Source organism: Lynx canadensis, chromosome B3, assembly GCF_007474595.2.
Source record: "Lynx canadensis isolate LIC74 chromosome B3, mLynCan4.pri.v2, whole genome shotgun sequence".
Taxonomy (NCBI): Eukaryota; Metazoa; Chordata; class Mammalia; order Carnivora; family Felidae; genus Lynx; species Lynx canadensis.
In genome coordinates, this window is record NC_044308.2 from 61,830,649 (window position 1) to 61,974,827 (window position 144,179).

Genomic DNA, 144,179 nt, shown 5'->3' on the forward strand with positions numbered 1-144,179 from the left:
TGATCTAACACTCAACAAATAATCATTTTTTCCTAAACTCCAATGGCACATTATCTGTATATCTTTTAAGTGACTTCCCAAGTGTATTTTTTTATTGTTATTTGAGTCTTATCTCTTCTATTAAACTGAATTCTGAAGGAAACAATTTTTTCTACACTGCACTTTAGAGTTCAGCAATTGAATAACTGAGTGAATGAAATGTTACTCTTAATGTTCATATGAAAATTATATCTCATTTCTTTTTGGTCTTATTTCCATTTATGAAAATAATACGAAGTTCATTTACTTGGCCTGGTCCTGCTATTTGTGCCATAGTCCTACAAATTATCAGTATAACCTGTGGATCTGATGCAGTAGATCACTTTCAGTCACAACTAGTTTGGGCTATGGAGTGTCTGAGTTATAGGGGAGCTGAGGTGGGAAATTCAGTTATTTTGTTCCCTTAATGTTTGGCCTTTGGTATAAGCTACAGCCTGTAACCTACAGGCTGTCTTTAGTCCTGCAAATGCTTCATAGCTATAGTTCTGTTCCTAAGAGCTATAACTTTATTTGGCCTTTTCTGTATTAGTTTTGGTAAATTTAGGAAGTACTTCTTAAAGGCAGATATAATTGAACTCTTTATTTAGATATTTGACTGAATCATTGATGCCCTATCTAGTCTTCTCTGAGCTATTTTGATTGGTATTTTTTTTTAAATTTTTTTTTCAACGTTTTTTATTTATTTTTGGGACAGAGAGAGACAGAGCATGAACGGGGGAGGGGCAGAGAGAGAGGGAGACACAGAATCGGAAACAGGCTCCAGGCCCTGAGCCATCAGCCCAGAGCCTGACGCGGGGCTCGAACTCACGGACCGCGAGATCGTGACCTGGCTGAAGTCGGACGCTTAACCGACTGCGCCACCCAGGCGCCCTTTTTTTTTTTTTTTTTTTTTTTTTTTTTTTTTTTTTTTTTGGTATTTTGCTAAAAAAGTCAAATAAGTTTGGAATGCCTTTTAGAGAGAGATTATGAGCACATTAGCATATTGAAGACTAAAAAATCTTAGGCCTAACTTTAATGCTTTAATATTTTCAGTATTAATGGACATTTAATATATTTTTTAAAGACTTTATTTAAAATTTTTTTATTATATTATTTTTTTTAAGTTCGTTTCATTTTGGGAGAGATAGAGTGTGAGTGGGGAGGGACAAAGAGAGAGGGAGAATCCCAGGCAGGCTCCCTGCTGTCAGTGCAGAGCCCATGCAGGGTTCAAATCCATGAACAGAGAGATCATGACCTGAACTGAAGTCGGACACTCAACTGACAGCCACCCAGACACTGCTAAAGATTTTATTTTTAAGTGATCTCTGTACCCACCATGCAGTTCAGACTTCCAACCCTGAGATCAAGAATCGTGCACTGTACTGACTGAGCCAGCCAGGTGCTCCAATATCTTGATCCTAGTATTCAGAGAAGCAAACTTTGGGAAGTGCTTCTGCAAATGATTGGTATGAAACCAATTTTGGGCATGGTCTATAAAGAGGAAATCAGAGGTGAAAATAGATTTAAGCATGCAAAGTTTAAATGGGTAGGTCTTAAGACAAATAATTGTTAATGGCCATCATTGCAGTTTGTAGTACTTTATGAAGTGGTCATTATATATCACGTTCTTACCATTGCTGTTAGACAAAAAGGTAAAAAGCCAACTGTTCTTTCTTTAAAAATTGAAAGAAAAAAATTTTAAACCAAACTAAAAGCTGTTTAGGCTATCATTTGAACAGTGCTTCTTAGCTCATCTCCATCTAGAGATAGGGTGACTTTCTCTCCAAGTAGTTATCTTTGTCAGGCTTATCATTTGGGAGAAGATAAAAATCCTGTCCTCTTGTTAGCATTGGCATTTGGTGCAGGTATCCTTCAGATTCTTGTCTAGCAGTAACACCTTGCTCTCCTCTTACCTCTTACCTCTTATCTAAAGATTGTCTGAGACTATTTTTATGTGGAATTGCCTGAAAGATTTTTAGTACATGCATTCTCCTGTTCAGCAAGTGTGGATAATGAATGTTTGAACCCATTCTGCTTAACTTTCTGTTACTTGACTACTTTCGTATCTTTTCATTTGTTTTATTCAAGCTTTCATCCCCCAAGTCATGTGTCCAGGATGGAGTAGAGGCCTCATATGGTCATGGACTATAGATGATCTTTATGTAGAATGTAGCAGAAATAGAGTTTTGGGGGCTCCTGGGTGGCTCAGTTGGCTAAGCATCCAGTTCTCGATTTCATCTCCAGTCATGATCTAACAGTTCGTGAGTTTGAGTCCTGTGTCAGGCTTCATGCTCTCAGCACGGAGCATGCTTAAGATTCTCTCTCCCTCTCTCTCTCCCCCTTCCCACTCACACATGGTTTCCCGCTCAATAAATAAATAACAACAACAAAAAGAACTAGAGTTTCGTAGCTTTGACCCTTGATTTTTAATTTGCATGAAAAGCAATTATGTGGTTCATTTGTAAATACTAGAACCAAAATAGATTCATGAGATAGGGACTATTTGCTCAAATAGTTTATAGTTTAGGAAGAGAAATAAGGCATGCATGTATACAGTAAGTAGACGTATTATCAGTGTAAGTGCCAGGCTTTCAACCATTTAGAACTTCAGAGAAGAGAGAATAGTCTTACTTGGGAATAATCTATGAGTGTTTCCTGCAATGAGATATTTCATTTTTGTCTTTTGAAAGATTTTGGTTCAACTTGGTAAGACTTTTACTACAGAAACATAATTGTAGGCAAGGCAGCTTCCATAAAGACATTGCAGTAACTAGACAGTGCAAAGCAGTCATTCTGGGATCACACATGGGTACACAGGTGAGGAAATATGATGTATGTGAGTATGATTTAGGAGTAGACACTTTACCATGGATATCAAACTGTAGTCAGGGCTTCTGAAATATGATCAGAGTCCAGTTGGAGGATAACCAGGTTTAAAGAGCCAGAGTCAGGTATGAAGCAGGCCAATCAATGGTGAATTGGCTCTAACAGCATATATTAATAGTCCTTTCAGTCTTTGAAATGGCAGTATGTGGTCAGATAAATTTTAAAGAACACTTGAAGATTGGGATGGGTCTGACAGGAAGTTAAGAGACATCTTCAGGGTATTCTTAACTTGTCTGGAGTGTAAGAGGGTAGTAAAAGATTAAATTGGAAAGGTAAGTTGGAGCCAGATGATAAAGGTCTTTGAATTTCAGGCAGAGGAATTTAGACTTTATTGAATTTTGGAAAGCTGTTGAGGGATAACAACATAATCAGAGCAATGTTTTGGGAATACTGATCTGGCAGTTGCTGTGAGGGTAGATTAGAGCGAGAAGAACCTGGAGGTGGGATGCCAAATTAGGAAGCAGTAATCTAGGTGTGAGATGATAAGAACCTAAATGAAAACAAGGACAGATTCCAGACATCATCCCTAGAGAAGAATTAAGTAGACATGGAGATTGTAAACCAGAGAAGTCGAGAGTGATGTAAAAATGATTCACAGATTTTGAGTCTGAATAGCTAACTATTGTATAAATAGGAAAGACAGATGAACTAGCTGGTATAGGGGCAGATGAGAAGTTTTGAGTTTGAAGGGTTCAGTAGTGTATCAAGGATAGAATTCAACAAGCATCTAGAAATGTGGATTGTGTACTTTGTAAGATGGAAGCCAGAAAGTCAGCCATATACAGTGGTATTAATCCAAATTTGGAAGTAGGTGAGATTTTCTAAAGGATAAGGATAGATGACAGAACTGTAGTAGACTCCACATATAGAATAAAGTTTCCATTAAGGAGGTAAGGAAGGATTAGTCCAAGAAGTTGTCAGAGACCTGGAGAGTATCCAGAAGTAAGTGTTAGCCAACAATATTGACTTCTGTTTATCCATTTTGATAAATAGTGCTTTATCAGAGAGAGTGGGTCTTTCATCCTTTTCAGACCCAACTTTCCCTTTTTATGAAAATGCTTTATAGTATTCTCTTTTCTATCCTGAAATGAAATCTTCAGATATTTTGTATAAAAGTATATATAAATTTATATGTAAATATAAATTTAAAAAAATTTTAACATTTATTTATTTTTGAGAGACAGAGAGACAGAGCATGAGCAGGGGAGGGGCAGAGAGAGGGAGACACAGAATCCGAAGCAGGCTCCAGGCTCTGAGCTGTCAGCACAGAGTCCGATGTGGAGCTCGAACTCATGGACCATGAGACCATGACCTGAGCTGAAGTCAGACGCTTAACCGACTGAGCCACCCAGGCGCACCTATGTGTATATAAATTTAAAAGGCAGTATAATGCTCCAATTATACTACATTGGAAAAAATAAAGTAACTTATAATAATATGTGTATTGTATGTATTTTAAAATGTGACTGCATGGGCATGACCCACAGTGGATGACATAATGAAGTAGTCCTGTCTGTTCATCAGTATGTAGAGTCACCTTGACTGAAGAGTTAACAAATGTAGACTGATAGTCTTTTTTTGTGGCTTTTATTTGTGACTCAAATACTACAAGGAAAAAGTACAGAAAAGAATGAACTACAGTGGAATAGAAAAGATTGGAGAGATTTGCTCCTCAAGCCCTTCCAAGAAAGAATGAGTTTATAATTTTGAGGAAGAGAGAAACTGCAATAGTCTTTGTAGAGAATGGGAAACAATTGATAAGAGGTGGGTTAAACGGTTGTTGAGAAATGTCTTGTGCTCTGTTGAAGTTGGATAACAGCTGGTGGGTCAGGTTAGCATGGCCCTGTTTCTTTGTGGAGAATAAGAGACAAATGTAGGAGATGAAAGTATAGGTTATTAGAGAAGCAGCTGCTTTTTTTTACCCCCAGATTAGTTTTAAGTAATTGCTGTACCCAGTGTGGGGCTTGAACTTAACAACCCTGACATCAAGAGTTGCAAGCTCTACTGACTGAGCAAGCCAGGTGCCTCAGAGAAGCCCCTTTTAACAGATGGCCAAGGCTTTTGGGTTGAATAGAGAGGCCACCAATCTTCAAGGCGATTAAAAAATAATGGAGGATGGTGTTGATGGATGATTGGCACCACTCTGTGTACTTAATGCCACTGAACACTTAAAAATGATTAAAGTGGTAAATTCTAGGTTATGTATATTTTACCACAATAAAAAGAATCTAATTGAACACTTTAAAAATATTCCCTTACTTTCCAGGTATCATGATAAGACTACTTCTTGTGGAGATATGTCAGAAACTTCATACTTGTAGCAACTTCTCTTTTCTAGACTTGTGGAAATAAGAGAGTGCATCATGCTTGATATTTCTGCCATCAATGGTGATATTTTACAAAGTCATTCTGGGAGAATCAGACTAAAGAATTGATGCATACTGGGAGTCACATGGGGCCACATATTATTGAGCATTGTAATAGAAGTAACTTTGGTCTTTCTTGGACAAATTGGTTTTGACTTCATGTTCGTGTACAGCTTAGTTACTGAGGAATTATATTTGAAAATAGTTCTTTTTGAATCACCCAGTATTACTTTGTAGTCATACTTGCAAACCTCCTTAATTAGGACCATTTTCATTATCAGCCGAAATAAATACATAAGGTCAGTTATTTTTTTTAAAGATTTTATTTTTAAGTTATCTCTGTACCCAGTGTGGGGCTCCAACTCACAATTCCGAGATCAAGAGTCACATGCTTCAACGACTGAGCTAGCCAGACACAATGAGATCACTTATTTTTTAGTAAAACCTTAGGAAGAGGCCAATTAGCAATTTTATATGCTTTAATTTATATGTATGTACATCAAGATGAATTACATATATTCTCTTGGAGAATTTTGCTGTATTTTTAAAAGCGTTTCCTTGAAATCTTTTGCAGTGGGTGCATGTTAGTTCCCACAATGAAAAGTAGAACCTATTAAAGCCTTATAAAAAAGAACTTTTAACATTCTTTTCTCTTTGTGTTAACAAAGACTGCTATTTTACATATGAAATTTACCTCATTTAAATGTATAGTTCATTGATTTTAAACAAACTTACACAATTGTATAACCAACAATACAGCATGTGTTTAGCACATTTCCACTTTCCCTAAAAAAGAAGTCTCATATCCATTTGCAGTCAGTCTCCTTTTGCATACACCGCCAACCACTAATGTACTTCCAGACTCCATAGATTTCCTTTGGTGGCTATTTCATGTAAGTGGAATTCTATAATATGTGGTCTTTTCTGTCTGGCCTTTTTTTTTTTTTTTTTTTTTTTAACTCAGCATAATGTTTTTGAGGTCCATTCATGTTGTTATATGTATCAATTGTTTATTCCTTTTTATTGCTGATAATACTTCATTGTGTGGATATGTATTTTGTTTATTCACTGGTTGATAAACATTTGGATTGTTTTGCTTTTTGACTATTAGGAATAATGCCACTGAACGTTCACATTAAAAGCTGTGGGTAGACACGTGGTTTTATTTTTCTTGAGTAAATAACTAGGAGTAGACGTGCTAGGTCATATGGGTAGCTCTATGTTTAAAATTTTAAGAAAGTGCCCAACTGTTTTCTATAGTGGCTATAGTATTTTACTTTTAAAAAAAATGTTTATTTTGAGGGAGAGAGAGCGCAAGTGGTGAAGGGGCAGAGAGAAAGAGAGACAGAGAATCCCAAGCAGGCTCCGCAGTGTCAGCACAGAGTCCAATGCAGGGCTCGAACCCACGAACTGTGAGATCATGACCGGACCCGAAATCAAGGGGCAGATGCTCAACTGACTGAGCCACCCAAGTGCCCCTGTAGTATTACATATTTTAACCAGCAGTGTATGAAGACTTTAGTTTTTCCACATCCTCCCAAACAGTTGTTATAATCTATCTTTTTTATTATAGCCATTCTGGTGAGTATAGTGTGGTTCACTGACATTTTGATTTGCATTTTTTTTTCAACGTTTTTTATTTATTTTTGGGACAGAGAGAGACAGAGCATGGACAGGAGAGGGGCAGAGAGAGGGGGAGACACAGAATCGGAAACAGGCTCCAGGCTCCGAGCCATCAGCCCAGAGCCCGACGCGGGGCTCGAACTCACGGACCGCGAGATCGTGACCTTGCTGAAGTCGGACGCCTAACCGACTGCGCCACCCAGGCGCCCCTGATTTGCATTTTTTTGATGTTGAGCATCTTTATGTGCTATTAGCCATTTGTGTATCTTTCTTCGTGAAATGTGTATTCAAAGTCTTTTGCCCATTTTTTAGTTGTCTTCTTACTGAGTTGTTGTAGGAGTTCTTTATATATTGTGGCTACAAGTCTGCCCCCCCCATTGAAACCTAGTAACACTTCCTGATATAATTCACCTGAATACAAAGTTTAGATTAAATATGTTATATAGTGAAGATTTTTGCTATCAGAACAGTTCAGAATCTTAGCTTTATGAGCTTCAAGCCTTGCCACCCTTGTTATAAATTCTGCCAGTGAGATTGTTTTTTTTTTGTTTTTTTTTTTTTTTTTTTTTTTAAATTTTTTTTTTCAACGTTTATTTTATTTTTGGGACAGAGAGAGACAGAGCATGAACGGGGGAGGGGCAGAGAGAGAGGGAGACACAGAATCAGAAACAGGCTCCAGGCTCTGAGCCATCAGCCCAGAGCCCGATGCGGGGCTCGAACTCACAGACCGCGAGATCGTGACCTGGCTGAAGTCGGACGCTTAACCGACTGCGCCACCCAGGCGCCCCGAGATTCTGTTTTGAGTGAACACACAGTAGTTTCAACCTAGCATCCAAAAGGGTTTTCTTCCAACATGCAAACACTATAAACAAATTAATTTGTTGCCTGCCTATTTCAGCTAAAAATTATGACCGTTTCTTTTTTTTTTTTTTTTAAGAAAAATTTTTTTTTACATTTATTTTTTTTGAGAGACAGAGACAGAGCACAAGTGGGGGAGGGATAGAGATAGAAGGAGACACAGAATCTGAAGCAGGCTGCAGGCTCTGACCTGTCATCACAGAGCCCGATGTGGGGCTCGAACACGCGAACCTTGAAATCGTGACCTGAGCCGAAGTCGGACACTTAACCGATGGAGCCACCCAGGCGCCCTATTGACCATTTCTTCTTTAATAATTCTAAGTCTAAATTTTAAAAACAATATTGAATTGAACTTTAGGTAAGGCTATTCTACTATTAACCTGTTATTCTGTGTTAGTGTCTTTGTAATGAAATCAGTTAAAAAATGGTGGTTATTGACAGCTTATATTGGCCATTTATTGACCTTGAACTAAGGACTAATCTGTTTAGCTTAACATAAATCCTAGTTGTTAATGCTTTTACAAAACCCTGCACCTCAGTGAGCAAGAATGGTTTCTAGAAAGATATTTCAAATAATGCAAGTAAAATTTTAAAGTCACCTGTAATCCTTGTGCATTTTGTTTAAATTGTCTTGCTTTTTCAAAACGTGTTTATTTATTTTTATACTCTGAAGAATTGGTGCTTTGAAAATATTTGGTTCTTGGGATTGTGTTCTTCTTAACACCAAAGTATAAACCTGAGCAAACTGAGTGGTAGATCCTGTCTGGAGAGACAGTTTGCTGAGATTAAAAAAAGACCGGTTTAGGAACCAGGAAACCTGGCTCTGCAAAAGAGCTCAGTGATTGTGAACAAATTATTTAATCTTTATGGTTTTAGTTTCCTCATCTGTAAAATGACCCAGTTGGACTATATAATCTCCATGATCCCTTCCAACTCTGAATATTTGAACATACACTGTTTGAAAATACTCTGGCGTTTTTAAAAAAATTTAATTTACTTAGGGCACCAGCAGGGGAGGGGCTGAGAGAGAGAGAGAGAAAGAGAGGAGAGAGAATCCCAAACAGGCTCCATGGTGTCAGTGCAGAGCCCGACATGGGGCTTGATCTCCTGAAAGCAAGATCGTGACCTGAGCCGTGATCAAGAGTTGCACACTTAACTGAGTGAGCCACCCAGGTGCCCCAATACGCTGGTATTTCTTATAAAGCCTTTTCACATATACTTACTGTTTTATTCTTAAAAGATTCCCTGAAGTAGAGAAGGCAGATCTTTAGAGGATACATAGAAAAGTTGGATATCATCTTAAAATTATTATTACTTTTTTTAGATTTCCACAGCAATTTCTTGTTCGTTAGTTTTGCAGCCTTTTCATGAATATTGATGTAATTATTTTTTATATTGAAGTATAGTTGATATACAATGTTATATTAGCATCAGGTATGCAACATAGTGATTTGACAGTTCTACACATTACTTAGTGCTCACTCTGTTGGCTGTAGTCACTATCTGTTACTGTTACTAAGATATTATTGACTGTATTCTCTATATTATACTTTGCATTTCCATGACTTTTAACTAGATATTTGTATACAAGTCCTTTATCAGATACACAACTTGCAGATATTTTCTTCTCCCGTGGCTTGTTTTTATCTTTTTGCTAATACTGCTTGAATTCCAAAAGTTTTAAATTTTCGTGGCCTAATTATCAGCATTTTTTTTAATGGATTGTGCTTTTGATGTCATATCCAAAAATTTTTGATTAACCAAGATCATGAAGATTTTCTCCTGGTGTTTTTTGGTAGAAAATTTATAGTTTGGGGTTTACTAGGTCTCTGATCCATTTGAGTTAATTTTTGTGCATAGTGTAAGGTAAAGGTTTAAATTAATCTTTTTGTAAGTGGATGTCCAGTTGAAAAGACTGTCTGTTCTTCCATTCAACCACCTTATCACCTTCACTGAAAATTGATAGTAAATGTATAGGTTTATTTCTGGATTTTCAGGTTTGTTCTGTTGGTCTATGTGATATCTTTATGCCATTATCATACTGACCTGATTATTGTGGCTTTTTAATATGTTTTTTTTTTTAATTTGTTTTTAATCTTTATTTTTGAGAGAATGAGAGAGAGAGACAGCGTGTGAGCAGGGGAGGAACAGAGAGAGAGGGAGACACAGAATCCGAAGCAGGCTCCAGGCTCCGAGCTGTCAGCACAGAGCCCGATGCAGGGCTCAAACCCACGAACTGTGAGATTATGACCTGAGCCGAAGTCACACTTAACCAACTGAACCACCCAGGCACCCCTAATATGTTTTAAAGTCAAGAAGCATAAGTTGTTCAACCCAGTTCTTTTTCAAAATTACTCTGGTTATTTTGGTTTCTTTGCATTTCTATATAAATTTAAGAATTAGCTTGTCAGTTTCTGAAAAAGAAAAGTGTGATTTTGTTGGAGATTATGTTCAATCTATAGATTAGCTGGGGGAATTTTTTAACATTTCTTTAAGAAGAAAGATTATATTAGGAAACTTCTAAGAACTATAATAAAAAGAGAAGACAACTGAAAGATGTTATGGTTTCCTTTAACACCGTAAGGTAGCAAAAAAAAAAAAATGCACAAGCTTTACCTTTGTTTCTCACTCTTATACTCTCTTCCATTTTTCTAAATCATTTCTAACACTTTCAAGAATGTTTATAAATGTGTAAAATACTCTGCTAATGTATCTGTTCCCTTGTAAATGGAATACCTCACACATGTACAAGTGTAAATAAAAAACGAAAAAGGGAACAGCTGTTTTGAAGGTGATGCTGAGAACAAGTGTCCTCTCTGAGGTGTACAAGAGAGAGCTTGTGGAGTAGATTTTAGATAATTGTGAATGATTGTTAATTGTAGGACAGAAGTGAAGTAGGTGTAAATTTTAAGGTACTATTTTAAAGAAGTATATGAATTTTTGTTGTGACACATGACAATATTTCTATACTTTGATGTTCTTATTCTTTAAAAAAATTTATTTCAATGTTTATTTTTGGGAGACAGAGAGAGTGCAAGCAGGGGAGGGGCAGGCAGAGAGGGAGACATGGCTCCAGGCTCCAAGCTGTCAGCACAGAGCCGGACGCGGGGCTTGAACCCATGAAGCTCAGGATCATGACCTGGGTCGAAGTTGGACATTTAACCAACTGATATGCCGAAGTGCCCCTTGATGTTCTCATTCTTTTCACTTCTGCCTTTGTATTAGGAAACAGTGCGTACTGAGAAACTTTATTAAGATCTTTCTATAGACTACTGTTTTCTTGTCATGTGTTCTAGAAGGTCTGGTTTCTCTTCACATTGATAGCATGTAGGGAAAATAAAAGGAGAATAAACAGTATTCTTATTTTATTGCTTCTGTAGCCGTGAAGTCGGAGACCCTTGTGCATGAAGACAGATTTGTTCTATGGCCTCGGAGTTGGGTGCCGGGGACGATGGCGGCTGCACTGAGCTGGCAAAGCCCCTCTATCTTCAGTACCTGGAGAGGGCCCTCCGGTTGGACCATTTTTTGCGACAGACATCAGCCATCTTCAACAGGAATATTTCTAGGTATGCCATTACATGTTCCCAATGTTTGACCACATTTCTGATTCCCATTATCTCTTTATTTTTAGCATTTATGCATTTTATGGTTTTTGGTGTGTGTGATATTTTTTTCTTCCTTCTTTCAAAAAGAACACAATTAACTTATTTAAAGGATCCATTTCTTCTGTCTACTAACCATAAATGAAAATATTCTGCTGGGTCAGCTGTGATTGTAGATTTATCATTCTTTAATTTATAGTGATGAAAGTGAAGATGGACTGGATGACAGTAATCCTTTATTGCCCCAGTCTGGGGATCCCTTAATACAAGTTAAGGAAGAACCTCCAAATTCATTGCTTGGTGAAACTTCTGGAGCAGGCAATTCTGGAATGTTAAACACATACTCACTGAATGGAGTTCTGCAGTCAGGTCAGTGTGGTATGAGGTCCCTCTTTGGACTATCCGTTCTCTTGGGGCAGTCGTCCTTTCATTTTTTGTTGTTCTTTATGTTTCTTCACACAGAATCAAAATCTGACAAAGGGAATTTATATAACTTCTCTAAGTTGAAGAAAAGCAGAAAGTGGCTAAAGGTAAGAGATAAGGCAAATATTTATAATTCAAATAACCTACTAAAATTACAAATAGAAAGGAAAGTTATTGACTCATTCTGGCACATTGGCGGCGATTTTTCTAGAGAAGAGTCTTCTATTCTGGGGGTAGTTTTTTGAAGAGATCATGGAGAAAAATGTAGAGACCTCAATGAAGTTCACTTTAGCAATCATTTCTGAGTATAGAGTACTGTGAAGGGCAAGGAGTAAAAAAAACATGAGATCTTTGCTCTCACTGGCTCACAGTGTCATCAGGGTTATTAATGTCCTTTTCATTAGTTACTGAGTAGTTCAACAAATGGTGATTGAATACATTGTATCTGTCTGATACTGTTGTAGACAGACAGCATTCCTGCCCTGTAGAGTTTACATTCAGATGGGGGGAGGTAGTGAGTAATGTCTGTAAACAAAGAAATAGAAATGGCTTTTTTAAAGAGGTAACATTTCAGCTGATTTCTGAATTATCAGGACTATGTGAATGTTTTACATAAGAGCATTTTTTAAATTGTTTGAGAGAGAGTGCGGGAGTGGGGAGAGAGAATCCCAAACAAGCTACACATGGTCAGTGCAGAGCCTGACCTGGGGCTCGAACTCATGAACTGTGAGATCATGACCTGAGCTGAAATCGAGAATCAGATACTTAACCCACTGAACCACCCAGGCACCCTCAGATAAGAGCATTTCAGTCAGAAGGAACACAATTGCAAACTTCCTGACACAGGATGCAACACAGTATGTTTGGGGGAGAATGAAGGCTAGTATGGCTGGAGCACAATGAGAGGGGATGATAGAAGATGAGGTTCAAGAACCTGATTGTGTAGGGTCTTGTATAACATGTTAAGGAATTTGTATTTTAGTCTGGTAAATTTCTGTGAGTGTTCATAGGCAAGGAAATGGTATAATCTTGTTGATATTCTTACAAGATAACAGTCATTGGCCCAACTGAGTTAGCATTTCTTCTATTGAAACCAATATTTTCTCTGTTGCTTAATTTTCCTGTGAATAGCTCAAAGTAATTTAAAGGTACTCTTTCATTGTTATCACTAAGTCCTTTAAAAGGTTCTAATTTGCTTCATATCAGCGTGGCTCTCGGGAATGCAGAAATCTTTGTTTAGCTTATCACATTTGTAAAAATCGAAATATAATTGATACGCCATAAAATCTACCCATTTAAAGTATATAATTTAGTAATTTTTAGTATATTCATAAAGTTTTGTGTAGCCCTTACCACTAATTCCAGAATATTTTCATCATTCCAAAAAGAAACTGCACTTATTAGCAGTCACTTCCCATTCTCTACTTCCCCCACCCCTGGCAGCCACTAATCTGTTTTCTTTCCCTATGGATTTGCCTATTCTGGACACTTCATATAAGTGAAGTCCATATCATACACAGTCCTTTGTACTTAGCTTCTTTCACTTAGCATAGTTTTCAAGGTTCATTCATGTTGTGGCACAGATCAGAACTACTTTCCTTTTCATGGCTGAATAACATTTCATTATAATATCAAAATCAATTAATATTTTTTGGGTTGTTTCTCCTTAATTAGCCATCGCAGCTTGCTTTCTATATTCCTTTATACCCAATAGATTGTTTCTTTGTTTTTAGTTTTATTGCCTTGGTATTTGACAGTTAACATATCTTATGTTAAGTGTAAGTACTTAGTGATATCAAGCTTTGTTGCTGTTTACAGCATTTCCATGTGTTACTGCTCTCGAATTCATGCATACTAGGTTCAGTTGGTACCTTGTTCTTTTCCACTTAGATTGGTAAAGGATAATGTAAGGGAAACTGGAATGACTGTCTTCCAGCTGTTTCTGTCCTTGTGTTGGGGAAAAATTCTTGGATTATAAACGGAATTACTTCATAGCGAGAGATTCCATTTCCATTTCCTCCCATTTGCAGAGCATTCTGCTAAGTGATGAGTCCAGTGAGGCAGATTCTCAGAGTGAAGACAATGAAGAAGAAGAAGAAGAGGAAGAACTCAACCTCAGTAGAGAAGAACTTCATAACATGTTGCGGCTGCACAAATATAAGAAACTTCACCAGAATAAGTATAGTAAAGACAAGGAGGTAAAGGTTTCAGGAGAAATCTCAGACCTTCATGCCGGGTATTTAGCCTCTGGTTAACATTCATTGAAGATATGTCAGTATCCTTTTTTTTTTTTTAATGTTTATTTATTTTTGAGAGAGAACAAGCAGGGGAAGCATAGAGAGAAGGATCCCAAGTAGGCTCCATGCTGACCATAGAGAGCTCAATATGGGGCTCAAACTCACAAACTGAGATTGTGACCTGAGCTGACTTAACCAACTGAGCTACCCCAGGCGCCCCATAAATCATTTTACTTTTATCTATCTATCTATCTATCTATCTATCTATCTATCTATTTTCGTGTTTATTTATTTTTGAGGGAGAGGGAGGCAGACTGCAAGTGGGAGAGGGGCAGAGAGAGAGAGGGAGACACAGAATTGGAAGCAGGCTCCAGTCTCTGAGCTGTCAGCACAGAGCCCGATGCGGGGCCTGAACCCACAAAATGTGAGATCATGACCTGAGCCAAAATCGGCCACCAGGTACCCCTTACTTTTATGTTTAGATCTTGATGGTGGTGGTTGTAATAAAAGCTTTATTGAAATGTATTTCATATACTAAAAATATTTACCCTTTTAAAGTGTATAATTCAGTGGTTTTTAGTATATTGATAGAGATGTGTAACTGTTGTCACTATATAATTCCAGAATGTTTTCTCCAGAAAGAAACCCCAAACCCCTTAGCTGTTTCCTCTCATTTTCTCCATTCCCCTCAGCCCCAGGCAGCTACTTGTCACTATAAATGTGCCTGTTCTAGACATTTCATGCATATGGAACGATATGTGATCCTTTGTGTCTAGCTTCTTGCTTAGCATGTTTTCAGAGTTCATTCAGTAGCATGTACCTGTACTTTATTCCTTTTTAAGGCCAAATAAGATTCCATAGTATGAACATACTGCATTTACTTATCCACGTATCACTTAATGAATTAATTGGATTGTTTCTACTTTTTGGCTTTTATGAATGATAACTATGAAAAATGAGTTGTTTCCACTTTTGGCTATTATGAATAATGCTGCCAAGAAGATTTGTATACACGTTTTTGGTGTGGACATATGTTTTCATTTCTCTTGGGTATATACCTAGAAGAGGAATTGCTGGGTCATATGATATGATAACTCTGCTTACTTACCCTTTTGAGGAACTGGCAAACTATTTTCCAGAGTGGCTGCACCATTTTAAATTCTTGTGGTTCCTTTTATAATGCAGTTGCTCTTTGGAAGTGTTCCTATCTTTAAAAAACTCCCTTTCTTTGCATACTAACATTAGATTAATAATAGTTTTAAGTGGCAACTATTTGAGTGCTGTTACTTCTGATTTTTGTCAGAAGTGTGGCACTTTGTACATAATAAGCAATAGCATATTTGAGGCCCTGAAAGCATTCCAGCAATTATTTACCGTCCAAAGTATGTTCAGAAAACTGAATAACATGTTCAAGGTTATAAACCTGCAAAAGTAATAAATAGTAAGATATCTGGCTTTTAGACTTCTTTCTTACTCTCTCTGTCCCTCCCCTGCTCTCTCACTCTCTGTCTCTTAAAAAAAAAAATGAATAAACGTAGAGTTCCTTCATAAAGTACAGTGCTAGGCATTTGGTGCTTGAAATAGTTTGTCTTTTTTTTTTTTTTTTTTTTTTTGAGTATAGTTGACATACAGTATTATATTTCAGGTGTACAACATAGTGATTCAACATGTCTATACATTATATTATGGCCACAAGTGTAGCTACCATCTGTTACTGGATAACGGTATTACAATATCATTGACTGATTCCCTGTGTTGGACCTATTATTTCTGTGATTTACTCATTCCATAACTGGAAGCCTATACCTCCCACTTCCTTTTACCCATTTTGCCCAACCCCCGTCACCCTCCCCTCTGACAACCATCAGTCTTTTCTCTTTACAAGTCTGATTCTGCTTTTTGTTTTTCAGATTCCAGTTATGAATGAAATCATGTGATATTTGTCTTTTTCAGTCTGACTTAATTCACTGAACATAATGCCCTCTAGGTCCATCTACGTTGTCACAGATGGGAAGAGTTTATATATATATCCGCACATACACATACATGCACACTTATACATATACATACATACACACACATGTACATATACATATAAATATATATGCCACATTTTTATTTATTCACCTATCAGTGAACACTTAGGTTGCTTCTGTATCTTGGCCACTGTAAATAATGCTGCAGTAAACATAGGAATGCATGTATCTTTTTGAATTAGTGTTTTTATTTTCTTTGGGTAAATACCCAGTAGTGGAATTATTGGATCGTATGATTCTTGTTTTTATTTTTTTTGAGGAACCTCCATACTGTTTTCCATTGGATGAACCAATTTGCATTCCTACCAACAGTTCACAAAGATTCCTTTTTCTCCATGTTCTTTCCAATGCCTATGTCTTGTCTTTTTTTAATTTTTTTTAATATTTTATTTATATTTGATACAGCACAAGTTGGGGAGGGGCAGAGAGAGAGAGACACAGAATCTGAAGCAGGCTCCAGGCTCCAAGCTGTCCGCACAGAGCCTGACGCGGGGCTCGAACTCACAAACCGCAAGATCATGACCTGAGCCGAAGTCGGACGCTTAAGCGACTGAGCCACCCAGGCGCCCCCTGTCTTGTCTTTTTGATACTAGCCACTAGCCATTTTGACAGGTGTAGGGTGATAATCTCATTGTGGTTTTGATTTGCATTTCCCTGATTAGTGATGTTGATCTTCTTTCCATATGTCTGTTGGCCATCTGTATGTCTTTCAGTAATTGTTCAAGTTCTGTGCTTATTTTTTAATCATATTGATTGGTTTGGGTTGAGTTGTACAAGTTTTTTATGTGTTTTGAATATTAACCCCTTATTGCATATATAATTTGCAGAAATCTTTTCTGACTCATTAGGTTGTCTTTTTGTTTTGTTGATGGTTTCCTTCACTGTGAAAACCTTTTTATTTTGAAGTAGTCCCAATAGTTTATTTCTGCTTTTGTTTTCCTTGTGTTGGGAGGCACATATAGAAAAATGTTGCTATGGCTGATGTCAAACTACTATGTTTTCCTCTAAGATTTTTATGGTTTTAGGTCTCAAATTTAGGGTTTTTAATCCGTTTTGAGTTTAATTTTGTTTGGAGTGGTAGAAAGTGGTCCAGTTTCATTCTTGTGCATGTAGCTATCCAGTTTTCCCAGCACCATTTATTGAAGAGACTGTCTTTCCCACACTGTATATTCTTGCCTCCTTCCACATAGATTAATTGGCCACATAAGGATGGGTTTCTTTCTTAGTTCTCTCTTCTGTATTATTGAAAGTTTTTCTTTAAGTATGCTTTACACCCAACATGGGGCTCCACCTCAGGACCCTGAGATCAAAAGTCATGTGTTCTACCAACTGAACCAGCCAGGCACCTCTTATCTCTGGGTTTTCTATTCTTTTCCATTCATCTGTATGTCTCTATTTGTGCCAGTTCCATACTGTTTTGATTACTAAAGCTTTGTGGTATATCTTGAAATCTGGAATTGTAATACTTCCAACTTTGTTTTTCTTTCTCAAGATTGCTTTGGCTATTTGGGGTGGTTCCGTACAGATTTTAGTGTTATTTTTTCTTTTGTGGAAAACGCTGTTGACATTTTAATAGGGATTGCCGTACTTGGCTTTTTTTTTTTTTTTTAACTTTATTTATTTATTTTGAGAGAGGGCGAGAGGAAGCAGGATGGGGCAGAGAGAGAGGGAAAGAGAGAATCCCAAGCAGGCTCTGCACTATTCATTGTGGGCCTCGAGCTCACGAACTGCAAGATTAGGACCCGAGCTGAAGTCAGATGTTTATCCGACGGAGCCACCTGGCTGCCCCAGGTGTTTTTTTTTGTTTTTTTTTTTTAATTTAATTATTCTTGAGAGAGAGAGAGAGAGAGAGAGAGAGAGTGAAAGCGTGAGCAAGGGAGGGGCAGAGAGAGAGAGAGGGAGAGAGAGAATCCCAAGCAGGTTCCACACTATCAGCACACCTGACGCGGGGCTTGAACCCACAAACTGAGATCGTGACCTGAGCCAAAATCAAAAGTTGGACACTTAACCAACTGAGCCACCAGGCACCCCTACTTGGTCTTTTTTTAATTGAAGTAAAACATACATATGGGAAACTTTATAGATTTTATTAACTATGCAGTTCTTTTTTTTTTTTTTAATTTTTTTTTTAACGTTTATTTTTGAGACAGAGAGAGACAGAGCATGAATTGGGGAGGGTCAGAGAGAGGGAGACACAGAATCCGAAACAGGCTCCAGGCTCTGAGCTGTCAGCACAGAGCCTGACGCGGGGCTTGAACTCACAGACCGTGAGATCATGACCTGAGCCGAAGTCGGCCACTTAACTGACTGAGCCACCCAGGCGCCCCGTTTTTTTTTTTAAATATATGAAATTTATTGTCAAATTGGTTTCCATACAATACCCGGTGCTCATCGCAAAAGATGCCTTCTTCAATACCCATCACCCACCCTCCCCTCCCTCCCACCCCCCATCAGCCTTAACTATGCAGTTCAATGAATGCTCATTCAATTTTGACCATTGACAGAGGACCTTGTGATAGTTATCCATGTCACTTTTCTGTCCTAGTTTCAGTTCTTAGACTGGCTATAATCTAGGAAAGAGATTCAGTAGTGGACTGCTTGATTTTAATTTATATTCATATTTATCCATTGGTAATAGGTAAGACAAAATGAATGTAAGCCTAGCAGGTCAATTGAAATGCAGTGTTTGAAAGAATCTGTCTCTGGAGAGGAAAAAATTTGATTATTCATGTGTTAGAATTCTGGCAACATAGGCATTATCCATAATATTGGTAGGCTCTCTTAGTGGGAGATAAAGAGTGAAAAGACTTGAAAGAATTAGGATGGTTGGGAATTCTCTGAACCAGATAGAAAACTAAAAGCCAGAATAACAGCTTTCAGAACCTTAGTAAATCTTAGGACTTGTTGGTAATAGAAATACAGTTTATTTCTTGTTGATGAATACCATGAGGAGCTCTTTCTGCAGTTAATTGCATCTCTCAAATATGTGTCAGGACCAAATAAATATTCTGGTGGAAATTGAGAAGCATGAAGCGTTTTCCTCTCTTAAGTTATTTTCAGCAACTTGCCATGCACATAGCTGATGAACCCATTTTGTTTTGAAGTAAGGAAATAATTCACTTTGAAGTACTAAATCTTTGTGGGTCTTTTTGTGGGAAGAAGACCATGTTTTAGGAGCTTTGGTTTTTCTCTGGCTCAACTTTTTGTAGTAAAGGTGATTTGAAGGCAGGCTTCGAACACAGACCAGCCCTTCTAAGCCTCACCACTGTCTTTGCTTTTGCCTCAGTTGCAGCAGTACCAGTACTACAGTGCAGGCCTCCTGTCCACGTACGACCCTTTCTATGAGCAACAACGGCACCTACTTGGACCCAAAAAAAAGAAATTCAAGGAGGAAAAGAAACTTAAAGGTGAGCATATTGACCTGCCTTCCACATTTACTCTTTAGTTTCAGGGTTGTGTGTAGCCTGTTGGTACATTTGGACTTTGAACATAATGCATGTAGTAGAGACTTGCTGTATCTGAAAAACCCTAGGCTTCCCTATATAAGTCCTATTATTAACCTTATTTCGTATTTGGTTTATGATCTCTTCTAGAATTATAAAGACATGAAACTACAGATCCCTAGCCAAAGGTTTAAGTCAGTCAGTTTATTCCTTCTTTCTTCTACATACTTTTCCAAATGTTGAAAATGTTCTGGGAGAGGAAGAAGTTGGTTAGGCACAGGGAAGTATGAAGAGCAACCTGAAGTGTTGGGAATAAGTTATGATTGTTGTTGTGTGTGGAAATTCAAAATAGATCACCTCTCTATCTTGTGTAATGCTTATCTGCCTGTTTGCCAGGAAATGTGCTTTCCTCCCTTACTGAGCTCTAAGCAGCTGGAAATCAGAAAGGAGGTAGGAAGGGAAAGTTTTAAACTCTGTGTACAAGTCAGATTTTGTTCACCTAAAGGTATGAACTCAGAAATTCTTTTAAGCCTTCTCCCCTTTCTCCCACATCCTCCTAGTTTATCTCTGTATTTAAAAAAAAATATTTTGTATATTTATTTTTGAGAGACAGACCACAAGCAGGGGAGGGGCAGAGAGAGAGGGAGACACAGAATTTGAAGCAGGCTCCAGAGAGCTTAGAGCCTGATGCCGGGCTCGAACCCACGGACCACGAGATCATGACCTGAACTAAAGTCAAACGCTTAGCCAGCTGAGCCACTTACGCGCCCCTCTTTGTATTTTCTCATCCTCTGCACCCTCCCCTCCCCACCCCACCCCCCAAATTAGTTTTTTGTGCCATGTGTGATTTTCTCTTCACAGGCCATGATGTCCTATCAGTTAGCACAATTTTTCTTTCTTTAGTTTTTTCTTCAGTCACTTTACATTGCCACCAAGTAGAAATGTTTCCTTCCTTTTGGCCATTACTTGAATTCGTGGTACTTTATAAGTCTCCCTTCCTGTTGTTGGGTTCAACAGAAATTCAGTTTTTAGGTTTTATTTTGTGTTTCTCTTTCATGTAAACTTAGGGAGTATCCAGTATTCTTCCAAGGTAGTGAGATCTTTCTCTTGGAATAGTCATAGGCCCGAATACATAAAGAGGTAAACATTGCCAGCCTCACTTGGAATGAGGAAGGAACCTTGAATTTTTTTAAAGTGATGAGGTTGTTTGTGGCTGTCTTCTGTGGAAGGGCAGAAATGCGACATTCTCAGAGTCTGTTTCCTTTGCAGCCAAGTTGAAAAAAGTGAAGAAAAAAAGGCGAAGGGATGAAGAACTTTCCTCTGAAGAATCTCCTCGTTGCCACCACCACCAGACCAAAGTCTTTGCCAAGTTCTCTCATGATGCACCTCCTCCTGGCACCAAGAAGAAGCACTTATCCATTGAGCAGCTTAATGCTCGTCGTAGAAAAGTATGGCTCAGCATTGTGAAAAAGGAACTACCAAAGGTACGTGAGTGCCTCCAGCATAGATGGCAAGTTTTGTCTCCCTGCCCTCTAAAGAGGAGCTGTTGGAGCTAGATACCTTTACAGTGTTCAGAAGGGAAACTAATCTGATGGAATTAAGATAATGCTGAATAGTACTCTTATTAGTTGACTGTTTTTTTCCAGATTTTGACCAGAATCCACAAGACAATTTGTTGTTCTGTGGTGTTTATTGTCGAAAAAATGGAGGGAAACCTCTCTGAGAAAGGAAAGCAGTTTTCTTACTCATAGCAGTAGAGATTGAACAACAAATTGATAGGTGATAGTAGAGGAAATTAAAATGAAATGGTGGAGTTATGTTTCTTAGAGAATTTATAAATATTTGAATGTTACTGAAGAATCACAGATGTTAGAAAAAATGTGAATGATTCAAGAGAAAGATGTTTAGGCATTCTTTCTGCTATTTTAATTTGGTTTTGGTAATATTTTATTTTGATATAATTTCAAACTTGAAAGTTTCAGGAATCGTACAAGGAATGTCCATATACCCTCGACTCAGTTTGCATTTTACTTAATTAGTTGCCTTATTAATTGAATGTAGCCTTAATAGAAATATGAATAGGGTATTTTCTGAATTTGGAAAAACGGATACTAAATTCAAGGAAAAGAATCAATATGCAAGAATTGCCAGAGAACACTGAAAAAGACACATCAATCATTAAAATATACCATAAAACCTCTATAATTCAACAGTGTAGTACTGCCACATGCATAGGCAAATAGATCAGTGGAATGGTAGACTTAAAAATTTTTTTTTCTAGTTTATGTATTTTGAGAGAGAGTGAGCATGTGAGCAAGGGTGGGCAGAGAGAGAGAGAGAGAGAGAGAGAGAGAGAGAGAGAATCTCAAGCAGGCTCCACACTGTTAGCACCAAGCCTGACATGGGGCTCGGTCTCATGAACCATGAGATCATGACCTGAGCGCAAAATCAGGAGTCAGATGCTTAACTGACTGAGCCACCCAGGTGCCCCTAGACTAATAGACTTTTTAAAAAATGGTGCTGGAACAACTAGGTAGCCATTTGGAAAAAGGTAAAAGTAGATCTGTTTCTCACACATATACTCTGAACATATTAAGGTTCTTAGTATAAAAAATGAAATCATACAAATACTAGAGGAAAAGGATTACATTCCTATTTAACCTTGGCTCAGCAAAAGTATGACTCAACATCCAGAGGCAATGAAAGAAAACATTTGTAAATTTGACTAAATACAAATAAATTTTTTCATGACAAAAGACAGCTGACAAAGTGGGAAAGATTATTTACATTGTCACAAAGGGCTCGTATCTCTAGTATATAAAGAACTTTTGAAAATTGAGAGCCAAAGAACCACAAATTCAGTAGGCAAGTAAAATGACGGGAATAGACATTCACAAAGAAAGATACAAAAATGGCTCTAAAATATTAAAAAGGTTTAAAGTCTCATAATTAGAGTAGTCTAAAATAACAACCTAGATACCATTTTTCACTTATCACAATGGCAAAAATTGGAAAATATGACAACACATTCTCTTAAGAAGGCTATGGGGAAACAGACACTTTTATACATTGCTGCTAGAAGTGCAAATCAGAGAGCATTATTCTGGAGGGTAAATTGGCAATACCTAATAATCTCCATATGCAGTTACCTTTCAGACCAGCACTTCCACTTCTAGGAATTATCCTGAGGCTAAACCTGCAACTATACAATGTAAACAAAGTTACTCATTACAGCATTATTTTTAATAGCAAAATAAACAACTTTAATGCCTATACATGGGGCTTGAATTGAACTCTGGTAGATATACACAGTGGATTGTTATGCTGCTGTTAAAAAGAAATAATGAAGAAGACCTTTCTGAAGTGACATGGGATAAAGACATAGTGTTAAGTGAGAAAAGCAAAACAAAAGCAGGCATCTATAGTATTTACCTCTCATATAAGCAAAACAGGAATATAAGAAAATACACAAATTCTCATTCATGCAAAAGACATTCAAGAAGGATAAGTCTGAAATTAAAGTGTTGATTTCTTATAGCGGGCAGGTGGTAAAAATGTAGAAAGAAAGGAAGGAATGGGAGCAGGTTAGCAGGGATGAGGGGCAGTCTTTGAGTACATCGTTTTGTATGTAGGGCTGACTTTGAAAATCATGGTAATGTTTCATATACTCCTCATATACACTGATAATAAAACAATTGAAACCAGTCAGGGTGTGGGAAGGGAATTAGGTTGAGGGGATATGTGGGCAAAGTGGAATAAAAACAGGAACAAATGGTGTGCTTGGGTAGCTCACTCAGTTGAGTGTCCAACTCTTGGTTTTGGCTCAGGTTCTGGTCTCATGGTTCATGACTTTGAGCCTAGTGTCCACGCTCTGTGCTGATACTGTGGAGCCTGCTTTGGATATTCTCTTTCCCAGTTCTCTCTGCCCCTCCCCCACTCGTGCACATACATGATGTCTCTGAAAATAAATAAAATTAAAAAAAAGTCAAGAACAAATGTTAACTGTATCAGAAATGAGTAATATATAATCAAGTTGCAGGGATTGGGGAAGAAAAGGACTCCCTGAAGTAACTGAGGAAATCAGTATTTTGACTTGATATGTAAGGCTAGAGACCAAAAGAACTGTACGTAAATGCTATGATTGACATAGTAAGTGTTTCTTAAAAAAGAATGGGTTAGAATGTTGAAACTACTCTGTATGTGTACTAGAATTGAACAAATAAGTAAATATGTTGTAGATGACAGCCAGTTTCTCGCTGTTGGAAACATTTAAAGTGAAGCCTTTGAAATATGATTGGAGCCAGAGCTCTCAGTACACACACACACACACACACACACACACACACACACACACACACACACACACAGATAGATGTGTACAGAAATATAGTTGTGTGTGTGTGCATAGGTTAGTATGCATATATACTTAATTTCTAGCTAGCTCTCTGCAGAGAGTGCCTAGACGCAGTGATATCCCAGTAGCAATTAAGTTATCTAGTTCCCAGATCTTGATTTCTCAATACTTTTTATTCTCTAATAAAGTTAAGGAGGTACTTGAAGAAAGATGGAAATGGGGGATTGTCAGAAGAACACAGGAGCCAATCTGAAGGGGCTCTTCACCACCAAAGTTAGAATAATTGAGCAATGAAATCGATAATAATAATACTGAATTTTAACACATAGAATAAAAGAAATATCAGTGAGTCCATACTGTTACAAATAATTAAATAAGAAAACAGATAAGGTAGAAGGAACAACTCTTCCTTGCAGTAGAATTCCAGTTAATAGGACAGAAGGAAGTAGAGAATCATCATTAACACAAATACCATGGTAATAATTGTTGCAGACTGGTTCCATTGATGAAGGCTAAAATCAGAGGACGAAAGATACAGGAGAACCAGAGCTTGCACATACTGAAAGCATCTCCCCAGCATATACATCTCAGCACAAAAAGAAAGATAGTGATAATCATGGGTAGTTACTACCATGGTAAGGTGGTAGAATCTACTTTAACCAAAAGATCTAAGTAACACTAGTAATAGAAATTTTGATATTGTGAACTTAATTTGATGCCCTGAGAAGAACACGTAGTTTCTGGGGTATTCTTGCCAAAATGTGTAATGTCATTCCAATCATGAGAAAACATCAGAAAATCACAAACTTTGGGGAAATTTTACAAAATAACTGATTAGTGCCTTTCAAAAGTGTCAAGGACATGAGAGAAAGATTGAAGAATGTTATATATGCAGGAAGAGAACTGAGGAGAAAAGCAACTAAATACATTGTGGGATCCTGTTACAGGATCCTGGAACGGGAAAAGGATTTTAGTGGAAAAATTGTTGACGTTCAGATAAGACTTGTAGTTTAATATTTTACCCGTATTATTTTCCTTTCTTAATATAGTCAAACCTTGGTTTGCGAGCATAATTTGTTCTGGAAACATGCTTGTAATCCATAGCACTTGTATGTCAAAGTGAATTGCCCCATAAGAAATAATGGTATATGTGCTGCTGAAGCGAGCACAGAAATAACGGAAACTCAGATGATTCGTTCCATAACCCAAAAATATTCGTATAAAATTAACTACAATGCTGTAATATAATACAAAATAATAAAGAAAATACAAAATATAAAGAAAAATAAATTAACCTGCGCTTGCCTTTGAAAGCCTTTGTGGCTGGTTTCAGGGAGACAAGAGACAAGGTTATTGTGTAGGACGACTTTCACTATCACTAATAGAATCACTGCTGTCTCTTGGCTCAATGGAATCTTTTTCTGCATGGGGGCCATCGTATATGCTTGCATGGATGTTGACTACAGTACAATAATAATAAACTCATATACTGTATTTAATGTAACTGTCAATTAGGCAGCATAGGAAAGGGTCTATATCTGTAGGCAGCCTGACCTAAAATGAAGCAAAGCATTCCTAAGTGTACTCTTGTTTGGAAAAGCAAAGGACTGTCCATAGGGCTTTGAAGTGACAAACTAGTGCCAGGTGTGAGCACCTTCCAGCATTCTAAAAAATTGATGATTTCTGTCAAACACTGTGGCCTGAGACTGAGCATCCGAGTATGGGAGACAATCACCCACAATCCCACAAAGAGAGAGCGAGAGAGAGAAGATCCATTGGCTCACTTATGATCATGTGATGTTCGACATCTCGCACTACTTGTATTGCAAGACATCACTCATTTATCAAGTTAAAATTATTAGAAACGTTTGCTCATTTTGTGGCACACTCGTAGAGCAAGTTACTCTCAATCCTGGGTTTTACTGTGATTGTATTCTGTGGGGCACCTGAGTAGTGGCTCATTCAGTTAAGTATCCAACTCTTGTTTGGCTTAGGTCATGATCCTGTGTTTCCTGTGGAGCTCCTTGCTGACAGTGGGGAGCCTGCTTGGGATTCTTTGTCTCCCCCTTTGCCCCTCCCCTGCTCATGCTCTCTTTCTCTCAAAATAAATAAATAAACATTTAAAATAATTGTATTCTAGTTATGTAAGATGCTAAATGAGGAAAAGCAGCAGGAGCAATATAAGGGAACTCTGTATTATTTTTTGCTACTTTTCTGTAAGTCTAAAATTGTTTCAAAACAAAATGTTTTAAAATGATATGGCAAGAGTAATGCAAGGAGCTGCCACGTATCCTTTACTCATATTTAGCAATGTTTGCTTTGTTTGCTTTTGTTACATAAATGCATACTTTTTTCTCACCCATTTTGAGGGTTAGTTTGACACTTTGTACTGAACTTCCTTGTAATTCAATGTGTGTTTCCTAAGAAAAAAGACATTCTGTCATACAGAACCACAGTACAGTTATAAAGATTATTATCTGATCCACAGACCATATTTAGATTTCATCAGTTGTCTATAAAGGTTGGGCTTTTTTTTTCCTGATTGAATCCAGGATCCAATCTAGAAGTACATGTTTCATTTAGTTGTCACATCTCTTTAATCTCCTTTAAATCTGACATGGTTTCTCAGCCTACATTTTTCATAACATTTTTATTTTTGAAGAGTATAGGGCTATTATTTTGTACGGTGTTTCTGAATTTGAGTTATCATTCTTCATGATTAGATTTGGGTTATTCATTTTGGGCAGGATTACCAAAGGAGTGATATATCCTTCTTGGTATGTCACATTGGGAGGCACATGACCCATTGTTCCAATTTGATGGTATTAGCTTCGATCCCTTGGTATGTTTGTGCTTCTTAACAATTACCATTCCCCCCCCCCCCCGCCCCCGTGCCAATTAATATGTATTTTTGGAGAGAAGAACATTCTTGATGAGAGAAGTTATAGGGAAATCCTCTTTGTACCTGGTGAATAGACTTCAAAATGATGCCCATCTAGGGTGCCTGGTTGGCTCAGTGGGTACAGCATGCAACTCTTAATCTCAGGGTCTTGAGTTCAAGCCCTACATTGGGTGTAGAGATTACTTAAAAAAATAAAAATAATTTTTAATTTTTTTAAATGTTTATTTAGTTTTGAAAGAAAGAGAGCATGAGGGGGAGAGGGACAGAGAGAGGGAGACACAGAATCAGAAGCAGGCTCCAGGCTCCGAGCTGTCAGCACAGAGCCCTACGTGGGGCTCAAACTTAGGAACTGTGAGATCATGACCTGAGCTGAAGTCGGGCGCTCAACCGACTGAGCCACCCAGGCGCCCCAAATAAAAATAATTTTTAAAACATGATGCCCTTCTTATGATCAAGAATTCCATAGGAATATTTGAGATTCTTGTCTTTTTTTTTTTTTAATTTTTTAACGTTTTAATTCATTTTTTGAGAGACAGAGAGAAACATTGTGAGCAGAGGAGGAGAGAGAGAAACGGAGACACAGAATCTGAAGCAGGCTCCGGGCTGTCAGCACAGAGCCTGACGCAGGGCTTGAACTCACGGACCATGAGATCATGACCTGAGCCAAAGTTGGCTGCTTAACCGACTGAGCCACCCATGCGCCCCAAGATTCTTGTCTTTTAAGTAGCAATAGCTGCTTAAACATTAGTAGGAGAAAGTTTTGATAAAGGGTGTAAAAATTCCTGTAAGCAGATCATCTGAGGTGCAAATTTTATAGAAATGGCTTTCAAGCCGTCTAACTTCGTACCCACTGTTTCTTCAGATTTAGTCACTCACGTATGCCTGTGCTATGTCTTCTCCCATGTCAACTGGATCATCATGGGAAATCAGGTTTTTTCTTGAGGTTCTTTTGTTTTAACTGAATTGGAAGACAGAATCAGCTCATGACTGGTTTGTTGGGTGCTGAGTCATCTTGTGTTAGGTCTGCCTTAGAATTTTTTGTTAGAGAAGATGAAGCTTAGTGAAGCTTAAGTGTTGGCAAAAATTAATAGTGGCAGCAGATTTGTTCTGGTTGGAGGATAGAAACACAAACTGGAAGGCTAGTTTACCGTTGTAACAATTCCTGTACGTCATTGCCTGCTATCTCAGCTTCTTTGCAGATGGGCTCTGCAAAGCGGTGTGTATTAGTGTGGTGCTAGGGTTTAGGGCATGTTGTTACATTTTCCACTTCAGGCCTGAAATATAACTTAAATTCTTTCTAAAGTATACAGAAGACTCTGTTTAATGCAGCCACAGCACTAGCTTATTCTTCCTAATGCTGCTTTAGTAGCTTTGTGTGTGGTTCTCAGTTGGTGCATTTGGATGACTTTATTTTTTAACCCTTCAGGAGTTGAATAAAAGACAGTGTCAGTCTACACAATCTTATTTCAAAAGGACTCCTAAATGATATAATTGTTTTTAAATATTTTAGGCCAACAAGCAGAAAGCTTCAGCTCGTAACCTGTTTCTCACCAATAGCCGAAAGGTAAATTGTAGTTTTATATTTCCCGTTTTTTGTTATGTTGGAATATGTCTATGTTTGCTGCTCTTGTCTCTTGTGACCTGGTAGAATACCTTAGGTACTGTAGTAGTACCTAAGAGAATTTCTGAATGTTCTCTATTTTATAAATAAAATTGCTCTTCCTCACATTTCTGGTATTTGAACCTTTTTGAATGAGACCATAGCCTGCTCTTAATTCCTTCAGCAGTTCATGTGCTCAGTCTCTTTGTCTAAGAAATGATGGTTAGTAATATTAATACCTTCCTTTAGAGGGAAGTAACACAACTTCCTTTGAGATCTGTGAGATCAGATGAGGTAATGTTATTCGTTCTGTTTTCCTGGGCTAATCTAATCACTCATCCTCAGTTTCCTCATCTGTAAAATGAGGATGTCTGTACTACCAACTTTGTAGAGTTTATGTGAAGAAATAAATTAGTTTAATGATGTTAGGCTTAGAGTGGTGCCTAGCATATAATAAGCATTAATTGCTACTATTATTAACGTGCATGATAATACTTGGTAGCTTCCCAGCACATCTTGGGTCATTATACTTTTTTTTTTTCTTTCCATCTAAGGTGCCAGTATGTGTATAAATTTTTCATTCCATGTATTACCTCAGGGTCTGTGTCTGGATCTTAGTACTGTGCAGGGACATTAACCACATTGTGGCAAAAGGAGATGTGGTCGTAGAAAGACTGTGTGCACTGAACTGACTGAGGAATGCTGTGGTTTAGAGCTAAGGGAAGACGGGCCGTGGTGTTGGGTCCTTCTCCTTTGTGAGAATGCTGTTGTCATCTGCAGCTTGCCCACCAGTGCATGAAGGAGGTGCGTCGAGCTGCCTTGCAGGCCCAAAAGAACTGTAAGGAGACCTTGCCTCGTGCCCGCCGCCTCACCAAGGAGATGCTTCTGTACTGGAAGAAATACGAGAAGGTGGAGAAGGAACACCGAAAGCGTGCAGAGAAGGAAGCCTTGGAGCAGCGCAAGTTGGATGAGGAAATGCGGGAGGTAGGGCAGTAGTATAAAATTTTGAAAACCCTGATTGCTCAGCCACGTCAAGAGATTGGTGTATACTACATAAATTGTAAGGTAATGAAATCATTGGAAAAAAACATTTTAAGACATAATTTTGAGGATAGTAATTTTAGTCCACTAAAGAGATTCTGTTTTTATCCCTCAGTAAGGCCCTCTCTCCGGCCTTCACCTCTCTTTGTATGCCAAGTTTTTCTGTTCTTTCTTAGCCTTATTCCTCTTTATATTTCTGGTGGACCAAAAAAAAAAAAAAAAAGAAAAAAGAAAAGAAAAAGGATAGGGATGAACAAAAGAAAACAGCTTACAGCTTATCTTGGCTTGGTTCCAGGTGCTGGCTGCAGTTTCTTCCTTGTTGGAAGAGCGGGGCTGGTTGCCAAATTTAGGGCCAGATAAGAACAATAGACAAACTAGTCCAGTTTTGGGACCCATCCCCCCACTCCTACATGCTTCACTGTTTTAACTTTCAGCCAGTATTCCTCTAAGCCTGATGTTAGTTAATATGTAGGTGAGTAGATTGTTCAGGGAAGCAAGAGGAGAAAGTAGGAGGACAAAGTCATTGTGTTGTCATTGGCAAACCAGTTTGGTTGTATGCAGGGAAAATTGAGGTCTGAAGAAAGAAGGCAATCAAGGGATAGGAGGATCTTTTCTTTCAGGTATAGGCAGTAAGTACTCGTGTCAAAGCAGAGATGTGGCCTCTTCTGAGCTCTTGATCTTTTGTCTTTGAGAGTGAATATGGATTTTGCCAAGTTTCTTAAGTCTCGTGGGTAATTTTTATCTTTGTATGCAAGATAAACATATTAGTGTGTTAGTAAACATTTGGTGCTATATGGAATACTTCCATGTGAATTTATAGGCATTTGAGAGTCATAGGTCTTGAAGTTTTGCAAGCGACCAGACGTATGTATGATCTGAGTTTGTGAAACATTCTCTCAGTTTGGTTGATAATTAACTGATGGGTTTCATTCATGTTTATGTTTTATGTCCTTCTCCGAACCTTTGAAATAAAACTATTTGTGATGGAACTTTATTGTTCCTTTAATTTACTTTGCTCATTTAAACATGTAGTAGTTGACTGTTGTAAAGGAGGTGTTACTCTTTTTTGTTTTAATTTAGAAAGGTTTTCTCGATAGTACTTTAGCTGTAATAAACCTGTATTTATTATGAAAAATAACTCCCATTTTCTCTCAAATTCTCTTTTAGATTTTCTTCTCATTTGAATCTGGCTCAAGTACTATAAAACCTTAAAGAGAAAGTATAGTTTTATATAGCATACCTTAGGACTAGTCTCCTTTCTTGGCTAAGTTCCTTGTTATATTTTTGTTTTTCATTTGGGGAGGTGGACCAAGGGTAAATCAACTCTACTTCATATGAATTTTATTAGAAAATAGTTGATGCAGAGTAGTGACATGTGCATTTGATCTGTATTCATATTTTATAGGTCATCACAGATGAACTATACATTGTTTTTGGGAGTATTTTCTTCCTTAGTCATCTTATTCTTAAATATCTTCTGGTTGACTTCCAGAATAATTTATAGCCCCTAGTCACTTATTTTCACTTTCGGTGATAAAGAAGATCTTTTGACATGTTTACATTTTTTACAATACTAAAACTATATACAGGTATCTACCACCTAGGTTATGGAATAAAGCTCATTGGTTGAGTTTAGTTGGTATCTCTGCGCCATTCTAGGAAATTGATACAGTAAAGAAATAAGCATTTTAGAAACAGAAGCTTAATGGAGAAAACATTTCATGTTGTAAATGAGAGCAAAACATATGTTATTAAATATAAGTGAAGACTATTCCTTGCTTTTAGTACCACTGACTTGGTTATAATAAAACTGTGCGTTAACAATTCTTTTCTAAAGGTAAAGAATCTATAAAAGAATTGTATGCAAACTATATATAGATTTTATGAATTCTGTTGATCACCTCTTGTTGTATGTGGTTGATGATTTGACTCTGTTTTCACTTTTAACTTTTTTCCCCTTTAGGCCAAGAGGCAACAACGAAAACTGAACTTCCTAATCACCCAGACAGAGTTGTATGCCCATTTCATGAGTCGTAAACGAGACATGGGTCATGATGGAATCCAGGAAGAAATCTTAAGGAAACTGGAAGACAGTTCTACCCAAAGACAGATTGACATTGGTGGAGGAGTGGTAGTTAACATCACACAGGAGGATTATGGTGAGTCCTGCATCAGGAGGTAGAGGAAGTGGGTACCCTCTATTTTTTCATACCTAAGGTTTCTTGCAAGTTTTGTCTTGGTCGGTAAGCAATGATTAGTAAAGGGGAATTTATTGCGCAGGAGTAGGGAAAGTATGAATAAAATCAACATACAAAATAACTTTTTTTGATTAAAGAATTTGAAAAGGAAAGGGTGTGTTTATATGATCTTATAAGTTTGGGAATATTTTATATGTTTTGATTTGTTAGTAGGAATGGAGGCTATTGAATCAGAAGAATTCAGTGAACATGTCTCAGCAGAGAAAATCATGTCTCTCTTAACAAGATTCTTGGTGATATAAGTCAAGCATGAGAAAGAGACTGTTCAGTTTTGGTATTTTTGTGTCCACAGGGGGAGGGATGAATTGGGGTGAAGTTTGAGGGTAATTTCACAGAGAATAGTGATAAAGATCATGTTGAGCTCAGAATAAAAAGAATGAGCGTTCCTGCGTGGGTCTTAGGGGTTACACATGTCTTGATTTCTTCTTTGGGGATAGTTTCACCCAGCAGAAATCTATCACAGTTTTTAATCCCTATTGTTATGCTTTTCTTTGCTTTGGCATTGCTTTGTGCAAAAAACCCAGGATTGGGAGCCTGGAGCTCAGGTGGTTTCTGTGAGCTGGCTTTAGCTACTGGAGACATGGCACCCCTCTGCCTTCATTGCCACTTCTAAGCCCTAACCTTTGTCATATAATTTGAGCCTTTCTGTTCTCTCACCCTCTGTGAATTTAGGGATGAGTAGGTTGGGGGAGTTAGGGATTGACAGTGTCAATGTGAATTGCATCTTTGAAGGAGATCAATTAATGACTTGCGATAATCTATAAGTTTTCCTTTTCAGATAGTAACCATTTCAAAGCCCAGGCCCTGAAGAATGCTGAAAATGCTTACCATATTCATCAAGCTCGGGTGAGTCTTACAAATGAAAAGAACCTATGATGTGCTCTGGAAATACCCCACAACCTTTCATTTGGGTGATTTTCCTTTCGGTTTATTCCTATTTCCAGTGAGAAACACTGGCAGATGTGTGTATATGTATGTGACTATGTGTTGGGTGCTGGCTATGTCTCCATTTAGAACAATAGGAATAATTGAGGAAGGGTGGAAAATAAGCATTCACTTGTGTGAGCTTTAGGAGTGTGTTGATTGAAGCGAGGATAGTATACCTATTTTTTTGTCCTCTTGAGTAATCATGGGTAATAGAGTGTGAAATGCATCATGATTGTTTAGTGAAGAAGACCATACTGGTGCTTGTTAAGAGAGCTATACCATTGCCTTAAGAAAACTGCTAAGTTAGGACCTTCTTTCAAACCTTAGTAATAGCTTGCTTATTCATGATGTAGTGATATTTCATGAAATCAGAAGGATATGGCAGTTAGATTGAATTAAAATAAGTAAAGAAAGTAAAGAATATACTGCATAGGAACCCTATTTAACAGGGTCTAGGTCAGGATAGATACAAAGTTGACCTTCTTCCCACCAACCCCAACCAAAGAAATTTTATGTCAGATTTTTAACAAATTCCTTGATGAAGTGAGTAATCATGTAGTATGGCTTAGGTCTGTTCATTATAAGAGAACTTCTAATATAATTGTTAAAATAGTAGTGTTTCATATATCGTTCTAGATACATAATATATTACATAATATTATTAGAAATTTTGTTCCAGTTACCACACAATAGATATATTGTCATTATGAATTTGATTTGAATTCCATTTTTCCCTCTTATGTTTTTCTTCTAATATGTTTTTATTTTCCAGACAAGGTCATTTGATGAAGATGCAAAAGAAAGTCGAGCAGCTGCCCTCCGGGCAGCAAACAAGTCTGGTACTGGGTTTGGGGAGAGTTACAGCCTGGCAAACCCATCTATCCGAGCTGGTGAAGATATTCCACAACCTACCATTTTTAATGGCAAATTAAAAGGCTACCAGCTGAAAGGCATGAATTGGTTGGCAAATCTGTATGAGCAGGTGAAGTTTAGAACTGTGTCATACCCACTCTGTTTTGTTACGCGTTTTTCTGATATCATTGGTTCAGAGTATTGCGAAATGAACACAAGATCATGTTTTAAATTTCATCCCTTTTAAAAAGTTTCATTGATTCTGACAAGAGTCAGAAAGATGTTTCTATATTTTTAACCTGAAATTTTGTTTGAGAATATTTGTATCGTGTACATAGTTTGCCTTAAGTGGTCTTGGTAACCTGATTGATTGTATTTTTTTGCCTGGATTATATTTGCTGGAAAACTGGCTTTGGCCTGTTATTCAACTCATGATATCACCTCAGGTATCATAATTCATAGTTGTAGCTGTAGAGTTGACAAAAGGAATCATTACAAGCAGTGGGTAATAGTGCTAAAATGATATTTCTAGTCATTTTTGTTTAAACAAGTCTAACAGTTTGGTTAGTTTTTTGGGACGGTATGTTGAACCCCTGTGTGATGGTATGTAAGAGGTACTGACTATGTGTATTTTTTTTTTTTCCAGGGCATTAATGGCATTCTTGCAGATGAAATGGGTCTTGGCAAAACAGTACAGAGTATTGCCCTCCTGGCCCATCTGGCTGAGGTGGGTAGATGCAGTCTTTGTCTTCCCCACTCTAGATTCTGGGGTGAGAATCAGCCATTATCAAGCATTATGTCATGCTCTGTAGCATACCAGGACTATAGGACTTACTCCTTGCCTTCAAGGTCATTACAAGGTGACATAGTGTGGTGAAACATTTAGGTTTTCAACACTGGAACAGTTTTTGAGAGTGTGTGGTTGGAAATAATGCCCTTCACCCCCTGTCCACAATCATTAGAATAATGGCAAAGGAATGGTAGTTAGACCAGAAGACCCAAGTTCACATCTTAACTCTGTTTACTGAGAATGTAAACTTGAGCATTCACCTCATCTTTTTTGCTTTGACTTCACTTTAATTTTCTGAGGTTTAGTTTCTACTTCTGCAACTTGGGGATAATACCTACTTAGAGGAATTCTATGAGAATTAAGTGAAAATAAGTGTAGAAACATTTTGAGAAAAGCAAAAACTCCAATACTAGTAAAATTGTTATCTAGTATAGGGGAAAGCAGCACATACAAGTCAGGATGTAGTAAGTGCTTTGTCAGTGATATAAATTAGGACCTTTAAGTGGTGGGAGTTGGGAGTAATTGCTTGGTATTTTTTCCCAAGTGTTTTTCTGAGCAGATTCCTTCCATGTGTTGTTATTAACATAGGCTATTACTACTGAATATGCAAATGTGGGATCTAGACACCATTTCTCTTGTTATAAAGTATTATGGATTCTTAAACTGCTCTTGTTAATTATAATTTTGAACTAAATATCTTCAGTTTTTCTGCAGTTAGCTGACCCATTTTTTCTCTTTCAGAGAGAGAACATCTGGGGACCTTTCTTAATAATTTCACCTGCTTCTACACTTAACAATTGGCACCAGGAGTTTACAAGATTTGTTCCTAAATTTAAGGTAAAAATCAATCCAGCAAAAATTTCTTTTGCTCTTTAAACTTTGTGACTTTTCTTTTTCTGCCTTACTTGTTTGAATTGTTTATAAGAATTTTTAGTTTCTTGCATTTTTTTCCAAAATGCTTTGGAATGCATACATTGCATTGTTCCATTTGAAAGTAACTGATGGGAGCAATAAGAGAGCATATTACATCCTTTTGTTTCATAAGTGAGAAAGCCAAAGTCCAGTTTGAATGATTTGTTGGTTTAGGCACATGGATTGATGCTCCTGGTTAAACTGCCATAGTAGAAAATATCTACCTTGCTGGTTTAACGTAGATTTTGGCAAATCATATCATCAGGGCACATACCCTATAATTTATGACATTGTCATACCCCCTCCCAATATATGCATAAATAATGCATTTTCTCATTACTCCAAAGTCAGATCTTTAGCCTGAGTTTAGATAGTAAGAAAAATAGTAAGATCGAGGTCAGAAGTGATCAATAGGGAAGTATGTTGTATTAAGTTGGTTAAGATGTGAACAAGATTTATTAAACAGGTTTTAATTGTGGAAAGTTATTGGGATATAAGAAAGAATGGGTAGAGGTGCCGAGTGGCTCAGTCATGTTCTCAAGGTTTGTGGGTTTGAGCCCTGCATTGGGCTGTGTTCTGACGGCTCAGAGCCTGGAGCCTACTTTGGATTCTGTGTCTCCCTCTTTCTCAGCCCCTCCCCTGATTGTGCTCGCTTTCTCTCTCTCTCTCTCAAAAATAAACATTTAAAGAAAAAGAACAGGTAGGGTTTATTATAGTGTTTGCAAGTAAAAATGGGGAAATTAGGTAACTGTGTGTTCTGTCCCTAAAGTGACATAATGATAATGAAGTTTCATGGTAAAGAGGATTTTATGGAGATTGTATATCAGGAATTATTGAGGGGCACCTGTGTGGCTCAGTCAGTTAAGCAGCGGATTCTTGATTTCAGCTCAGGTCATGATCTTGTGGTTCGTGAGATTGAGCCCCACATTGGGCTCCACACTGACAGCGCATGGAGCCTACTTCTGATTCTCTCTCTCCCTCTCTCTGTCCCTCCCCTGCTTGCACTTGCTCTCTCTCAAAATAAGTAAATAAACTTAAAATTTTCTTTAAAAAAAAAATTGATATGATCTGTCTGATTTGGGGTGTCCATAATCATGGGTTCCATTCAATTTAAAGGACACAGGATAGGGTGGATGTGGGAGTCTGATGTTGTTCTGGTTTAAGCGTTGTAAGGAATAAGGAGACATGCACGGTATTCCACTTTGGGATACCTTTGTGGCTATGGCTGCACCTTATTGCCTCAATTGTAGTTAGAAACTATTTACAAGGCACATTAAGTGTATAGCTTTTAACATGGTAGACTCATTTTTATTTTTAATTTTATTATTTTTTTAAACGTTTATTTTTGATAGAAACAGAGCATGAGCGGGGGAGGGGCAGAGAGAGAGGGAGACACAGAATCTGAAGCAGGCTCCAGGCTCTGAGCTGTCAGCACAGGAGCCCGACACGGGGCTCGAACTCACGGACTGCGAGATCAAGACTAGAGCCAAAGTTGGAAGCTTAATTGACTGAGCCACGCAGGTGCCCCGACTCATTTTTATTTCATTTCATTTCACTTATTTTTTAGTTGATTTATTTTGAGAGCCTGTGAGCAGGAGAGGGGCAGAGAGAGAAGGAGAGAGAGAATCAAGCACTGAGAGTGCAGAACCCCATGCCAGGCTCGATTTCACCAACCCCAAGATCATGACCTGAACTAAGATCAAGAGTAGGGTGTCCAACTGACTGACCACCCAGGTGCTCCATTGGTTGACTCATTTTTAAATTTGTAAGGAGGAGATGAGATCATTCTAAGGTAGTTTGTTGAATATTTTCTCTAGAGTTGTTTGCTATATAGAATATGGAGCTGCTTTTTTTCTTCATTTATTCATTTTTTTTTTCTTTTCCAGTACATGTTGAAAAATCAGGAGTAGAAAAATTCAGTCTTAAAAATTTCTACCAGGGGCGCCTGGGTGGCTCAGTCAGTTAAGCGTCTGACTTCGGCTCAGGTCATGATCCCACAGTCCATGAGTTCGAGCCCTGCATCAGGCTCTGTGCTGACAGCTCAGAGCCTGGAGCCTGCTTCAGATTCTGTGTCTCCCTCTCTCTCTGCCCCTCCCCTGCTCATGCTCTGTCTCAAAAATAAATAAAAACATTAAAAAAAAAAAATTTCCACCAAACCACTTAATTTTCAGTATTAACTTTACTGACCATTAGATGGCAATGTCAGACTACTTATGTCATTGATACCTGTCCTTTGATTTTATGCCTCTGCCTGGAACCGAGCTTTCATGTTCATGTTGAGCTTACTTTTGAATAAGCCTTTGGGCCTATTTTAGTTGCCACTGTTTTTTTTTGTCTCATTTTTTAAAAATTGTGATAAAATGCACATATATGGGTGCACCTGGCTCAATCAGTTGCTAAACATCTAACTGGATCTCAGGGTCATAAGTTTGAGCCCCATGTTGGGTGTAAAGTGTGCTGTTTTTGTTTTTTGTTTCTTTTAATGTTTATTTTTGAGAGAGAGAGCCATAGCACAAGCAGAGGAGGGTCAGAGAGAGAGAGTCACAGAATCTGAAGCAGGCTCCAGACTAAGCTGTCAGCAGAGTCCAATGTGGGGCTTAAACTCACGAACTGTGTGTGAGATCATGACCTGAGCTGTAGTCAGACACTTAACCGACTGAGCCACCCAGGCGTTCCATGAATAAAGTATACTTTAAAAAAAAACAAAAACCACACATACATAAAATGTGCCACTGTAAAGTATACAGTTTAGGAGTAATAAGTACATTTATGGTGTGTGGTGCAATGATGGATGCTGTCTGATTGCAGAATTTTTTCATCATCCCAAACAGAAACCTCTTCCCCATTAAGCAGTCACTCCCTATTCCCCTTTCCTTCCAACCACTGGCTACTGCAAATTCACTTTCTATCTCTGTATTTGCTTATTCTGGATATTTCATGTAACTGGAATCATATAGTAGGTGGTTTTATTTTTGTTTTGTTTTGTTTTTTAAATCTGGCTTCTTTTCACTTAGCATAATATTTTCAAAGTTCATCCATGTTATAGCACACGTCAGCATGTCATTCCTTTTTATGACTGAATAGTATTTAATTATCTAGGCAAACTATATTTTGTTTATCCATTCGTCTCTCAATGGATGTTTGGATTGTGTCCACCTTTGGCTGTTGTTAATAATACTGTTAGGAACATTCATCTACAGGTTCTTTTTTTTTTTTTTTTTTTTTTTTTTTAATGTTTATTTATTTTAGAGAGAGAGATAGAGCGTGAATGGGGGAGGGTCAGAGAGAGAGGGAAACACAGAATCTGAAGCAGGCTCCAGACTCTGAGCTGTCAGCACAGAGCCTGACGCGGGGCTCAAACTCACGGACCATGAGATCATGACCTGAGCTGAAGTCGGACACTTAACCGACTGAGCCACCCAGGCGCCCCTCATCTACAGGTTCTTATTTGAACACCTGTCCTGTTTTCAGTTCTTTTAGTATATATCTAGGAGTGGAATTGCTAACGCGTTCTGCATTTTATTGAGAAATCTGGCACCTGTTAATTTTGTTGTTTTTGTTCAGCTTACGAGCTTAAAATAGCTTTTCTGTTTTTAAACTGTTGATTTAAAAAGAATATTTCATAACAAATGGGATATGAAATTTAAACACATATAGTTGTTATTTGCTTACAGAAAAGGTTTGATGGTCTCTTCTATATTGATTCATTGCTTCAATTTCCATTGCTCCTTTAGGTTGTCCAGAAATGTGTCCACCTCCCTGCAGAACATAGTTAAATGTAGACTGTACTCAAGTTTATAGTTAGTTTACATTCAAAAGATACTTAGGTGTATGATGATAGCATCTGAATGTTTATGTGACAGGTATCTGAGCAACACTTGTTTTAAGATTCTAGTATGACCATAGACTTCCTCTTTTTCCCCATGAAATATGATTTATGTTTTTTCTATAATGTACCATTTTCATTCCTGAAAGTGGCTATTTTGTGTGTTTCTATTTCATTCATTTCTGCTTTTTTTAAAAATTACTTTTGTCTGCTTTTTTGTGAACTTTTTTCTTTTTCTAACATCTTAAGTGGAGCTTAGATGCTTGATTTTCAGCTTTTTCCAGTAAGTGTCCTTAAGGGTATTAATATCTTCTTGTGCATGACTGTAGCTATCCAAAGTTTTGATGTGTCACATTTTCATTAATCTTTAATTCAATATAATTTCTAGCTTATGTTGCAAGTTTTGTTTGATTCATGGCTTAATTAAAAGTAGTTCCTGGGGTACCTGGGCAGCTGAGTTGGTTAAGCATCCGACTCAGGTCATGATCTCGTGGTTTGTGAGTTCGAGTTGTGTGTTAGGCTCTATGCTGACAGCTCAGAGCTTGCAGCATGCTTCAGATTCTGTCTCCCTCTCTATCTGCCCCTGCCCCTTCTTGCACTCTGTCTCTATCTTTCTCAAAAGTAAAAATAAAAAAAAATTTTTTTTTAAAGTGTGGTTCTTAATTTCCAAACAGAGGAATCTTTTTGTTACTAGATATCTTTTTGTTACTAATTTACAGTGTAAACCCACTGTGATAAGAAATTAGGCTTTGTGTGATTTTGATCCATTGAAATCTTTTGAACTTTCCTTTCCCACCATATGGTCAGTGTTTATAAATGTCCTATATCTGTTTGAAAATAATAAGTATTGTGCAGTTGTTGAGTGCAGCGTTCTGTGTGTGTGTTGGTTAGGTTAGGTTTTTTAAGTTCTTCTGTATCTTTACTGATTTTTTGGTCTGCCTCTTCAATTACTGACTGAAAGAAGTATGTTAAAAATTGCCACAATTAAGGATTTTTTCATTTCTGTTCTATTTTGCTTCTTTACTTTGAGACTGTGAGTTGTATACAAGTTTACAGTTATTTTGTCTTACTGGTGAATTGAACCTTTTATTATTATGAAATCCCTCTTGTTAAGACTTTTTGCCTTAAATCTGCTCTTTCTGGTATTAAATAGATCAGCTTTCTTCTGGTTTGTATATGGTATCGCTTTTTCATTTAACCATTCTGTTTCCGTTTAAGGTTTTTTTTCCTGCCTTTATTTGGAGCATTTATGCTTTTAATGTAGTTACTGATACATGGAGTTTAAATCTTCCTTACTGTTTTCTTTCTTCTTCTACAATTTTCCTTTTTCTTCTTTCTTGTGTCCTTTGGATTGATTATATTTTACTTCTTCTCATTCCTTTTTGGAATTACTAATTTCTTTTTGGAATATACTAATTATATATTCATTTTATTCTTTAGTAGATACCCAGGAATCAAGGAACATGTATCCTTGATTTAAAAAAAAAATTTTTTTAACATTTATTTATTGCTGAGAGACAGAGACAGAGCATGAGCAGGGGAGGTGCAGAGAAGGAGGGAGACACAGAAGCAGGCTCCAGGCTCTGAGCTGTCAACACAGAGCCCAACATGGGGCTTCAACCTACGAACTGGGAGATAATGACCTGAGCCCAAGTCGGATGCTTAACCAACTGAGCCTCCCAGGTGCCCTGATTTTTTAAAAAGTAGTATAAATTAATACTGTTACTGCTTTCCAGATAGTAAAAGGGCTTTAGTATTCTTTAACTACATTCCCCTTCTCTAGACTTACGTGCTATTGTAAATATTTTATCTTTCAAACCCCACCAAGTATTTTATTATCATCTATACATTTTAAATTTATTTAGATTTATTTATATTACTCACGTATTCAGTGTTTTCGTTGATCTTCATTTCTTCCTGTATATTTTTACTTCGTTGTGGCTGAAAGTTTTCAAAACAACAATAAACATCAAGCTACAGGTCCAAGAAGCACTTTGAAAGGAAATTATACCTAGAGATACAACAGAAAAAGTGAATTTCCCATTCTTTTCTTTCTCCATGCTTTCGTGTAAATATTTCCTTCTGACCTATCATCTATTTCACTGATTCTCTTTTAGATGCATCTAATCTGTTATTAAACCCATAATTGAATTCTTAGTGTTAGTTACTGTATTTTCCAGTTGGGGAAATTCTCTTTGGTATTTATAATTTTTAATACACCACTGAAATTCTCTAGCTTATCTTTTAATTCCAGGAACAAATTAGCATCTTTTTAAAAAGTGTTCTTTTGATATTTCATTGTCAGGATCTCCTCTGTGTTTATTTCTTGTGTCTGTTTCTCATACTGGTTTTCAGTCATATTGTCTAATCTTTCTATATATCTGGGTATATTTTGTAAATTTTGTTTGTTTATGTTTTTATTGTATACCAGACATTATATAGGAATGATTGTAGAGGTCATTGTGGGCTCTGTTTTCTTCTTCCAGATTGTGGATTTATAGGTGTTTGGGGTTGGGCATTTTGTGTTTGTTTTGTTTGTTTTGCCACTAGTAATTGAGGGGGGGGGCACTAACAATCCAAAAGTCCCCCCTTAAGCTAGTCAGGAATTGAGATGATTCATAGCTGGGATTCAGTACTTGTTAAGGCAAGTCTATATTTAATTGACTTTTACTACCCATGGGTATGTATCCTGTGATTCTTATCTTAAGGCCAGGGAGGTGGGTGGTTATCAGAATCCTTCTTCCTTAAACTACAGTTTTTGTTCTGTAGGCACTGTATCTCTTAAAACAATATTCTGTTTAATTTCTTAGCTTCACAACTGGAACTTTTGGAAATGATCAGCAGCTTTTAGAAGGACATGTACCATGTGTTAGGCTTTCCTCTCTGGACTTTGTTTCCTGGATCTTGACTCCATAATTCTCCACTGCCTCAGTAGCTTTCTCATGCCTTCAAACCAATGTTTTGTATGTGTGTTTTAATTCAGTCTATAGGAAGAGGGCTAGTGGCAGTGACAGAAGAGGAACTCCTATATTCATTCTTTAGGTTCTTATTTTTATTTATTATTATTATTATTATTTCAGTATATGAAATTTATTGTCAAATTGGTTTCCATACAACACCCAATGCTCATCCCAAAAGGTACCCTCCTCAGTACCCATCACCCACCCTCCCCTCCCTCCCACCCCCCCATCAACCCTCAGTTTGTTCTCAGTTTATTTATTTTTTTTTATTTTTCAATATATGAAGTTTATTGTCAAATTGGTTTCCATACAACACCCAGTGCTCATCCCAAAAGGTGCCTTCCTCAATACCCATCACCCACCCTTCCCTCCCTCCCACCCCCCATCAACCCTCTCAGTTTGTTCTCAGTTTTTAAGAGTCTCTTATGCTTTGGCTCTCTCCCACTCTAACCTCTTTTTTTTTTTTTCCTTCCCCTCCCCCATGGGTTTCTGTTAAAAGTTTCTCAGGATCCACATAAGAGTGAAAACATATGATGTCTGTCTTCTCTGTATGGCTTATTTCACTTAGCATAACACTCTCCAGTTCCATCCACGTTGCTACAAAGGGCCAGATTTCATTCTTTTTCATTGCCACGTAGTACTCCATTGTGTATATAAACCACAATTTTTTTTATCCATTCATCAGTTGATGGACATGTAGGCTCTTTCCATAATTTGGCTGTTGTTGAGAGTGCTGCTGTAAACATTGGGGTACAAGTGCCCCTATGCATCAGTACTCCTATATCCCTTGGGTAAATTCCTAGCAGTGCTAATGCTGGGTCATAGGGTAGGTCTATTTTTAATTTTTTGAGGAACCTCCACACTGTTTTCCAGAGCGGCTGCACCAATTTGCATTCCCACCAACAGTGTAAGAGCGTTCCCGTTTCTCCACATCCTCTCCAGCATCTATAGTCTCCTGATTTGTTCATTTTGGCCACTCTGACTGGCGTGAGGTGATATCTGCTTTAGGTTCTTTTTAAATCATCTGGGAGCACCCGGCTGGCTCATTCAGAAGAATATAAGACTCTTGATCTTAGAGTCGTGAGTTTGAGCCCAACATTCGGTGTAGAGAAAACTTAATAAACTTTAAAAAGTAAAAATTAAAAAAAAAATAAAAACATTCTGAATTAACATTTGTGCCGATACTTTTAAGATTATAAGTAGGAAATAATCTGTATAATGGTCCTTTTTCCAGGTGCTACCATACTGGGGAAATCCTCATGATAGAAAAGTTATCAGGAGGTTCTGGAGTCAGGTAACTCTCAGCTTATTATATATATACGTACATGCGCCCGTATATACATACATATGCAATCGTTTCTGCGATTGATCTGAGGAATTTCCTGTGTGTAAAATCTTACATATATTTCTAGGCACTAAGTCAGTGTACTTTTTTATCTTCTACAACACTTTTCCCATTATATAGACCATTAGCTGGACTTGCAGTCTAGGATTAAGTAAGAACTCTTTAGTAAGCTGAAGACTAATTTTAACATGATCTGTAATTAAGGTGAGTACTTAAAAAAGTTATGGTTTCATTTACTGCACATCTACCATGTAGGAGAAGCACGTCTTTAGGACTGTTTTGAACTTCTTAATCTTAAAAATTAGTGTCCATTTCTCATTATCTTATGAATTATTAGGTATCTATTTTCATTCTTCGCTTCTTGTATTTACAGAAGACCCTCTACACTCAGGATGCCCCTTTCCATGTGGTAATTACCAGCTACCAGCTGGTGGTGCAGGATGTAAAGTATTTCCAGCGGGTCAAGTGGCAGTACATGGTATTGGATGAGGCTCAAGCACTCAAGAGTAGTTCCAGGTAACATGATTAATAGAAACCAAATTCTATAGACTGAGGCCGTACAAATGTATAGATATGTGGTAGAGACATATGATATATACACACATACAGATGAATAAAGGACGGAGAGGTTTCAGACAGAACATGGCATGATATGGTCTCTGCATAAGCCATGTATCTGACCAGAAGGCATTTTTCATGGGATGCAAATATTAATGTTTAGAATACAAGGATTTCTCTTCCATTTCTCTATTTAATAATTACTATATCTTAACAAGTCTTTGTTCTTAAGGAGCTTTTTTTTTAAGTTTATTAATTTATTTTGAGAGAAGGAAAGCATGAGTTAGGGAGGGGCAGAGAGAGAATAAGAGAGAAAGAATCCCAAGCAGGCTTTGCATTATCAGCACAGAGCCCATTGAGGGGCTCAAACCCATGAACAGTGAGATCATTACCTGAGCTGAAGTTGGACACTTAACTGACTGAGCCATCCAGGTGTCTCTTCAAAGGAACTTTTTTGTGGGAGAAGTCTTGTCTGCCCTTTGATTCAGGGATTATTTTAGATAGGAGGTCTTAGTAGGAAGTAGAATATTTTATTTTGTAGACTGTAGGTTCTGTCTGTTTTATGCAGGTTATCCTAGTCCCTGGATGGTTATTAGAGCCACAAGAATCTTTTTCTTGGAAGTTACGTGTTTAAAACATTGTAAGGGTACCCGGGTTTCTCGGTTTGCTAAGCATCAGGTCATGATCTTACAGCCCGTGAGTTCGAGCCCTGCGTTGGGCTCTGTGCTGACAGCTCAGAGCCTGGAGCCTGCTTCGGATTCTGTGTCTCTGTCTCTCTCTGCCCCTCCCCTGCTATCCGCCCCCCCCCCCAAAAATAAACATTAAAAATTTTTTTTAAATAATAAAAAAAAATACTCTAATACCTTCAAAGTCAAAAACTGAATAGTAAGTCAGTGCTTGAGTTTAAAGCGGTATTACATGTTGCGTTTCATGCATTCTTACTAACTCTTGGTGAGCCCATAAGGCTTTCTTAGAAATCCATGTTAACTGACAGGATGGTACTTTCCATTCTCTCATGGGCATTACTTCATATTACACTCTTTTGAAGTAGGATGTGCTTACAGCCAGGAGTGGTAGACTCATTTTGCATTTTCTTCTCACACCTTTCCCCTTTCTCCATTGATCTCTTTAAACTGACACTGTAAGTGCACAGATTAATAATTATAAAGCTTTTTACTATAGGTTAAGTACCTTATAAGTAAATGGCTTGTGTCAGCAAACTGACCAAAGATAGTAGAGCACTTTGTCAAGCCAGAAAGGATCCTACCCTGCCTATTTGAGGGCTATTTTTCCTAAACCCTAATACCATGTTTTCAGTATTCAGGAGTTATTTCCTGTCATCAGCTTTGTTGAATAATATTTTTTAGTATTGTCTAAGGTTGAGTGCTTGATTATTCTGGATGTTCACTAATTTTTTGGAAAGCATTTTTAGAAATACAGGGTCTTCGTAGGGTGAAGAAAGATTTACCGCTCACTTGGAATTTGTAATTCACTTTATTGGACAGTGTTCGTTGGAAGATCCTCTTGCAGTTCCAGTGTCGGAATCGGCTTTTGCTAACTGGGACCCCAATTCAGAACACCATGGCAGAGGTAGGCATTAGTAGAAGCTTCAGTTTTATGTCTGCAATAAACAGAATGGTTCTAAGCACAGAATAGAATTCTTTCCCATGCCCACCTGGAGTGTCACTGTTCTGTACAAATTATAATCCCCACATAAAAGGGAGAATTTGTTGCTTGCCCTAAGTGGGGTTTTTTTGGCATCATTCCTATTTTCTAATTCTCTGGCAGAGGCAGATAATTTATTCTTCTGTAATTATGGAATAAATAATGAACATATTAGGAATGTAGCCCATCTAATGTAGAGATGTTTTTATGATAGAATATTTGAAAAGCTAATATTCTTTGGCACTGAGAGGCACTAAAATTCCTTATTTAGAAAAGGTATGATTATCTAGTACAGGGGTTAGAAAACTTTTTGTAAAGAGCCAGATAGTAAGTATTTTAAACTTTACAGGCCATATAGTTGCTCTTGCAGCTACTTAACCTTGCCATTATAATGTGAAAACAGCCATGGATGATACAGAAATGAATAGGTATGGCTATGTCCCATTAAAACTTTTTATAAAAATAGTTGGCAGGAAAAAAATGTGGTTGGCACAGCGTTGGAACCATAGGCCATTATTTACTGACCCCTGATTAAGAGTTATTTCAAGCAAGTTATGCTACCTCAGATTGTGTTCAGTTGTGAAGTGGATTTTTTAAATACATGAGACTATTTAAAACTTTCCCAGTACAACATCTGAGCAGTACTTGCACTTTTAGATTTTTAGTGTGAAATTAATTGAAAAATCTCATTTTGCTATAGCATCCTATAGAATTAGGGTTGATTGATGAGGCATGTGCATACATATGCCTTCTTTCTTGCCCACTGACTCACACTTACACCTGCACCTAGACAGACAGACAGACACACACACACACACACACACACACACACACACACACCTGCAGATTTCACTCTGTCCAAACCCTCATTACATCTTCACCGTCATTTTGTTGTCCTACAGTTAATTTCACTTTTCTTTTGTTTCCAGCTCTGGGCCCTGCTACATTTCATTATGCCAACATTATTTGATTCACATGAGGAATTTAATGAGTGGTTTTCCAAGGACATTGAGAGCCACGCTGAAAACAAATCTGCCATTGATGAGAGTGAGTGCTTTTATGAACTTTCTTTCTTTCTCTCTATCAATGTAGGCAACCACATAATTGAATATTTTTTTCTATGCAAAGAATTTTTCTTTCAGTATTCATAGAAGAATCTGAGGAAAAGTTTTTTCTCTTATAAGTTAATTATGTGCTTTGTTCATGTTTAAAAGAGCCAAAAGAACTTATACAGGTGAGGCTGCTGTCCTATTGACTATTTAATCAAGGTAGAACAGGCAGAGTTCATAAAATACCACATTTTGGCTTACAGAATCCTCAGTTTCCATATAGATTCTGAAAAATTCATATCAGAATTATATTCTTTATGAAATGGGGTAAGGCTTTTATCCTGTAATAAAAACAGAGGCGTCATTTTTGTTATTTTCTATGTTAGGATTTGTTTCTACTGTTAACATTTTAAACCTTACCTATCGATACTTTTAACCTTGTTGAATAATACCTTTGAAGAGAGTTATGAGGTTTTATTACACAGATATGAACTGAAATCTACCAAGTATAGAGAAGTCCTAAAGTAATCTCTTACACTACTACTTGATAATTTGCTGACATGCTTTGAAAAAGTTACTTTGGGGAAACACTAGGAGTCCCAGATAGCTTCCATTTGACCTATACGAGAACTCTGTTACTGATGAAATGATCCTAAAACACTCTAAAGGTGAATTCTAGTAAAAATAAAGTATTCCTTGTTGGTCTGAGTAAATGGTAGAAAAATGCATTTGCCCCAATGACTATAGGCAGATGCTGTGAAAATTCAGACCCCTAGGTTTCCCACTTAGGGAAAAGATTAAGTCTCAGTCTCCTTTCAGAGTTTCTTTAAGCTAAAAGGTGTAGGAACAGTTTAGTGAGAGATGATTGTGGTATTTCTTTTGTTTCTGTTAAATCCATATAATGTATTTGTCTGGTGGCCTCCTGGCATTTCAGATCAGCTCTCTCGCTTACACATGATCTTGAAGCCATTTATGCTGAGGAGAATCAAGAAAGATGTGGAAAATGAATTGTCTGACAAGGTAAGAAAAGAAGACTTCATTAGTTTAAGCCTTGAGGCAACCACCTTAGAGTTCCGGACCAAAAAAAAAATTCCTTGGTAAATGTTTAGTTGAAGGTAATTAATTTGATTAAGAGAAGACCTTTACACTTGAATGGATCAAGGAATACTTAAAATGAGTCCGACAGCCAAAGCAGGTAATAACTTTTTCTTTTTTTTTGTTTCATCTTTTATCGTGGTGAATTTGAAGCATTACAAAAGTAGAAAAACTAGTATAATGAACCTCTGTAACCACCATACAGCTTCAACAATGATCAGCTCATTGCCATTCCCACCTACCTAGATTATTCTGAAACAAGTCCCCCATGTCTTTTATTTCGTTTCAAATATTTTCATACGTGTGTCCAAAAAATTAGTCTTTTTAAAAAACATAACCATATATTACCACCTTTGCTAAAAAAGATAATTATTCCATTATAGTATCATATATCCAGTCATTCCTCAGATATCCCCATTTGTCTTTGTGTATGTGTTTCTCTCCCTCCTTCTCCCTCCAACATCTACTGCTCCCTGCCTCCCACTTTCTCTGGTAAAGAATTAAAGATTTTTGGAATAAGAATCCAAGCAAGGCCCACGCATAGTATTTGGGTGATAGGTGTCTTAAGTAACTTTTAATCCCTCCCTACTTTTTTCCTTTATTGAACTGAGTAACTTATCCTGTAGAATTTTCCACATACAGGATTTTGCTAATTGCATCATTGTGTTGTTGTCTAACATGTTCTGTGGTCTCCTGTATTTCTGCAACCTGAGAGATTTAGAAGTTTCATGTGCTTCAGGTTGTAACATTTTTTCTCATACTAAGCTAACAGTTTTGATTTACTGGGGCACCTGGCTGGCTTATGGCTTAGTCAGTGGAGCATGCGACTCTTGATCTTGGGGTTGTGAGTTTGAGCCCCACGTTGGGTGTAGAGATTACTTAAAAAATGAAATATTAAATTAAAAAAACCTTATTTTGGTTTATATCTTTTTTTGAATCCTTACCAGACTTCTGGTGTCTGTGTGTGTGTGTGTGTGTGTGTGTGTGTGTGTAATCTCCTGTGAATTCTTCCCATATTCTCCTTTGTTTTCTTCTCCCAGTTTCCAGTCCATCAGAGTTTTTCCCCATCTTTTATAGATTCCACCTATTCTCATAATTCTACTCTTTATCTACAAGGCATTTTCCAAGGTTCTTGATAACATCAGGTGATTCTCTGTCATTGCCAGAAGTTTGGATTATTTTGAAATTAGTAATGCTCTTTGGAAGATTTTGTGGGGGTGTACACCTTTATTATTATTATTATTTTAAGTTTATTTACTTATTTTGAGAGAGTGCATGCAAGGGAGAGGCAGAGAGAGGGAGAGAAAGAGAATCCTAAGCAGGCTTTTCACCGTTAGTGCAGAGCCCAGTGTGTGGCTTGAACTCACGAACCGTGAGATTATGACCTGAGCTGAAATCAAGAATCGGACGCTTAAGCAGCTGAGCCACCCAGGTGCCTGGGGATGTACACTTTTAAAGACAAATGTATCTTTGTACCTTTGTTTTATTTTATTTTTAATAATTCTTGATGTTTGTTTTGTGAAACTGGCTGATTTTAACTAAATAGCAGTGTTGCACAGGTATACCTTGTGGAAGGAAAATACTTTTTTTTTTTTTAATTTTTTTTCAACGTTTTTATTTATTTTTGGGACAGAGAGAGACAGAGCATGAACGGGGGAGGGGCAGAGAGAGAGGGAGACACAGAATCGGAAACAGGCTCCAGGCTCTGAGCCATTAGCCCAGAGCCTGACATGGGGCTCAAACTCACGGACCGCGAGATCGTGACCTGGCTGAAGTCGGACGCTTAACCGACTGCGCCACCCAGGCGCCCCGGAAAATACTTTTTAAAACAGTGAATCCTTTTATGTATCAGAAAAGGCCTAACAAACTTATAGCAGTGTCATAGTTTCTGTTATTTGGTGGTGAGTAGGGAGGTGATCAGAAGATGTAGTATGGTTCTTAACCACTGTGAATAGTGTTTTTCTCAAAATTTCTTAAATATCAGTATTGTTTCTAATCTGTTTTTAGATATTATATTCTTTTATTAAACTCTTAGTGCCTGCTAGCCACTGGTACATAAAGATGTAGTCTCCAGGTTCCATTCAGATTTCCAGGGGAGATGAGTACATAAATAAGTAATATTATGTCTTAAGAGGAACAATGATTGTCTATGTGAAGTATAATGGGAATACAGATAAGGGAGTAGTTCTGTTAGGGAAAGTTAGAGAAGGCATCAGAGTACAGATGACATGTGAGCTAGGTCTGAAATAATGAATTGGCATTTACTAGGAAAATATGGTGAGAAGGAGGGTGCTAGGCCACAGGAGCAATGTGAACAAAGGTAGAATAACATTCAAATATGCAGCATGTTTAGCAGACATTATTCAGAGCAGTGTTGCTAAGGTATATAGGAAGACATGGTGATGAGACTGGGACAGGAGGGTTAAGAGTATGGGAGACCTTCTCTGCCTAGTGGCCGCTGGAGAATTTTTAATATTTTCATATAGGCAGTAATATACGTTGAAGGATATCCAGCAGTTGGAATTACCTTACAAGATTCGTATGGAAAGTTTCTTAGAACCAGTAAAGACTGTAGGCAGGAAGATTAGATATGATGAGATTATGCAGTAAGACATTGGGAATGGTCAGAATGGGGGATTTGAGGTTAATTTCCTGTTGGAGTTGAGGGACTTCGGAAATGACAGAACATGAGCATGAGAGAGAGAAAAATCAGAGCTGATTAAAGTTTCTTTTTGGGCAGCTAAGTGAATGATAATGCTGCTAATCAGTTTAATAAATTATGGTAAAGATTTTTTTTTCCTGCCCCCTCTGAGTGGTACTAGTATAGTAGGTAGTTGAAAATATGGGGCTGAAGGGGGTCGCCTGGGTGGCTCAGTCGGTTAAGCGTCCAACTTCGGCTCAGGTCATGACCTCGTGGTTTGTGAGTTCAAGCCCCGCGTCAGTCTCTGTGCTGACCACTCAGAACCTGGAGCCTGTTTCAGATTCTGTGTCTCCCTCTCTCTCTGACCCTCCCCCGTTCATGCTCTGTCTCTGTCCCAAAAATAAATAAACGTTAAAGAAAATTTTTTTTAAAAAAAAGAAAATATGGGGCTGGGGATGTTTGGAAATATGTTTTTGCAAGTCACTGCAGTGGTCAGAGTTGGTGCTATTTGGAAATGGAAGAGATTGCCCAGGGACAACATGTAGAGTGAGTGACAGGGAAAAGCATCAAAGAAAGAGTATTTTTCTAAATAATTAGCCACATGACAGGCTCATATAGAGGTACTGAGTTTATAGAGGTATGTATATTATCTTTTCAGCCATAATCTGGCTTGTATGTGTTTTCAACTTTATGCTGATACTGAATTTTCTTCTAGTTTTTCAATATGTATACGTCCTTATTGATTTTCAGATTGAGATTCTAATGTATTGCCAACTAACCAGCCGACAGAAGCTGCTATATCAGGCACTCAAGAACAAAATTTCTATTGAAGACTTATTGCAGTCTTCTATGGGCTCTACCCAGCAAGCACAGACCACCACCAGCAGCCTCATGAATCTGGTCATGCAGTTTAGGAAGGTAAGATTTTAGGTCAGCTGCCTTGGAGTTGTCTTCATTAACTCATTTCAAGAAAAAGGCTCTAACTTTGATGCCAAATAAACAAAGCCTGTTAAAAAGAGATGAAATGAGAAAGCATATATTCATAAAGGTAAACATTCAAGCTTTGGGATTCCCCATGATTCCTAGAGTGATGTGTGTACATGACAGTGGTGTCTTATCACTTCCCTTCCTCTTAGGTGTGTAATCACCCAGAGTTATTTGAACGACAAGAAACTTGGTCTCCATTTCATATTTCCCTAAAGCCATACCAGATTTCAAAGTTTATCTACCGTCATGGACAGATCAGGGTTTTCAACCATTCACGAGACAGGTGAGCAAAAATACTAATATTAAGGGTGCTTAAGGGTGTTTTTGTAAGTTGGGGTTTTGTGGCTTAGTGCTTTTGGGGTTTTACTGGAGAGTGTTTGAGTTCCCTAACAATGAGGTATTTAAGCAAAGGGTGGACAGCTATTTATTGATGGATACTATGATAGTAATCTGTACAATATCAAGGGTTTAACTGGTTGACCTAATGTCTCTAGACACTTCCAGATGCCTTTCTGAATGTGGAACGTGTGTGTGTGTGTGTGTGTGTGTGTGTGTGTGTGTGTGTGTGAATATGTACTTGAACCAAGAGAGGTCACCAAAGTTCTCTGCCTCAGTACTGAGATTATTTTGTGTGTTTTATTTTACACTTGGTGTGGGAGAACTGATTGGATTTCAGATTAATTTACCTTCCTCCCGGAATCAGCAATGACAAATTTGGTAAAGGTGAAGTGGTTATTAATATAATATGCCAGTTCTATTCAGAAAATACTTGCATGGGTCAGTTCTACACCTGTGAGTGAGAGTAGCCTTAGCTTCTGGATTTTTTTTTTTTAATTTTTTTTTTTCAACGTTTATTTATTTTTGGGACAGAGAGAGACAGAGCATGAACGGGGGAGGGGCAGAGAGAGAGGGAGACACAGAATCGGAAACAGGCTCCAGGCTCTGAGCAGTCAGCACAGAGCCCGACGCGGGGCTCGAACTCACGGACCGCGAGATCGTGACCTGGCTGAAGTCGGACGCTCAACCGACTGCGCCACCCAGGCGCCCCAACTTCTGGATTTTTTAACAAGCTCCCAATGGATGCTTAAGCACATCCACATTTAAGAAGCATGGTTTTAGAAAGTTCATTCTGTAGAAGAACAATATAAGCATTATCAAAATAATTATCAACAATATTTAGTCTAATGAAACTGAAGTTGAGGCACATTTCTTGGGTTTAATTTTTTTTTTAATGTTTGTTTATTTTTGAGAGAGTGTGAGTGAGGAGGGTCAGAAGAGAGGGAGACAGAGGATCTGAAATGGGCTCTACGCTGACAGCAGCGATTCCAATGCAGGGCTCGAACTCACAAACTCACAGACCACAAGGTCATGACCTGGGGCGAAGTTGGACGCTTAACTGACTGAATCACCCAGGCACCCCATCTTGGGTTTAGAATTCTTTGTGTTAACTCCAGGCTTTTTATTCAACTAGATAGGTGGGGAGAAACGGGAAACATACCAGAGCTGTAGCACTGTTTTGTGTAGTATGTGGTAACTTACAGCTTTGAATTGTGATTCCCTGAAATAAAATGAGACGACTTTGAACTTGTATTACCTTTTTATATGAATATTAATTACTTAGTACTTTCTGACATTTATGCCATGATTTCTGTCTGGTAATATGGCAACAAACCTCTTAAAAGTAGAAGCAGTTTCAAATCTAAAAGATTCTCTTTAGTTTTGAACCTCTAGTTAACTTCCCAGTATTTATATTGAGTTTGGATTCATTTTATTTTACTTCACAGGTGGTTAAGGGTTCTTCTTTCTCCATTTGCACCAGACTATATCCAACAGTCTCTCTTTCACAGAAAAGGTGGGTATTTTAATATTTGGGCAGGAAAATATACCAGGGATTTGCCAGAATGCTCTTTGATTTGCTGAGTGACTGATTTGCAACTAGTAATGGTTTTGCCTACTTGCTGGGTCTGTATTTATGAAGTCTTGATAAACTTTAAGTAAATTAGTTGTCTTCATCTGTAGATGCTATGATTTGTGGCTATAACAGGAAGCAATAAAAAATTATTACATTGACCTTCCACCTTTATTTTTTACCTGCCTCTTAAAGACTTTCTTAAACCCTTGAAACTTGACAGAGACAATGCAGGACTATCATTAATGTGACTTAGTTCCTTCCTGCTTAGTCTAAGGGAAAGGAGCAGCTCAGCTTTGAGCATTATCTAGAGTATTAAGGCAAAGGTTCAGAATCTTCAGCTCTATACTTATCTTTCTCCTGCCATGATAAAAAGAGAAAAGCAATTAGACAAGCTACCAAAAAGCCGAAAGGTAGCCAGTGAGCCAGCTCCATTCTGCCCCATTGTATGCCATATCTCATAGGTCTGCCTCTCCCACTTGTTATTGTAATACAAAAATATGATGCTGTGACTTACATCGTAGTGGCTGAGACAAAACCTTTGGATATCTTTTCGTTCTTAAATAAAAACTCAGCAGTTCAGTAGGCTTTAGTTGACTTGCTCGCTATTGGGTTTAACTTTGTCCTTTGATATTCCAGGTGTTAATGAAGAAAGCTGTTTCTCCTTCCTTCGTTTTATTGATGTATCGCCAGCAGAAATGGCAAACCTTATGCTTCAGGGACTTTTGGCCAGGTGAGAAGTTTGCTTAATTTGATGACAGAGCAGTTGGGGATAAATAGGGAGAGAGGTTGGACTGTGACATTAAACATTTAATATTATATCATCTTAACGAGCCTTTTTTTTTTTCTTGTTAAGGGTAAAAATTGTTATAAGGGAGTTCTAATTTTCTTTGGTCATTTAATAATTGCATGATACTTCATAATATACCTTATATAAAAATTATTTAGGCTTCCCCCTCCCCCAAATGCTACCAGAAGGTCTTTAAGTCGTCTTAATTTCTAGTTAGTTTAGTATGTTGTATTTGCTTCCACAGGGCAAATAATGGCCATTGAGTCCTTTAGTTAGTAGTGATTGCAGCATAGCCTACATTAAGTCTTCTGGGAAATTTAGTTCTATGTTTTTTTTCTCTGGAATAATGGCTTTCACTTAATGTTATTATTTTGTATTTACATAATAAATAGTGACCTTGTTAGAAAAGGCTATTTCTCTGATAGGATGTTTTTATAATAGAATTTTTGTGATAAATATTCTTTAAACGAGGAGCTTTACGGAGGATTTTAGTTTTCATAGTAGCAAACCAAGTCATGCCAAAGATAGAATTTATGGAAGAAAAGTACGAAACAGCTTTATCTGAAAGAAGGAAAGAACTGTTTGTAAATGTTCAAGATTTACAAAAGAGACATGTGAATGAAAGACAAGGTTCCTCGCTGCTATGAACTACCCTCAAACCTCCATGGAGCACTGAATAAGCATGTCTGCTGTGGTTTGTTTCAGATGGTTAGCTCTTTTCCTGTCTCTGAAAGCCTCCTACAGGCTCCATCAGCTGCGCTCCTGGGGAGAGCCAGAAGGGGAAAGCCAGCAGAGATATCTGAGAAACAAGGATTTCCTTCTTGGGGTTAATTTTCCACTCTCCTTTCCCAACCTTTGCAGCTGCCCTTTGTTAAAGGTAAGCAATTATTTCACCATCACTTATCCATGTTAGTACTCCCCTTTCCTTTGCATCACTAAAAGTAATAATAAAGTAAGTGAGGGCCTGATGAACCCAGAATTTCCAGAGGAAGCAGTGTACTGAGTTATAATTTAATATATTGATGGTGTGTGTGTGTGTGTATCATGTGTCTATGCGTATGTGTATATTTAATGTGTATTTTGTATATAATTTTAATATAAAGCGCACAGATATTAAATATACAACTCTTTAAATTTATTCATGTGTATACACTTGTGTAACTACTAAATTATACCTAGATTAAGGTATAGAACATTTCCAGCACCCAGAAGTCTGCCTCAGACATCTTCCCATTTGATACCTCCAGTTCAGAACAAACCAACTATTCTTTCATCATAGGTTATTTTTACCTGTGTTCTTGACCTTAATGTAAATGGAATTACCCAGTATGTGCACTTTTATGTCTAGCTGCTTTCCCTTAATATTGTGTGATTCATCCATGTTGTATTATAGCATTTCTTTTTAATACCATGAAGCATTCTATTGTCTGAATAGACCACAATTTATTAACCTGTACTACTGTTGGTGGATATTTAGGTTGCTTCCATTTTGGGGCTATTGTAAATAAAAGTGCAATGCATATTCTTGTACATGTCTTTTGATAAATGTAAGCACTCATTTCTTTGGGGTTTATATCCAGGAATGAGATTGCTATATCACTAGGTATATGTAGGTTTAGATTTAGTAGCCACTGCCAAACAGCAAAATGGTTTTAGAAATTTTTCAAAATGGTTTTAGGAATTTATACTCCCACAAGCAATGTGAGAAGTGTGCTACTGTTCATCATCCTTGCCTGTACCTGATATTGTCAGTCCATTTTGTTCAATTTGCAGTGTGATCTTGTGATTTTAAGTTCTATTTCCATGAAAAATAATGATGTTGAATACCTTTTCATATAATTGTTTTGGCCATTGTAGAATAGGTAAGGGAGAAAGTGACAGAACATAAGGGTATACATGTAGGTCCATATCATAAGGGACACCATCAGTTACTGCAAGGATTTGGATTTTGTTTTGAATGAAATGGGTAACACTGGAGAATTTTAAGAAGAGATTTATATATTTATATGTTACAGTCCTTCAACAGAATTAAAAGTTTAGAAGGCATGGCATTATCCTTGTGTCCTCTAGAAAATTTAATGGGTCATTAGTCTTATAGTTAATTGCTATTGAATGCCCGATATTCTTTGGTTGAATATGGTATTTGCCCCCTGTACACTGAAGAACCCATATGATCTCTGTTTCCCCAATTGGTTTCTCAAGCATTGCTCCATGTGCTTTTTTGGACTCTGGAGATAAGACTGGTAATGTAAAACAGACAGTAGAATTAGATTCCGGTCCTACTGGAATAATGTAGTCAGTGGTGGCAGGGTGACTTCTATTAGTGAGATACTGTCTGATAAAGAGTTGCTTAACTTCCTATTGACTGATTTCACCTATGTTTGGTAGTTTTTTATTACTCTAGTTATAAATAGTTGCTAGTTTTATTTTTGGTACAGAAAGCACCATTTTCTTAAGAGTTTATTATGTATTCTTACGTAGATACTTGCATCTTACTTAACACTCACATATGCCTTCCCATATGTGTATTCAAACACACCGTAGTGTGTTCAGTGCATGTGTTCATTGAGGTCCTTGTATCAATTAATTTCCTGAGGGGCACCTAGGTCAGTTAAGCATTGAACTCTTGATTTTTGTTCAGGTCATGATCTCACAGTTTGTGAGTTCAAGCTCTGTGTCAGGCTCTGTGCTAAGAGTGTGGAGCCTGCCCACGTGCTTTCTCTCTCAAAATAAATAAACTTAAAAACAAAATGTATATTCTGAGAAATTCAGATGTGGGCAGTATGCCTTATGGGAAATTGGTAGTGAAATCTTTAAGTTTATCTAATTGAAGTTAGATTTGCTTTCATTTCCTCTTTAATTTCATGTTGTAAATGGATACTTGCTGCCATAGTGGCTTACTATGTATACTAACTTGCTGAACCCCAGTAGGTTGCAGGTAGCTGAAAGCTAATTCTTTATGTGTAGAAACACCGTTCTGCTTTTGGTCTCATCATCCTTATCTCCAACACGTATATATTGATATATCAACCAGGCAGTCTGTTTTGCCAGAGTTTGTTGATCTATTCTAAGAAATTGCTGCTTTCAACTAAGCAGAATTATCTTTACGTGGTATCTAGCCTTAAAGGTTAACATAACTTCTGAATAAGAATTGTTTTGTTGAGACTCCATATGTAACAATTAATAAAAATATAATAAAGCTGATTATATCTGTGGCCTTTGAAGTGTGACCACAACTCAGTATTTTTTCTTAATATTTTATATCACCACCTGATAAGCATATAGATATACAAAATATTACATACACATACATACTCTTTGTAACGGTATTCACAAAACAATACTTAGCCTTCATGTACAATGTACTGATTTTTTTCTCGGTTTTTTTTTTTTTAACATTAGTTAAACCTACTAAAAAATGACATCATGACTGTCACTGCTCACAGTTTGAAAACTACAGCATTACACGGCTCCATAATATTAGAATAGCCAGAGGACTAAGTAAAGAGAGTCACCATGTAGAAGATTCTGGATCATTCTTTTTAATAGTAAGAAAAGAAAGAAACTAACATTTGGAGCTTATGAAGAGTCTCACTTTCTGAATATGGAAGAGAAGACCAGATGTTGCTCAGAAAGCAGTATGCACATTTCACTGTGTAGTTACCCTGACCTGTAGTTAGCAGTCAAGGTCCATCTCTTGGTATATTCTGGTACGTACCTGTTATATCCCTGGTATTCAAAGATTATATAAATAAAGATAAGTAATTTTTTAAAAGTTTTTAAAATTAAAAAATTTTTAGTGTTTATTTTTGAGAGAGAGAGAGGGAGACAGGATCCCAGGCAGGCTCCACACTGTTAGCACAGAGCCCATTGTGGGGCTCGATCCCACGAACCATGAGATCATGACCTGAGGTGAAATCAATAGTCAGATGCTTAACTGACTGAGCCACCTAAGCGCCCCAAAGATAAGTAATTTTGAACGAACCCAGCTGATTCAAACTTGAACAAAGTAGTTCATTATGGGAACTATCCCCCAAGAATGACTTTGTTAGAATGTGTCTATTACTACTACTTTCCTGTTTCTCACACTGGCTTCTGTGAACAGATTTTTTTTTTATTCAAGAAGCATTTATCTAGAGAACATTGGTTTTGTCTGTTTTGCAAAGCAGAGTAGAGAAGGAAATTTAGGACGCCTAATCTTTTATTTTTATTTAATTATTTTATGTTTTTTTTTTAAATTTTTTTTTAACGTTTATTTATTTTTGAGACAGCATGAACAGGGGAGGGGCAGAGAGAGAGGGAGACACAGAATCTGAAGCAGGCTCCAGGCTCTGAGCTGTCAGCACAGAGCCCAACGCGGGGCTCGAACTCACGGACCGTGAGATCATGACCTGAGCTGAAGTCGGATGCTTAACTAACCGAAGCACCCAGGCGCCCCAATTTTATGTTTATTTTTGAGAGAGAGAGAGAGAGACCGAAAGAGAGAGAGTGTGAGTTGGGGAGGGGCAGAGAGAAAGGGAGACACACAATCTGAAGCAGGCTCCAGGCTCTGCGCTGTCAGCGCAGAGTGCACCACGGAGATCAGACTCATGATTTTTGAGATCATGACCCCAGCTGAAGTCAAATGCTCAACCTACTGAGCCTCCCAGGGACCCTGGATGCCTAATCCTTTAGAACAGATGTCCAAAATTCATAAGTTAAGAATATAAAAGTTAAAACTTAAGATGCATAATATTTTAGCATACATACACACACCTACATACACTTTGAGGGGCGCATGGATGGCTTAGTTAAGCGTCTGACTCTTGATTTTTAGCTCAGGTCGTGATGTCACGGTTCATGGGATTGAGTCCTGCGTTTGGCTCTGCAGTGACACCATGGCACCTGCTTAGGATTTCCCCCCCCCCCCCATCTCTGCCTCTCCCTCGCTCATGCACATGCTGTCTCTCTCTCAAAATAAATAAACTTTAGGGAAAAAAAATACTTTGAAATTTCATAGTCTACTCTGATCCTGGCAGTTTTCCATTAAAAAAAAAAAAGATTGACAAAAATGAGTCTCTTTTCAAAAGATAGCTCATCAAATATTGGATAACAGCATTGAGGTTTAAATGTAATGATTATCTATTGTGCTGATGTTTGAATTTATCAATTGATTTTTAAATACAAGGTCTTGGGCTCTTTTGTGTGGGATAAATACATCATATGTGCTTTGTGCCTTTCATTCATGATATGACTTGTTTGCTGTTCTTGAGGTTTAAAAAAACACTTCTGGCACAATGGATATAATTTACAAATCTTGTGGAAGATGACTTTATTTAAATAGGGATCTTACTATGGAATCTCAGAATTTTTTATTTTCACAGAAAATAGACTTATAACTGTGTTTACTATTTTCGGTAAATGTCCTAATAGTATAACGTGAGAGGTATTTGCTATAATTCAGATGGTGAATTACAAACTTAGGAAGGGCAAGAAAAGTTTTGAAAGACTGACATAAATGTGGAGTCCATCTTTAAAAGTCGGAGTGGGAGGAAGAAAATTTGGGAGTGACACGCAGTACCCTAACAAAGTTATTAGGGAAGTTAAATTTTTTTTCTAACAAAATTAGTGACTCTTGAACTCAACAATTCTAAGGAAAGCTAACTTGATTCTGAAAAGAGCATTTGCTTTGCTTTAGTAGATAACAAGCCAAATGGATTAGAGAGACAGAAGTAATAGGTGTTGTATGTATATTAAACTTTTTATGTCTTCTTTTTTGTTGCCTTGGCTGTCCTTCTAGAGATATTAACATGCATATGGGGAAGTGCATAAATCTTAAGTGTACATACAGCTGGATTACTTCACAAAATACTATTGGAACTCTACTCCAGAAGTCCCTTGTGCCTACTTCCTTCCATTCACTCTTCCTCTCCACTGCCTTGACCTCCCCACAAGAGTCACTGTAGGGAAATATTTGGTTGTTATAACTCCTTTTGTGAATATTACTGTATGCAACTTTTAGTGAAAATTCATATGTATTTTGTGGGATATATATCTAGTAGTCAAATTGCTAAATCATGGAGTATGCATATGGTCATCTTTAATAGATAATGTCGAACAATTTTCTAAAACAATTGCACCAATGTTTTCGTTCTCATTAACGTTATATGAGAGTTTCTAGTTGCTCCACATCCTTGCCAAAATGTATTAGTTATTGTTTGTTCATTTTAGCCCTTCTTTGTGGTGGTATCTCATTGTGGCTTTAAATTACATTTTTCTTATGAATAATGATGTTGAATATTTTTTCTACTGCTTATTGGCCATTTGGATAACCTCGTTTATGAAATTCTTATTCAAGACATTGCTTATTTTTCTATTAGGGTATCTGTATTTTCTTAGTGACTTGTAGTTCTTTATGTATTGCAGATTTCTTCTCCCCTGCAGCTAACTTTTGCAAACTCAACAGTGTCTTTTGTTAAATAGTTAGCATTTTTGTGTCGTGTTGAAGAAATCTTTGCCTATACAAAGGTCATGAAGATAATCCTGTGTGTTTTTTTTCAAAAGTTTTTTTGATGTACCTTTCACATTCAAATGTACAAGGAATTTTGGTAGTTTTTTAGTCTGGTAAAGGTTATCTTTTTTTTTTTTTTTTTTTTTTTTTTTTTTTTTTTTTTTTTTACGTATAGATATCCATATTCATTTGACCCAACTCTATTTTTTGAAAAGACCATCCTTATTGCACTCAGCATCGTTTTTGCCAAATCAGTGGCTGTATCTATATGGGTCATTGTTCCATTAGTCCATTTGTCTATCCTTGAACCAGTACCACTCTTTTTTTTTTTTTTTTTCATTTATTTACTTTTGAGAGAAACAGAGACAGCTTGAGTAGGGGAGGGGCAGAAAGAGAGAGAAAGAATCCCAAGCAGGCTCCATGCTGTCAGCACAGAGTCTGATGTGGGACTCCAACTCACAAAACCATGAGATCATGACCTGAGCCAAAATCAAGAGTCAGACGCTTAACGGACTGAACCACCCAGGTGCCCCAAACCAGCACCACTTCTTAACCTATAGCTTCATAATAAGTCTTAATAACTGGTAGCACAGATCCTCTAGCTTCGTTTTTCTTCAGTATTGGCTTTGGCTGATCTTGGCTCTTTGCATTTTTATGTAAATGTTATCTTTTTATTATTATTTCTTTACATTGTTATGTAAATTTTAGAATCAGCTCATAAACCTTATTTTTTTGTTTAATGTTTATTTTGAGAGAGAGAGAGAGAGAGAGAGAACATGAGCAGGGGAGGGGCAGAGTGAGAGGGACAGAGAGAATTCCAAGCAGGCTTTGTGCTGTCAGCTCAAGGCCGTCGCGACCACAAGATCACAGCCTGAGCTGAAATCAAGTCAGTTGCTCAACCGACTGAGCCACCCAGGTGCCCCTAGAATCAGCTCATAAATCTTATTTTAAACTCTTTAGCATTGTAGATACACAGGCCACTGTTCTCCAAATGTTTTTTGATTATGTCCCCCTGTTAATTAAACAGACTTAACGCATTTTGCCAATACCTATATATTATTTAAAATGTTATACATGTACTAACATGTTACTGTTACTTTCATTGTGAATTTTACATTTGAAGTTTTTTTGGAGACTATTTGGACAGTAAAAGAAGCCTAATTGAGTAAGGAATGGTGATGGAGGGGAAGACCCAGTATTTCCTTGAGGAAATACTCCCTTTTCTTCACAAACCCTTCTCTCTTTCTCTTCATGCTATTTTTAATTGTAGGATACCACGAGCCAATTGGATTGAGTGAAAAGTGTGCATTGATTTGTGTCAGAAGAACTTACTGATTGAATGAATCTCTAGTGGTAGAATGTGATCTTGGCTTAATGGTTAATGCTCCTTTTTTCTGCTGATTCAGGCTACCTTCAGAGTAGTCTCCTCTCAGTGTTAGTCTACACCCGCAGAGATCGCATGTAATCAGTGTTGTTTACCACCCTGTTAGCAATATCTGCTGTGAGCAAGGTGTGTTAACAGGTTAAAACCTGTTTTCGGGTTTGAAAAATTATTCAGGTATGTAGTAAAAACACACACAAACTTAAGGACTTTAAAAACACAAATGAGGGGCGCCTGGGTGGCTCAGTCGGTTGAGCGTCCGACTTCAGCTCAGGTCACGATCTCGCGGTTTGTGACTTCGAGCCCTGAGTCAGGCTCTGGGCTGATGGCTCAGAGCCTGGAGCCTGCGTCTGATTCTGTGTCTCCCTCTCTCTCTGCCCCTCCCCCATTCATGCTCTGTGTCTCTCTGTCTCAAAAATAAATAAACATTAAAAAAATAAAAATAAAAACAAAACAAATGATTCACTTTAAGAGTGGAAAGAAGACAATTAACTGCCAGATTGATGGTAGATGATTAGTGGTAAAGTTTAGAATGGGAAATCACCTTAGAATGAAATGGACAAAAAGTCGTTATAGAAATTGTATTGTTTTAATTGGATTTTGAGTGATAGGGATCTGGGTGGGAGGAAGAATATTACAAGTTAAAGACTGGAACTAAAATAAAAGACAGTAGTGAGAGAAAGGGCCAGAAAGGTAAATTGTAGGAATCTTTGAATGCCAGTCTGTTGGGTTTAGATATTAACCTAGGAGACTCAGCCTTTTCTTGGCTTACTTTCTTGATGCTACAGTTATAGCCTAGGGGAAATTAACTTTTGGTGGCTGCTATCAAGCGATGGGAGGGAGTACTCTGATAGCCAGTTTCAGGAAGTCCACTTAATCACTCAGATCACTAAGCACACCAGTGAGGGATCTCTGTCATTGGTATTTGATGAAAATTAATCTCAGAGTGTGGTGTCAAGAAATATTGGACACAGGAGTCCATGTTAAGGAGAATGTTGAACAAAAGTTGTTGAGTATCAAGTACTAAGGACTCAACAGAAATGGTTGTAACTAAGGACTCAACAGAAATGATTATGAAGCAGGGGTCAAGGGATTCTGATTTATTTCAATATGGAGGAGCATTGTCAGTGAAGGAATCATTTCCAAAACCCAGAGTTCAAGAGAAGATCCAGAGAGAATGATAAATTCTATATTAAATGTAAAGCAAACACACAGGAGTAAGATTAGTAAGTCTTTGTTGTTATGAGTGCAGATCGAACGCAGAAGCCCGTAGGGATGTACAGGGAGAAAGATGCTGGTTAGGAATTGTGAAAAGTAGGTAATGAGGTGTGACAGTCAAAAAGAAGAATAGGAAGGTATTTCAGGAAGGACACTTGGGTTTAAGGCAGAGTTGCATTGTAGGAGAGAGGAGACTCAGATTTGAAGACTAAAATAGAAAAAGGCAGCAAAGAGGGAGATTGAACATGCAAGAGAGACAATTGATGGGGATGCAAAGTACTTAAGTATCCTTTTTATATGGCAGAAAACTCCAGTGAATACTGTTAGGAGCTCTGTAGTTAATAGGAAGGTACTCTCTACCACAAAGAATATTTTACTCTGAAACTAAGCTTAACATGAAAAAAGAAAGTGTTGTTAAGCAGCAGTTCTATCCTTTTATTTTTCATCATTCCTTTTCCTTGCCCAAGTGAGAATGCAATTTAGCTGTTTGGACATTTTATATAGTAGTCCCTCTTGTGTTTGGGGCCTTGCACTTACAAAGTTAAATGAATGTTTCCTGAATGACTTAGTATTGGTGTGTTGCGTTTGTGTTAGTTTTTCCTTTGGAACTTGGTGTGTATTCTCATCTAAGGGAGTGTCCTCCAGCCTGAAATTAAGTATGATCTTAACTTCAGTACTTAAAATAGAATTTTGTGAAGAGTTATAACATTTCCTTGGAGGTTGAGAAATGTGGTAGGATTGGTAACTTGTTTGATCATCCATTGATTTTATCAGTGGATACATTGTACATCAGTTATTTTCACCCTGCAGTTGTTTTTGATCAGGAGCTTGGGAGCAACTTGGGTTGGTGGTTCTGGCTCAGAAAATCTTAGAAAGTTAAAGTCAAGATGTCAGCTAAGGTTACAGTTATTTGAAAGATTGACTATAGCCATAGGAGCTACTTCCAAGGTAGCTCACTTACATGCCTAGCAAGTTGGTGTTGGCTGTTGGCTCAAGGCCTCAGTTCCTTTCTGTGTCGACTTTTACATGGGGCTGCTTGAGTATCCACATCCCAGATAAGTGATTTCAGAGAGAGAAAGTGCAAGAAGGAGCCACACTGCCTTTTATGACCTAGTTTTGGGAGTTCTGCAAGGAGAGTAAAGTAGGCTTTACCTTTTGAAGAGAAAGATACCAAAGAATTTGTGGACATATCTTAAAATGACCAGAGCCTCTTACTGCTGGGCTGATGCCTTTATATTACTTTTTTCATGATAAAGTTTGTTTTGGTATTCCCAGTTCTGAGATTTTGGCCTGGGCTATTGATGGGTTCAGACTGTGATGTGACATCACGAAAGTTCTTAAATTGTGTTGCTAAGGATGTTGGTATCGGGCGCCTGGGTGGCTCAGTTTTTTAAACGTCCGACTTTGGCTCACGTCGTGATCTCGCAGTTTGTGAGTTCAAGCCCCGCATTGGGCTCTGTGCTGACGGCTCAGAGCCTGGAGCCTGCTTCAGATTCTGTGTCTCCCTCTCTCTCTGCCCCTTACCAACTCATGGTCTCTCTCTCTCTCTCTCTCTCTCTCTCTCTCTCTCTCTCTCTCTCAGTAATAAATAAATGTTAAGAAAATAAAAAAAAAAATGTTGGTATCTCTCCCTGCTCTCTGTATCACTCATCTTGTCTACAGTTTTATTAGCCACAACAAATGTCAGCTGGGGAAGATACTAAATACATAATGGTATCTGGCTTTCATTTTCAGCAGGAATTCATTGCTCAAATGCCCTAAGTCCTTGTAAGCAAAAATTTTTTTTATTGCAAGCTCTGTGTATTCTGTATCTTGCATTTTCATATGATTTGCCAAGTTAGTTCTGATTATGGAACTTTGATTATTTGTAAACATAATGGAAAGATGATATTTTTCCAACTCTTTGTTTTGCCTTCGTTTATGGTACTAGAAAATGGAATAAATAGCTTTGTTTCACTATGCAAAGTAAACACAAATTATATTTTAAAATGTTGATGGAAGTGGGGTGCCTGGCTGGCTCAGTCAGTGAAGTATGTGATCTTGATCTCGGGGTTTTGAGTTCATGCTGCACATTGAGTGTGGAGATTACTTAAAGAAAATATTTAAAAACAACAACAGTAAAGTTTTGATAGGAAACATGCAACTTGAATCCAGATTCCATGTTTAAGATCAATTTTAAAGGTGAATTTTGGGGTGATTCATTTTTTTTTCTTATGTAATCTTTATGCCCACTGTGGGGATCAAACTCATGACCCTGAGATCAAGGGTTGTATGCTGTACCAACTGAGCCAGCCAGGCACCCTTGGGATTATTCTTAAGTGGACAGACCTGAAGGAAAAGAGGAGGGAAAATGGTAAAATTGGAAACACGTGTCAGAATTCTTTTTCTTGTGCTCTTCAAATAATTTTAAATAAAATTCCTTTGGAGCTACCAAATTAGCTTTGAATTAATTTTCCAACATTCAGCTTTGTCCTCTTAATGCAGAATATTCTTCATTCTCTTTGGTGCCTTCATTTGTTTTATAAAGTGTAGTAATTATTGTTCCAGCAGCCTGTCCTCTGAATATAGCTTCTTGTCACCAGATCCAGGTAAAGGCTTTAGGTAATGGCTTTGTTCTTATTCCTCTAAGGAGACAGATAATGAGTGTTGACTTAGCTACATGTTGTCATCTTGTTCCTGGTAAGCTACATCAGATCCCATACTACTTAGTCATTTAGCAGTCTAACCCAGTCCTTGCCTCTTTCTTTTCCATCATGGATGTGAATGAATCTACATGGTGAGAAGCTCCCCGCCCCTCCCCCCGTATGCCTGTAAAACCCTTGTTCTCACTCTGCAGTGAATGTTAAGTTTGAATTCTGTGTTGCAGAGTTCAAGGAAGTACCGTTCTCATAATACTGGCTTTGGGATAATATATAAACATGAAGAAACTAAGAACTAGGCTAAGCACACAGATCAGATGACACTTAGGGGTGTTTTAAACAAAGTTTAGGGCCTTTTAAACTCTAACTTGATGCGAATGCTTGTCTGGTATTTCTTTCTCTTGTGATGCTTGTGCAGCAAAAGTCAGCATGGTTCTCTGTGTTCCACTTGATTTTTTTTTTATGCACCACCCTGCTTTACTGGTGAGAATTTTAAGAAGGAATAGTAAGTAATTAGTTCATATTTTTCATAAATTCGTTCTCACACACCTCCCTCCTGTGGGCTCTGGCCAGATCTCTTTTCTTGTACAGTTTTGTAGGGTTTAAAGAGTACAAGTCTCACACATATGAGTCTTTTTCTCTTTTTAATATTGTTTTGCTTAGAAGAATAAGGACATGGCACTTAGTCATCTTTTGGGGGGGGCAAAATGGATTTTATGCTGTATCCAGTTAAAAGTGATGACTGGCAGAAGTAGAGTACAAGGTATCCCCCGCTTTTCAAAAGCTCAAGCTTATGCCACTTCACTTTTAAGAAAGACCTGCATTCATACCTGTTTCACTTACTAAAAGAAATCGGAAAAGGATTTTTGCTTTTACAAAAAAAGGGCAAACAGCGGAAATAGCGTTCAGCATTTATTTCACATTACAGAGGTGGTATGCACAGGAGCAGAGTGTGTCACTACCAGTCTCCTTTCCCGGGAATGATACTCAGTATCAAACCTCCGTAGCTCTGAACTGTGTCTGTAAGCATCTGTGCTTTATCTCAGTTTATTTTGTGCATCTGTTAGCAAGATGTGTTCTAAGGTATCAGAAAAGCTTAATTAAGAGAGGTTATTTTTTGGGCCTGGGAATGCTCAAAAATTTTTCCATAGAGAGTAATGGTAATTGCTTCTTGACTTTATGCCATTTCAGCTTATGAAAGGTTTCACAGGAAGTCTCTTTCGGATGGCAGGGGAAAACCTGCACCAGTCTTGATTCCATCTCCTATATCAGTTTCAGTGAAACTGTTGTCATGGTAATGGTCTACATAGGCATCATGTGTGTTGGAAGCTTTACATACTCCACAGCTCTGTGAACTAGCTCATCAAACTTAAAGGGCATTTCAGATTTTGCGATATAAAGTACGTAAAAAAATAAAATATGCGAGAGGATCTAAACATAAAGAATTGTTTTTGAAAAGAGTGGTGTTTAAGTTTTAAACACTGTTCTCTATTAAATGCTTGGAGAGCTTTGACTGCTTATTAAAGAAGAATCCCCCAAACAGGACATTTTCAAAAACTCATCTGCTAAATGTTAATGTGCAGCTACAGTATTTATATCTGTCATTATTTCTTGTATCCTGAAAGCTGCCAGTGCCTCTTGTGGAAAGCCCTGGGAAGCTGTTATATTCACCCTTTTTCTGTACTTTATTTTCTCCCGTTTTGTTTGGTCACTTAAAATATCTGAAAATAGAATCCATGTAGTCTAGCAGTTGATCTATAAACACTACACCCTTTCATTTAAAGTGAGACCTTTTCTCACAGACTCTTAATTATAGAGAACAAACTGATGGTTACCAGCAGGGAGGGAGGCTGGGGGAGGGATGATGGAGATTAAGGAGTTCACTTGTCATAATGAGCTTCCAGTGATTTATGGAATTGTTGAATCACTGTATTGTATCTCTGAATCTAATATAACACTGTATGTTAACTAACTGGAATTAAAATAAAAACTTAAAAAGCAAAGAATAAAGTGAGACCTTTTCCTCTGTATGTTTGATGTATTCTTCAAAAACAAAAGCAGAAAATTAAGTTCTGAGTCATGAGGAGCTAATGTTAACATAAATCTTCCTTTTAACTTTAAACAAGAGGTGGAGAATAAAGTATGGCCCCTTGTTAAATGGGTAAGTCTGTATCTGAGGGAAAAGCATCTTTATGTTTTGTGTGCTACACTGTGGCAAGAAGCGTACAGCTGTGGGGTCTTTCTGCCCTACTTATTTCCACTTGAGACTTTTTCACGGTACCAAAAGACTCTACAAAAGCCTGACTTCTCTGCTATGTTCATACTGTGGTTCTGATAGCAAGACACACACAGCTGCCATTGCCTACAGGTTAATGAAGACACTCAAGAGCATGAGGAAGAGACAACAGAACAGCAAAACCTGTGACCACATCATAACCAAATCATGTCTCCCATAGTGTGACATTGTTTCTTTTTATTTGTTTTTGGCCAAAACAGACTAAAGAAGAGATGAACCTTCTTTTCTGTCCCTCTTTCACCTACCCGCCCAAGCATCTTATGCAATGATGTTTAAGGTGTCTTTCGTGTTCTTTGTTAAGCATTAAATTTTTTTTGTAGGTGGCAGTGTTTAAGCAGCTGATGTTGTTCTGTGAAGGGAATGTGGGTAATGTGGTTATAAGGACTACCTGTGCTAAGAGAGAATTGATGGAACCAATGTTAAGAGAAAATAACCTGAGTAAAATATACTAGGAGTGGTCAGGTTTCTCTAAAGCTAAGGTTGTGAACGAGCATTTTGAACTAGTTAATTTTTTTTTTAATCTAGAATCAGAAAGCTAAAAATCATCTTACCTTAGTGAATTCCAATGAGAATACCATCTTAACCTAGCTCATATAAGACAAGTAGACATGTTCTAATTTGGGAATGAGCACTCCCAGGAGTAGAATTATCATTAGACTTTTTCCAGAAATATATCACAGATAACATATTGTGTTGAAAGGACTCCCTACAGTGAATGCTGTAACCCTAATAAATAACTACAATGTTGAAGAGAAAATAGTTGAAGGAAATGTTCATTCTTTCATCTTTTACTTTTATATTCTAGGAATGAAGTAAGAAACAGGATTTGTTGAATTTTGCCATTTGAGAATACTTCAAACGAGGGTGACTTTAAGAGATACCTGACATGGGGTGCCAGGTGGCTCAGTCAGTTAAGCATCTGACTTCAGGTCAGGTCATGATCTCACGGTTTGTGAGTTCCAGCCCCACATCAGGCTCTCTGCGGTCAGCTCAGAGCCTGGAACCTGCTTCAGATTCTGTGTCTCCCTCCCTCTGTCTCTCTCTGCCCCTCCCCTGCTCGCCCTCTCTCTGTCAAAAATAAACATAGAGAAAGAGAGATCCCTGACACATTGTTTAGTTACTGCTCTGTATTTTTTTTTTTAAGTTTATTTATTTTTGAGAGCAAGAATGCACACTCATGGGCCAGTGGCGGGAGGGTGGGGGGAGCGGTGGTGGGACACAGAAGGAGAGCGAATACCAGGCAGGCTCCATGCTGTCAGTGCAGAGCCCGACGCAGGGCTCGATCTCATGAACTGTGAGATCATGACCTGTGCCAAAATCAAGAGTCAGATGCTTAACCGACTGAAGCCACCCAGGTGCCTTTAGTTACTGCTCTTTAGAAGTTAGTAAACAATTCAGAAGACTTAAGGTCAGCTACTGCTGCTACCTCAGCCACCTGGGTGGCAGTAGACACCATATCTAGCAACCCTGAACTACTATTGTATTTCGTCGATGTGAACACTAATTACTAGAGTCTTAACCACTTCTCTTCACCCCCTAGGAGGGGCAAGAGGGCTTACCACCAATAATAAAAAATGTGCTTGCAAAAAACAAAATTCAGTACCTTTGTCTATGCATTAGGAATTGGGTTTGTTTTTTGTAAGTGCATGTTCTTAGCTATCCAGTGTTTCGTATTGGAAGAACAGGGTGATACTCGACCTAATAATCTTTGTAATGATCCTCACCCTAGGCATTCAGAAGATAATGGACATAAATATGTAGCAAAGTGGATGAACTTAAAAGATGCTAGCCAACATAAAGCTGAGAACACAGATACTGTTGAAAAACTATCAGAAGGTTAAAATTCTTTTCCGGGTAATGACAGAAACATGAACATCTAGAGAAAAATATCAAATACATCAAAACTGTGTAGGCCCATTGTTATAATAAAGTATTGTAAAGGCTTCCATACATTGTGGTTAGAAACCACTGGAGATGTCCCAGCTGTACTGAAAACAGTTAAAGCCATTCAGTTTGTTCAGACCATTATTCTGAAAGTGCTGATTGGTTCATGGAAGCAGATTATGATACACATATCCTGCTAGACAACTTGAGATGACTTCCCTCATACTGATCCTGAAGAGCGCATTTATTTTGAGAAAAATTATGAACAAACGTAACTGAGGAAAGAAACCTTGAAGAGATTTGGTTTTGAAAGCTTTTAGTACTGAAATTATAACTATTATTCTTCTGTAGAGGGTCCTAGTTACTGTTCATCATGCAGTTTGTTTTCTTGACCTTGTAACAGTGTATAAATTTGACGACTTTGTATATGTATTATCTTCATCTATATGGTTATTTAGGTTACCAACCTGCCTTATCTGAGAAAACTATAAAGAAAAAAAGTGAAGTCATCAAGAATGAAGATCCAAAGATAAAATGTCTAACATTGCACTGAAGATTTGCATCTGCAATAAAGAACACTGAATCCCACTGACACATTCTTTTATGTGAATGTACCAGACTTTTAAAAAGTCTTTCACAGGAATGGCTGTAAACTGAAACTTTAACATGAGCTTTTAGTCTGATTAAAGTGTATTGATATAGTAATATATATGAAGAATTTATATTTTTAAAATGATGATCTGGTAAAGGTAGTAAAAAATTATTTCCTTTTCCTGAGCACTTGTATTGGTGTCACCAAATAAAACAGCTCACCTTGCTGGAACTATAATTGACCCTTGAACAGTACGGGTTACAGTTGCTGATCCCCTGCAGTCAAAAATATGCATATAATTGTGCTCGCTTCGGCAGCACATATACTAAAAAAAATATGCATATAACTTTGGGCTCCCCCAAAACTTAACCACTGATAACCTGCTGTTGACAGGAAGCCTTACCAATAACACATAATTTGTATGTAATATATGTTATATACCATATCGTTAAAGTAAGCTAGAGAAAAGAATGTTAAAATCATAAGGAAGGGTCACCTGGGTGACCCAGTCAGTTAAGCAACCGACTCAGTGTCAACTCAGGTCATGATCTCAAGGTTCGGGAGATAGATCCCCATATCATTCTCCATGCTGACAGCACAGAGCCTGCTTGGGATTCTCTCTCTCTGCTCCTCCCCCACTTGCTTGCTTCTCTCTCTCTCTCTCTCTCTCAAAATAAACTTAAAAAAATTGTAGGAAGGAGAAAATACATTTACAGTACTGTTCTGTTACTGCTGAAAAAAAAATCCATGTATAAGTGGACCCACACAGTTCAAACCCATGTTGTTCAAGTGTCAGCTGTACACTCCATTGTTAGTATACACACATGATGCTAAGCAGATGTACCTTAAAATTTTGGGAAGAAACGTTGGTCATCGTGGGGTTTTTTTAATAATTTTTTTTTTTAATGTCTGTTTTTGAGAGAACATGAGCTGGGGAGGGACAGAGAGAAAGAGAGAAACAGAGGATCCGTAGTAGGCTCTGTGCTGAGAACGAAGAGCCTGATGTGGGGCTGGGACTCATGAACTGTGAGATCATGACCTGACCTGAAGTCGGACACTTAACTGCCTGAGCCACCCACACGCCCTGGTCATCATGTTTAACTTAAGACATGAGTTTGCATCCATGGTGTAACAAATGAACCAGACTTCCCCCTACATATGCATTGTGTCATCTAATGAGCGTTATGTTCTTAACTATTTTATAATTGTATCTTTCCCAGGAAAAGGTAGAATCAGAAGTGCCACTTGCTTATGGTATATTAATAAAGCCATGTTTTAAAATTAGCATGGACTCTGACTATATTATACATTTGGTTCTAAATACTGGTTGTTTATTAGGATTCATAATGTTTACTAGAAGAATGTCTTTTAAGTCAGATGTTTAATATGTGACATTTTTTTCCGTTTTGCTTACATTAAACATAATTTGCATTATGGTACTAATTTGCATTTTTGTTTTGTAGTCTCTGGTTTTCAGCAGCCACTGCAAAGCAGTAAGTGGCTACTCAGACCAGGTCATCCATCAGCGGAGATCAGCTACCTCCTCACTTCGTTGCTGCCTGCTCACTGAACTGCCATCTTTTTTGTGTGTGGCCAGTCCACGAGTAAGTGCCACAAGAGGGAAGAAACAAAATAGATGATACTTGAAGAAATAAACCAACTTTTAAGAGATCCATTTCTTAAACACAAGTGTTTAAGCTGTTTGGACCTTGAGAAACATTAATCCTCAGTATTTAGAAAGCATACATGGTCCTGGCTTTGCGAAGGCAACACTCCTCCCTTTAAATTTTGTTGGTTAGAGAACTATTGTATGGTAAATAGGAATGGCTTCTTTGCCTGACCAAGTCTCTCCTGTGTAGTTCCTCTCATTTAGTCAGGAAGGAGCTCTGAACTATCATGGGAGCAAGCCATCTGTCACGTAGGTTATCACCAAACAGCAGGGTCAAGGACAGTGGAATATTTGATAAGGAGAGGGAGCTGTTTGTTACCTGCATTGAGGTTTTTGACGGTTTTTCAAGGGAGGGGGCTACATTGGGAGGGAGATTTGATCTGGCCTTATCGCTTCAGTGCAGTCTCCAAATAACAAAAGGAAACCTAACACTCCAGCATCAAGAAACTTCTTCATCTGGTGTCCTCTCACTTTCCTTAGCAGCCCTGCTGAGACTGGTTCACAAGTATGTTCGCCCTAAAAAGTAACTGTTGTGCTGTGTTCACCATTCAGCAGTCCTAGTCTTATTTGCAGATTGGGAGCAGTGTCTGTTATGGTTTCAACATTGAGTAACTGTTAGATGCCTCTTAACACCCCATTTATCAAAACTGGGCACTATGGTGATATCTGACAGCATCACTGCAAAGGCTCCTCTTGGCCCAGTGCAGTGTTTTACTCTGCTTACCTCTTGTGCTCTTTCTTGTCCTTATTATTTTTTTTTAATTTTTTTTAACTTTTTTTATTTATTTTTGAGACAGGGAGAGACAGAGCATGAACAGGGGAGGGTCAGAGAAAGTGAGACACAGAATCTGAAACAGGCTCCAGGCTCTGAGCTGTCAGCACAGAGCCCGACGCAGGGCTCAAACTCACGGACCGCGAGATAATGACCTGAGCCGAAGTCAGCCGCTTAACCGACTGAGCCACCCAGGCGCCCCTTTCTTGTCCTTATTGATCAGAGCCAGACAGAAGCTCTCTTACAACACCAGAAGAAGTATATGAAGGGAGAGGGACAGCGTAGAGATGCACTAGACTCTGGTTAGAGCAGAGGACAAGTATCTGTCTTCCTGGCTCATTTCCTTTTGCTCTGGGGCATCTTCCAGTTAGCACGAAGACTCTTTAAGAGGCTGACATTCATTCATTCTTTTTTATTTCCTTTCTTTTTCTTTCTTCTTCTTCTTTCTTTCTTTCTTTCTTTCTTTCTTTCTTTCTTTCTTTCTTTCTTTCTTTCTTTCTTTCTTCTTTCTCTTTCTTTCTCTCAGAGCACGAGTGCAGGGGAGGGGCAGAGAGGGGCCTCCAAAGCGGGACGGGCAGCGAGCCCCGCTGTGGGGCTCATACTCTTGAATGACGAAATCTTCGCCTGAGTCGAAGTCCGACTCTCGACTGACTGAGCCACCCAGGTGCACCAAGAGGCTGACATTTCTTACCCTTCTGTGTTTTCTCTTGTTTTCTGCACTCATCCTAGAAGGCCTACTGGTTTCACAGTTCTCTTTAAAGAAGGTGGGGCCTTTTGAATCTTCCTTAGTGATATTTTTCTGTCAGTATTTACATCTGCTTGCATCCTTTATTAAGTTATCAAAGGTCAGAATCTGGCAGAGGGTCCCAAGAAAGTTGATGAGTGGAAACAAGATGGTAGTACTGAGTCACACTGACTCCTGCCTGCCTTAACTTCTTCTACTGATCCTGTACTACATGAACTTGATTCCTAGGCCACCGTTAACTTTGATTTATATTGGCTATCTAAATAGAAAATATTTAGATTTTATATGTATCCAGTTCTTCAAAGCATTTTTGGTCTTTGAAGCTTAAGTTGATGTAGGGAAATTCACTTTTTCTACAAAACATCCAAGGTCTGGTGTTTCTATAGAAAGCAGTCTTTAGACTTCATAGTTCTGTAGTTCGTTGCCTTCTCACTCTCCCAATCTGATGTCTATACTTAGAGACCTAATAAGAGGAAGTCTGGATTTCTGAGAGGGATCTCTAGACATTTTCACTTCTCATATCCCCAGTGTTTTATAGAGCCAATTAAAAAGTGAAATGCCTTGGACCATCATTGCGTTTACAGGCATGAAGATCCCTCATTTGTTCCACTCAGAGCTGTATAGCTAACTACTCTGAAGAACAACTCCACTCTCCCAACATACTCAAACACGCATACCCAAACTGTACTACTAGAGACTTGTTTTCTGAGGAGCCCAAAATCTAAACTATCATGCCAGATGCTGCTTTTTCCCTAAAGAACAATAAATAATGAGTAGCTTAGAGAAGACCATAGTAGCATAAAGGTGTGGTGGCTGGCAGGGAACAGAAGGAAACTTTTTTTTTTTATCGTTTGGCTGAAGGGCTCCTCCCCAGCACCCTCCTTTCTTGCTCGGCGCCTTTAAATATAATTGTGTGTAGAGTTTCTTCATAAAGTATGTGCTGAACTTGAAATGAGAATAAGTAACACCATGGTTATGAGGACAGGAAGAAGAGTTTTAAATATGTCTGAATATTTTATAAAGTCATACACAAGCTTTTACCTTGATCAGGCCTAGAGTGAATAATCATGTGATTCCTTAATTATCTTATATTGATTTTTAACCCATCTGGGGTAGGGACAGACTGATTTCCTTTGAAGTCTTAACCTTGGCCTTGAGCTTAAACAAATTAATGTCCTTGGCATGTGCTGTGGAAACTTTAGGGTCGGTTCAGGAAGAACTGTGCCATTAAGGAAGGAATTATAGGATTTCTTTTCTCATTAGCTAAGGAAATAATTCTGCAACGTTAATAAACTAAGACCCTGGAAATCCATCTTACCAAAAAAAAAAAAACTGAAGCGCTTGGAGTGGTCACGCTTCTTAGAGCTAGAGCAGGAATATACATGTCATCAGGAAGGACGCGCTAAATGCTTGAGGAGACAGCCCTTGAAGATCCTATAGTTTAGGAAGTTAATGAAGCAAGAAACAGAGGTTAGCTCATGTGAGACTAAAGGGAGTATGCATTTCCATTTGTGGGGAGTTAAGAATGGTATGTCATGCTTCATCTCCCCCTGTTTCTGAACAGTCAGGAAGGCCACTGGGGTTAGCAGAATGGGTGGAGGCTGTCTAGGATAGAGCTGACTAGGGAAGCACAATTTAATTAGAAGTGGACTTGTTTGACTCTTTTTGTGCCTCATGAGTTCACTGCTTACGTACTTACAACATGACATTCTGTGATTCTGCATATATCTTGATCCAGGGCTCCTGCCAAAGAAGCTTATTAAAACATTAAAAAATATTTCACTAAGAACTGGGCCCCGCAAACCTCCTAGTTTTCAATCCTGGACTTGGAAGGATATCAGCAAAATGAAATTGGAAAATAGGTGAAAGTTTATAACTGGAAAAAGTTGTTTTGGTTTTAAACTATAAGAGTGCTGGGTCACCTGAGTAGCTCAGGCAGTTAAGCATTTGACTTCGACTCAGGTGGTGATCTCACGGTCCGTAGGTTCGAGCCCCACATTGGGCTTTGCACCCACAGTGCAGAGCCTGCTTAGGACTCTGTCTCCCTCTCTCTCTGACTCTCACCTGCTTATTCATATTCTCTCTTTCTCTCAAAAATAAACATTAAAAAAAATAATAAACTATAAGAGTGCCAAGGAGTGAGTTCTAGACAGGAAAAACATTCTCCCTGTGTCCTGTTCTCCCCCTATTCCTTCATGCTGAGTTTCTGGCTTTTGAGTTTTCATCTGGAGCATTTCGGCCTGACGTCTTATATATAGTTCCAGTATAAGTCCTGCTTTTCTATAAAATAAACAATAATGATAAAAACAAAAACAGTTATATTTGAGCATAAAATTGGGACTATGAGTCTCTCAGAAAAGACTAAATATGCTCTACTCATCCAAGAGTGTATATAGTATAGAGAATTGGTCATACTTCTGTAGTTCATCCACTTCTGCTTGTACCATTGTTATGAAAGTACAGCTACTACTGATTGTGAGGTTCTGAGACTCATACCCTAGATGGTAGATACCTGCTCTGGTCCAGGATCTGCTGAGCTGCAGCCAGGACAGACCATCGTGGGAGAGATCCAATTTTTATCCACCTGCGTTTTACTCTGTCTTTATTTACCTGTGCTCAGCTTTAGGTGGGAAAAAGGAATAACTTGAACGCAAAAATACCCCTTTTTGAGTGGGCAAAGGTAGTATGAGATTACCAAAACCTGCTCCTAGTACTGTGTGTGAAAGTGATTTATGTGTGAGCTTATCTGGGTTTTGGAGCAGTAGGGGCCCTGCTTGCTCTGACCTTCCCTGTAGTTTGATATGTGGACTGTAGATGGCACTGCTTGCTAGCAAACTCAGTTCAGCTTCATCTGTAAGCCAGAGTAGAGCACTCTTGTGGCTATTAGTAAATGATGCGCTTTCTCTTGTTTATGGTATTCTGTAGTCTTCAGCAGAGGCACCTGCAGCCTCATAGTCAGCTAGCTGACTGTTAATGTAAACCAAGGCAGTATATGTTTTTTGTTTTTTTTGATGTTTATTTTTTTAGAGACCTAGAGTATGAGCAGGGGAGGGGCAGAGAGAGAGGGAGTCACAGAACCTGAAGCAGGCTCTAGGCTCTAAGCTGTCAACACAGAGCCCGACATGAGGCTCAAACCCATGAACCATGAGATCATGACCTGAGCCGAAGTTGGACACTTAACTGACTGAGCCACCCAGGCACCCTGGCAGTAGTTCTTAAGGCTTAGCCTGAGGTTCTGTAGTGCTCGTTAGAAACCTCGAGCTTTTGGCTTTTTCCTTAGGTCTTCTGGATTAATATCTGCGCTTTAGATAAACTCCCAAGAAGGTTCTTAGGCATACAAAAACTTGACAACCATTCCATTGCCCTAAAGATTGATGGGCGTGAAAATAGAAAAGTTAATAGTAAGATATATTTTCCTAAATGTCTAACTTCTTGGAAATAATAGCAACAATGAAAGTAGCTACCTAGGTACAACCAGTGTTTTATGTTCTGGTCTCTCCTATACCTCTGCCCTTGCTTCTTATACCCAGTTTTCCCTCATCTTTTGGTCTAGTTCCAGGGTTTTTCTGAGCAATTTACTGCATATAATGGGGCTTTAGCATTATTTTCAACCTGAACTTGCAGATAATCAGAGCCTCCAAATTTTAACAGACGGTAACTTGGGCTCCTAATCGGATGATTTCACAGCTATCTGAATACACAGATGCTTATTAGCAGTGGGAATAGACCCAGATCGCTAAAGGATTATTAAAAAGCTTGTTTCTAAATTAACAGGAGCCTTCTATTCCATTGGGGGGCAGCATTTCAGTGTGGTTGCACCTTGTGGTGTGATAAGATTTTGTGCCTAGCCTCTGTCCTAGCCAAGAAATGAATCCACTACTCTTTGGCAGTTGCTTTCTCCACCTGCCTCTACCGTGTCCCAACTTATGGCCTAAAAGAAAGGTTCTTTTATCTTCCATTAGGTTTGTCAATTAACAACCTGGTCAGGGAAGAGAGAAAGAAGTATTGATAAATACAGGAGCTTTGGGGGCGCCTGGGTGGCGCAGTTGGTTAAGCGTCCGACTTCAGCCAGGTCACGATCTCGCGGTCCGTGAGTTCGAGCCCCGCGTCGGGCTCTGGGCTGATGGCTCAGAGCCTGGAGCCTGTTTCCGATTCTATCTCTCCCTCTCTCTCTGCCCCTCCCCGTTCATGCTCTGTCTCTCTCTGTCCCAAAAATAAATAAACGTTAAAAAAAAAAAATACAGGAGCTTTGCCACAAAAGCATTAAAGATAACTTCATATGCACTGGGCCCATAACTCTTTAGTTCTTTAGTAATGACTGCGGAGCTCCAGCTCCCTTTCTGATCTCACCATTTTGTGGATGGCTAACAGAACTTCACTGAAAACACTATCCAGCAATGAGGGGAGGTGGCAGAGTAATCAGATCTATATATACACCTGTGATAGAACTATTCCTGACTTGGTATCCCAGTTTTTCTGCAAACTCCAGCACTCTTTGGATCTTTAGTTTGCTGCAGGTTCATGTTGAAGAGGTTGACCTTTTACGTGGACCAGCTCACTAGGTCATTATTAACAGCAGCTTATTTGTCAGAACAAAGAAGTTCAAACCACTAGCCTAAAAATTATCCACATTTGTCTGATTTCAGAGTTGAAGTGTAGGAAATGTGAAAGCTATCTCATGTGGATCTTTCACTGTAGGTTACCGCAGTGCCATTGGATTCTTACTGCAATGACCGAAGTGCAGAATATGAGCGGCGAGTGCTGAAGGAAGGAGGGAGTCTGGCAGCCAAGCAGTGTTTGTTAAATGGGGCCCCTGAGCTGGCAACAGATTGGCTAAATCGGCGATCCCAGTTCTTCCCAGAGCCAGCTGGAGGACTGTGGAGCATCAGGCCTCAGAATGGCTGGTCTTTCATCAGGATTCCAGGTAAGTTCTCTGTTCTCTTGGAATGTATTCCCAGTTCTGGCAAGTGGGGGAACCAGAGACATACTCCATGTGGTAGTTTCAGATATTTGAAATTCAAAGTTTTGGGCTTGTTTCCTGTTTTGCCTTTAGTAACTTTATAGATAAAAATACTTAAGTAATTTATGACTGAAGAGAGAAATGTTTTTTCGATTTGTGCTTACGTACTCTCCTTTGACAAGCTTACAACTGAGATAGGAATGCCACCCTTTAAAGGGGGGAGGGGGATAGAAATAAACTTGGTAGGAAAGGTTCCAGGTTGAGTGAGTACAGTTGTCTTGTGCTCTTGCCAGTAGAGTGAATGAGAATGTCGTCACTCACAGAAAACCTCGTTGAAGTAGCATAAACAGTGTCCTGCACGGAGCACTAGAGATCTGAATGATAACCAGAAGAAAAACAGTGTGTTTTGTGCCAAAATGCTAGCGGATTCCCAGACCTCCTAGAGTCAAGGTCGAGGGTTGAAAGGAAACTAGGTTTTCATCTTTGCTTTAGTGAGACTACTGTTAAGGAAACTGAACACAGAGTTCATAGGTTTATGTTCTTTGCTTACACCTGCTGGCAAACTGGAATGGTAGTTGAGAGCTACCGTGTTAGTTTTGGTTGTCCAGATTCTCTGATATTTTGAATGTATTCTTCTTACTGGATATGATGGAAGTGAACTAGAGCTAAGCATTCAAAAAGAATCTTCCAAGTGTCAAAGGACTTAGGGTCAGCCTGGTAGGAGCTGTGGGGGTGCTTTGAACTAGAAGATGCCATTTTGAGTTTATGAGAGCAGCATTGTATGTGTCCTCGTAGCAGTCTTAGAACACCTGAAAGCATTGGGTGAAGGTGTACTGTAGGAAAACAAAGGGAAAGCCCAATTGTAAAACAGGCCTGGTTTGTAGTGGGAATAGAGGAATAAAATCTACCGGGTCTGGAAACCATAGAATCCCAGGCAGAAGATGAGCACAGGTGTTGAAAGAAGCAAGAAAACACCTTGTTTCTTCTTTCTCCTTCCTTCACTGTGGCTCCTAAGTTCCCAGTACAGGAGTAGAAGGCTTATTGCTGGCGCTGTGGGAATCTCTTGTGGCTTTTCCTGTTCTTTGAAAGAAAAATGGACCTTGTTTAAATTGCAGGAAGTGTCTGAGTTCTTTTCGCATCGATAAAAAGCGCCAGCCTCACTGGCTGTTTACTGTGAGAACCAACCAGCTCCTCACTGACCCCATTGTGCTCTGTAGACTGGCTGGGGCAGGGCAGTGAGGGGTGGGGGTGCAGGGTCACTGAAACCTGTATTTTATCTCTTTTTTCTCTATACTTTTACATTTTCTGTTTCCTTAGGAAGGGTTGGTTCCATTATAGTCCCCGAGAGACCAAAATCTCCTGGATTTCTTTCACACCTTGAATGCATCTCCCTGTTTCACCTGGAGAAAGATGCACAGTCCTTTAAAAATTCTCTCTTGGAAAAAGGAGATATTATTTCATTTGTTACCCTAATTTTACTGCCATGGGATATATTCATTTTCTAAGTAGGCTCTTACACAGCTGTGGTCAGTAAGAACTTGTGTCTAAGTGAATACTATAAGACTGTACTGCAAGACTGTAGAAAATATTGCAGGAAGGTAGGATAGGTCTGGTCAACATGTTTTGAGATCCTGTTTTAAGAGAGGTTTGCCTTGGCACAGTCAGCCTAATTTCTAGGGAATCGTGCTCTTCTTGGCTCTGTGCCCTACTTAGTAACAGGTGGTGCTGTTGTCTAGTGCAGCTTTGGTAGCTTCTAAAAAATTGGGTAATGGATGCCAGGCCCAGAAGGTACCAATGTTTGCACGGAAAGAAACCCATTTTTTCTGCTTATCTTCTAAGGACAAGTACTGGGGGCTGACTTCTCTGTCTAGGATGCTTAACAGAGAAGGAGAAATATTGTTCATTGCTTAAGTATTTTAAGACTATTGCTGCAGTGTCTTTCTTCTTAGGCCTTTTCTTTCAGAGTGGTCCAAAGAAATCCAGCCCATCTATTTTCAGTCCCCACGTACACAGTAATAGCTAACAACAGGTGCCACTCTTAATTCTTTTGGGTGCATCAGAGTTCTGTCCTTCAGAGTCTGTATACATCTTCATCTCTGAGCCTTCCTAATTTTAGCATCAGTTTGCTCTAGTTAGCAAAGTAAAGTAGATGTAGGAAGCAGGAATGTGTGAGAACCATTTAATCATGATTTTGAGATGAAGCTTCTCAGTATGCAGTCACAAGAGATTTATATATGCTTAAATATTTTGGTTGAGGGAGTGGATGTGAATGGAGAGAGAAGATAAGCAGGCTGCAGAAATCTGATGAGCTTAGCTTGCCCACTCTACTCAATGACTGAAAAATATATGGACTTTTTTTTTCACCTTCCTGTGCTTTTAATGAAAAAAGAAAAAAAAAAGAAACTATTGTCTAAAGCTGATTGGTAGCTCTGTGGGGAATGTTTAGGAGCTATCAAAATTGAGGGATCCCACGAAATCCAATTAAATGAGAAAGGTAAGGTAATCGTGACAAGAAAACCTTGAGGTTGTTAGGAAAGCGTTGCCGCTTGGTCAGATTTGGAATTTGTACAGGCCTCCTTGTCTGGTGCCAGGGAGAGGGCTTAGCATTCGGCTCTGTCCCAGCTGCAGTTATTTGATTGTGTTGGTAAGGAGACCAACAAAAAGAAGAGCATTTCAATAATCTAAACAGGACCAAACAAAGAGGCTGAACAAAGGTGTGTGCCATAGCTTGGGGGGGAGGGGGAGCGGGGGCGGTGGAGGGAGAGATGTGGCCTGGCAGCATTCCGAAGGTGGGAAAAGGCAAGCTGCAGTGCTGAGGAGTAAACATCCAGGGCCTGTGGCTTTGTAGCAAAAACAGAGTGGCTGATGATTTGTTATGGTGCTGTCAGCACATCCGCTCTTGTTCGGTTTATACAATAATTGTGCACTGGGCAAATAGTGGCGAGAACAGAGAAATCTCCATTCAGAACTCTTGGATTGCTCTCAACAGTCAGCCTCTGCAGTTCTGAGAGGAAAAAACCATGGATTCAAACCCAGAAACTAGGGGTAGACAGCATGTTTTTTTAATAGTTTCCTTTTTTACTTCTGTTGCTTAGTTGTCTATGTAATATGTCTATCCTTGGTCTCTCTCTTGTTGCATCCCAGAGCCACTTCCACACGTACTCTTAACTCTCCCAGCCTCTTAAGCCTCATTTCTTCCCCTCTTACTAGCAGTGATTGTTCGGGTCATGTTTATGGACCAGTCTGCAAACAGGAAATTCTACTTCCTGAAATGTGATGGGAGTTGAATGATACTGAATGGATAAGATGAATATTTGGGAGTTAAGTGTTCTGTAAAGATCTCTGGCTAAAATACTCTTTTTTTTTTTTTTTTTTTTTTTTAATGGGAAGAGGAGAGAGAAAGCGCAAGTTAGTGAATAAAAGCAGTTTCTATTTCACAGAAACCCAGTCTTTATTAAATTACAGTTTAGGATAATGACATTTACCAACCAACCTATTTGAAATCATCGAGGAGAAGGGGTTTGGATTTAAACAAAGGGACAGAAGTGGATATGTTTATTTGCATTTCTCAATATTTAAGTGTCTCTGGGGATAGGCAAGAGTAGCCCTTGTTTCTGTACATTCTCCTGCTTTTAGGGGGTGTAAACCATATAGCTGTAGAACTAGCAGAAACAGACATCTAGAGATAGGATGAACAAGGAGAAACAGGTCACTTACAGCATGTATGACGTGGGCCTCTTGGATGTCCATGTGTACCTGCTATCCCCTGAATAAGGACATGGAGCAGGGAAGCTTTTGAATGCCTTAGGAGCAGATGTCTGTCAATTGCAAGGGAACCTACACCTCCCTCTTTCAGGATACTGCTTCCCAGAGCACTACTGGATCATGATTTAACAGTGCTTTGGATTCTTCTCTAGAGTACTTTTCTGCTCTCATGGTGATAAGCATCCTGGTTGTAATTTTGGCTGCATACAGCTTTGCAGTGAGTGATTTTGTTGCCTCAATTAAATACAGTTTCCCCCCTCCTCCCTCCCTTTTCTTCTCCCCAGGCAAGGAGAGCCTCATCACTGACAGTGGAAAGCTGTATGCCCTTGATGTCCTCCTGACTCGGCTCAAGTCTCAAGGACATAGGGTCCTTATCTACTCCCAGATGACCAGGATGATAGACCTGCTGGAGGTAGGAGAAGGAACCTTGGGGACCTAGGACACCTTGACATTTCACTTGCAGGAATCACATATTTATGACTCATGTCAGTCCTGCCTAATAGGAACCTAGAATTTGTCTTTGTGATTTTAGTGTCTATAAAGGGAGAAGAAGCAGCTCCTGGCAGATGTGAGAATATACAAAGGACTTTTATCTCCTTCCCTACACAAGTGAAATAGAACACCCCCTACTCCTTCCTTTATTGGGGAACAAATTTCCTAATGTTAAAGTAGATCAGAGCCTAGGAATTACTTAAAAAGTCCTCTGATGGGGAGCCTGGGTGGCTCAGTCAGTTAAGCCTCTGACTTCAGCTCAGGTCATGATCTTGCCTTTTCCGAGTTTGAGCCCCGCATTGGGCTCTGTGCTGACAGCTTGGAGCCTGGAGCCTGCTTTAGATTCTGTGTCTCCCTCTCTCTTTCTGCTCCTCCCTTGATGGTGTGCGCACTCTGTCTCTCTCTTTCTTTCTGAAAAATGAATAAACATTAAAAAAAAAAAAAAGTCCTCTGAAATTCTATATGGAAAACAAGATTTAGGATTAGTTTTCTAAGTAAAAAGCCAGAGAGGGGCGCCTGGGTGGCGCAGTCGGTTAAGCGTCCGACTTCAGCCAGGTCACGATCTCGCGGTCCGTGAGTTCGAGCCCCGCGTCAGGCTCTGGGCTGATGGCTCGGAGCCTGGAGCCTGTTTCCGATTCTGTGTCTCCCTCTCTCTCTGCCCCTCCCCCATTCATGCTCTGTCTCTCTCTGTCCCAAAAATAAATAAAAAACGTTGAAAAAAAAATTAAAAAAAAAAAAAAAGCCAGAGAACAGCAATTCAGTCTGAGTTAATGTAGTGGTCTCAACTTGGATACATACTTCATTCTCTTGGAGGAGCTTTAACAAATAGTGATGCCTTGTCCCATCCTCAGAGATTCTTATTTAATAAGTTTGGAATGAGGCCTAGGCATAAGGATATTTGAAAGCTTATGAGGTGATTCTGATATGCAACTAAAGTTGACAACTGTAGGGTTATGGTGAAAGATACAGCTTGTCTTACTGTATATGGCGGCTTCTGTTTCTTTAGGCTTCCAGGTTGACATTCTCTCTGCTTTTTTGTCTCAGAGGAGACTAATTACTTAAGAGAGAGGAAGTCATGGAGATCAAACAGGAGAGTGAAAGTGAGGACAAATAATCACAAACTACCAGGATTAGTGTTTAGAGCCAGAAAGTTGGATAGCCACTGGCCAGGAGGCTAAAGCACCTGGATGTAAGTAGTGTATAAATTTTCTCATGTTTTTCCATGGGCTTTACATTGCTAAGGCTGCATATTCTAACCCTGCTACCCCAGGGAGTATTGGACCATGATAATCCCTATCTAGGAATAAGGGACTAGGGAACATATCAGCACAGATGGAATGAAAGGTAGCATAGGGAAGAAGTTTTAGGTTCTTTGGAAGCCAGACCTGGCTTGCTGAATTTTGTTGTAGTATTTTTGTGGTCTTTTTAATAATCTGGCAACATCTGTTAGCAAGAGACCTAACAAATGATATTCGAGGTAACTTGAATCACTAAGTCTGGCATTTAATACAGTGTTCAGCCCCTTCATTGCTGTCAACCGGTTGAACTTTCTGGTTTGTCCTATGGAATAGGTCACCTATTTCTATATGATGGAAAAATGTTGGTGGGTGTAAGTCAGTATAACAGAAGTAATTAAGCAGTTGTTTGATGCAGATCTTAACTTATGTTAAGGGTCCTAACAGCAGTAATCCAAAATAAAAGGACTACCTGTATCTTTAATGTTCTGTTCAAAATGATGCCAATAGCCAAAATAAGATGAGTAACTTTACTTTTTGGGGGCTCTTTTAGATAAAGTGCACTTGCCTTGTCCTGAAGAGTCAGGGAAACATAGATGAGGTGTGGTGATACTGTACTGCCGTGAATTATAGAAAAAGTAATATGCTAAAGATTTTTTAGGGAAAATGATGATCTTTTTTCCCCAAGGTTATGCCAGTATGTTATAGAGTCCTAAAAGTTGCTTTTAGGAAAGTGCCAAGGGTAAGTGGGGTAAGCTACCAAAAAATAAGCTAGCTCTAGTAGATGAAGATGATTTAAATGTGGTACAGTCCTATATTGTAGTTCCTCATGCTGTATATTATACACTTATAGGTATTCATTAATATTACTAAAATAAGTGATTCAGAGTATGATAGTGAGTTTTGTTAAGGATGAGTGCTATAAACCCTACCCAATAGAGTCACTTCCTATCTCTCTGTAATGCAGCAGGGCTTTGGGAGTGGTTGGGGGGATGTGGGTATTGTGGGTAGGTTTTGCAAACATGGCAGCTTGAGAACCTCTTCTAAATGTAGTTGCATCTCTGTTTGGGGAATTCTGAATTAGGGAAAACCAAGTTCAAAGCCTGAACTTCATAACTGCTAACATTCCTTAGCTGTATGGGTAATATGCCTCTAGGATGATGAAGCCAGAAAATGTTGTGACTGTTTACATGTTTTACTGAAAAACTAAAATGAAACTCTTATCTGACTTCCTTAATACTATATTATCCTTTTTTCTGTTTATTTGTTTTTATATTATTTTACTCCAGTGAACCACATTCTGTATTTCAGGAGGTTAATCCTCTAAGTCTATTTTGTGGGCATAGAACCAAAATGTCCACGATGTTTTATATATGTCTAACCATTTATTGAAGTATAATCCTATTGTGAAAAATATATATGATTCTATTGTGGATCTTGGGACAATGCAGGATTAGGTGTATATTTCTTTACCTTTTCAAAGAGTATCATGGGTTTTTAAGTCATTGTCATAATAGAAGTTTCCACTGTAGGGGCGCCTGTGTGGTTCAGCTGGGTAAATGTCCAACTTCAGCTCAGGTCATGGTCTCATGGATTGTGAGTTCCAGCCCCATGTCGGGCTCTGTGCTGATAGCTCAGAGCCTAGAACCAGCTTCAGATTCTGTGTCTCCCTCTCTTCTCCACTCATGTTCTGTCTCTCAAAAATAAATAAACGTTTAAAAAAAAAAAAAGGCTTTCACTGTAAACATTCGTTAGAACCACGTATCAGCTTTTTTTTTTAAGTTTATTTGTTTATTTTGAGAGAATGCAAGTGGAGGAGGGATAAAGAGAGAGAATCTCAAGTGGGCTCCGCACCATCACTGCAGAGCCCAATGCAGGCTCGAACGCATGAACCATGAGATCATTACCTGAGCTGAAGTCGGTTGCTTAAACTTAACTGAGTCATCCAGGTGCCCCATAGCCATGTATCAGCTTTAAAACGTGACCTGGCAGGGGCGCCTGGGTGGCTCAGTCGGTTAAGCGTCTGACTTCGGCTCAGGTCATGATCTCATGGTCCGTGAGTTCGAGCCCCGTGTCGGGCTCTGTGCTGACAGCTCAGAGCCTGGAGCCTGCTTCAGATTCTGTGTCTCCCTCTCTCTGACCCTCCCCCATTCATGCTCTGTCTCTCTCTGTCTCAAAAATAAATAAACATTAAAAAAAAAAAGTTTTAAAAAACGTGACCTGGCACATGAACCCTGAGGATCATATTATAGAAAGGCCCTTCCGATCTGCATAAATGCTTTTTCCCTTGAGTACACTTGACCTTTTCTTTAAAAAAAAAAAAAAGTACCTTGACCTTTGCCTTCCTTCTTCATTCTCAATGTGTTGTAGGTTTTGTTTGGTTAGTTTTAGATTAAAAAAAAATCCACCCCCCCCCAGCATTTTCTTTTTACCATAGCATGTTACACCTTGTATATAAGAGGGAAAGAAAAGCTTTCAGTAGAGCAAGACATGGAAACTCACATTGGGGGCATTGAAGCTCTGTTTTGTAACTGTGGAGCACATCAGCATCTCTTTCATCCAACAGCCTCTTTGGGCTTTTTGTTCTGTGCCTTAGCCTTGGCTATCTTTTTTACTGTTTCTAGGACTGAGAAGAACCAAAAGACAGTAAAAATCCACATACTTCTGTATGACCAGGTTTGTATTTTGTGAGAAATACTAGTTCTGGGCACTTAGTATTTGCTCAGTATTTTTTGAAGTGACTGATAGACTCTTTCTCTTGCTCAAAAATCTGACTTTAAGTTTCTTGTGAATATATCAGATCTTATTCCAAGGAGAATTCTATATTCACAAATGTTTTATTCTTTCCCATGGTATCCAAATACCATTTCTGGATAGGGGATAAAAAAGCAGGCTGCTAAATTTCCGGGGCCAGAAGTTTTTAGTGTGCCACAGGCAAAAGTCAAGCTTTGGATAGGGGAGAATATTTTAGATCATTAAATATTGTGCTATGGATTTATTTTATATTTACTGAATCACCTGTAAGGTCTTTGCTGGTGAGGGTACTGGCGGGAAACAGACATGGCCCTTTGCAGTTAGGATGATGGCATCCACCTGTATGTCAAACAAAACTTTTCCTGCCACCACCATTTTTACCCTAGTTTGGAAACTCCCCGACCGACCCCCACCACCATATTCTGATAGTTGCCAAAAGCTTTTAACTCACTACAGATGACTTACATCATCTTTGGGTTGTCTCATTTGAGGTTCATTCCTGTTACATCAAGCAACTGAGTCTGTACTTTAAGGAAATAAGCTTCAGTATTTTCTATGCAATACAAAAGTATTTGGAACGGGTCAGCCAGCTGGTGCTGTATGTGGTGTGATTGTTAAGTATTGTAACCCAGACAAATCTTGAACTGCACCAATACATTAAAATAGTGCAATACAGTATTAAATCCAGATAATCTATAGCTAATGATGACATTTGAGACACTAGGTTGTGTAACTTGCCCAGTCAGCAAGTACCTCCTAAAGGAGGATTCATCCTTGATAGATGTTCTATCATTTATGAGCTGGCTTCTCTTAGAAGTCCCAAATTACCTTTGGGAGCTGTGATTCTAAACATACTGGGAAGCTGGGTATTCTAAAGCTGCTCCATGGAATGAAAAGCAAATTGGGATCAAGCATTCTGATTACGTTTTAGGAATGATGGAAGGAAATGTGTCAGCTTACAACCACACTATGTTTATTCTGCTTCATTCATTCATTTCTTTTCCGTGCTGACTATGAGCTAGGCATCGTGCTAGGCAGATGTGAATGTAAGTTAAATGTGATCTTTGATTTCGAGGAGTGTATCTAGTGGAGGATATATACCACATACAACACACACACACAACTATCAAGTGTACCCTGATACCAGTGGCCAAAATGAAGCATAAACAGAGCTGAAGATAGCAAAAGGGATACATTTATTTCTAACTGGGTCACTTGAAGAAGGGTTCACATAGATAGTGACATCCGAACTGAACTTAAATAGAATTTCAACCATCAGGGAGAAGGACATTCCAGACTAAGGAAGCCAGCTGTACAAAGGCACAGAGATGGGAACGCACAAGACATTTGTGGGGACTAGCTCAGTGTGATTGGATCATATGGTGTAGGAGAAAAGGGAATAACACAAGTATTATGAAAGCAGATTATGGTGGGCCTATGTGTCCCTTGTGATTAGGTCTTGCTCCAAAAGACTCTTTGTATTAGATAAGGGAAGGATGGCTGCCATATTTCACTCATTTTGCAATTTGCTTGGACAGTAGAGAGGTTGTAATAGACATTGAGATGAGCCTTACTTTTTGCTGGTGCTAGGCCCCAAAGATGGAAAGGGGTGGGTGGCTCGGTTAAGCATCCGACTTTTTGTTTCAGCTTAGGTCATGATCACACGTTTCCTGGGATTAAGCCCTGCATCAGGCTCTCTGCTGAGAGGCTCTCCCTCAAAAAAAATAAAAACTTTAAAAAAAAAAAAAAAGAACCTTACATGGCTTCTCCCTCACACACCACCACCACCTTTTTCCCCCCTACTGTTCCATGTGAGAAGCAGTACAGGGGTTAAGCCAGAGGCTCTGGCACCAATTAACTTGAGTTCCATTACCCACTGCCTGTGTAACTTTAGAGACTTAACATCTTTAAAATGGGAGGGACGATAATAACACCTACCTTAAAGGCTACCGTAGTGAGGATTAGATACGCAAAACCAGGTAAAATGTATAGCATAGTGATTGTCACTTAGTAAACGTTCGTTAAGTGCTAGCCATCATCATTACTACTACTGCTTCAGGATGAACCTAGTCCCTTTGTGATACATCTTTGGGTGTGTGAAAGTTTGCTTTTATTTAGTATACTTTAAAGGAGAGGTACTTGCTGAAGCTATTTTGAGTTATGCCGATACCTCCGCAGCTACTGTTTTATTTTCTTATTTAAAAAAAATTTTTTTAATGTTTATTTATTTTTGACAGAGAGAGAGAGAGACAGAGCATGGGGGGGGAGGGGCAGAGAGAAAGGGAGATCCGAATCTGAAGCAGGCTCCAGGCTCTAAGCTGTCAGCACAGAGCCCGACGCAGGGCTCAAACTCATGGACCATGAGATCATGACCTGAGCCGAAGTTGGACGCTCCACCGACTGAGCCACCCAGGTGCCCCTGTAGCCACTGTTTTAAATGTGGCTTTATAGATATGATCCAGAACTGACCTGTCTTCTCGATGTGTATTCTAAGAGTGGTTTTCAAATTGGTGGGGTCGGGTAGAGGACAGAATTCCTAGGTAGAGATGAAGCGGGTGGGGCCCTAGACTCCCCCTTCTTCATCAACCAGAATAATAATGCATTTTATCTATTTTATATTAGGAGGTTTTCATACAAGATTTTGCTTGGAAAAAACAGTTCCAGGGTTTTTAAGATAGTATAGGATATGATCCACAACAGTGTTTCTCAAACTTAAATGTACTTACAAATAACATATTTAAAAAAATTTTTTAATGTTTATTTTTGAGAGAGAGAGACAGAGAGTGTGAGCAGGGGAAGGGCAGAGAGAGGGAGACACAGAATCCAAAGCAGGCTCCAGGCTCTGAGCTGTCAGCACAGAGCCTGATGTGGGGCTCAAACTCCCAAACCGCAAGATCATGGCTTAGGCCAAGGGCGGACGCTTAACCACCTGAGTCACCGAGGCTCCCCAGGTAATACATGTTAAAATACAAATTCTGATTCATTAGTTATAGGATGGATCTCTCAATTCTGCACTTTTTTAAAAGTTTATTTATTTTTGAGAGAGGTGGGGGAGACGGAGGGAGAGAGAATCCTAACCAGGCTCTGCGCGGTCAGCACAGAACTGGATGCAGGACTCAAACTCAAAAACTGTGAGATCATGACCTGAGCTGAAATTAAGAGGTTGGGTGCTTAACTGACTGAACCACCCAGGCGCCCCCCTCAATTCTGCATTTTTTGTTTGTTTTTTAATGTTTATGTATTTATGGGGGGGGCGAGGTACAGAGAGATAAGAAAGAGAGAATCCCAAGCAGGCTGTGCACTCTGTGCACAGAGCCAGACACAGGACTTGATCCCACAAACTGCAAGATCATGACCTGATCAGAAGAGTGGACACTTAACTGACTGAGCCACCCAGGCACCCCCCTCAATTCTGCATTTTTAACAAACTGCTGGTGTTTCCAAGTGCTGCTTCTCTGAGGACCATGCTGCAATAGCAAGATTCTAAGGGACCATGTTCTGCCTTCTTTTTGTAGTGGTGGTTCTCAGCTGCAGATATAGGTTATCTATTGCACTCATCTTTGGAGCTTTAAAACAAACAAACAAACAAAAAAACCACTCCGGGCCCTAGCCCAGACCTACAGAGTCTGAATTTCTGGGGTGGTTCCAGGCACATGTATTTTTAATCCCGGTTGAGAATCACTGCTCAAATACCAAAAGTACATCTTGTCCATAACCCCTTTGGCTTCTTCAATAGTTTTTAAAAATAGTATCTGCTAGAATTGTATAGCTCTCGAGACTTCCTAAATGTTAAAAGCCATATTTTTTATTTTATTAGTTTAAGCAGTATTAGAATTTACTTTGGTTGGTAGTTAGTGATCCACAAGAATCCACTTGAGAGTACTAATGTTCGTATTTGTTTATAAAGGAGGATACTAAATTATGAGACCTCTGGAAGAGAAAGAAGGTCTATATTTGGTTTCCCTTCTGTCTTTGCTTCTTTTAGTGGAACAAAAAGAATTGCTTTACAAGGCTCTAGGAAATCTAATCATTCTGGTGGATCATTTTCTAAGTCTTTCCTAAATACCAAAAGGGACTTGAGTGAGAGATACCTTGGTGTATACAGAGTACCATGTGTAAGGAAGGACTGGATAATGGTTGGTATTTCTGTCCTGTAGCCCTCTTTAATGCACAGGAGTGCTAAGCATGACATAGTTCCTACAAACCACAACAGTCATCCAACAAGTGGAAATCAGCCAGCAGTGGCCCTCAGACATGGGCATAAAGTACAAAGAGTTGGGGCATGACTGGGAATGTTTAAAATGAATCTCAGAAAACATTGTGATGGGAGTACGTAGGCGGCTCAGTTGATTGAGCATCTGACTCTTGATTTTGGCTTCGGTCATGATCCCAGGGTCATGGGATCGAGCCCCATGTCTGGCTCTACTTGGAGCCTGCTTGAGATTCTCTTTCTCGCTCTCCCTCTGCCCCTCTCCCCTGCTCGCATGCTGTCTGTCTGTCTGTCTCTCTCTCTCAAATTAAAAAAGAAAAAGAAGAAAATATTTTGATGTAGAGATTGTTAAATGGAAATAGATATATAGCGTGCATATATATTTTTTGGACGTAGATTTTTTTTTTTCAAGTAGGCTCCATGCTCAGCACAGAGCCCAGTGTGGGACTTGAACTCACAACTGTGAGATAAAGACTTGAGCTGAGATCAAGAGTCGGTTGCTCAACTAACTGAGCCACTGTGGTGCCCTTGGAGATAGATTTTTTTTAAATTTTCAAAAGTGCTGGAGTTACTTATCAAACCATTTATTGTTAGAATTTGTATTTTGATTTAACAAAATAGAATTCAGTTTTATACTAAATCATTAGATGTTGTTAAGATCATAGAAAAACTGGGGCGCCTGGGTGGCGCAGTCGGTTAAGCGTCCGACTTCAGCCAGGTCACGATCTCGCAGTCCGGGAGTTCGAGCCCCGCGTCGGGCTCTGGGCTGATGGCTCAGAGCCTGGAGCCTGTTTCCGATTCTGTGTCTCCCTCTCTCTCTGCCCCTCCCCCGTTCATGCTCTGTCTCTCTCTGTCCCAAAAATAAATAAAAACATTGGAAAAAAAAAAAACTTTAAAAATTAAAAAAAAAAAAAAGATCATAGAAAAACTAAGAATAGAAGTGGGCACAGGTCTTGGAATTAGTGGTTGGAAGAAATGAGGCATTTCTTTCCAGATTATGTATCTTTTCTAAACCACCTAGAATTTTAGCCATCTAAAATGGCTTTGGTATAGCCAGAATTTTTGAATGAAGAAAATACTGAATTGCTTTTTTATCTCCGCCTTTACCTTTTAGCTGTTTTTCTGTGGTATAAGGATGTAGACATTCCTGTATTCTTCATTTAACTGCTTTTTCCATGTCCATTTACTTGTTTTGAAGCTGCTTACTGAAATCAGATCTAAACTCATCTAAGCCTTCTGAAATCCCACTGCTCCCCTGGGTGGGAGAGCAAAGGCTTAAAGCAGTAAATGGAAAAGATTCACTTTTTTTGCCTCAGTAACAAGCTCTGTAGTCAGTGTTGGTTTGAATATGGTCTAGGATTAATATCTCTGGTGTTGTGTTGACCTTGATACATAACTGATGTCAACAGCAAGATCTATAAGAATATTTCATTCATCAGTGCTCTCACTAAGGTTAGAAGTTCTGGTTCAGAAGGCAAGATTGCCTGTGCAGAAAGCCTACCTTGTGGTTAAAGTCCAACCTGTGGGATATATGTGTGTATAATCTAGTTATTTGGTTGTTCTGGATGGCAGCATCCCCTGACTGTATTAGCTGCCAAGGTATAGCGAGCCTCTAAAGACTATCATCGTGCTCTCATTTTTTCATTTTTTCCTGAATCCCTCCTTATCTAAAACACCCACTACTCTTCTGCCATTAATCCAGTTCCAACAGGGCCGTACCACTAAATATGAACTTGAAGCTCTTCTTTGACTGAATATGTTCTATCCCTCTTTGATTATCAAAGCCCTTGAAGAATCACTTGAGGCAAAGAAATAGTAAAAATATATGCAAAGCACAATGAAGATGTGTGCCTCAGTGGGCTTGTCTACTTTGTTGACCAGCCTCACCTCATAGGTACCATAGCCAGAGTCCTCTGCCAAGCCAATACGAAAAAGCCAAAGGTTTTTGTATTCACTTGCTCTAAGAGTAGACTACCACATTCACTACATGAACTGCGCCCAACTGTAGCAACCTTGTGTGCTGCAATACCCAGCCAGGTATGATATGAGTTACCTATGAGAATATTGAAATAAAAGAACATTTAACCATAGGAAAGTAATTAATACAGACATCTTCCAAATGTAGAAATAACTAGTCTTTTTCAGTAGGGAAAGTTACTTTAGAACTGATCATTGTTTCATGGTATTTCTTACAAATAGGCAGCTGTGTTGAGTTTTTGATAATGGTTCCTCTACAGATGGACTTTCTGAAGTGTAATCCATATTATTAGGGGTGAAGAAAGAGGAAATCAGTGCTCATCTGGCCATCATCTGTAAGAAGAATTGCAGCTTCTAAGAATGGCAATATGTTCTCTCCATTGCATCTCTTGAAGTTTCTTCTCTATTCTTAAAAGTTGTAATTCCTTTTCTAGATGATGTTAAGAACATTCTCTGCCATGGAAGGTTACCTTGTCTTCTGTTCACTCTGATGCTTAGGCCTCCCTTAACAATGATGCATGCTCTGCTGGGAGAAGGAAACTTAGGCTGTAAATTCAAGGATATTGGTCAGCAAGGATATGTTGGGGAGAAAAGCACTAGGGTGAGTGTTACTTATGGAAAGAAAACTGGATATTCTATAGCTGTGAGAAACATCTGGCTGCTGACTGAAAGGCCATTTTTGTTTGGAAATTTCATTTTGTTTTGTTTTCATGAAACCTACTGAAATCTGCAGGAACAAGATTAGTTTCCAAGTTGAAACTGAGGGTGGCTGTACTCTTCATGTTACCCTCAATTTTCACATATTGGCAATAGATTCATTTACAAATTAAATTCTTGTACTTTTAAGATTAGTCTCTCATTTTGGATATGATGACTTGCCCCCAGTATGGATGAGGTGGTAGGTAGGTAGATGTTGTGGGAATTAGAATACAGTAATTTGCCTCAGACTTACATGTTTTCACTCTGATTGGCAGGAATACATGGTTTACAAGAAGCATACCTACATGAGGCTTGATGGTTCCTCCAAGATCTCAGAGAGGCGGGACATGGTTGCTGATTTTCAGAACAGGTAATGTTAAGGGGAATTACAGAAATTCGCGTTTGATTTACCTCTAATGCTTAAGATGATGAGTTTAAAAGAAATGTCAGCATATCTCAGGTTGTTAAGCAGTTGTGTTCTGCCATTTTAAGAGGTAGCTTAATCTGTTTATAGTGGTTCAGATCTATATGTGCAGGAGAGAGAAAAATGAATACTCGATAATTCCTTTATTCAAAATATACCTTCTTATCAAATCAGCACCCTTTTCTTTGGTCAATAAAAGAAATGATTTCTGAGTGTAAACCAAGATCCTCCTTTATGTGGAAAATGTATGTGTAGAAAGAAGTCCACAAGGCTATATTCTAAATGTTAACAATGGCTGTCAATGGATATTGACTTATAGTTGATTATTAGTTTGTTTTGCTTACCTCTTTTGTGTAAATTTAAAGAAAAATACCTTCCTTTTTCCTGCTTTCCCTCTAGCATTGTAGTAATACATAATACAGTGCAGTATGACAAATTGCAGTGATGTGCAATCTATTCAGCTGGCAGCTCTCAGTTACAGTACTTCTCCCACCTGATAATGAGCCTATGAAATTTCAAGTACTGCCTGCTGGATGCTGATGGCTTACAGAGCCATAATTATCCTAAGTGCAGGTTCTCATGTATTAAGCAGAGTCTGGTTACTGCTCCCTAAAAGCGAAGCTCCACTAGCTACTAATAGGGCTGCTAAACTCCACCCTTATATTTTCTTCCCTAGACCTGGATAACTAAAGAATAGAGTAGATCTTAATGTGCTGCTGTAAATCACAACAGTTGTGCATTTCTGGGCTTTAATTGTTGTAGTCTATTAATACTTAACTTTTGAATTCTTGGGAAAAAAATTAGGCACATAGCCATTTGTATTTAGGTTACTATTTTTAATTTCTTTCATTTCACTTTTAAAGCATGGTTTACTGGGGCGCCTGGGTGGCTCAGTCGGTTGAGCGGCCGACTTCAGCTCAGGTCATGATCTCACGGCCCATGAGTTCGAGCCCCACGTCAGGCTCTGTGCTGACAGCTCAGAGCCTGGAGCCTGTTTCAGATTCTGTGTCTCCCTCTCTCTGACCCTCCCCCGTTCATGCTCTGTCTCTCTCTGTCTCAAAAATAAATAAACGTTAAAAAAATTTTAAAAAAATTTAAAAAAAAATAAAGCATGGTTTACTTCAAATGTAAAACAATTTTGGGGTGTCTGGGTGGCTCAGTCAGTTGGGAGTCTGACTTCGGCTCGGGTCATGATCTCACAGTTCGTGGGTTCGAGCCCTACATTGGGCTCTGTGCTGATAGCTCAGAGCCTGGAGCCTGCTTTGGTTTCTGTGTCTCCCTCTCTCTCTGCGCCTCCCCTGCTCATGCTCTGTCTCTCTCTCTCAAAAATAAAATAAACATTAAAAAAAGAAATTTTTTTTTTTAATGTAAAACAACTTAGCATAAAACAAATTCATAGTTCAGCATAGAGTGCCCTGTGATTGAAAATTTTGCTCCTTTATAATGAAGCACAGGTAAGATAAACCCTGGTTTGGTTTACAGTCTGTACTCAAGCCAGTAACTCCTAAGTTGAAATTATACATGTGAATTAAAGTGGCTGTTTGGCCGACAGTGGAGGGGAAGATCTGCTTTGGACCTATTTGAGTTTGTTACCTTGGAGCAACTGTGTGTGGCTGGCCTAACCTAGCTTCTTACCTAGCAGAAGCTATGGGCAGATTTTTAAATTGATTATTTGAGACATGTATATCCATAGTACAGCTGACTCTCAAATAACATGGGTTTTAACTCCATAGGTCCACTTATACATGGATTTTTTTGATAAATATGAAACACTACTGTGAATGTATTTTCTCTACCTTATGATTTTCTTAATAACATTTTCTTTTCTCTAGCTTACTTTATTAAGTAAGATTACAATGTGTAATACACATAACATACAAAATGTGTATTAATCAACTGCTTATATTATCAGTAAGCTTCCAGTCCACAGTAGGCAGTTCGTAGTTAATTTTGGGGGGAGTCAAAAGTTATACCCAGATTTTTTACTGTGCCAGGAGGTTGGTGCCCCTAAACCCCCTGCATTGTTCAAGGGTCAACCGTAGTGCCTCTCAACCCCATCGTCCTGGCCTAGAAAAAATTTTTTCCCAGCTGATCTTCATCTTTTCTTGATTCTGAAATCAAATGAAACATATTTTACTTTGTTCTTGTAAAAGCTTCAACTCTTAGATATATCCCTCTAGTCTTTAATATGTATGTGGTTATATTCACATGTTTGATGACCATATTATAGATATGATTGTGTTCCCCTTAACATTATATCATAAACATCTTTATGTATCATTTAAAAAATCTTTGTAATAAATTTCAGTGACTAATATTTCATTACACTGGATATTTATACTGTATTTCTGTTGTTAAAATGTTGAGTGAGTATCTTTGTTTACAAAACTTTGTCATCATTTTAGTTTTCTTAATACAAATTCAAACAAGGGAAGTTACTGACCGTAAGGGGATATGAACATTTAAGACTATGCTGATTGTTACATTGCCTTGGACAGAGTTCTGATTTAGAGTCCAACCAGAGCTGTAGTATGTTAACATGTAATGATTTGGTCTTCTGAGTTGTAGAGGTACAGCTCTTCTAGCGGACCCAGTGGACGTGAGATCCCAGACATCGTATATTTTATAGTGACCTTCTAGTGAAAAAAATCAGTAGATGTATCTAATTTATTACTTCTAAAATCTTTTATTGAACTTGTGGACAGTTGTTTTAGCACTCGCAGTATCATGTGATAGTTTTGGAAACCTTAGCTCTAAAAGAAGGGTATTTTCACCATTAACTGTACTAGATGTGCTTAATAAATACATGACTTTCTTTGGGGAACGTTCCTTGAATTTCCAGACCCTACAACTGTGAGCCAGTAGGAAGCAGTGAGTTTTATTTAGGTTCAACATTTGAGTAACCATCATTTTAACACCTGCGTCTAATATTAGGCAAAATGAAACAAACAGACGAATGTGTCTTTCTCTGCCTACATTATGAGCTAGACAGATGACAGAGTCGGGATTGCAGCTAGAATATAATCTCCTGCTTCTTGTGTATGGAGTCCAAACTGTGCCAATGCTATCAGAAGCTTATCAGACAGACCCCTTCAAATGGGAAAAAATTCTCAACTTGTAAATTTGAGTGGCTGAGGTAGCCCAATGCAGAGAAAAAGACAGGTGTTTTTGAAAATGAAGAAGTCTGCCTTGCCAAATATTTTCATTATTATTAATGAAAAGACATCAAAAGAAAAAAACAAAAGTAGTTTCAGCTAGAGAGCCCTGTGGCTCAAAGGTCAGCCAGAGTAAACAAGAACTCCTATAAAAAGCCATTTACATTCCCTTCATACAAGATTTATTTATGAGGGATCCTTCCAGGAAAGAGTCTGACTGAGACTAAAGACTGTTTGGCCAGGATGTCCTGACTGGGCAACATTCAGAACATGTGATCAGTGCATGATCCTAGAAGCCATTCACAAGGTCTTTGCTCTGGAGTGCCTTGGCCTTTGCTTCCCTTCCTCCTACCCCATGACATTTACCAAATAGACCCCCCCCCCCCATTATCTGATCACTTGGGGTGACCCTTTGGAAAATATGAGAAAAAGTGAGTGTAGCATCAAGTTTTCTTGGTGAGAGTGTTGTAGACTTCCAGTGTTGTCTTTCATTCTGGTTCTTTTTTCATTCAGCAAGTCTTCACTGCAGTCAGTCAGGCTACATATACAGCACTGTTTGGGTATTCTGGTGCAGAGTAGCCTCAGTGGGTCATTAAATGAGAATAAGAGTGAGACCTGAGCATATCTTTGCTACATGATTTCATAGGGTCCTTCACAGACCACCCAAAAGCCTGGTCTCAAAGGCATGTTCCAACAACAGAAACCTGAGTTGAAATTCTTTTTCAGCCCCCTAGAGGGCACCCAAACCATCATGATGCTTCAGGGATTCTGTTTTCTTCTGTTTAGTCAAAGTCCCCAAAACGTTAATTCACATTATCAATACTAGATTTGTTAAGTTGAAAAGAACTTCTCAGCAGTTTGATTTAGGTGTTTTTGTTTATAAATGATCCAATACTGTTATCCAGAATGAACAATAATTTAACAACCCAAGGTTTCCATAATCCTTATTTTTCCATTACTGTGTGATAAAATGATATTGAATACAGCCAAAAAGTTACCATCTGCCTTATCATTAAAAGGCATCTTCTGTTTTCTTTTTTTGAGGTGTCTTTTCCGTATATAGTTAATATCCCAAAAAAAAGTGTCTTCTAGGGGCGCCTGGGTGGCGCAGTCGGTTAAACGTCCGACTTCAGCCAGGTCACGATCTCGCGGTCCGTGAGTTCGAGCCCCGCGTCGGGCTCTGGGCTGATGGCTCGGAGCCTGGAGCCTGGTTCCGATTCTGTGTCTCCCTCTCTATCTGCCCCTCCCCCGTTCATGCTCTGTCTCTCTCTGTCCCAAAAATAAATAAACGTTGAAAAAAAAATTTAAAAAAAAAAAGTGTCTTCTAGCATTATATTTCTAAGTTTCGCTGCTGACTTATTTTTACCTACATTTCCTTCACTGTTTTTCTATATATGGTCCTTGTTTATAAATCATTACCATATCTGGGGAATTATCTCTCTGGCTGTCCAGACTATGGAAATGACCCGTCTTTCTGTCTCTACCCTTTCTTTTTTCTTTTTTTTTTAAAATGTTTGTTTATTTTTGAGAGAGAGAGCAAGCAGGGGAGGGACAGAGAGAGGAGAGAGAGAATCCCAAGCAGGCTCCTTGCTGTCAGCACAGAGCCCAACATGGTGCTTGAGCTCATGAGCTGTGAGATCATGACCCCCTGAGCCAAAATCAAAAGTCAGGACGCTTAACTGACTAAGCCACCCAGGTACCCCTTTGCCTCTGCCCTTCCTTATATTGCAGTTCCCAATTGCTTTCTGCCTCCCTCCCTGTCTCATCCCTCTTCCCCTGCTTGCTCCCCTTGCTCAGGGTCTGGACTTCTTTAGGAATAACCAAAAGAGTCCTAGCTATTGGGTGCTTCTATCAGCTCTCACAAGGGTGTTGGAGAGAACCTTCTGACCCCTGCTTCTGTATCCACCAAAGCAGGAGAGAGAAGTATGTGGAAGAGCAGTCCTCTCAGGGCCAGAGGTGGGAAGGACTCTTCTGTAGAGATTAGTACAACCCTGGAAAGCTCTATCAGTTTTTATTTGCAGCCTCATGGTTATTTTCCTGTGGGCTGTAAGGTGTCAAGCTTCCATTTGTATCATCTCATATCTGTAAGAAAATATGTTTGCAAACTAGCGTGTGCCTTTTAAGTTTTTGATTTGCCCTATATGTGTTAACTATAAAAGAGAATTCTGGGGCACCTAGGTGCCTCAGTCGGTTAAGCATCCGACTTGAGCTCAGGTCATGATCTTGCAGGTTGTGGGTTCAGACTCCGTGTTGGGCTCTGTGCTGACAGCTCGGAGCCTAGAGCCTGCTTCAGATTCTGTGTCTCCCTCTGTCTCTGCCCCTCCCCCATGCTCACTTGCTCTCTCTCTCTCTCTCTCGCTCTCTCTCTCTCTCTCTCTGTTTCTCAAAAATAACATTAAAAAAAATTTTAAAGAGGACTTTTATAAATTAAATAAATAAAATTATGAAATAATTAACTTGATAACATAATTCAAGGATAAACTAGTAGAACATTAGTGAGAGTATAGAACTTTTGGAATCCTGCCATATAACAGGCCTGCAGACATACTTTATTATTATGCCTGCCTCTAGGAACCTTGTATTTACCTAAATACAAATAGTGGACAGATTTCTACTAGGACCAGCACAGCTTAGTGATTAACAAGGAGGCTTATTTCAAAATAGTTCCTTCACTGATACTCATGTTTACTGTTGATATGTCATCACTTAGTCACTTCACCTATATTCAGAGCATCCTCATTTTATAGTCCAGGAAACAGACCTTCAGCAGTTAAATGACTTTACCAAGAAAGAAGAGCCCTTGAGAACATCCTGGTATCACTGTTTGCTTTTTTTTTTTTTTTTGAACCAACAGAATAAAAATTCATTTTATGTTGGAATTTAGTACCTCTATGCCATATCTGAACTTTGAGTCATCTGCTCTTCAGACTGAGCCAGCCAGGCACCCCTATATTACAATATTTTTAATCTGTTCTGTTCCTTTATTTCTTTAATGCAGTCCGATCCACCAAACTGATTTCATGACCAGTAATAGGTGTGACCTGCGATTTGAGTAACACTTGGTATAAATGAATTTCTAGTTGCACTCTTCATTTTAGTCATGAAGAAAAGGGATTAGCAGCTTGATTTGAAGGACTGGAAAGTTCGCTTACCAGTATAATGCTGTCCTTTTCCCTCAGAAATTTTCTAGAAAATAACTTCGTATGGCAGGAACATGAAAATGCAAGATAATCTTAAAATGTATGCAAGAATTGGGTTCAAACTGAGCCCCTAATTGTATGTGCCTACAGAGATAAATCTTGTAGTCCAAGCCTGCTCACTGTGATCTGGCACAGTCCTTGGTCCTAGAAGGTATTCAGTAAATATTTGTTGCGTGAGTGACAGTGGCACCTATTGGTTTATTTGTAATTCTGGGTTTCTTTAAAAGGATGAAGGAGGGGCACCTGGGTGGCTCAGTCGGTTAAGTGTCCGGCTTCGGCTCAGGTCATGATCTCATGGTCCGTGGGTTCGAGCCCCACGTCAGACTCTGTGCTGACAGCTCAGAGCCTGGAACCTGCTTCGGATTCTGTGCCTCCCTCTCTCTCTGACCCTCCCCCGTTCATGCTCTGTCTCTCTCTGTCTCAAAAATAAACACTTTGAAAAATAAAATAAAATAAAATAAAAGGATGAAGGATGTAAAGAAAAACTGAGGCAACTACATCTGATGATTTCTGTGTAAGGGCTATGTTGCCATTCATTAAAAAGTGCTTTAATTCTAGCCTGTCTTCATAGATCGATCATAAATTCAGCTTAATACAGAGAAGGTATGACCTGGGTCTTAGTCCTGACCTCAGGTCATTTTTCTGGGACTGACTTTATTCATCTGAAAGTGAGTGCTTTGGGAATTATAATCATTAGTTCCCAAATTACTGGAAGTCATGATTCTCTGGGGAAGCACCAGGGAATGTTGATTTATTTGTCCCCTCTGTATGAACTAGGAATGGTTTGACTTGTTTAAAACACGACTATTACATGACTACTTCCATGATAACTTGTATGTCTGTTATATTTGTTACATCTTTATAAGTATATTGCCTATCATTATTAGTGGGCAGCAGAAGTATATCTGCAGATTGGAAGATGACAACCTCGGTTTGATTTTTATGTTAGAGCACCTTGATACAATGTGTCAAGAAATGTGGGTCAGGCATCAGGCGTAGGTAACCCTTTCTAGCCCTAGATACTGGTCTGTATTCAGAAATCCCTGTCTTTTGTCACATGCCATTTTTCTTTTTCAGTTTTCCCTTTTAACCTGTCTTCTTCCCTTTTCTGCAGGAATGACATCTTTGTGTTCCTGCTGAGCACTCGAGCTGGAGGACTGGGTATCAATCTCACTGCTGCAGATACAGTAAGTAACAAGAGCACAATATATCAGACAGCAGGTTGTCTACTATAAATATGTTGTTCAGTTGGTGTTATTCTTTGCTTTGTGTCACACTTTTTCTTTGCCTCATTATGTTAAAAGACAGTTGCATTTTGCCTAGAACTAGGACATTTTAGCTTTCCTTCTGGACTTTTCTCTCCATTCTCTTAAATTTCTTACACATTCATTCAACAAATATTTAGTGAATGCCAACTATGTGTCCAATACTGTCCTAAACACTTAGAGTATATCAGTGAATAAACAGAGTAAAAAAAAAAAAAAAAAATCTGTCAATCCAGCCAAATTGTTTTAGAAACTATAGCAGCAAATCAGAAATGATTGTTTTGTTACTCTTATGCATTGATTCCACCATGGGAAAAACTCATACTTTTATATCCCAAACTTTAAAAGAGGGTTGGAAAGCAATGAAATTGGTAATTTAAAAAATAAAGACATTCTATCAAATTATCTATCCTTTCATATCCAGTCTCTTTGGAAGAATACTTCAGTGACTGAAAAGGAAAAAAGCATTGGCGTGCCTGGGTAGCTCAGTTGGTTGAGCATCCGACATTGGCTCAGGTCATGATCTCACCGTTTTGAGTTTGAGCCCCATGTCGGGCTCTGTGCTGACAGCTCAGAGCCTGGAGCCTGCTTCAAATTCTGTGTCTCCCTCTCTCTCTGCTCCTCCCCCAACTTGTGCTCTGACTCTCTCTCAAAAATAGATAAAATGTAAATAAATAAATAAAAAGGAAAAGAGCATTCATTTTGAATCTCAGAATTATTCCCAGGATTCAAATATATATATATCTACATATATTTTTTTTAATTTTCACTTATTTATTTTTTGAGAATGAGAGAAAGAGAGTACAAGTATGGGGGAGGGCCAGAGAGAGAGGAGAGAGAATCCCAAGCAGACTCTCTTTTTTTTTTTTTTTTTTTAATTTTTTTTTTTTTCTTTCCACGTTTTTATTTATTTTTGGGACAGAGAGAGACAGAGCATGAACGGGGGAGGGGCAGATAGAGAGGGAGACACAGAATCGGAAACAGGCTCCAGGCTCTGAGCCATCAGCCCAGAGCCCGACGCGGGGCTCGAACTCACGGACCGCGAGATCGTGACCTGGCTGAAGTCAGACGCTTAACCGACTGCGCCACCCAGGTGCCCCAGCAGACTCTCTTCTATCAGCGCAGAGCCTGACGTGGGGCTTGATCTTACGAACTATGAGATCGTGACCTAAGCCAAAATCAGGAGTCAGACACTTAACTGACTGAGCCATCCAGGCACCCCCAAACATATTTTAAAACACTTTCAGTAACCCTGATACATAAAAATGCATAAATGGGAAATTGTTTTGTGGAAGGCATGACTATAAAAATGTCATTTTATGTGGCTGTGATGCCTCTCTGTGAAATACAGAGCATGAAAATTCCCAGGAATAGAAGGAAGATGCAAACCCTAGAGAGTCCTGGAGAAATGAGGTGTGTGGGGGAAGAGGCTTGAATAGACTCATAAGTTGTAGAACTAGAAGCAGAGCCTGTGTTTCCTAGTCTCCATTCCTAGGCTCTGTCTGCTTTCTCCTTATTAACTATTATACCGTAAAACTGCCTGGCCTCAAGAATGAAAAACAGATTCTGTAACAACACTAAGTAGAATATCAACCATAGGACTCAACTGTACCATCCTTGGCATGTAAACCTTAGCCATTTTACCAAGTTTGGACAAGGCTCCAGGACCAGAGGACCACTGAAAGCCTCGTAGGATAGATGCTGTATCTAATATGCACATCATCAGCCTCAGTTTTCCTAAAGGAAGGCTGTCGATGGTGGTAGGTGTGTTCTTATGGGTTCTCTGAGGTGGTGGCTCACGTGTGTCATATCAGATAGCAGAAATTTGGCTTTCTCTTTACTCCTTGGTTTTCTGCTCTACCTTGTAAGCATTCCATACAGCCCCAGGTTAGTCATACTTCAATGTAAATGCAGGAGTCACCACTTTCTCCTAGTGGATCTTTTGGACTCCAGTCTCAGCCCTTAGCCCCATATTTATTCTCTTGGTTTATTTATACCCTTCTTGATTAGTCATGCCACTCCCTTTGCCTAGAACTCTTGAGGGAATCTCCATCATCTATAAGATAAAGGATAAACTCCTTTACGTGGCTTACAAGGCCCTTCATTTTGTGGCTTTTATCTTCCTTTCCAGTCTAATTGCTACATTACTTCCACCTTCCAAAATTTATGTTCCAGAAATAATGATTGACTTGTTTCCTAAACATACCATACTGTATCACACTGCTGCATGAACTGTTTCCTCAGCACCTCATCTTCCACTGGGTAAACTTCTGTTTGTTCTTCAAAACCCCTTTCATGATCAGGGGTTGTTTTATATGCACTGGTATAGCTTCTCTGATAAGGTGATACTTGAACTGAGATCTGAAGAAAGTAAGGAAGCAAGCCAAGCATATATCTGGCAGAAAGAAGAGCATTCCAGGCAGAAGAGATAAGTGCAAAGCCCTGAAGTGAGAATGTGCTTGGCATGATTAGGCAATAGCAAGCGGCCCTTTGTAGATGGGACAGAGCAAATAAGAAGGAGAGGTTGTGAGATGGGTGTTGTGGAGCAGATCCTGTAAGGCACGGTGGGCTGTAGTAAGAATTTTGAGATGGGAGGCCACTGGGAGAATTTGAACAGAGGGGTAACAGGATTTGGCTTGGGTTTTAAATGTGTCCCCCCAACTTTGGGGGAGTGAGGTGGGAAGAGCTATAGGGAGAAAGGTAGAAGCAGGAAATTCAGTTAGGAGTTAGACACAAGATGATGATGACTTGGACAAGGATTAAAGCAGTAGAGATGGGGAAAAATAATAGGAATCTGCATGTATTTTGAAGGCACAGCCATTGGGGTTGGCTCTTACACTGGATGTGGGATGTATAGGAGGTGTCATGGAAAACTCCAGGGGGTTTGACCTAGGCAACTGGAACGATGAAGACACCAATTACTTATTAAGGGAAAGGTGAGAAGGAACAAGTTTGAGTGGGGAAATTAAGAGTTTGGTTTGGGGTATATTCAGGTCAAGATTCTTAACAGACATTAAGGGGCAAAGGCACCCAGGCAGCAGGGTCTGGAGTTCAATAGAAAGATTGAGGCTAAAGATGTAGTTTTTGAATCATCAGATCCTAGATGATATTTAAGGTCATGACGTTGGATGAGGTCACCTGGGAAGTCTAGTATAAGTTCATGTGATTAAAATGCATTTCCCTAAGCGTCCGACTTCAGCCAGGTCACGATCTCGCGGTCCGTGAGTTCGAGCCCCGCGTCGGGCTCTGGGCTGATGGCTCAGAGCCTGGAGCCTGTTTCCGATTCTGTGTCTCCCTCTCTCTCTGCCCCTCCCCCGTTCATGCTCTGTCTCTCTCTGTCCCAAAAATAAATAAACGTTGAAAAAAAAATTTAAAAAAAAAAAGGGGGGGGGGGCGCCTGGGTGGCGCAGTCGGTTGGGCGTCCGACTTCAGCCAGGTCACGATCTCGTGGTCCGGGAGTTCGAGCCCCGCGTCGGGCTCTGGGCTGATGGCTCGGAGCCTGGAGCCTGTTTCCGATTCTGTGTCTCCCTCTCTCTCTGCCCCTCCCCCGTTCATGCTCTGTCTCTCTCTGTCTCTCTCTGTCCCAAAAATAAATAAACGTTGAAAAAAAAATTAAAAAAAAAATAAATAAATAAAATGCATTTCCCTTCTCAGCCTGCCGATCTGAGGTTTGGTCTATGGTTTTTAAGGAATAGTTCTTCTAGTTATTTATTTGCATGGTCAGAAAAAACAAAGCAGATTTGAGCAGGGAGATCTGCATTATGCTTCCAGTATTTACACTTTACCCTGTGGAGGTAAGGAGCTCCTGCCGGCCTCAAAGAACCAAAGTAGGCCTAACCCATAGCTAGAGGAGCAGAAGTAGGAATTCTCTTTTCATCCTAGCAGCTAGAGAAAAGCTCTGTATATTGAGTTCCCAATTCCAAAATAATTTACATTTAAATTTGAGGGGAGGGCTTGGGGACTCCCTTGTAAACTAGAACCTCCTGTAATACTTCTCAGTAAAATGAGACAAGATTGAAATGAATTTCTAGTTATGCTTTGGGAGCAGTCAAGGTGTGTGTGTGTGTGTGTGTGTGTGTGTGTGTGTGTGTGTGTGTGTGTGTAATTAGACAAACAATAGGTTAACTGCTTGCCTGGCATTCTTCCTTTGTCCTGAGATTTATTTAGCTTTGGAAGATCCCCAGAACCATTTATGGACAAGGAAGAGGTTAGTCAGCCTAAAATGTCAGGAAAAACTTAATGTCTTATGATTGAGAATGCATATATAAACATGTTTTTGTAAACAGTGGGACTCTGGCCCACTCTGTTAGTAAAAAATGATTTTAGCATATGATTAATGGCCCCTTAACTGTCTATGTTCTTCGTGTATTCTTTCTGAAGTAGGTGTATCTTTACATTTGACTTTCTTTAGTGAGGAGTTGTTATAAACTGTACTATTTGTTTTGTTCCTGTGTAAGACCTGTTTTAAAGGCTCACATGTAGAGAGAGAAGGGGGAGCTTTTCTCCCTTGGTAGCAGTGTGAGAATTCCTATATGTCCTATGGGACAAGATGGGACTTCTTTCAGCCCTCCCATTCTCTTGGGTCAGAGTTTCACCCTCCGAGTGTTGGTCCAACTTTTTCTAGTTTTTTCTCTCAGATTTTTCCTGTTTTCTGTTTCACTCCATCATCCCCTGAAACTCCCTGTCATTGACCTATAAAGCCAGGCACCTCCACCCTCTCTCAGCTCTGACCTTGCCCCTCCCCCATACCTGTCCAGCTTGGAGTGTACAACTTCGTGAAGGTGCTGTCTAGTAATGTATTTCCCGTTAGTCATTGCTGGGTCATGCTTTGTGGCCGTGCATAGACTTGCTTTAATTTTCCCTGGCTAAGTTAGTTCTTATCCTTTAATTGTTGTTTGTTTTTCTCTGGAATGTCTCACTGAGCTCCATAAACCTAATTACCAAATCTGGGTGTCATCTTTTTCCCACTCTGGGGGGTATTGTCTCCCCCCCAGCACCCCTCCCTATCACCCCTAGTTCATGTCATGGTTGATTCAGTGTTCATTTTATTGTCAGGTTAGATAATAACCATATTATTGGCTTTGTTTTTAGTTCTCTCATTCTTGTTCTAACCTTAGAGCTTATACATACTTCATACTCTTTTTTTCCTGGGTATTTTTCTTAACAGAATCTTAACTTTATTCTTGTCCTCCCAAATTCCCCATCTCTTTTAACCTATTTAAATGATAATTAGCCACTAAATGTGTAGGGGTTGTTTTGAAGTTAAATTTCAGACCTGTCTCCCATGCTTTAATGTTTTTACTGTTTATGAGTTAAAAAAAAACACAAGTTGAATAAGGTTTGGTTGCCACTGAGACTTCTAGGAAAAAATGTAAATGTGTAAGGAAGCACCTATAAAATGATTCATAAAATTGAATTTCCCATTGTGAATTGATGCTGTACCATTGCCTCAGGCTTAGGTAACTAACTAAAAGTATTATCTTTTGGATGTGACATCAGCTGTCATTTTCCACATATGTAGATATTTTAGGTATGTTGGGCAAGTAGTGTTTCCCCCGAGTCCACTTGGAGTCCTCCTTTTCATTTAACTCTGTCTTCTCTTCCTTATTCTCTCTGAAAGTTTAAAGTAGATTTTCTAGAATTTTGCATATCCTATTGAATCTCTAAAATATCCTGTGATCAGGTTTGCTATGCTCCTTCCTTTACAAATGGCAAGCATTGTGCACTTTGAAATCCTAGGTCTGTGGACACTATGGATTAACAGTAAGTTTTCACACTGATTTTTTTTTCTTTGGCACACAGTTTGTAGTTTCTCCCCAAGGGTTCTTAATGCTAAAAATTATGGGATTATACCTTATGTAAAACCCAGACAAAAGGAGCAGCATAAGAAAGAGCCACAGGAGGTTTTATTATTATAAGCGAGAGCTTTGAAAATGCCAGTGCCTTTTGTCTATCTTCACTCAAAGTCTTAATTCTGCAGAGAATGGCAGAATTGCCTCGTATTTTAAATGAGAGAACAAATAAATTCATTTGGAGTGAATCACTCTTCAGTTTACATTTTTAGGCTTAATCTAGTGTTGATCAATCCCCTTAGAGATTAGTCTAGTATTCATTGACTAGTATTTGTGGAATTCTACTTGGCAGTGATGGATGGTATCTGTTCTACAGTAAGACTAGATAGGGAGTTTTTTTTGTTTGTTTTTTTAAATAGGCTCCATACCCAGCGTGGGGCTTGAACGCATGACCCTGGGATCAAGAGTCAGATGTTCTACCCACTGAGCCAGCCAGGTGCCCCTAGATACGGAGATTTTTTTACATAATACACATGAAATAATTGGTTACCCATGGAAAATAGTAAATAAGTGGGAACTTGGACCAGGATAGGCAATGCAAGGTATTCTTAATAATGCAAGTTGTGGAAGCAGACTGTTAAGACTGTGAGCTCAGGCTAGTCTCTTCCTGATTTATAAGATGAAGGAAACATACAGGTTTTTGTGAAAATTGAGTGAAATATGTATGCACCCTAGTACCAGAAAAGTTGTAAGTGCTGAACAGATTTTAGCCATTATTATGTCTACTTGGAATCCATGAGAAATAGGAAAAAGGGACATTGTTACAGGCAAGAGAAATCAGGGAGGCCAGGATGCCTGGCTGACTTATTTAGTAGAGCATGCGATTCTTGATCTCAGGGTTGTGAGTTCAAGCCCCACATTGGGCATGGAGCCTACTTTTAAAAAAAAGGAAAGAAAGAAATAAATCAGGCCTTCCTGACAGTGGGAAACTTGAACTGAACCTATAAAGGACCAACTCAGAAGTGAGGGATTCCAGGTCAGAAAAGCAACTTGAGCAAAAAGTGGTGCAAACAAACATAAGTGAGGAATGCTGAAGAGACCTGACAAAAGGGAAGGAGCGTGTTTATTTCAGAAAAGAATGGTGATGAAGTTGGCTCGGTATAGCAGGGTCTGACTATTGAGGGCAGTTTGGACTTGGTGTGTTATCACATAACTGGCACAGAGGTAGAGTGGCCTACAGTGGTATCCAAAGTAGACTGAAGAAGAGAGAGACTGAGCCCTAGAAAGCCTGCCGGTCTGACTGCCGCAGTGAGCCAGGCACAGGTGGTGAGGGCCATTGCATGATAGGGACAGTGAACTCTAAAAAGGATTAGTTCATTTCTCAAGAAGCAGGGGCTAGATTTGGTGACTTGCTTCTATATAGATGAGGGCACATGGGAGAGACTAAGGATAATTTGGAACTGGCTTTCTTTCAGGATGCCCCCGTATTCGATAGTAGCCTTAGGGCTAAGAATTTAGGAGTCTGTTAATTGTAGGGTTACTCATAGGATAGAGGAGAGGGGAGTACATTTTGTTGTCATTTGTGTTTGTTGTTTAGCAAACTAAAAGTAGCTGCCAGGGATCCCTTTTTTTAAACATTTCTTTGCTGAATTCAAGGGACAGGAAATAGGAGCTAGAGAATGCCAGGAAATCCATGCCTGTCTTTCTTACCATGGTAAGCTTAGTGTTAAAAAGAAGGCTTTCAGGAGCATCTGGCTGGCTTATTCGGAAGAGCATGGGACTCTTGATCTCAGGGTTGTGAGTTTGAGCCCCACGTTGGGGTTAGAGATTACTTAAATAAAAACTATAAAAAAGGGGGGCAGGGGTGGGCCAGAGAGAGAAGGCTTTCATATCCCTCACCTCCCAGGCCTACCACTTACTTAGGCTATGTGATCTTGGATAAATTCTGTAATTCCTATGTGCCTCAGTTTCTTCATCTATAAAATGGGAGTCTTAGTAGTACCTAAGTCATAGTGATTATGGGATTTAAATGAGTTAACACACATAAAGCACCTAGAACAGTGACTGGCAAATGGTAAGCACTAAGGGTTAACTATTAATAGTGTATCTGTTCCCTTTTTTTAAATGTGAAAACCCTGAAAAAAAAGCTAGAGCGTATCTATTTTGCCCCGGGCAAGTGAAGGGATGGCTTGGTTTTATGAGTGGATATTGGCTCATCTTACTATCATAGAAAAAAATCTGGCATCAAACTATTGCAGATGACGAGCAACTGGGTTGCTCTCAGAATCCATGGTTTTTCTGTGAGAATGCCTCAGTCTTTGCTGTATTTTTGTCCTGCCTGTGCAGGTGATTTTTTATGATAGTGACTGGAACCCCACTGTGGACCAACAGGCCATGGACAGGGCCCACCGCTTGGGGCAGACAAAACAGGTTACTGTGTACCGGCTCATCTGTAAAGGCACCATTGAAGAACGCATTCTACAACGAGCCAAGGAGAAGAGTGAGGTAAGCACAAGGTAGAGGGAGTACTGTACTGGTGAAGAAATTGGAAAAGTCCAGCCACATTTACCGGGCTAAGATGCTTGCCTTTCGTTCATCACGAAGGGGCGAAAATTTCTTCTGAATAGAAAATAAAATCAGGGCCTGTACTGCTCTGGCTATTCATTCCTCATTCCTTTCCTATCTAGATGGCTTCTACAGCCTAGATAGGGCTATTGTTCATGTGGCAGCGACATCAGTCATAGCCCTTGTGTTTCACATACTTTCACATTCAGGGGAAGAAGGAGCTCTCATCATAGGACTCCCGATTTGACAGCCTCTAATTTGTATGCCAGATTTGTTAGTTTCCAAAGAAATGATTATTTGGGGTTTGTGTATTTTTTTTTTTAATCTTGATTTCAGTATTGGATCTTCTAGCTCTCAATTAGCAGTCCCAAGCAAAAGAAGTTCTCATTGTTCTTTGTGTTGGACAAATAATCTGGATGATCCAGTGTGATGAATGAGAGGAAATGGGGAATCTAAGTGCCAGAGGAGCAGATTGAGAAAGATGTTTCCTTCTTTCTGAATATTTGCCATAAGGGAATGGGTGCCTGGTAGTGATGTTTCGATCTGCTTTGGTATAGATTCAGCGGATGGTGATTTCTGGTGGGAACTTCAAACCAGATACCTTGAAACCCAAAGAGGTGGTTAGTCTTCTTCTAGATGATGAAGAACTGGAGAAGAAATGTACGTACTCTAAACTAAAGCTCTTTCCTCCCTGCAAAAGATGTTTCTCTATCCCCACATACCTGAAAATGGTAGAGGCCCTTGGCTATGCGCCATGGGTAAGCAAAGCCAAAGACTGTATTTGGGGAGAAACATTTTTTATGTTAATAACTTGTATTAAAACCCAAACAAGAATGTGTTATGGAGTAGAAGGCAAAATTTGCATGTATTTTAAAAGTAATATGACTTTGAATTCATTTACATCAGGGAAGCTGTATCCCTAGACTCCTCAGCAGTGACGAATTTACTCTGTTCTGCCCAAAGAAATGTTTTTGTTTTTGTTTTTGTTTGATGTCTGAAAGAGAATTTATTTCTTCATATTATTTTTGATTTAAATTCAACTTAGTTAACATATGGTATACTGTTGGTTTCAGGAGTAGAATTTAATGATTCATCACTTACATATAACAGTGCTCATCCCAAAAAATTCCCTCCTTAATGGCCATCACCCATTTAGCCCATCCCCCCCACCTCCACTCCTACAATCCTCAGATTTCAGTCTGTGTTTAAGAAACCCTATGTTTTCCCTCCCTTTTGGTTTTTACCTTATTTTTTCTTCCTTCCCATATGTTCATCTGTTTTGTTTCTTAATTCAACGTGAGTGAAATCATGATACTTGTTTTTCTGACTGACTTATTTTACATAACAAAATACACTCTACTTACATTCACATGGTTGCCAGTGGCAATATTTCATTCTTTTTCATCGCCAAGTAATATTCCATTGTGTGTATACCATATATAGGTATACCTGTATACATACATACAGGCTTTTTCCATAATTCAGCTATTACTGATAGAGCTGTTATGAACATTGGGGTGCATGTGCCCCTTCAAATCAGCATTTTGGTATCCTTTGAATAAATAACTAATAGTGCAATTGCTGAGTCACAGGGTAGTTCTATTTAAAATTTTTTTTTAATTTTTTTTTTTTTTAATTTACATCCAAATTAGTTAGCATATACCAAAGAAATGTTTTCATGGAGAAGTTTGAGAACCATACTTGTATAACACTTCTTCCATGTATCTCTGGCTTTGGAGAACAATTGGTTTCAGAATTACCTTATGAGCCCCTGAGTATTTCATAGCATCATACAAGAAAGCATGATGAGGTTCCTTTCTTACAGTGCTCACATTTACCACCACCTTCTAAAAACCTTTCAGTACTCTCCAACCATACTTGATTTGTACAGTGCAGAGATCTTAAAAGGCTGAAAAGAAAAAGAAGAAAGGCAAGGAAAGGCCCACAACATTGAAACCAAATAGTAGTTGGAACCCAAAAAACTGTTAAGAATCCAAGAACTCTGTTCCTTCTCCAAGTTAAAAAAAAACACCAGTTATCTGTCTTAGAAGTCATACCCTGGAACACAAATATCAGGGGGTATGGCCACCTTAATTTCAGAGAATGAGGATTACAGTTAACACAGGTACTTCATCAGATCTTTACAATTTTCTTGATAGTGAGGCTGCGGCAAGAAGAGAAACGGCAGCAGGAGGAAACCAACCGAGTCAAAGAGCGCAAGCGCAAGCGGGAAAAGTATGCAGAGAAGGTATCTCAAGGTGGCCCTGAGGTGGCCAACAGGGACCGGTGTGGGGCAGAGTGGTGCTTACAAAAAGGCTTTGGGTACATGGCTTGTCATCTTGGTTACTAGTTGGTATCCAGCTCCAGCAGCTATATGTGATAAGTAACAACAGTTCTATGCTGATTGACATTTGATCCACAGAAATGAAGCCTTGTTAGACCAGTACCCCCTACACAGACCTGCTGTCTCTGTGGTCACATGTAATTATGGAAATCATTCGTTGAGACTGTTACAGAGCAGAAGGCTAAATGTGGGTAAGATGGATCAATCTTACATTATCAGATTCCATAGAATCTTAGGGCCTAAGATGTCATTATGTCCAATCCTACCGTAATTCTGCTAGTGTTCCATTCAATGTCATCTACTGTTAGCAAAATAAATCACTGCCCGGTCTGTTCATCTCTTTTTGTCCAATTTATTCCAAAAATTCAGGCTGTGTTTTGTCTCCCTTTTGACATTTCCCACTTGAGCCCACTAGGCTAGCTGCTAACTGGGATGTAGTTCCCCTACATTTCTCCCAATCTTGCTGTTTCTACCAGAATATTATTTCAGTGATCTTTTTTTTCTTAATATTTTATTTATTTTTTGAGAGAGCATAAGTGGGGCAGGGGCAGAGAATATGAAGTGGGCTCTGCACTAGCAGGCTAACAGCAGCAAGCTGTCTGTGGGGCTCAGACTCATGAACCATGAGATCATTACCTGAGCCAAAATCAGATGCTTAACCAACTGAGCCACCCAGGTGCCCCTGTTTCAGTGATCTTTATTCCTGGTCTTTATTGACAAGTAAATGGAAGTGAGGCCTTCAGGATTTATTCTAGTTGCAGGAGTCAGCCCATTGGTTCTGACTAGGTTCCCAGAGTTACGCCAAGGATTGTTGGTTCGGAACCACTTTGCTACCTTCCAGAAAGTGCTTCCTAATTTTTTCTAGTGGGCCTGGCTTACCATTGGGTAAGCCCTTCATCAGCCCTTGTTGAGCCTCTTGTCTTGAGCAAGATAGCTGCCGTGAGCTTCAGACATCTTGATAGCTCTGGGCCCTCAAGTCCAACAGTTGTCCATGCTTCATTTCCCTGAACTGTTTGGTTAGTCTGAAGCATATTGTCTGGCCACATGTTTAAATTCGTTCTGTCTTTAGTGGAGGTTGACTTCTTCCCCTTATCCAAGCTTGTATTGGGCCTTAGGTCCCTTTTCCTTCTTTTGTAAAATCTACACCCTCAGTTGTACCTTCTGCTAAGAAGAACTATTTTTTCTATTTAAAAAATTTTTTTTAAGTTTATTCATTTTTGAGAGAGAGAGAGACAGAGCATGAGCAGGGGAGGGGCAGAGAGAGAAAGGGAGACATAGAATCTGAGCTGTCAGCACAGAGCCTGATGCAGGGCTTGAACTCATGAACTGCGAGATCATGGCCTGACCCAAAGTAGGACGCTTAACTGATTGAGCTACCCAGGCACCCCTAAGCAAAACTATTTCTAACCTGAAGGTTAGAAAGTACTTACTAAATATAGTATTCACTATATTTACAAAGTTGAAAAATCCAAGAACTATGTATGACTCCACTCTCAAATCTCTAACCCATTACTTACTACTGTTTAGAATTTAAATAGCTTTAACATTCAGAAACAACATCAAAGAAGAAAAGGTGGCTTTCTAATATAAGAGATTGTAGGGTTTTCTGAGTTTGCATCAGAAGCCATCCCCACTCTGAGCACAGAAGTTTCAGATACACCCCCAGTGGTAGTATAAACTACGCAATGACATTAACCCTAATATAGATGTAGATACAAATGTAGTTAGATGCAGTGGGTGAATGTGATTCCAGAATTTTCCAAGCACATTCAATGATTTCAGGTCCCTAATCTGTGACAGCACCCTACTGAACTTGGTTCTAGAACTGCTTAATGTAGCTCAACCCATAAGCAATTACATGTAAACTGAGAAAATGACAAAAAAAAAAAAACAGTTTCTTGGATATGATAACTTTCATTCTCCTTATGCATATTTAAAAAGAAGGCAGAGTAAAAACAGATGTGCAGAAAATACACTAAAGGCACTGGCCTCCCTCTTGTAGGACTGAATCTGTTCAACCCCTCTAAGTGCTACAGCTTGGACATGCCGGAAGCTGACCGTGGAGCTCACCCCCATGGGTGAGGCTTAGTGCGGCTCTGATTCAGTGTGACTGGCCTACTTCTCAACTCCGTATTATTGGGGTAGAATATACATAAACTCTTCTTGAGCTATTCTTTCCTCCTTCCATAGGAGTTTTTTCTTTCCTTAAAAGTATGCTAATTGAAAACAAAAAACAAAACCTGGAAGTTTACAGAGAGGTTTCTATCCTCACTTTCTTTTCCAACTCAGCTTTTCTTTTTGATGCCTGTCTTCATGCTTTTTCCATATTTCTTCATTTGTGTATTCCCAGAAGAAAAAGGAAGATGAATTGGATGGGAAAAGGAGAAAAGAGGGTGTGAACCTAGTAATTCCATTTGTTCCCTCGGCTGATAACTCCAACCTTTCTGCTGACGGGGACGACTCCTTCATTAGTGTGGACTCGGCCATGCCCAGCCCTTTCAGTGAGGTGAGGCTCCTTTTAGATGCCTTCACAGCAGTAGAGACTGCATCCTGACATTGTAGCCTTTGCTTCTCCTGGAGTTCTCCTGCCTTGGGGAAGGGGGCTGCACATGGAATCTGTAAGGAGGAAAGGAAATGAGGACAAGCTGGCTTCTCTGGAGCCAAGGCAGGGGATTTCACCCTCTGGAGTGAAGCCAGGAAGGAGAGAAATAGCCTAAGAATCACATCCTCACGTGGGTACAAGGGCCATGGGCTGTGGGTACCAGGAATGGTGGTGATCTCGATCATTCTTCCTCCAGATCTCCATCAGCAGTGAACTGCACACTGGCTCTATCCCCCCCGATGAGAGCAGCAGTGATATGCTGGTGATCGTGGATGACCCAGCCTCTTCAGCCCCCCAGTCTCGAGCCACCAACTCTCCCGCTTCCATAACGGGCTCCGTTTCAGACACCGTGAATGGTGAGTGATCCTGCTGTCTTATATAGCTTGGGCCTGGTCCTCTGCCTCAGGAGAAGCATTGGTTTGGTGCTGGCCAAAGTCCCAGTTCTGTCTGAGATCATGGCATTTTCTACTGTGTAAAGAAGAGTCAAGTGGAGTAAAAACAAAAACTTACAGGCTCATTCTTTCAGTAGCCGTGTCAACTGAAAGTGAGAAAGAACTTGATAAAGATTTCAGACTTGTTTGTTTTCTAGTCAGCCCTATCTTTCATATTTCACCTTCATTTTTGTTAGTTTTTAATTAAAGTTTGCTTTTCTAGGCCTTTCCAGTGTTGGTTCTGTGGGGCCCAGTGTTGTTGCTGTTTCTCGAGGAGTTCTAGATTTAAATCTTGGGAGTAAAAGTTGACTCTCCAGGGCAGGAGCATGTTGAGGTGTGCACATGAATCACAGAGAGCACGCCCCTGAGGTTCATTTAGTAATGAACTAGTTTTAGCTGTTTAGAGTTCTTACTAACTCTGTGACTCCTTGGCCCAGCCACTAAATGGGGACAGAGACCTCCCTGGAAGTCCTGAGATACCCTGAGAGCCAGCCCTCCCTGTTAGGGGAAAATTCTGTTAACATCACATGTTGACTTTTTTACCTCTTGGTCCATTTGTTCCCACAGGAATTTCCATTCAGGAAATGCCAGCCGCAGGACGTGGTCACTCAGCGCGGAGCCGAGGCCGCCCCAAAGGTTCAGGAAGCACAGCCAAAGGAGCAGGGAAAGGCCGGAGCCGGAAGTCCACTGCAGGCAGTGCTGCCGCTATGGCAGGAGCCAAAGCAGGGGCTGCGGCAGCGTCCGCAGCTGCCTATGCTGCATACGGGTACAACGTGTCTAAAGGTGCGGAGGCCTCAGGGGGCAAGGGTGAGCTGCAGGCTCCATTCTGGTGAGGGCCAGTCTGGAGGGTCTATTAAGCATTCTGCTGGGAGAGCAGGTAGGGCACTCCCAGGCCAGAAAGCTCCTTCCCAAAGGCCACCTTGGGTTCTGCTTCTGCACTGAGCAGTCCTGACTCTCCCCTTGCCCTTGTGACTTAGTACAGTTTCACCTTTGAAGTGGAAGTAACTATGAAAGGAGAGAGTTGTATTTCTGGACTATACTATTTTAAACCATCAGAATTCTTCCTGCTTTGAGAACTCATTTTTTTCCCCAAGACCAGCATTTCACATTTCAGTAGTCCAGGCTAGCATAGTTAACATTTACCTAAGTGTGTATGTTCCATCACTCGTGCTTCGTGTGCATGGACCCCACTCTGGAGTCTACGGTAGAAGTGAGAAGGGAAGTTTTCCATGGAATACATTTAAACAGCAGTGCACAGCAGTATGCTTGTACTGAGTGACAAAAGAGGGGAGGCCTTCATTGTAGTTGTAGCCCGGAAAAAGGAGGAGCCATGGGCCTGAATATGAAGTTGCCAATCTGTAATTCAGAAAGAAGGATGACAAAGATTTGGGCCTATCAGGGGTCACAAAGCAGGTCAGTCAGGCTGTGCTTAAGAGGAGCAGTAGCAGTCAAGAGTGGAAAAACAGGGCAAGACCTGGTGGGGATGGGCTTATGAAGTGTGTGATGAGGGGCTCTGGAAAGAGTGAGAAAGAAAGTGGCTGTGGTGAGCATGACACGTGGAAGATGATTATAACCACAGCTGGTAGGACATCTATGACTGACTGCTTGACCTCTCTCCCCAGTCACAACCTAGGCTTCATGTTTAGCTGATAGTGTTGTTGTAGCAGCTACGGGCATTAGCTTATTAGTGAGTGTTAGCTGCCCTCCCCCACTTCCTCCTCCTGCAGGAATCTCTGCTTTCACGTATTTTCTTCATTCAACAAATATGAAGTATAATAGGCTAGTCCAGCATTTCTTAACCTTTTGCCAGCTCATCACATCCTTGAAAAACAACAGTCATACCAGCAGCCAAGGCTGCCATGGCAGGCTGTCTCACCCACAGATGGGCAGAGCATAACACCCATCAGACTTTCTTCTGGAGACCTGGTCTGAGAAGAGGCAGGAGGGGTAAATGAGGCAGCAGGGGTAGAGTTCACAAGAAAAACAACAGTGCTTGGTAACTGGGAATGTACTGATTCACAGATCTCCTGCGGCTCCACTGTGGATAGGAAGAGACGGCCGTCTGCCCACCGAGTGCTTAATACGCTTTTTTAGGAAAGTAAAACCAGTCCACAAGAAACAATTGACACATATTAGACACTGTGTTATCAGGTGTAAGTGGATTTGGCTCATATGAAGGAAAAAGAGTTGTCACCCACAGAACCATCACTGAAGAGGAGCAGTTTCAACTGGGTCCTTGAAACCGCAGGTCTTGGGGGAGTAGAGGACATCTTGTGAAGTTAAGAAAGAAGTAGCTATTCACAAGCGGTGTCCCAAGAAGGAAGAAGGAATGTGTAAGAGAATACATTAGCACCTAGGAAGTTACATACCATCCTGTAGCCTTGGTTTGCCCGCATTGTGTAATGTGTGCTGTGTCCTTGAGCACCAAGGAGACATCTTGTCCTTGTGGATGAGATGATGTGGAGAAGGCTGGGTAGGTATCATTTTTCTCTTAAAAACACATCCCTCTTACTGAAAAGACAGTTGACAGGAAAGCAAGTAAGAGGTTGTGCTAAGAAGAGGTTGGCAAGGAGTGGCAGGGAGAGGGGTCCTCCACAGCCTCACCTCCAGCCCAGACTAACCAAGGTCAGGCACCAGGGCAGCTCAGACAGGCCAGCTACCTATACACTACTTGTCTCTTTCTCCATTCCCACAGGAATCTCGGCCAGCAGTCCTCTGCAGACGTCCCTTGTTCGGCCTGCTGGCCTTGCTGACTTTGGACCTTCAAGCGCCTCTTCTCCCTTGAGTTCCCCTTTAAGCAAAGGAAATAATGTTCCCGGGACTCCCAAGAGCCTCCACTTGACCAGCAGCCTAGCCCCAGATTCCCTGGTCCGGAAACAGGGCAAAGGCACCAACCCCTCTGGAGGACGGTAACTACCTGAACCCTCTAGCTTCTTTCAACCAAACGAGGGGCTAGAGTCCTGGCCCGCAAGTGGTCTTTGGATGGCTTGCCCAGTGCAGCATCTTACATCCCAGGTCAGAGGGCAGAGGTGACCAGTTGCAGCAAGGGAAGGACAGGCAGGTGCTTGGTGTGAGCACTTTTCTCACCTGTGTCTCAAGAGGAGTGCTATGGGGTGGCCTATAGGAAGAAGGCCCAAGGACAGAGATCGGCCCTGCAGCATCTCAAATGAACTTTACAGCCACGTCTTAAACCTCGCACTGGGGAAGAGCCTGACATAGATCCCCTTTAGATGCTCAGGCACACAGTCTCCATCCCCATTCACTCTTGGGCTCTGGCCGTGTCCCTTGCAAAAGCTGTGCAAGTGCTGTGAAGAACCTTCCATAGTGGAGACCACTCTTAGGGCTGTGATTTCCTGTAGGGCTAAGAAGGGAGGAAATCCTGTATCTGGCATCCTCAGTCTTTGGGCAGCTCCCCATGTCTCCAGACCCCATTTGCCAGAGTGTCAGCACTGAAGAGAATATTGAGTGCGAGAAGGTAGTGGCTTGTGAGGGTGACAGAGGCTAGAGGAGGCATGCCGGAGGCACTTGTTTTCCCAGCATTTCCTCCCCTGTCCTGCATGGTTCACGCCAGAGAACCTTCAGGTCCCACCAGCAACCGTAGCAGCAGCTTCCACCCCAGGACTCCCAGAAGCCAGTAAAGAGACCAGGAGCCACCTCAATCAGCAGGACATCCTCACTGCCCCTCTTGCAACTCCCCTTGCCCTTCCTGAATGCACAGTCTCCCCACCCCTGCCCTTCAGCCCCCTGCTTGGCTGTATGCACTGTCTGTATTGCACTGAGAAAGGAAGGGACAGCAGGAGTGAGGTGGAGAGGATGGAGAAAGGGCAAAGCTCAGCACCAACCCTCCCGGCCCTAGCCCCACCCGCCTGAGCTTGCTTCCCCCCAGAGAGGCAAAGGGGTGGTGTTTGCATGGGAGGTGTTCCTGCCTGCCCCCAGCCTGATGTCCCTGGTGGAGCGGGTGCTTCCGGGAGGGCCAGCCTCTAATTTGCACACCTGAAAATCGCGGAATTGAGTTTAGACAGATTGATTTTTAAAACTTTTTTTTGGAGTAGGGTTGGTAGGGGAATCATTTAATTTAAATCATTGAGATTCCCCTGCCCAAACCCAGACTCTTGTGTACAGAAGCTATTTAGAGGGAATCAGAAAAATGCCAAGCCTTTTTTCTCTTTGAATGTGCTGTCTATTTTTATAACTGAACTTGTATATATGTACAAAGAGAGACACATCTTTCTTTTACTAACTGGAGAAAAAAAATCTTAAATAAAATGGAGTGAGATAATTTTATGTAAATCAGGATGTCTGTGGTCTTTGCAGCTGCCTCGGGGCACAGTAGGGTTCTTAGAGGAATGTGACTGGGTAAAGGGGACACAGAGCCCCAACATCCTTCCTGTGGTTGGAAAGGACAGGTCGTCATTGGGACAATTTAAAAAAAAAATTTTTTTTTACATATATTTATTTTTGAGAAACAGAGCACAAGTGGGGGAGGGGCAGAGAGAGAAGGAGACACAGAATCCGAAGCAGGCTCCAGGCTCTGAGCTGTCAGTACAGAGCCTGATGCGGGTCTTGAACCCACAAACCGCGAGATCATGACCTGAGCTGAAGTCGGACGCTCAACCGACTGAGCCACCCAGGTGCCCCATCACCAGTGGCATTTTTAATCAGGCTTAGGAATTTGCCTCCAGCCATCAGAGAGGAGGCTTGACCAGTGCCTGGCATGCTGAGGCCCTTGGAGGGTGAACTCATTATGACTCAGGACCTAGACTCTAAGACTCAGGTGTGGACAGCTTGGCCTGGTCCACCATCAGGTAGTTTCGTGGTGGCAATCTTAATACCGACAGGTTCTTGCTCCAAAAACCGCAAGTGAGAGATGATCCCGGCAGTGTGTAATGTGTAAAATATCCAGCTAATAGGAACAAGTTTATGGTCCCAATATCCAAAACTGGCATGTGTACAAAAATACGTATATAAACCCCAGAAACCAGCCCATTGGCAGTTCCAGTATACAATCTATAGATCTGTTAGCAGAAATACTAACAGACTGTGAATACTGACAAACTGTGAATGGAATTCCCATGTTCTCAGAGTTAGCCGTGTTTGTAAGAATCATGAAAGAAAATAGAGTGAAATATGTTTCAATGATTCCAAAGACATCCAGGCTTTGAAAACTTACTTCTCTCATCAGTTGGTAAAAGAGCAAGTTCCCAGCCTCGACTGGCAGTTGGTGTTTTTCTGACTGAGCTAAAACACTGATATGCTCTTGCATCACCTCTGAGCAGGGCTCGTGCTGTTCCCAAGTGTGCTGGCCGTGTGGCCTCCCGAGCCTTGGCTCACCCTGCACACCCTTGATCGCAGAGGGCTGGGTACTGAGCAGCTGCTGCTCACCCAGTTACAGGATCAGCCTTTTCGTTTTGTTGATCTCAAGTAGCACTGTTGTGTATGCTCCCTCTTGTTTTCCCTGCTGGTAACTTTGACCAGTGCTTCACACAGAACAAACCAGCATCAGTTTCCCAATTAACCGGTGGTCTCTTGTCACCGCTGTGGCTTCTGGTCAACAAGCCCACTAGGATGGTCCTGTCCAGTTCTCAGCAAGGCCCCCAATGACATTCCTGCTGGAGCCTTGCCAAGGTTGGCAGTGGCCACCTCTCTGGAGACATGACAACTCAGATTCTCTCACAGCTTCTTCCAGATGTGGTAGGCTAGTTGCCCTTGCCTGAAAAAACATGTAAGATTTGGATTAGAGACCTCTAATCTTCTCGATTCCCAAACATGCTGCCATACTCCCTAAAGAAACACAGCTAACATTTCATAATGAGAAACACTCACAGCCCTAATGTTCCTCCTCACCTGTCTCTCCCTTCCCTGAGGATAGATGGATGAAACTGGAACCTAAAAAGTGAAGACTCCAAGCTCATTAACCAGTCCCCAAGTTATGACTCATGCTCTGTCTACCCACTTTCTGAAGACTTGTACATCTTCCATGTGAGAGAGCCCAGCTCTCAGGAACCCAGGGAGCCAGTACCCTAAAATGGAAAAAGGCTGGGGGAGGGCTCTTGCCAGCTAAAAGAAGCATCCCTCAGGAAGCCTAGAAGCCCAGGCCTTAGAGTGCAGATCTGGTGTGGATCACAGTGAGGGCTGTCTCTTTGGCCGAGGTCACTTTGCCACATGAGCCAGCTCTGAGGACCCCAGGTGAGTGAATTTTAAGATCGTGAGTCTGTATGAACAGCCCTGGAAATGGAGGGTGTGCAGTGGGCTTACTATCCCTGTTTCTGTGTGTAGGGACTTGTTGAGGCACCCAGGACTCTGGAGACATACCCAAGGCTTGTTTGTGTCTGTGGTCCTGAGGTTGGGCTGGGCAGGAGGCAGGGCAATGCCGACTGAGCAGTGAGCGGGGTTCTTCACAGCCTTGCCCTGATGTCTGGCAGGATGTTCCATCAGAAAGCCATGCTGGCTTGCAAGTACAGTCCACATGCCCTCACCTGTGCCCCTTGCAGCAGACCATCTGTTATTAGAGATCTCTTTAGCTCCTGTCAATGCCAAACAGGGAGCTGAGGTGAGATAGTAGGTTTTAGCGGGTCTCAAAGTTTTAGAGATCCCCAGATGTGCCTCAAGGGCTGCTGTGAGTGAGGAGTAAAGCAGCATGGCCACCCAAATTAACCAGTACAGTGTGGAGTTCAACTATTAGGGAAAGAAAAGGATTTGAAACCTGGATCATCCCTTAAGGCAGTTTCTCCTCAAACTTAATATGCATGAATCACCTTGGGATCTTGAAATGCAGATTGAGTTTTAGAAAGTCCAAGATGAGACCTACAGTCGACTGCATTTCTACTACATCCCAGGTGATGGCCGAGCCGCCAGTCCTTGGACCACACCTGGAATAACGGGCCTTAGAGCACGTTCCACCTCTGCCAGTCCCAAGTAAGCCACCTCTGTGTGTTGCCACCCCAGCCAGGAAACCTTGTGAAGGAAATAACAGCTTTGTTTTTCTCTTATTCCGCCTCATCCACCTAATGACAGAAAATGAAATCCTAATATTTCCAGGAAAATTCAGTCTCATATGAGTTTTCTCCAGTGTTTTGTTTTGTTTTTTAACTGTTAATTCATGATCTTCTCTAACACACTTCCCCTCTGGGTAGCACCTCTGTTAAACATGTTAAGTATGAGAGGTCTCATCTGCTGCTGTTCCTCTGTCTGGTGTGGCTTCCAGCCAGAGGTAGCCTCTTTATTTAAAAAACAAAAATTTTTTTAATATTTATTTTTGAGAGAGAGAGAGAGACAGAATGCGAGTAGGGGAGGGGCAGAGAGAGAGGGAGACAAAGAATCCGAAGCAGCCTCCAGACTCGAAGCTGTCAGCACAGAGCCTGAGGCAGGGCTCGAACCCACAAGCCGTGAGCTCATGACCTGAGCCGAAGTTGGTCGCTTAACCGACTGAGCCACCCAGGCGCCCCAAGATGTAGCCTCTTTAGTTGCTGGCAGCTACTGGAGTGTCTGTGATCCCTAGGCTCACTTTCTGCTGCCTTTCTTGTCATGGCCACCAGACTCCTCAGGGTCAGTTAGCTTTCTTAGCTCATTGCTAAACCCTTCTCAAGGGTGTGGGGAAATTTGGCCGCTCCCCCAAGCTTCTTAGAGACCAGACCCCTGGCTTGTGGTGAAGCCGTGTGATTTGGGAGGCAGCTGTGGTCAGTGCTGGCTGCCCACGAGCATCTTCACAATGCTCGCTTAGACAACTTAGATGGGGCAGGTGTGTGGAGGGCAGAGTCTGTTGCAGAAAACTCAGGGCCTCTGGCTGCCTTGAAACTGTGCGCGTGGGCACTTGCTCTATCTATGGTGGCAAATGGTGATCAGAAAGACCCCTATGTGGAGGCTCCTGAGGACTGGGGTGGCAGGAGCTTGGGCTGTTTCAGCCCTCATGGAAACGACCCACCCACTTGTCACCCCACAAGCATCTGGGCCAAATAGTGCTATGGAGATGCCAGTCTCAGGTGACAGTCACCAGGGATGGGTATAAATGGTGGAAGGAAAAGGGAGGAGAGAGGACATGCCTGAGGCCCACTTCCTGGGTGTTGAGGGCTGGATGTCTCACTAATCACCAGGCTCCCAGCCTCTTCCTGTGTTCCCATTTCTACTTTGCTTCCAGTCCACAGACTTGGTGGTTCCCCTTTCCTCTCTGAAACTGCCACCTTGGGGGTGCCTGGCTGGCTCAGTCAGTAGAGCATGCAACTCTTGATCTCGGGATTGTGAGTTTGAGCCCCATGTTGGATATGGAAATTAAAATTTGAAATTTTAAACTGCTACCACCCACTCTCTCATTCCACCACCACCCGCTCCCCATAATGGCAAGAGGATGTACCCCTGGTTTTCTCTTAGAAATACTGCCAAAGATAAACCTCTTGCTTTTTTCTATGTTAAGGGTTTTCTTGGTCATCAAAACAAGGACACCAGGTAAAAGCAGAACTGGACATAGGAAGTCACAAAGCTCAAGATGTCTCTCGCAGTTCTCATGGAGCCTTTGGTTCCTAGTTCCTGGCACCTGGGGGAGAGAGACCAGGATTCCAGAGAGAGAGGCCCCCCAACTCTTTCCTTCCTCATAGGTAAGAGTTCCTTTCCAAAAGGCAGGAGAATGTGCTCCTGTGAGCACCCCTGCAGGGCCCATGCCTCTGCTCTCCCATGGGATTTCTGTGTCTTGGGACCCAAAGCTCAAGAATGAAGGCCTGGCCCCAGGGGCTAGAGTGGCCTCTCTGGGTCCAACCTGGACTGGGGATTGGGCCATAGCAATTGGGGATTCCATAGCCTTGGGGATTCCCAAGGCAAAAAGGAAGCTCCTGTGAAAGTTATAGGAGACCATGGCAGTTTTTCTAAGCTCCCCCATTCCCAGCTGGTGATCCCCCAGAGAGCAGCTCTGTGAGAGAATAGCCAGGAGCATTCCAAATGTTTTACCTCCTCCTCCACCATCGCAAACCACAAACCCCACCCTAAATCAGGCCTACCTATGGCTGTTCCTTCTACCAGAGAAGAGAGAAGGGGCTTCCTTCCCATTTCCCAGGTATGGGAAACACCTCGTTTAAAACAAGATAAAAAAAAAAAAATTTAATGTTTGTTTATTTTTAAGAGAGAGGGGGAGACAGGATCCCAAGCAGGCTCTGCACAATAGCGCAGAGCCCAATGCAGGGCTTGAACCCACGAACTGAGATCATAACTTAAGCTGAAGTCGGATGCTTAACCAACTCAGCCACCCAGGCATCCCTAGAACTCTTTTTAAAAGGTTTTATTAATGTCACTGCTTAAACACACCATACCTAGTAAACCTGTCTTAACATTTCCCGAGGCCCTGGGTCATGTGAGGATGTTGGTGCCCAGGCTCACTGCAAAGTGACTAACATGTGCACAACATTAAATAGCACCAACAGCTACACTGGCACAATTCTTAAGTCTACTTTGAAGATGGCCTCTGCCCCCTCACTGTTTTTGTGCCCATATGAGGTAGCCCTCTCTCTTCTAATTTGTCCAAATTCTGGAGGGCTTGGAAACCATTTTACCGGATTTGGAACTTCTGAACCAATGAAAAGTACTCTGAAGGAGGAATTGTGGGGTCTTCTAGGAATGATGTAATTGAGCTTTAGTACATGCCTCCTGTTTGGCCTGTTTTCTGGCCCTCCTGAGGGCCTCTAGTAACTGAGCTCTGGATAAGACAAGTGTCTTAGATAAGCATGTTCTGGTTTTTAACCAGTTCACTAAAGCTTGCTGTCTGTATTTTTTCTCTCTTTTTTTTTTTTTTTTTTTTTAGCGTTTATTTATTTTGAGAGAGAGTGGAGAGGAGCAGAGAGAAGAAAGAGAATCTCATGCAGGCTCTGTGCTGTCAGCGCAGAGCCTGACCCCAGGGCTCAATCTCAGGAACTGTGAGATCATGATCTGAGCCGAGATCAAGAGTCAGATGTTTAACCGACTGAGCCATCCAGGCACCCCCTCCCCCTTTTTTTTAATTACCCTTAAAAAGCAAAAAAAAAAAAAAAAAAAAAAAAAGTACTGATTAACTTAAATGACAAGGAACAGCTCTGCCAAGGGGTCTAGGCAATAGATTGATGCAGCTCACTCTCAGAAGGCAATGTGAGGAAATACAGTCCGTCATCCTAGGTTAGGAAGAACAGGGAAAATGAAATGGGTGATCTCAAAGGCCAGTGTCATTGAACCTGATCTGATCTCCTCCTCTCCCCTGTGCCTCATCTTTATGGGAACAGGCTGGTCATCCCTAGGGACTAATTGCAGATGTCCACTGGTTCGGCCATAAATCCTCTGACCAAATAGTATTGTTGCTTATGTTAGTTAGGGTAGCACACACTGCTAGAACAGATCCCACATGCAATTGTTCAAGTAAGTTATAAATCCATAGTTTTCTCCCATAAGAGTTTCAATCTGTTGTACACACTAAGGTCCCACATTCTTTTCATTCTATTTCTTGCCATCTCCATGCATTGTCCTCAACTTCATGGTCAGTCAGTGCTGGTTTGCAAACACATATGATGGGGAAAGACCGGGGAGGAGGTTAACCTGCTGTCTTAAGGGTTAGACCCGTAAGTGGCTTCTAGCACTTTGTCTAACATTCTCAGAACAAGCTTTAGACCCAAAGACCCACCTAACTGCAAAGGAGGCTGCCATACAATTTAAGAAGAAGAGAACAGATTTGAATGGACAGCTGTTAGTCCTCCAAACTAACACTTCACAGGAACACTCCAAAGGAAAATGGGCAAAACCGTTTATTAAAGATTTATTTATTAAGCACCTTCTATGTGCTGGACCCTGTACATGCATAGAAAATGTACACACACATGTGCAAATGTTAATAATCATACAAGGAAATGTTCAACCTCATTAATACGCAAAGAAATACAATATAAAACAATGAGATTCTAAGCTTTTCCTATCAGATTGAGATTTATTAATTTTTTTTATAAATCTTTTTTTAAGTTTATTTACTTATTTTGAGAGAGACCGAGACAACACAAGCCAGGGAGGGGCAGAGAAATAGGGAGAGAGAAACCCGAGCAGGCTCCGTGCTGTCAGCTTAGAGCCCCATGTGGGGCTCCAGCTCAAGAAACGTGAGATCATGACCTGAGCTGAAACCGAGAGTCAGATGCTCAACCGACTGAGCCACCCAGGCGCCCCGGCTGAGATTTATTTTTAAATGACAGTTGCAGGAGTTGGGGGAGGTTACAAGGAAATGTGCTTTGTTACAAATCCTGGTAGAATCAGAAGCTCATTTACTGTGAGATTCTGTAGTGTAAGCCTCAGGTCACCTCACTTTGTGTGGGCCTTTTTTGCACAGATGGCATGGGGCACTGCTTCAGCCTAGGAGAACCCCTCTGCCTTGGAAGAGGTGGTCCTGGAACTGTTCTTCAACCTCCAATAAAACTCTGCCATTGGCCTTCATCTAGTGTTCAGATCCCACTGTTAACTCCAAGGAGAATGATCTGAACAAGACACTGTTCCACCTTGATCTCGGCTTCTCAGCCAACAAGCCCCCCCAAAGACAGGCATGGTGGGTGGCACCGGAACAGTAAGGCCCTGGCTGACTGGACCATGGGAAACCATGTTTATTGAGATCAGTGAGCGATGCCTAGACTGAACAGGCATCTCTGAGAAAGTTACAGAGGTAGCAATAGGACACCCAAAACTATTAAAAAAAAAAAAAAAAATGTATATTAAACATACCATAAAAAAGACATTTCCTTCCTATTTTTTCTATAGAAACTGCAATTGCAATATCATTATTGCTTGAAAAGGCAAAGAATATGCAGCCCTTCATACCCAATGACTATAATAAAACCGATAATAATAAGTGATGAGAATATGGAGAAATCGGAATCATTCATTGTTGGTGGTGAAGTAAAATGCTACAGGTACTTTGGAAAACAGTTTGGCAATTCCTGAAAAAGTTAAACATAGTTACTATGATGGTTGATTTTATGTATCAGTTTGGGCCACAGAATACCCTGACATTTGGGTGTTCCTGTGAGGGTGTTTTTGGATGAGATTAACATTTAAGTCAATAGACTGTGTAAAGCAGACTGCCCTTGCTCAGTAGGTGGGCTTCATTCAATCAGCTGCAGGCCTGCATAGAATAAGGCTCACCCTCCCTCCAGTAAGTGAGAATTCATCCTGACTGCCTTTGAACTGGAATGTTGGCTTTCTCCTGCCTTCAGACTGGAACTGAAATGTTCACTCTTGCTGCTATCTCTTGCACCTGACTCCACCATTGGCTGTCCTGGGTTTTAGCTTGCTGGCTTATCCTGCAGATCTTGGGACTTGTCAGCTTTCATAATCACACGAGCCAATTATGCTAGATCTATCTTATTTATCTCTGTGTAGGTTAGTCAACTAGATAGATAGACACATAAACCTATTGGTTCTGTATCTCTGGAGAGCCCTGACTAATAATATACTTGGGAATTCCATTCCCAGGTATAAACCCAAGAGAAATGAAAAAATTCACACAAAACCGATACACAAAGGTTCACAGCAGCATTATTCTTAAATAGCAAAAAAGTAGAAGCAACCCAAATGTCCATCAACTGATGAATGGATAAATACAATGTGGTATGTCCATACAGTGCATTATTACCCAGCAATAAAAAAGAGTGAAGTGCTGACACATGCTACAACATGGATGAAGCTTGAAAACGTTATGTTAAGTGAAAGAACCTAAATACCAAAGATCATGTATTACATGATTGTGAAATTTCCAGAATAGGCAAATCTGTAGAGACAGATTTAGCCGTTGCCTAAGGCTGGGGGATTGGGTGGTAACAGGTAAGGGGTGTGAGGTTTCTTTTTGGGCTAATGAAAGTGTTCCAGAGGTGACTGTGATGGTAATTGCATACCTCTGTGAGCCATTGAATTCTACACTTTAAAGGGTGAGTTGTGTGGTTTGTGAATTACATTTCAATAAAGCTTTAAAGTAGGGCAGGGGAGGGGGTGGGGGGGATGCAGCCAAAAATATAGGGAAAAAGTGAAATTGCTTGTTAACCATTTGTGACTTTTTTACCTACAAATATGGCAGTTTCATATGTTTCAAGCTATTGATAATTTTAAATATTATAATTTTGAAGTATTTTTCAGGATTTTTTTATTCTTAACGTTTACTTTTGTACTTTTTTTTTTTCCTAATGTTTATTTTTGAGAGAGAAGAGAGTGCAAGCAGGGGAGGGGCAGAGAGTTAGGGAGACGCAGATTCTGAGGCAGGTTCCAGGCTCTGAACTGTCAGCACAGAGCCCTAGGTGAGGCTCAAATTCACAGAACTCTGAGATCATGACTGAGCTGAAGTCGGACACCCAACCAACTGAGCCACCTAGGCACCCCTGTATTCTTTTTCTTAAAGAGAGGTTTTCCCAAATTGCTTAAGCTTTAGGACTCACATACCCAGATCCCAGGGTAGGAATGTAAAGTGATAGAGCCTTATTTATAAGGGACAGTTTGACCATATGTACCATGACTTTTAGAAATATCCACATCCTTTGACCCAGCCACTCCACTTTTACAGATCTATTTTCAGGGGATAATCAAGTTTGCTGTAGGGCAGGGCTCTTCAGTCTTAATGAGCAGTCTCCTGAGTGGGGCTCTTATTAAAATGCAGACTGCCATTCAGTAGGTGTGGGGAGGTCCCTAAGATTTTTGCATTTCCAATTAGTTCCAGATGATGTGGAGCCTGCTGGTTCACAGACCCCAATCTGAGTAGCCAGGCTGTAGAGGACATTTTTTGGCTGCCTAGCCAGCATTTTCCCTTCCTGCTTTTGTGCAAAAACCACAGGGGTAGGCCTAACCCCCACATACATACCCTGCCACCATGACCTAGGCAAGGATGAGCCAGACCCCAGCCCCAGGGCAATCAGCCTATTTCCCTCCTGCCTAGCTATCTTGTCATAAATTGGCCAGAGGGAAACAGGACCTGAGCCCTCACTCCGCTCTCCCCCCTCCTCAGGTGTGAACTTGAAAGCCTATTGCCCCAGGGGCTAAGAAGAAGCCAACCTGAAGGAGAGGCCAGAAATGAAGCAGAAACCCTGAGAGAGCCTTTCCCTGACGCTCCTTTTAATTCTGGGTTTTGCCAGTAACTCCTCTTAGGCTAAATTAATACCACTTGACTGGATTTTCTGCTATATGCAATTAAAATAAGAGGTTCATAGCAGCATAATCAAACCTTGCAAAAGGTTGGAAACAACTCGAACGGAAACTATAGGATTGGTTATATAAATGTTTGTACATTGATATGGTGGAATATTAGCCATCAGCAATCATATTTTCAAAAATATTTGAGGACATAGGAAAATCCTCACAATTTAATGTTAATTAGGCAAAAAGGTGTAGACACAAGGTAGTAGAACATGATCAATTTTGTCTTTTCACTTACCTATATATATAATAAAGGTTTTTAATAGAATAGTAAGAGGTTAGACTAGAAGGAAGTAAACTTCCCTGGATGGCAGAATTGTGAATTTTTAATGCTTCCTCCCATTCTATATTCCAAACTTCCACTATGATTATGTGTTCTTTTTATATATAATTATAATAAGTGCTATTAATAAAAGAAGCAAATGTTTCTTAGGGAAATTCAGGGAAAAAACTCAAAAGCAGTAAGAAATACTTCCCAGAAATGAAAGCTTTCTTACAAGATGTCCCCCTCTTTCATTTGGTTCACGTGATAAAATGATAACATTACGGTAACGCCCCTGCACACATACAATAATGTTTTCAAGGGGACTTTAGAGAAACTGTACTTCAGGCAAAGGCATGCACTGCTATTTCAAATACCATGGGGAAATGGTTTAAGGCAGGTATGTCCTCCTTCATGCCTCAAATTAGATTCTGAGCATTGATAGGGCCCCTATTTCTGTTTGCAAGGCTGATGTTCTGGTTTACCTGGGCATAGGGCCAGCTTTTCCTCTGGGTAGGAAAGGGAGCCCACCACCCAGACAAGTGCTCTTAACCTCTCAGGGCTGTTTCACCACATCTTAATGCATAGACAACCCCCCCCCCTTTTTTTTTCAAATCTGCATTTTATTATCTATTTGAGTTATTTACTTATGAATAAGTAATGAATTTGCATCGTTCAAAATCAAAAACATACAAAAGGGTGTAAGAAGTCTTTCTCATCCCATCCCCTGGCCTCCAGTTCCCCTCCTGGGAGGCAAACTGCGTTGACAGTTTTTGGTGATTCCTTCCAGACATTTCTATGCTTTTTAAAAGACATGATTGTATTCATACTATGTATCTAACTTTGTATGCTTTTTTTCTCACTTAACATTATACGGTAATGTTGAGAGAGTAGTGTAAAGAAAGTAACAGTAGTAAATACTTTTCCTAGATATTCACAGTGACTGCAAATATGCCGTCGAAGAGGGTGAGCCTTCTGGTTGTCCTACTGCTGGACGGTTAGGGGTTTCCCCCCTGAAAGTTCTCTGATTCTGTCCATATGAATCTACCCACCTGGGTTCAGCCAGTAATTGTATTTGGCTTGGACAATGATTGACTTTTGGCCCCCCTGGGACACAGGGCTCTGGGGTGAGGAGGAGACCCAGGGCCCAACCCAAAGGGATGAGCGGAGTGGTCCCTGGCCTTCAGAGGCTGACTGTGTGGTCCTGGCCAACAGAGGAGATATATTTAGCTGGGTCAGAGGCTGTTGACTGTGTCATGACCCAAGAGGATTGTGCTGTTGGTAAACAAACCAAAATGGAGTGACCTCAGCCAGCCCTCCTTCCTCCTTCCTCTCCCCAACTTGCTGGCAGGGCAGGGCCTGAGAGAGGTAGAGGAGGGCCCTGACCAGGGAGAGAGGGCTTGTTCAGGGGGGCCTCCTGCCAGGCACCCAGCAGCAAAGTGGCCTGTCTCACTGCCCCAAGTTTGTTTTTGTCATTTCCCTCCCTGCCTTTCTTCACCTGCCTTCCCCAACTCAGCAGAGCCTGGACAGCCCCAGCAGCACTCCATTCCTCCTCTGCCTCCTCCCCCTTTTCCCTTTCTCCCTCCACCTGGTCACTCTGATTTGTCCTCAGTGCTCTGCAAAGTAGCCGAGTTCATTCACGTAGTCATTCATCCATGTCAGCTCATTTATCTGTTTATTTGTCCAGCAACTGTTTTTTTGAGGGCCTGAGAATAAGCCGGGCTCTGTGCTAGGCACCAAGGATATAGCAATGAACAGGAAGGTGCCAGCAATGACCCCTATGGAGCTTACACTCTAGTGGTTAGAGACAATCCAGTACCTAATTAGGTATTGGTGGAAAATAATAGCGTCAAATAGTGAATTAGTTTAACATTAAGAGGGTTAAGTAATAAGCAACATTCACAGAGTGCTTTAAAGGGTACAGGTTTTCACCGATAACACACCTAGTCCCAAGAATGTGAAAGGTAGTTATGATTATCCATCCCACTTCAGAGATGAAGAAATGGCAGCTCAGAGATATTCAATAACCTGGTCAGGGACTCACAAAATACATGGAATCCAGTCCCTCTGACCCCAAGCCCATGTCTGTCCTGAAAAACGGGAGCCACTGGAACTGGATGGGAATTGGCAGCTCTTGATTTTGCATTTGCTAAGACAGAGGCCCAGAGAGAAGGAAAATGCCTTGGCTAAGACACAGTTTAAAACAGGGATTAGAGGGGTACCTGGGTGGCTCAGTCAAGTTAAGCTCTGGACTTCAGCGCAAGTTGTGTACTTGCAGTTTATGGGTTTGAGCCCTGCATTGGGCTCTCTGCTGTCAGTATGGAGCCTGCTTCAAATCCTTTGGCCCCCTCTTTCTCCGCCCCTCCCCTGCTTGTGCTCTCTGTCTCTCTCAAAAATAAATATAGAAACTTTGAAAAAATGAGGGGCGCCTGGGTGGCTCATTTGGTTAAGTGTCCGACTTCTGCTCAGGCCATGATCTTGCGGTTAGTGAGTTTGAGCCGTGCATCGGGCTCTGTGCTGACAGCTTGGAGCCTGGCGCCTCCTTCGGATTCTCTGTCTCCCTTTCTCTCTGCCCATCCCCCGCTTGTGCACACACGCACATTTTCTCTCTCTCTCTCTCTCTCTCTCCCTCTCTCTCTCAGAAATAATATATGAATAAACTTAAAAAAAAAAATTAAAACAGGGACTAGAACTTCTGGATCCCAGGTCAGTGCTTGTTCTTTGCCTCTGAAGAGCTAGCTCTTCAATGCCCTGACCAGGCCCTGGCATTTTCAGGGTAGGGAGTATCATAGTAGGTCTGTCCCCTTCCCTCCCTTGCACTCCTACCCAGCTCACCCCCTCTTGTGAGGAGACAGCCCAAGAGTGCCTTCCCCAGCCCCATCCTCCCCTCACCAGTGCCTGCCTGTCCAAGGCTTTTGCTTAACAAATGCAGTGTAAGTACCTACTGTCAGGCTCTGTGGGGTGCTGGAAGGTAGGCAAGAAACAGTGCTATCAAAGCTGCAGGAGAAAAAGTGTCTCTGACACCTGACAGGGACCCACAGTCAGGTCTTGGCAGTTAGGTAGAGGAGGGTCAGGGAAGGCTTCCCAGAGAAGGTGACATCTCATGAGCCCTGAAGTCTGAGTGACAATTCCCCAGACCAGAGCTAGCAGCGCAGGGACTTCCAGGGTGAGGGAACAGAAAGTGCAGGACAAGGTCAGAAATCACCCCTCATGTCACAGGCATGTTGCAGGTTTCTTTCGGGTCAGCTCCCATCTGTTCAGTGTGTGTTGTGCTCCCGGGGCTGCAAGTGGCCTGTGAGCAGGAACTGGGGCTCCCTTCCTGTGGAAACCCCCATGGGCGAGGGCCTGCTCCTGTGGACAGATGACTCAGGCACCCCACGTAAGCAGCTCATCAGCTTTCACCCCCAAGGACTCACCATTCCTCCCAGCCAGAGCCATCAGCATATCTGACACTCCCCGCGTCCTGCACTTCCGACCTGGCGCAGGAGTATGACTAGGCCCAGGAGGGGCTGTGCCAGGCTGGAGGCTTTGACTGCATTGGGGGGGGGGGGGGAGAGGAGCCACAGGTGAATATAGTACTGTCCGTTTTCTCCCTGCCCCCACCCATCACCAGTACCCTCAGGCTGTGCCTGTGAAGCAAAGCTCCCCCTCCTGTGGGGACTGGGAACAGCACCCCATGAGAAGCACAAACAGCCCTCTGGCTTAGCGCCCAGAGCAGGGAGAAGGAAGCAAGGGCATAGAAGTTGCCCCCTACCGTGAATGCCCAAGGCTAGCCCTTCTCCTCTTACGTGTTTAGGGTCTGACCTCTCTCAGACAGAGGAAGGGAGAGGGAGAGTGGCCAGGCCAGTATGGCAGCCACCAGCGTGGGTCAGCACTGCCCCAGTCAGGTACGTACTAGGCTGACCATGCCCAGCTGGTCTGCCCTTGTCCTTGTGGTTCCCTGTCCCACATTCCTGGGCTGTGCACATAAATATCCAGGTGGAATATTAGCTAGGGGAGGCAGCTTGGCACTTCCCCTTGGTTATGATGGAGGCTTTCATGGGTCTTTCTCTCCAAAAGGACATGTGACATTGCTTTCAGAAGGGTGTCACATTAAACTCCCTTCCCACGTAGGTCCCCTGAGCTCCTATGGGACTGTGTGCTGTGCTGTGTGCTAGGATGCGCAGTTAGTGGGGGCAGACCTGCGAGCAGGGCACACCAATACAACGTGTTGGGTGCAAAACAGAGGTTGTGGGGGGCCCAAGGAGGGGCACCAGCCGCAGCTTCTGGAGGCATGATGCTGGGACTGAATTCTGAAGGATATGAGAAGCATGGGCAAAGTTGTCAGGCAAGGAAAGCAGTGGGAGCAAAGGCTTGGTAGCCACAAATAGCATGAGGTGGGGGTGGTGTTGCTGGGGGGGGGGGGGGGGCAGTGCCAAGGCTGCAGAGAAGTTTATCCTGAGGGCCAGGAAGGACTGCTGAGGTTTGTTAGTGCAGAGGGTCGTGGCCAGGGTTGCATTTTACATTATGGAAAATGAATATCCAAGGAGAAAGTGGGAAGGTAGATCAGTTTGGACATAAAAAACAATCATCTAGGGAAGGAGGGCACACATTAGGGCAGTGGTCGTGGGGCGAACTATAAGAAGCCCTTAGATCCCAGATAATGGGAAGGTTTGAGGAAGAGGGCTGGGCCCCACATTTAAGTTTGGGTGAGAGGGAAACATTCACCCTGGGCTACACCTTACTGTTGGGCCAGTGGCCCAAGGAGGGGCTGAGCAAAGGATCCATAACAAAGCCCAAGAGGACTGAAGCGCCAGGGGAAGGAGCAGAGCATGAGAGGTGAGGGTGCAGTGCTGGGTCCAGGACTAAGGAAGAGAGACGTGCACAGGAGGAAGAGGGTGTGCGGGTGTAGAGCTGCCCTCTCCCTCTTGCAGGGGAAGGACCAGTGACCAGGGAGCAGCTCTGTGACTGAACCTTCAGGATGTGTCAAGTTCTCTCTCACACCCCAAGAAATGCCCAGGCTGAGGGTAAGGGCAGGTGCAGACCTAAACCAGGAAGGGCAGGCCTGGTGGGGCCTTTGCCAAGGGCAGAGCAGGAAAGGGCATAGGAGAGAGGCCATTCTGGGCTGCTGAGTGAGGGGTGAAGGTCCAGGAATAGGATGAGGAGGGCAAAGGGAAGGCTGATCAGGGGCTTTGGTCAACACCCTCTAACAGCCAGCCAGTAAAGCAAAACTTCTCAGTCCCAGTTTCCACAGCTACCATGCAATTTATTGTCCAAACCTGGATGCTTTTGAGAGTGAAAGTGACAATTATTCCAGGACAACAGGAGTAAAGTAGGCCTGTCCTGGGCAGTGGGATGTGTGGTCACCCTAGCCTGGAGCACAAGTCTGGTCCTTGTGCTCCAACTCTGGCCCACAGGGACACCCTCCCTGTGACTGTTGCCTCCCCTAACCTGGCCGGGGCACTGAAGCTGGATTAACACCCTGGAGCACCCCAACCCACGTCGGAGCCAAGCTTGTGGAAAGGCAGGGTCTCCCCCATCCAAGGTCCTTCTCCCCACACCCTCTGCTTTCCTGATGACTCACATGGGTGCCACCACTGTCTGGGGGAAATGGCAACCCCCAGAGGAATGTGGTCCTTCCTGGTGCCCAGTGGGGGACAACCTGGAAAACCCCTAGGAGCCTGTCCACCCTAGAAGGGTGCATGGAGAGGCCAGAGTGGGGTTCACCCATGTCCCCCTGCCTGTCCATGACCCCCTGGCAAAACCCTGGGATCCCCAGCCTCCTCCCTCCTACTTGTCCCCCATTTCTAACGGGCTGCCAGGAGGTGTCCCCACATTACCAGTTCCTGGTTCTAGCTCAGCCCTCCCCAGCCCCTGCCTGGGTACATGGCAACAGGTACACACCAGGTCTTGCAGCCTTCAAATCATCTTCCCTGACACAACACTTAAACCCAAGCCTGAACACAATACTCCAAGTAGACAAAACAAAAAGAACAAAAAGACCCTTCCGTGGGAGGAAAAACAAAAACATCACTATAGAACTCAACTTCCCTACAAGATAAAGTCTAACACTTCCTCTATGAACTGACTGCAGAGTAGCTCTCAGCCTTGTCGCCAACACTGCAAGGCTTCTTGCACGCGGCCACCTACCAGCTGCTCTCTATCGCTTTCCCCTTTGCTTGTGCCATCCCCACACACCCGGAATGCCTCCTCTGTCTGCTGGATTCCTGCAGCTTCTTTAAGGCCCTCCTAGACCTGACCACCTCTGCCCCAACCCAAGTTCCTGGAGTTGCCCTTAACCAGACCAGGTGTGAGGGCACTCCTGTGCCTCCCGTCTTCCACAGCGGGAGCTTGACCTACCATAGACTCAATAAACAGCAGCTGAACTGGCTGATCCTTCCTACTCACTCCTGGTTCTCCAGAAAGGTGCCCTTGGAGATGGACAAGTTGATTCCCGAGTTGCCTGCTAACTCTGAAATCCCTTAATGCTGCAGCCTAGGCCTCGGCACTCAACCATCACTCTGTTTGAATCCCACCAGCAAAAAATAAATAATTTTTTTTTAATGCCACTATATCAGAAGTCCTAAGAAAAGGCCCAGGAATGCCTGTGGATCCCCAAAACCCTCTCAGGGGGACTGCAAGGTCAAAATTATTTTCATAGTCAAACTAAGAGGTTATCTGCCTTTTTACTCACATTTCCTCTGAAGTGTAGAGTGGAGTTTTCCATAACTTTATGAAAGGTGGATTTGCAACAAAATGAATGCAGAAACAAATGAGAACCCAGCTGCTTTCATCAAGCAAAAAATTAAGAACATAAAACAGCGCTATTCTTTTCACTAAATTTGCTTGTTTTGGAAAAGATTCATTTTTCCTTAAAAATGTTAAAGTTTATTTTAAGGAGAGAGTACGCAAGTGGGGGAGGGACAGAGAGAGAGGGAGAGAGAATCCCAAGCAGCACCACTCAGAGTTCCAGTTCCACAAACTGAGATCATGACCTGAGCTGAAATCAAGAGTCAGACCCTTAACAACTAAGCCACCCAGGTGCCCATAAAAATACATTAACATGTAATAGATTGTTTTTATTTTTAGTAATACATTTTACACTTCTCCATTTGAATCTCTAATACACTAAATGTTGCCAAATGTTATATCCCAGGTAAACAACAACCCCTGGGATCCTCAGTTTTTAATTTGTAAAGAAGTCCTGAGACCCCTACATCCTCATACCTTCCATCACCCCTCTGTTGCGTCTCTCAGCAATTTCTTTTTTTATTTTTGAGAGAGAGAGACAGAGCGCAAGCAGGGGAGGGTCAGAGAGAGAGGGAGACACAGAATCTCAAGGAGACTGCAGGCTCCGAGCTGTCAGCACAGAGCCCGATGCAGGGCTCGAACTCACGAACCACAAGATCATGACCTGAGCCCAAGTCAGACACTAACCAGCTGAGCTACCCAGGCACTTTTTTTTTTTTTTTTTAATATTTATTTTTGAGAGAGAGCGAGCATGAGTGGAGGAGGGGCAGAGAGAGGGGGGGAAGACAGAGGATCTGAAGTAGGCTCTGTACTGACAGCCCAGAGCCCAATGTGGGGCTCAAACTGAGCCGAAGTCGGACACTTAACTGACTGAGCTACCCAGTGCCCTAGCAATCAATTTCTTCAGTGATCTCCTTTCCCTCCTACAGGTTCCCCAGCTCTGTGGCTTCATGCCACTCTTCTGAAATTGCTCTGAGGCCACAGAGCACCCTCTGCTATTTCATCTAATGGATGCTCCTCTCTCTTTATTGCCCTGACCATTCAGCAGCATTACCCTGGTTCTTCTATCTCTCCAGCTGCTTGCTCTCCACTTTCCTTGCTTCACTCAAGCCACCAGGGCTGAGCATGGGCCCTGTTCTCTTTTCTCCCCACTTCCAAGGCTTTCAAGTACTGCCTCCGTGTGTATGGCCCCAGATCTCTTACTCCAGCCCATATTTCTCTCTGAATCACAGACCCACATTCCCCAGCTGCCCCCTGAATATCCATGTGGATGCCATTGCCCTACACAGGCACCCCCAGATCAAACACTCATGCAGAGCTGATCTCTACCCCTGCCCTTCCAGACCTACAACTGTACTAGCAGCCCTGGACCTCTACCCCTCCCTCGATCTCCCCTTCATCCAGCCACACCCAACCCTGCCAGCCTCATGCCCTGGCGACTGTCAGATCTATCCTCCCTTCTGTCCCCACTGCCTCACCTCAGCTCAGGCCACCTTCATCCTTCCCTAGGCTGTCTTTGGCCTTCCTGCTCCAACCTGACAGAAACCAGGGCTCCTCTTAAGCAGTCTTTTCACTCAGAATTCACAGGAGGCCCCCACCAACCCAGGAGGGATGCCACCTCTATAGCACAGCTAATCAGGCCCAGCCACAGGATGTGGTCCTGCCACCTGTCCAGTCCTGTGTCCAATCCCCCATGCCACTCTGTCCACTCTGTCCCAGCTAGCCTGACCTTTCTTCCTTCTCTTGCACAAGTTGTTCCTTGCCTCTTTTCACCAGAGACCCCTTCTCAGGCTCAGAGCTTGGCCTCATCATTCCCTCCCCCAGAAAGCCTTCCCTGACCACCACCTCCATGTCAGGAGCTCACTCTTGGCCTCCCATCACAGCACATTTCATGCTAAATGGTCCCATTCAGAGTCTCTTAGTACCCAAGGAGGAAGATTGCTTCACTGCCACATCCCCAGTGCCCAGGTCAGTGTCTGGCATACAGCAGTTTAGTAAATACTTGAATGAATAAGGCTTGAAGAATGGGAGCCCATGTACAGCTGACAGGAAGCCCTCCCCACCCCTGCTTGGTAGAGAGCAGGGCTCTGTTCTGAGCACCCAAACTGGCTGTCTTGCCCTGCCCTGACCCAGGAGGTGCTGTCCAAGTCTCCCTGCCACCCGCTGCCCCCTCCTGCTGTGTTGCCCTGACAAACTCCCAGAAGAACTTGGCTGGACTCCACACTTCTCCCATCAATGGTAAGACACGAGGCCACCAACACACCGGGCACAACAGCTGCCCAACTTGGTCAGAGCTGACCCCTCTGGGGACACCCAGACCAATCCAGGGCACCAGCCATAACAGCAGCAGCAGCAAAACATACCACATAGCATCCCAATGTAAACTGACGCTCAGGGGACTGAAGAGTTTTTTGGAGGTCACTAGGCCAGTGAGGCTGGGGTGCAAGCAGGCTCTTCTGCTGCAAGAAGGCGGTCACCTGGGCCCTATACCCATTCTGCAGGCCCAGGACTAGAAGCTGAGCCCACTGAGACGTCATTCTGAGACCCTGGGGCTGGGATTTGCACTTGCGGATCAGGGTGGGGAGGAGCAGCCAGGGGCACACTGAGAGGGAACAAGTAGCAGCCAAGAGGGCACTCTGGCAACTCATTCCATTGTGAGCAAGACTCCTGGCAGGTCAAGTTAACAGAGAAAGCACAGATCACACCACAGTCCCAGAAGACAACAGTAAACACAATTTTGATCTCAGAATCACAGGGCCACTTAGGTCCTCCAGGCCGGAGTTCTCTGCTATCAGCACTACTCAAGTCATCACCACACTACTCTAACCCACATGCTCCTTTAGCAGGAAGCCAGGGGTCCAGTCATGCTGTCACGAAGAGGCAGCAGCTAGAGGAAGACCTGGTGTGACCTCCAAGCCTGCTGGCCTATTTGGGGCAGCTGAGAGCAGGAGCAGGGCACCAGGTCTGTGGGAGGAACACTGCCTACAGGGCTGCCGAGTAGAGCCACATGGGCTGAATTCTGCACGACACTTAGTTGTGAATGGTGCCCATGAGAGTGCTGTGCCCTGGCTGCTGGTCCTGCCTGCTCAGCTACCTGGAAGAGAGGGATGGAGACAAAGAGGGAGCCCCTGCCCCTCTCATGAGCCTTCCAGGGCTTTACCGTCTTACTTGCCCCAATGTCCCATCTGAAGAAAGAACCACAATGCAGCACAACACAGATAATAAGGGATCAGTTTATGGGTAACAGTATCGGTCAGACTGAGAAGGTACCAGGCCTTTAGTGAGGAGCTATAGGCCTCAACAGACAAGAAAACAGAGGGACAGGGAAACAAAGCCAGATGGCTAAAAGAGGCCCAGGCAACTGTGCCTGGGCTCCAGATCCAGTTCTGCCCTAGGAATGTGGGAGGAAGAGGAAGAGCAAGACCCGCAGGTGCCTCAGTTCTTGTAAGGCCCCCTTCTCTTCAATCCCTCCTGTCCCTTACCAGCAGGCTGGGACTTTTCACAGGTGGTATATTTCCGGGGCTAGGAACAGTTGGTCTGGGGATGGGGAGCCAGTGGCCTGGGTGGTATGGGGTTAGCAGCAGCACTGGGGGGAATCTAGTCAGGCACCGCTCAGCAGGGCCCCTATGTCCAGGGCAGGCCCCCCACCCTGCCCACTACACCAACATGGTGCAATAAATAGTTTCAAGTAATAAGTCAGTGTCAGGCAGGAGAACTGGAGACTGCTGGGATAGGCAGGGGTTTAGGGAGAGAAGCTCCCAGCCACCCACCAAGTCCTCTCAGTGAGCTCCAGCTGTATCAAGTCCACTGTGTGCCACAGGAGTAGGGATGTGGCCCCATGTCTACGTGGGCACTCCCTGCAGGGGCTCAACCCCTCAGACCAGTGCCAAAGCCTGCTCAGTGGGGCAGAAACAGGGCAGCATAGTGCCCACAGCGTCCACGATGGCTGCCAGGTGCTCATCCTGTGCCTGGGGCCCACAGAGCTGCATGAAGTCTGCCAGGCGTAGCAAGTACTCGAGGTTGTGACCAGAGAAGCCGCGACAGGCCAGGATCTGAGTTGCAATGGCCTCTTCAGGCGCAGGGCCCAGGTAACCAGGATTTTGTGGGGTGGCCACATAAGCCAATGCCTTGAGTGGTTGGTCAGGGTTATCTTGGGGGTAGAAGGTGACTTCCTTGGTATCATAGCCACCAAGCACTGCCTCCCGCACGTTCAGGTACTTCAGGGCCTCGCTCACCTGCTCACCTTGAACCTGGTATGCCACACCCCAAGTGCAGCCCTAGGAGGAAACACGGACACCGGGGTCAGTCAAAACAGCTCCTGGCTGGTCCCACCTCAGGTCTGCGCTCTATAAGGCAAGTGGGCAGAGGACTGATGAGTCATCTAGTAGCAATACATCAAGCTCATTCTCCCTTTGTTAACAAGGGCTGACAAGGTGGTCTGCCCCAAGGCAGAAGAGGACTCCTACTCAGAGTGTAGCTTGAGAACCAGTGGTATCATCTGTACACTTAAGTCGAATGTGAGGAATTTAAGGCCCCACCCTGGTCCATTTAAATTGAAATCTGCATTTTAACAAGGTCCTCAGAGCGTTCTTGTGAAAAGCACTGAGCTAGACCACCCTTCCCCTCAGCCAGTGTGGCACCTAATCTAGCCTGCAGCCAAGGACACATAAGCTCTCTTAGACCCTCCATGCTAGGCCCTATGGGGTCTCTCTCTTGACTTGGACACTTACCTCATGATCTTCAAGTAGGGTCACCACACGGCCAGGCTGAGGAGAAAGGAAAGATTTTGAAAAAGATAAGTTAGGAATCAGCTCCGCCACCGGTACTAAAGGAAACCCTTATTAACACTGCTGGCCCAGGCCTCAGAGAACCCCACGCATCCAGGGGAAAGTGGAGAGAGTGATGCATGACTACAGGAGAAACAGACACATGGCAGTGGCCCAAACTGATAAATCAGAAACATTCATCAACATTGTGATCCACAGGATCACAGATTCCAGCCATCACAGTGATCTACTGGGCACAGAAATTTAAGCCACAAAGCCCAAGCACAGGTTTACACACTTCCCCCACCAGCACCGAGGCACCGGCTGCCCAGAGAACCCCAGGGCACTGGTGCCCACTACCCTGCCCCCAACTCCTGCATTCCCCTGAGCATAGTCAGATGCTCACCATCTTGTCGCTGCCCCGATGGAAGGTGTCTCCCTGCCAGAAGCGGCGGCTATAGCCGCGCACGAAACCCACACGGCTGTCACTGTAGGCGAAGTCGGGCCTCCACACGAGAGAGCCGTACCCGAAAATCCACAGGGCTTGGGGGTCACCGTCATCCCGGGGGTGCTGCACCGGTGACGAAGTGGGCGGCGAGGCGGGAGGAGTGTTCTGGGCTGTGGACTCCTGCTTCATGGTGCCGGGCACAGGGACGAGCCCGGCGGCCTCCGGGGCTGGTCTCCGGCGCGGGCACGGAAGGACCAACGGACGCGCACACCTGGCCTGGCACCGCTTGGTCGCTCCAGCTGCGCGGCCCCTTCGGAGGCGCCTTTTAAACCCTCCGGCCAGGAGGGCCCCCGCCCACCGCGCCAGCTGTCGCGGTGATTGGGGCGGGGCAAGTCCCCTTTTGACCAATCACCTTCGTGTTTTGCTTCCCGGTTAACCGCGCCGCCCTCTGAGTGGGTAACTGAGGGACCTGCCCTGGACCCAGCTCGCCCGCTGATTGGCTCGGTTCCACCTCTGTAGCAAATCTGGCAGGAGTGATGCAACCGCGGGGGAGGTTTTCCCAGCTCCGGCATGCAGCAAGGGCACCTCGGATTGCGTCAGGCGCCGGGCAGTGGGCACCGACGCGGGCACTGGTCGTCTCTCCGGCAGCCCCTCCTTGGCCTGGGCCCTTCAGCAACCAGGACCGGCGGGTCACAGGTGGGCGTCGCCTCAGCATCCCTGCGGGTGCACCTGGTCGGGTCACTGCCCCCAGTTAGCACGGACTCATTACCAGGGCCTGTGCAGGGCACGTCCCGCAGGAGCTCTATGGGAGGCGTAAGCGCCCGTCTCTGGGGCTCCTCCGCCTGGGAGCACGTCACGTACTCTAGAGAAGCAGTTGGAGACACCTTCTGCATTCCACACAGGTGCCTCACGCGGTTGGCCCGCGTGAGCAAATGGAGAAACTGAGTCACGGGGCTGGCAAGTGGTTCTGCAGAAGCTGCGAGGCTGAGTCAGGCCGGGCGCCGGGAACTTGCGGGCCTCACGTGAGGGGTACGCCCAGGGCCAGTTGTGGAACCCTCTGAGCCCAGGTACGCTTGGGGTGGAGCACTTGCAACCACCTATGTCACTTTGGTGGTGGTGTCCAGACCTGCGGAGAGAGGCCATAAAGACAGGCCTTTGTCCTTCTCTGCCCTGAGGCGAGAAGTTTAGTTCTGCTCAGACCTGAAACTTGTGCAACAATGATTGGGTTCATCCTTAGGCACAGAAGTTCCAGGACCTTCCGTAAGCGGCAGGCAACGCAGCCAAATTGACGCTCCCAGACGACGGTGAGCAGCTACCGGCCTTCTCTCTTTGCTGTTGGCCTCCTGACCCACGGAGGGTCTGCAGGCTGTCTGGGTTGAGCCCCCTCAGCAGGGGCAAAAGGCTGCCCCTGGGGATGTCTCTGGCTGGAAAGGGGGAACAGAGGCAGCAGCAGACCTGCCCCGCCCCCACTCACCCCCCCCCCCCCCAACTGCAGAACAGCCTCGGGGAAACTGCTAATGAGGTCCAGGGTGAGCCCTCTGGCAGGCGAAATGGGCAATATTGCTTCTCATTATATTCTAATTAGATGTTTAAACTAAAAATCACCTGCACACTTAAAGTAGTCATTCCAAAAGTGTTTAAGATACACACAAAAGTGTAAGTTGCACTTCAGTGTGTAGAGTATGAAGCTAGTTCTGTAAAAGCAAAATAAGTTACACATTAATATTTGTAAAAGAAGTAATCTGGAAGCATATACCTAAACTGTTAACAGAGCCTGTCACCAGAGAAGAACTTGCAATATTAAATGTAAATGTTTATGAAAAAGTTTGTTGGTGGTGGTAGCTGTTGTTTGTTTGTTTTGGTTTTGTCTCTTACAAGGAGCATGAATTACTTTTCCAATTGGAAAAAAAATACAGGCAAAATGGTTGTTTCTGGTCATTTCTTTCCCTCCGTTCTCCATGTTCACTCTCCCCTCTTCTGTACCCCCCATCCTGTCCCCTTTAGTCCATATGGCCGCCTCCTTTGCTACTAGCTTCTTAAGAAGAATATCCCCACCTCCTCTACCACCTTTCAGTAATGGGATAGGAGGCAGGAAACTGGTACCAACATATTCCTGGAAGCATCTAAATTTGCACAAACAGTGCTTTGAAACAGCAACTTAGTGATACAAATCAAAAGTCAAAATGTCCCTGGCCTTTGACCCAATACTTCCACTCCAGGAAATTATTCAAAATATGGGAAAAGTCATATGCCTAAAGATTTTTCAATGCATTGTTATTTATTATAGCAAAACAAAAAAAGAGAAACT

At 41.1% G+C, this 144,179-nt stretch overlaps 2 protein-coding genes and 1 long non-coding RNA gene across 5 annotated transcripts; 2 read left to right on the plus strand and 1 right to left on the minus strand.

Moving 5' to 3' along the window:
* Positions 1 to 11,120: 11,120 nt before the first annotated feature.
* Positions 11,121 to 119,799, plus strand: INO80 (INO80 complex ATPase subunit). Of its 3 annotated transcripts, none has more exons than XM_030318456.1 (35): positions 11,121 to 11,317; positions 11,553 to 11,722; positions 11,816 to 11,883; positions 13,807 to 13,974; positions 19,336 to 19,456; positions 20,762 to 20,976; positions 28,259 to 28,312; positions 29,129 to 29,332; positions 31,353 to 31,548; positions 32,426 to 32,493; positions 33,347 to 33,556; positions 34,073 to 34,153; positions 34,958 to 35,053; positions 43,149 to 43,208; positions 43,633 to 43,775; positions 45,323 to 45,407; positions 46,412 to 46,529; positions 47,466 to 47,551; positions 51,018 to 51,185; positions 51,404 to 51,537; positions 53,039 to 53,106; positions 53,803 to 53,896; positions 54,659 to 54,830; positions 71,917 to 72,057; positions 78,338 to 78,563; positions 82,649 to 82,776; positions 94,007 to 94,101; positions 101,625 to 101,697; positions 109,914 to 110,072; positions 110,690 to 110,792; positions 112,292 to 112,380; positions 114,827 to 114,982; positions 115,275 to 115,434; positions 116,077 to 116,292; positions 118,205 to 119,799. In XM_030318456.1, exons 1-35 carry the CDS (start codon positions 11,175 to 11,177, stop codon positions 118,420 to 118,422), a joined length of 4,686 nt encoding a protein of 1,561 aa, XP_030174316.1. In that variant the 5' UTR covers positions 11,121 to 11,174; the 3' UTR covers positions 118,423 to 119,799. The 3 variants fall into 3 exon arrangements, with proteins under 3 accessions (XP_030174316.1, XP_030174317.1, XP_030174318.1); XM_030318457.1 differs by having other exon boundaries at positions 114,830 to 114,982; XM_030318458.2 differs by lacking the exons at positions 114,827 to 114,982; positions 115,275 to 115,434; positions 116,077 to 116,292; positions 118,205 to 119,799 and adding an exon at positions 112,555 to 112,630.
* Positions 119,800 to 139,876: 20,077 nt separating this feature from the next.
* On the minus strand, positions 139,877 to 142,168 carry CHAC1 (ChaC glutathione specific gamma-glutamylcyclotransferase 1). The gene is made up of 3 exons (XM_030318461.2): positions 141,830 to 142,168; positions 141,388 to 141,423; positions 139,877 to 140,934 (listed from the first exon to the last, which is right to left on the minus strand). The coding sequence occupies exons 1-3, from the start codon at positions 142,058 to 142,060 to the stop codon at positions 140,533 to 140,535; spliced, it is 669 nt and encodes a 222-aa protein (XP_030174321.1). The 5' UTR covers positions 142,061 to 142,168; the 3' UTR covers positions 139,877 to 140,532.
* A 297-nt stretch (positions 142,169 to 142,465) lies between these two features.
* Positions 142,466 to 143,695, plus strand: LOC115516079. Its single transcript, XR_003969468.1, has 3 exons — positions 142,466 to 142,567; positions 142,774 to 142,938; positions 143,109 to 143,695. It is a non-coding gene; the product is annotated as an uncharacterized LOC115516079 (long non-coding RNA).
* Positions 143,696 to 144,179: the final 484 nt, after the last annotated feature.

Bases quoted from the DNA above. Each gene is read 5' to 3' on its own strand.
- CHAC1 (XM_030318461.2), bottom strand. From the start codon at position 142,060: ATGAAGCAGGAGTCCACAGCCCAGAACACTCCTCCCGCCTCGCCGCCC. The intron at 141,424-141,829 runs GTGAGCATCTGA...CTTTCTCCTCAG, and splicing joins ATCGGGGCAGCGACAAGATG to CCTGGCCGTGTGGTGACCCT. The intron at 140,935-141,387 runs GTAAGTGTCCAA...GTTTCCTCCTAG, and splicing joins CCCTACTTGAAGATCATGAG to GGCTGCACTTGGGGTGTGGC.
- INO80 (XM_030318456.1), top strand. From the start codon at position 11,175: ATGGCCTCGGAGTTGGGTGCCGGGGACGATGGCGGCTGCACTGAGCTG. The intron at 32,494-33,346 runs GTGAGTCTTACA...TTTATTTTCCAG, and splicing joins ACCATATTCATCAAGCTCGG to ACAAGGTCATTTGATGAAGA. The intron at 43,209-43,632 runs GTAACTCTCAGC...TTGTATTTACAG, and splicing joins TCAGGAGGTTCTGGAGTCAG to AAGACCCTCTACACTCAGGA.